This window comes from Scyliorhinus canicula, chromosome 23 (genome assembly GCF_902713615.1).
Source record: "Scyliorhinus canicula chromosome 23, sScyCan1.1, whole genome shotgun sequence".
Taxonomy (NCBI): Eukaryota; Metazoa; Chordata; class Chondrichthyes; order Carcharhiniformes; family Scyliorhinidae; genus Scyliorhinus; species Scyliorhinus canicula.
The window spans coordinates 21,296,071-21,440,249 of record NC_052168.1 but is presented as its reverse complement, the minus strand read 5'-3'; the positions used below and the strand labels follow the sequence as shown (position 1 = coordinate 21,440,249).

At 49.1% G+C, this 144,179-nt stretch overlaps 1 protein-coding gene across 2 annotated transcripts; it reads right to left on the bottom strand.

Moving 5' to 3' along the window:
- Window positions 1–49,018: 49,018 nt before the first annotated feature.
- sept3 (septin 3) lies at window positions 49,019–124,146 on the bottom strand. Of its 2 annotated transcripts, XM_038783857.1 has the most exons (10): window positions 123,924–124,144; window positions 113,113–113,307; window positions 100,736–100,864; window positions 89,717–89,798; window positions 78,402–78,539; window positions 77,374–77,491; window positions 63,082–63,177; window positions 58,371–58,467; window positions 49,978–50,029; window positions 49,019–49,335 (listed from the first exon to the last, which is right to left on the bottom strand). In XM_038783857.1, the coding sequence occupies exons 1-10, from the start codon at window positions 123,931–123,933 to the stop codon at window positions 49,209–49,211; spliced, it is 1,044 nt and encodes a 347-aa protein (XP_038639785.1). In that variant the 5' UTR covers window positions 123,934–124,144; the 3' UTR covers window positions 49,019–49,208. The 2 variants fall into 2 exon arrangements, with proteins under 2 accessions (XP_038639785.1, XP_038639786.1); XM_038783858.1 differs by lacking the exon at window positions 49,978–50,029 and having other exon boundaries at window positions 123,924–124,146.
- Window positions 124,147–144,179: the final 20,033 nt, after the last annotated feature.

Here is a 144,179-nt window from a genome sequence, read left to right as displayed (position 1 = left end):
AATTTGAGTCATTGTCACAGTTATTGGTGCGAGTGGCCTTTGTGGTATCTGTTACATTGAAAGTTTCATCTCGAGAATGGTGAGAATGATCTGATGTTGCATTGATGCTGGTGACATCAGTCATATGTGGTGGATTTGCTTCCTCTTCCTTGCTTCCTTGGTGCTCCTCTTCTGGAGTAATTTGTGGTGGATTTAATTCATCTCCTTTGCTTTCTTGGTGCTCATCTTCTGGAGTCAAATTCTTCACGATTTCTATTGACGTGGTCTCACTGGACTCTTGGTGCTCCTCTTCTGGGGTCAAAATCAACATGATATCTATTGGCGTGGTCTCTCTGGACTCTTGGGTGGCCCTACTCTGTGCTTCTGTACAGACGAGCTGAGAACTGTCAGTCTCGCTGTGATCCTGTACCTCCTGTATGTCGAGTGTGATCACCATGACACCGTTTTCGCATGCAGTGGGTAGATTTACATTGTCTTCTTCTTGATTATGTGAGCTTGATAGACTTTCATAGTCTGCTTGTGGTTGCTCAGAGACGGTGGGTTGATGTTCATGATCTTGTTCATGCATGGTGTTCGCCAGGGAGTGTTTGCTTGCTTCCATTTTGGAATCTTTCAACGAGATGTCTGCGGAGGCTCGCGTCACTCTCTTTGTGGAGTCTTTCATCACTCTCACTGTGGTGCCTCTCATCGCTCTCTCTGTGGAGCCTGTCATCGCTCTCTCTGTGGAGTATTTCTGTGCTCTCTGTGTGGTGTCGTCTTCGTCTTGGGTATTGCTGTCATCCAATGTATCGACGATCTGCCATGGCACCATGGTGTTGGATTCATCTACCACGAGTAGTAGTTCTCTTTTTGTTCTCTTCACTTTGGGTGGTGCAGACTGCTTGTTCCAGGGAGTTGTGAGAGTTATTTTCAACCGGTGATGTAAGTTCAGGCGTTTTTTTCTGTCTTTTGAGGTAAGAAAATTGGGTTTTACAGCTTTAAGTATCTTGTTTTAAATTTTCAGGCATTTCCCTTTTAAGTGGGCGTGGTCCGGATCCTCAGACGTCAACACGTCATGCGTAGGAACCAATTGCACATGCGCAAATCAGCCTTCCTTTACTGTGCGGTTTTGTGTCCACTGCGCATGCGCAAAACGATCCGCGACCAAAACTTTTTGAGACTGCGCATGCGCGGCTTGCGCATGCGCATAACGATCAGCAACAAGAACTTTTTTAAACTGCACATGCACAGATCTACAATCACCACAAGACGTAAGTTCTTTACCCAGAGAGTAGTGGGGGCATGGAATGCACTGCCTGTGGAAGTAGTTGAGTTGGAAACGTTAGGGACCATCAAGCGGCTATTGGATAGGTACATGGATTAGGGTGGAATAATGGAGTGTAGATTAATTTGTTCTTAAGGGCAGCACGGTAGCATTGTGGATAGCACAATTGCTTCACAGCTCCAGGGTCCCAGGTTCGATTCCGGCTTGGGTCACTGTCTATGTGGAGTCTGCACATCCTCCCCGTGTGTGCGTGGGTTTCCTCCGGGTGCTCCGGTTTCCTCCCACAGTCCAAAGATGTGCAGGTTAGGGTGAATTGGCCTTAATGCCCAGGGATGTGCAGATTGGTTGGTGTAACGGGATTAGGGCAGGGGGAGTGGGCCTAGGTAGTGTGCTCTTTTGGAGGGTCGATGCAAAGATGATGATGGGATGAATGATTCGCTGATTCAACGCCTATCATTATGAATAGAGTAAGAAGTCTTACAACACCAGGTTAAAGTCCAACAGGTTTGTTTCAAACACTAGCTTTCGGAGCACTGCTCCTTCCTCAGGTGAATTACTCCGTTCCTCAGGAGCAGCGCTCCGAAAGCTAGTGTTTGAAACAAACCTGTTAGACTGTAACCTGGTGTTGTCAGACTTCTTACTGTACTCACCCCAGTCCAACGCCGGCATCTCCACATCATGAAAAGAGTGAACACAGCCTGACCAAGGTAGCAGATACAGGAAACCACAGGAATCAGTTGTACATGAATCTAGGTCAACGAGCTGGAAACTTTTTTTTATTTATTCGTTTACGGGATGTGGGCTTCGCTAACTCGGCAAACATTTATTGCCTGTTCCTAATTTCCCTTCAGATGGTGGTGAGCTGCATTCTTGAACCGCTGCAGTCCCTGAGGTGTAGATACACCCACTGTGCTGTTAGGGAGGGAGTTCCAGGATGTTGCCCCAGTGACAGTGAAGGAACGGCCGATATATTTCCAAGTCGGGGTGGTGAGTGACTTGGAGGGGAACCTCCAGGTGGTGGGGTTCCTAGGTATCTGCTGCCCTTGTCCTTCTAGATGACAGTGGTCTTGGTTTGGGAAGCGCTGTCTAAGGAGCCTTGGCGGGTTCCTGCAGTGCATCTTGTAGATGGTACACACGGCTGCCGCTGTGCACAGGTGGTGTGGTGAAGGGAGTGAATGTTGATGGTAGTGGACAGGATGTCGATCGAGCGGGAAACGTTCTGTTGAAGGTTCCGCTGAATGTGCAAAACGGTCCCTCTGACAATGGAGAGTATATTTCTTCCGTTTTTCTATACTCTTTGCCTTTTCTCAGTGCGGTAACGTGGAAACTAACATCCTGCCGTTCACCCAAATCACCAATATTCACATGGTAATGAGTGTCAGCAAACAGTCGGCCAATCAGAATCAGCCGGTTCCCAGTATTGTCACGCTGTTTCTCACAGATTGGTGATGTCAGTAACTCCACACAGTTTCCACGTGAATCACCTCACACCGATCATCAACCACATTGAGCAGCTGGGGTGAAACCACAAGAAAATCTTTCCACAAGGTTCCTGGGAAGCTGCCAATCTCTCGTCCTCCAGCATTTCCATCTCTCTGATCTCCTTCCACCTGGAATCGGTCTGCTTGACTGGAGACAAGAAGCATTTCCTTAAAATGTGGTTAATGACATCTAGAACATAGAACATTACAGCGCAGTACAGGCCCTTCGGCCCTCGATGTTGCTCCGACCTGTGAAACCCCTCTAAAGCCCATCTACACTATTCCCTTATCGTCCATATGTCTATCCAATGGCCATTTGAATACGTTTAGTGTTGGCGAGTCCACTACTGTTGCAGGCAGGGCATTCCACGCCCTTACTACTCTGAGTAAAGACCCTACCTCTGACATCTGTCCGATATCTACCACCCCTCAATTTAAAGCTATGTCCCCTTGTGCTGGACATCACCATCCGAGGAAAAAGGCTCTCACTGTCCACCCTATCTAATCCTCTGATCATCTTGTATGCCTCAATTAAGTCACCTCTTAACCTTCTCCTCTCTAACGAAAACAGCCTCAAGTCCCTCAGCCTTTCCTCATATGATCTTCCCTCCATACCAGGCAACATCCTGGTAAATCTCCTCTGCACCCTTTCCAATGCTTCCACATCCTTTCCATAATGTGATGACCAGAACTGCACACAATACTCCAAATGCGGCCGCACCAGAGGTTTGTACAGCTGCAGCATGACCTCATGGCTCGAAACTCAATCCCTCTACTGTTACATCTGATTGCAGCTTCTCTCAAACTGCAGGGTAAATTGCAGGAGCTGCAACATGACTTGCCAATTCTTATACTCAATGCCCCGGCCAATGAAGGCAAGCATGCCGTATGCCTTCTTGACGACCTTCTCCACCTGTGTTGCCCCTTTCAGTAACCCGTGGACCTGTACACCCAGATCCCTCTGCCTGTCAATACCCTTAAGGGTTCTGCCATTCACTGTATATTCCCCACCTGCATTAGACCTTCCAAAATGCAGCACCTCACATTTGTCCAGATTAAACTCCATCTGCCATCTCTCTGCCCAAGTCTCTGACCGATCTAAATCCTGCTGTATACTCTGACAGTCCTCATCGCTATCCGCAATTCCACCTACCTTTGTGTTGTCCGCAAACTTACTAATCAGACCAGTTACATTTTCCTCCAAATCATTTATATATACTACAAACAGCAAAGGTCCCAGCACTGATCCCTGAGGAACACCACTAGTCACAGCCCTCCAATCAGAAACGCACCCTTCCATTGCTACTCTCTGTCTTCTACGACCGAGCCAGATCTGTATCCATCTTGCCAGCTCACCTCTGACCCCGTTCCTTCACCTTAAGATCCCGAATCAAGTCTGCCTCATTACGCATTAACCAAATAGGAATTGCCTGTTCCCGAGTAGGCTCTTTCACAAGCTGCTGCAAAAAAACATCTCGTAGACAGTCCACAAATTAATTTCTTGGAATCCACGACCAACCTGATTTTCCCAGTCCACCTGCACATTGAAGTCCCCATGATTATTGTAATATTGCCTTTTCTATCTCCTGATTTATTTTCTGTCCCACTTCTTGACTACTGCCAGGGGGCCTGTACGTAACTCCCATCAGGGTCTTTTTACCTTTGCGATTCCTCAACTCTACCCACAGAGATTCCATGCCTTCCTATCACTTCTTCCTATCAGTTTAATTTCTTACTAACAATGCAATCTAATTTCATCACCTCAGATCTGATTCGTTATTTATTTGCTGTGTCTCTCAGTTTACCTCCTCTCTCCTCGGCACTGATCTCCCACTCTCACCACATTACCCTCACATTCTGTACAGCAGGTTCAGACAAGCCGGTCTTCACCCAGCTCTGAGCTCACACGTCTTGATATTAAGAGCTATGGCGGTTAGTTTGAATGATCAAGATAACAATCGAGAAAGCACACCTTCCTGTCAGTTAAATCTGTTATCAAATTCAGCCTCATCGCATCACCACAATTTGTCTTCGGAGATTGACGCTAAACTTGCATTCTGTTGCTTCCAGAACCTTCCCAAGAATTTTGATCCCGCCCTCTGTATCTTTATTACATCCTTTTCTCCTCCTTCCATTTTCACTTCCAAATAGGTTTTCCTCTACCCTGATCTATTTGTCCATCTTCATCTAACTGGGTCCGTCTGCCCAGCTCAGAGTTCTTTTTAAAGCAACAATCTCTCTTTATCATTCAATCTTGATGTATTTTTCTGCCTTTGTTCAACTGGTGTTTGTTTATTGTTTTTGCGGTTGAACAGAATGTGAATATTGCTGAAGAGGGAGACACGTTGTCAAAGTTTTCCATCTCACAGTTATCAGAACAAATGATACCAAATTTCAAACGGTGACAACAATTTATACTGTAAGCGGAAAGGATGCTGATTGGTTGACACATCAACTCTGATTGGTTAAGATACTGCCACAGAGAAAACAAACACAAGGAATATGCACGATCCCTGTGCTGTTATTGAATTTCCTGGGAACTTGGCGACTACAGTTCCCGGTTGATCCCTCCATGGCAACAAGAACATAGAACACTACAGCACAGTACGGGCCCTTCGGCCCTCGATGTTGCGCCGACCTGTGAAACCATCTGAAGCCTATCTGACCTACACTATTCCATTTTCATCCATATGTCTATCCAGTCTATCTTAAATGCCCTTAAAATTGGCGAGTCTACTACTGTTGCAGGCAGGGCGTTCCACACCCCTACTACTCTCTGAGTAAAGAAACTGCCTCTGACATCTGTCCTATATCTACCACCCCTCAATTTAAAGCTATGTCCCCTCGTGTTGGTCATCACCATCCGAGGAAAGAGACTCTCACTGTCCACCCTATCTAACCCTCGGACTATCTTATATGTTACAACTTAGCCAATCAGAGCTGACTTGCCAACCAATTATATATTAACGATCTAGATGACGGGACTGGGGGCATTCTGGCCAAGTTTGCCGATGATACAAAGATAGGTGGAGGGGCAGGTAGTATTGAGGAGGTGGGGAGGCTGCAGAAAGATTTAGACAGTTTATGAGAATGGTCCAAGAAGTGGCTGATGAAATTCAACGTGGGCAAGTGCGAGGTCTTGCACTTTGGAAAAAAGAATAGAGGCATGGACTATTTTCTAAACGGTGACAAAATTCATAATGCTAAAGTGCAAAGGGACTTGGGAGTCCTAGTCCAGGATTCTCTAAAGGTAAACTTGCAGGTTGAGTCCGTAATTAAGAAAGCAAATGTAATGTCATTTATCTCAAGAGGCTTGGAATATAAAAGCAGGGATGTACTTCTGAGGCTTTATAAAGCACTAGTTAGGCCCCATTTAGAATACTGTGAGCAATTTCGGGCCCCACACCTCAGGAAGGACATACTGGCACTGGAGCGGGTCCAGCGGAGATTCACACGGATGATCCCAGGAATGGTAGGCCTAACATACGATGAACGTCTGAGGATCGTGGGATTATATTCATTGGAGTTTAGGAGGTTGAGGGGAGATCTAATAGAAACTTACAAGATAATGAATGGCTTGGATAGGATGGACGTAGGGAAGTTGTTTCCATTAGCAGGGGAGACTAGGACGCGGGGGCACAGCCTTAGAATAAAAGGGAGTCACTTTGGAACAGAGATGAGGAGAAATTTCTTCAGCCAGAGAGTGGTAGGTCTGTGGAATTCATTGCCACAGAGGGCGGTGGAGGCCGGGACGTTGAGTGTCTTTAAGACAGAAATTGATAAATTCTTGATTTCTCGAGGAATTAAGGGCTATGGGGAGAGAGAGCGGGTAAATGGAGTTGAAATCAACCATGATTGAATGGTGGAGTGGACTTGATGGGCCGAATGGCCTTACTTCCGCTCCTATGTCTTATGGTCTTATGGCCAATTAACACCCTTTTCTCCTGTTGAGTATATTGACGTTTTGAAATTTGAAATTCTTGTGTTAGTCCTGATTAGAGCATGACGCAAAACGCCAGCAACATGTCTCTCTTTCAGCAATTGTATTCTATCGGTTTGTCTATATGTCTATTCTATCCCTATTTATTAGCTAATCCATCAAGTTAATCATTCTAATTTATCTCAATTTGTCTATCGCCATGTTGTACCATTTGCATTGTTCTGCGGGTTTTACTAAATACAATAAGAGGCTGGTTCAGCACAGTGGGCTAAACAGCTGGCTCTTAAAGCAGACCAAGGCAGGCCAGCAGCGCAGGTTCAATTCATATGGAATCGCTACAGTGCAGAAGGAGGTCATTCGGCCCATCACATTTGTACCAACCCTTTTAAAAGGGGTTCCTACCCAGGCACACCCCCCCACACTAACCCCACCTAACTTGCACATCTTTGGACACTAAGGGACAATTTATAATGGCCAATCCACCCAACCTGCACATCTTTGGACTGTGAGAGGAAACAGAGCACCCGGAGGAAACCCAACCCTCTGGGACATATATAATAAAATGCCTTTTTTGACCCCCCTCTCCCCCATATCGCACAAGTGCATCTTCATAGTGTTTCAACACTTCTCATAGAAACATAGAAAATAGGAGCAGGAGGAGGCCATTCGGCCCTTCGAGCCTGCTCCGCCATTCATTATGATCATGGCTGTTCATCAAGTTCAATACCCTGATCCCGTCTTCCCCCCATATCCCCGATCCCTTTAGCCCCAAGAGCTGTATCTAATTCCTTCTTGAAATTACCCAACGATTTGGCCTCAACTACTTTCTGTGGGAGTGAATTCCACAGATTCCCCGCTCTCTGGGTGAAGAAATTTCTCCTCACCTCAGTCCTAAAAGGTTTACCCCTTATCCTCAAACTATGGCCCCTAGTTCTTGACCCCCCCACCATCGGGAAAATTCTTCCTGAATCTACCCTGTCTAGTCCTGTTCGAATTTTGTAAGTTTCTGGGTAGCACAGTGGTGCAGTGGTTAGCACTGATGCCTCATGACGCTGAGGATCACTCCCACCATGGTTGTGGAGTTTGCACATTCTCCCCGTGTCTGCATGGGTCGCACGCCCACAACCCAAAGATGTGCAGGTTAGGTGAATGGGCTACACAAAACTGCCCCTTAATTGGAAAAAAATGAATGGAGTACTCTAAATTTATTAAAAACATCATTTTGTAAGTTTCTGTGAGATTCCATCTCACTCTTCTCAACTCCAATGAATATAATCCGAACCGACTTAGTCTCTCCTCATGTGACAGTCCCGCCATCCCAGGAATCAGCCGGGTAAACCTTCGCTACACTCCCTCCAGAGCAAGAACATCCTTCCTCAGATAAGGAGACCAAAACTGCTCACAGCGCTCCAGGCTTGGCCTCTGCAGTGAAGTAAAAAAACTCACCATTATTCTTAGAATTCCCCCTATACCAAAAAGGGTTAATAAGACATTCTAAATGGTGAACAGGGATTCTCACTCCCTGACTCCTACGCAGACTGAGGTGGGTGCTATTCAGGTCAAACTATATTTTCAAGTTATCCCCGGTTTAACCCATATCTTCATAGAAGAATTTTATCTACTTACCACTTAGTAGCATCGATCCTGGGTCCTGCGTTGCTCGGTAAGTAAAGTAGACTTTGTAATAACCACAGTTTCAGGTTAAAACTTTAAGTTATTTTATTATTATATTTTTTCTATTAAAAGATGTGGGGCGGGATTCTCCGCTCCCCACGCCGCATGGGAGAATCGCGGGAGGGCCCCCCGATAAATTTCACACCCCCCCTTGTGCCCCCCGCAATTCTCCTCCCCCCCCCCGCTCGGAAGAATCGACGCTCGCTGTTTTTCACGGCGACCGGCGATTCACGACGGCGGCAACCACACCTGGTCGCTGCCGTCGTGAAATCGCCGTGAGATGCCCGTTTGGGGCTTGTAGGGGGCCTGGTGGGGAATGAGCACCATGACTGTGCTCGGGAGGGGACAGGCCCGTGATCGGTGCCCACCGATCGTCGTGCCGACGTCTCAATCAGACGCACTATTTCCCCTCCGCCGCCCCGCAAGATCAAGCCAGCACGTCTTGCGGGGTGGCTGAGGGGAAAGACGGCCACTGCGCATGCGCGGGTTCGAGCTGTCAGCGTTGTGACGTCAGCCACGCATGCGCGGGTTGGAGCCAGCCAATCTACGCATGCGCGGCTGACGTCATTAGGCGCGCCGGCCGCGTCATTCTCGGCGCAACGCCCCCACGGCCGAGAGTTACGGAGCGCCGGTTCTAGCCCAGCCGGGAGGGGAGAATAGGGTGCGAGGAGCGGCCTCCGAGGCTGTCGTGAAACTCGACCGAGTTCACGATGGCCCTCCCGATTTTTCCTGGGAGCGGAGAATTCCGCCCGCAATCACTGTCTTTACAGAAAAGTAAAAAGTTCTTGCTTCTGGATTCTCCTGGTTGGTTGAAGCGACCTTCAACTCCACCTTGACAATCTCTGTTCTTTAGCTTTTGGTCTTCCTCAGATGGATTCGCTGTTCCGCTCAGTTTCTGTGTTCTATCCTTCCCGTGACCGAGGGCAGCTATGAGAGCTGACTCTGCCGACTGTCACCATTTTAAGGGTTTATATTCTCCTTCTAGCAGTTATTGTTCATATGGCATTGTCGTAAAGTAACTTTATCTTACTCTTGATTGTACAAGGTACCTTTAATCTGAATTATTTCTAACACAACAATGTATTCATATTGAGCATGACTTCAGCTCATCGAACTCTGATTACATTGTTTCCCTTGAGATGTTCAAAAGTGCTTTGATCCCAGAGGAGTGTTACATCTGGTTCCTGTCACTTCTAAATTGTTTTATTACCAAATAGTGCCCCCAACTCAGAACTCTGACTCCGATTTGGGGCTAACGTGTGTTCCCATGGACACGTTGTCTCCAGCTTCCCATATTCACCTGGTGTCAGCAGAATTTCACACCTCAGCATTTGTCACCCAATTCAACTGAAGACCCTAGCCATTCTTTTTTAGTTGCTTACTAAAACAATTAACTTCAAAGAAGGTGCGAAATATTGCTTTTTTCCACATAACTAAAAGTTCAATCTGCTGTGACTTAAAAAACATACATCAGTTTTGCAGCTTGAACAGTCACAAGCTGTTTTCTTAAGGCCTGTTTGATAAAGGCTATCTGCATTTCAAAACCTTGTTTTGCAGCTGCTGTTGACCCTTTGTGGGATTTTCCCTACATTCTCTCACACAGCCTTCGGTCAGCTATTGCCAGACTTCCATGTTTCAAATTATATATTTTCCCGTTTTTACGTTTACAGCAGTTGCAGTAAAGCATCTCTATTCCTGCACTCAAATCCTCTCATTATGAAGGCCAACAGACCATTTGCCTTCTTTACTGCCTGCTGTACCTGCGTACATTTATCCACATTATACTGCATCTGCCATGCATGTGTCCACTCACTCGGCCTGTCCAAACTCTGCTGAAGCATCTCTGCATCCTCCTCACAGCTCACTCTCCCAAGCACGGTAGCATAGTGGTTAGCACAATCGCTTCACAGCTCCAGGGTCCCAGGTTCAATTCCGGCTTGGGTCACTGTCTGTGCAGAGTCTGCACATCCTTCCCGTGTGTGCGTGGGTTTCCTCCGGGTGCTCCGGTTTCCTCCCACAGTCCAAAGATGTGCGGGTTAGGTGGATTGGCCATGATAAATTGCCCTTAGTGTCCAAAATTGCCCTTAGTGTTGGCTGGGGTTACTGTGTTATGGGGATAGGGTGGAGGTGTTGACCTTGGGTTGGGTGCTCTTTCCAAGAGCCAGTGCAGACTCGATGGGCCGAATGGCCTCCTTCTGCACTGTAAAATCTATGAAATCTGCAAATTTGCAGATCATACATTGAATTCCCTCATCCAAAGCATTAATATGTAATGTGAACAGTTGGGGTCCGAGCACGGATCCCTGTGATACCCCACTAGTCACTGTCTGCCAATCAGAAAAAGGCCCATTTATTCCAACTTTTTGCTTCCTGACTGCTAACCAGCTTTCTATCCATCTCGAGACACTACCCACAATCCCATGCGCCTTAACTTTACATATTAATCTGCTCTGTGAGATCTTGTTGAAAACCCCCCGACCACAATGATGATCCCATGAAATCAGAAGATGTTTCAAGACCAGGGGGGCATGGATTTAAGGTGAGGGGAAGGAGGCTTCGAGGGGATGTGAGGAAAAACCTGCTCACCCAGAGGGTGGTGGGGGTCTGGAACTCGCTGCCTGAAAGGGGGGGGGGGGGGGGGTGGAGGTGGGAATCCTGATAATGTTTAAAAAGTATTTAGATGTGGGATCCCAGGGCAGTCAAGGCTATGGACCAGGTGCTGGAAAATGGGATTAGAATAATTAGGTGTTTGTTTCTGTCTGAGGCAGTGGCGATGGGCTGAATGGCCTTTCCTGTGCTGTAGATCTCTCTGACTCTATGCTTTCCTTAATGGTGTCCTACATTTGACTGTCTTGATATAATAGATGTGGAAATGTTTGCAATTAAAAACCCACTTATACCTGACCTTTGTAAGAACACGTTCTTTTTCATTTCATTGCCTGCATGCTACTATAAGAATACATTTCTGTTAAAGTACGTGCCTGCATAGGTGAACTGACCTTTCTTATTTTCCACTCACTTGACCCCATGTTTCCACTAAGAGGAAGACAGTAAATTCTATAGTGGCCAATTTGACTTAATCCCATGGTGTTGTGTATCCATTCTCACAGCGTAACAGATGTAACTATCGTCATAGTTGAATAATCTGGGGATAGTTCTCATTGGAAAGACGAAGGCTGAGGGGAGACCTGATTGAGGTCTAGAAAATGATGAGAGGTGTAGACGAGGGTGGATAATCAGAAGCTTTTTCCAGGGTGTGAGACTCAATTACAATTGCACAGGTTCAAGGTGAGAAGGGGAAAGTTTGGAGATGTGCGGGGTATGTTTTTCACACAGAGGGTGGTGGGTACCTGCAACGTGTTGCCAGTGGAGATGGTGGAGACAGTCTCCAAGAACAAAGAACAAAGAAAAGTACAGCACAGGAACAGGCCCTTCGGCCCTTCAAGCCTGTGCCGACTATGCTGCCCGTCTAAACTAAAATCATCTACACTTCTGGGGTCCGTATCCTTCTATCCCATCCTAATCATGTTTGAGCTGTGACTTCATAGACACATGAATGGGCGGGGAATGGAGGGATACAGATTGTTTGGGCAATAAGTAGTAGGTGGAGGTAAGGAATCTGAATCGTAGCAGGCTTGGAGGGCCGAAGGGCCTGTTCCTGTGCTGTAATGTTCTTTAGTCACAAGTGAAAAATGAAATGAAAACTGCTTTTGTCTTCAAAGAAGTTACTGTGAAAAGCCCCTAGTCGCCACATTCCGGCGCCTGTTCGGGGAGGCTGGTACGGGAATTGAACCGTGCTGCTGACCTGCCTTGGTCTGCTTTAAAAGCCAGTGATTTAGTCCAGTGTGCTGAACCAGGCAAGTTGCAAGGGGTTAATTTGTTACAGGGCCAGTATAGCTTTTCCAGCCCAGAAAACAATGCATTTTAGTAATCTTATCTAGCAGCTATCTGTTTATTATTTATTGATCAGATGCTTCGGATTGTGAAGAGGTGCACCGGGACTGGCCGAGATCCCGAGATCTCTACCGAGAGAGGAGTATTTGAATATTGAAGTTTCCAATATCTGTACAGATCAGCTTTTCAGAAACTCTGACCCAGGTTCAAAGTATCTGATTCTGATAATACCTGCAAATGAGGATAACACAGTCACATCTTATTAAAGAAAAATTAGGTTATCTGAGATGACTAATGAAAGGCCAGGCGGTTAAGATAAGACACTGAAGTTGTTAACGAAACCTAATATGCTGATCATAGAATTTACAGTGCAGAAGGAGGCCATTCAGCCCATCGAGTCTGCACCAGCTCTTGGAAAGAGCACCCTACCCAAATTCAACACCTCCACCCTATCCCAATAACCCACCCAACACTAAGGGCAATTTTGGACACTAAGGGCAATTTATCACGGCCAATCCACCTAACCTGCACATCTTTGGACTGTGGGAGGAAACTGGAGCACCCGGAGGAAACCCACGCAGACACGGGGAGGATGTGCAGACTCCACACAGACAGTGACCCAAGCCGGAATCGAACCTTGGACCCTGGAGCTGTGAAGCCATTGTGCTATCCACAATGCTACCGTGCTGCCCCTGAATGTCTGCTCTTGAAAGCATTGGGGTTCGATTCTTCGACCAGCGACGCCGAAAACGCATTCGACGATCGGCCGGAGAATCCATTTTTACGCCGTTTTTCCGAAACGTTACCCGAGGCTCTCCCCCGAGGCTCTCCCCTGATGCTTCAACAAACTTTGACACTTCTTTTGAGTTTTGACAGTTCCAATTAATTTTTGCACACTCTACATACAGCATTGCAAACGGCACCTTGCCCACCCCAACAGGAAGTGACCTCTTCCAGGAAGTGTTTGACCTCTCGCAGCGACACCCTGGGATCAAAGAGGTTCCTTCCCCCTCAAAGGGCCCCCTGGCTATCCAAATGAATCCACGAGGCTCAGATCCAGTTATACTGGTTCATGAATCACAAAATGTTGGCATTGAGGTACAGGAGGTGATTCGGAAGGCTGGTGGAATGTTAATGTTTACTGCAAAGAAAATGGAACAATAAAGGAAGGACGTTTTGCTGCAGTTGTACATGGTCTTTGCGAGCCGACATCGGGAACTTGCACTTTTGGTCTGCGTATTCGATAAAAGGATAGAATTAGATTCGAAGAAGACCTTTGTCTTCTTTTTATTTTTTTAGATTAGTGTGCGACCTCTTGAAGGCTGATGTCGCTGGGGGTGGGGGCTGGGGAGGGGGTGGGCGGAGGGGGCGTTCATTCAGAGCCCACCCTGCCAGCATGGCATTGTGGGAACTGCCTCCAGGATTTCCTACGACCAAGTGTCGAAGAACATTCCGGGAAAAGTGGGCAGTGGAGTGGAGCTACACACGTCTTTTCCCACCCGAGTCGACATTTAGTAAAGCAAAATGAGGGCAGCACGGTAGCATAGTGGTTAGCACAATTGCTTCACAGCGCCAGGGTCCCAGGTTCGATTCTGGCTTGGGTCACTGTCTGTGTGGAGTCTGCACGTTCTCCCCGTGTGTGCGTGGGTTTCCTCCGGGTGCTCCGGTTTCCTCCCACAGCCCAAAGATGTGCAGCTTAGGTGGATTGGCCATGATAGATTGTCCTTAGTGTCCAAAATTGCCCTTAGTGTTGGGTGGGGTTACTGGGTTATGGGGATAGGGTGAAGGTGTTGACCTTGGGTAGGGTGCTCTTTCTAATAGCCGGTGCAGACTCGATGGGCCGAATGGCCTCCTTCTGCACTGTAAAGTTTATGAAATTCTATGAAAATGGAAAATTCCGCCCAGTGACTAGAACTGGGGGGCGCGGGGTAAGATTAGGATGTTTCGCTTTTCAATAAAGAGAATGTTTTTCTCTCAGTGGGTCATTCCTATGGAATTCACTTCCCCAGAGCAAAGTGGAGAAAATATTGAATATATTGAAGTTGGAGTTCGACAGATTTCTGATGGACGAGGGAGTCAATGGTCATGAGGGCAAGAGGAAAACCCCCCCACCATCCCCCCTTGCTGAGACCTGGCCGTCCTGCCTGATATTGATGGAGAGATGGCCACAACATTTATCTTTATCTGCTATTCTTGTTAAATCGACGTCTGCCCCTCTGTCTCTGTCTGTTGTGGCTCAGTGAATTGGTCAAGTCTTATACCGAAAAAAAGGGATGTCAGAAAATTGTCACAGGTTTCCCTGAGGTGCAGGGACCATTCCAAACCTCCCCTTTTTCAAACTCAGTTAATTAGGAAAGAATACTCAGGCAGACCCTTTCAAAATGAACATGTATTCATTCTGATCATGTGACTCATTTTTCAGGGACGTCTGACTATCGCGATGGCCGGAGAGAAGGTGGATCCAGTTGTGTTGTTACTGAATTTGGGGGAGATAATGCGCAGTTTATCTGGGTTGCGTTGTTGGGCAACGGAAGAGTGATTGACGCCGGTCCGAAAGATCGAAATCAGAGTTTCAGCATCGACTGCAATATCACCATTGAGGATGATCTGGGAATGATGGGGGTCTGCCAGTGCAAAACTAGGGATTCGATAGCAGCAGAAAAACCACGAGACCGTAAGTTCTGTTTAATATGCAATTGCAAAGGTTGGTCTTTCAAAAATCATGTCGTACGATCAATTTGATTGGCAACCTTTGGAAGGTGTGTTCGTAGAATATTTCTGGGACAGTTTTTTAGAGATGCACAGTATTGACCCAACCAGAGAACGGGCTAATCTAGATCGGATACTGTGTAACGGGACAGATTAATTCATAATAATCATCTTGATTAGTGTCACAAGTAGGCTTACATTAACACTGCAATGAAGTTGCTGTGAAAAGCCCCTAGTCGCCACATTCCGGCGTCTATTCGGGTACACAGAGGGAGAATTCAGAATGTCCAATTCACCTAACAAGCACATCTTTCGGGACATATGGGAGGAAACCGGAGCACCCGGAGGAAACCCACGCAGACACGGGGAGAACGTGCAGACCCCGCACAGACAGTGACCCATGCTGGGAATCGAACCCGGGTCCCTGGCGCTGTGAAGCATCAGTGCAAGCCACTGTGCTACCGTTGCCTCCTCTGGGGACGGCATGCAGAACTATGAACCACTCCATCGTGCCACCCCAATTACCTTGTAGTAAAGGCACCCCTAGTGAGAACACTATTGAACAGCTGAGGGAGAGGAGAGGAGAGGAGAGGACTTGTGGTTTAAACTTAACTAAAGGTAATTAGGACAGAGCTGGCTGGTGAGCTGAGAAATTAGGTAAAGGGATAGTTTTGTTTGTAAGTTTATGTTTGTTTGATTGTTGGTCAGTAACAATGCAGTGGCAGACGATGAGGAGCAACTTTTTCTCTTGGAGTGTCGTTATTTCTTTGAATTCTCCTCCCCAGGGAGCAGTGGCTCAGTGAATATATTCAAGGCCGGGTTAGACAGGTTCCTGATTGACAAGGGAGTCAGAGGGTACAGGGGGCTGGAGGTAGAGGCCTCGGCAAATGAGGGAGGGTCTAATCGGATGGCGGAGAGACCCAAGAATGAATCACTCTTTCTTGCTGCTAATTCGGATGTGCAAATGTATCGATCCTCTCCCCCCCCCCCCGCAAACTCCCCACCCCCCCCAGAAAATTCTTGAGGAAATTCATTTAACTCTTTCCATGCTGATCCTAGAAACACAGAAACATTGTAACTGAACAACATTGAATTTAAATAATACAGAATGAAAATTGTATATTAGAGTGCTCTGGCTAACTCACTCTTTACTACGCAGGAGTCGAGACCTCGGTTATTTTCTGGGAAAATAATTGCTTTATTTCTTTCGTTGCAGGGTCTAGTGGCCTGGATTTGTGGAGTTGGAGTTTAGGAGCAGTTATTGGCTTATTAATGACAGCCTTGCTCTGTGTTTTGATCTATTTCAGCTGCTACGGAGGTAAAGATGCCTGTTGCTCAGTTAGTGTGGATTCCCAGAGAATATTTGCTGGGTTATTGTCATTCGCTGTACAGTCAATTGTAACTTACCTGGAATCAATTGTAAACCTCCCCAAATCAATCATAACTCCCACAAAATACATTGAAACGTACATAGGAGCAGGAGGGGGCCATTCAGCCCCTCGAACCTGCTCCACCATTCATCATGGTCATGGCTGATCATCAAATCCTGATCCCTCCTTCCCCCACGTCCCTTTAGCCACAAGAGCTATATTTAATTCAGAATCAAAGAATAAGAATCACAGAATAATACAGCACAGAAGAGGCCCTTCGGCCCATCGAGTCTGCACTGACCCATGACAAACACCTGCCCTGCCGACCTACTCCCATTTGCCAGCACTTGGCCCATAGCCTTGAATGTTGTGATGGGCCTGTCACAATATACACCAGTATATCATGGTGCAGACACACACACTGATGGACATACAATAGGACCAATCAGCATGCACAAACACCGCAGCCAATCACCAGTTAGAGCACACTCACTATAAAGACAGAGGCATCAGTTTTCCCGCTGATTCGGGATGCAGCCTCTCAGAAGTACAGAGCTTACAGTTCACAGCACAGATCCTCACCATGTGCTGAGTGATCAGACTGGTTAGGACAGGCACAGGTCTTTAGTTAATCTAACATCGTGTTAACCCACAGTAAGAGTATGTTCAGCAGTTTATTGTTTAATAAAATAGTGTTGTACTATTTTAAGTGTTGGTGGCCTGTATGTGTTTCACGGATCCAGAGCACCCAACACATCAGTGCCAAGTGCCCATCCAGGTACTTTGTAAAGGATGTGAGGCAACCCGCCCTCTACCCCCCTCCCAGGCAGCGCGTTCCAGACCCTCACCACCCTCCCAGGCAGTGCGTTCCAGACCGTCACCACCCTCCCAGGCAGCGCGTCCCAGACCGTCACCACCCTCCCAGGCAGTGCGTTCCAGACCCTCACCACCCTCCCAGGCAGTGCGTTCCAGACCCTCACCACCCTCTGGGTAAAAAGGTTTTTCCTCAAATTCTTTCTTGAGTCACTGTCCGTGTGGAGTTTGCATATTCTCCCCATGTTTGCGTGGGTTTTGAGCCACAACCCAAAGATGTTCAGTGTAGGTGGCTTGACCTACCTTTAATTGGAAAAAATGAATTGGGTACTCTGAATTGATTTTTAAAAAAAATCTTTCTTGAACTCACACAACGTTTTGGCCTCAACTATTTTCCATGGTAGTGAATTCCACACATTCACCACTCTCTGGGTCACCTTTTCCCTAAAAGATTTATCGCTTATCCTCAAAGTATGACCCTTAGTTCTGGACTCCCCCACCGTCGGGAACATTCTTTCTGAATCCTGTTAATAATCCCGTTAGAATTTTATAAATTTCTATGAGATCCCCTCTCACTCTTCTAAACTCCAATGAATAGAATCCTATCCGACTTAGTCTCTCCTCAGATGACAGTCCCACCATCCCAGGAATCAGCCGGGTAAATCTTCGCTACACTCCCTCCGTAGCAAGAACATCCTTCCTCAGATAAGGACACCAAAACTGCTCACAATACTCCAGGTGTGTCCTCACCAATTCCCAAAACAATTGCAGTGAAACATCGCTGTTCCTATACTCAAATCCTCTCACTATGAAGGCCAACGTACCATTTGCCTTCTTTACTGCCGGCTGTACCTGCGCGCTTACCTTCAGTGACTGATGCACGAGGACACCAAGGTCTCGCTGAGCATCCGCCTCTCTCAATTTAGATCCACTCAAATAATAATCTGCCTTCCTATTTTTGCTACCGAAGTGGATAACCTCACATTTATCCACATTATACTGCATCTGCCATGCATGTGTCCACTCACTCAGCCTGTCCAAATCCTGCTGAAGCATCTCTGCATCCTCCTCACAGCTCACCCTCCCACCCAACTTTGTATCATCTGCTAATTTGGAGATACTACATTGAGTTCCCTCGTCCAAATGATTAATATATAATGTGAACAGTTGGGGTCCGAGCACAGATCCCACTAGTCACTGCCTGCCAATCAGAAAAAGACCTGTTTATTGCAACTTTTTGCTTCCTGTCTGCTAACCAGCTTTCTGTCCATCTCAAGACACTCCCTGAAATCCGTGTTACTGTGGCCATGGAGTCTCAAATCGGCCTGACCAGGTAAGGATGACAAATTTCCTTCCCTAAAGGACGTTAGTGAACCTGATGTTTTTTTATGACCATCATTTCATGGTCATCATCAGACTTTTAATTCCAGATGTTTTATTGAATTCAAATTTCACCATCTGCAGTGGCGGGATTTGAACCTGGGCCCCTCGACCATTACTCCAGGTCTCTGATTTACTCGTCCAGTCACATTACCACTACACCACTGATTTCCTTCAGCTGCTCACCTAAACTTGAATTTCTCAGAACTTCTGCTACATTATTCATGTCTTAGAACATAGAACAGTACAGCACAGAACAGGCCCTTCGACCCTCAATGTTGTGCCGAGCCATGATCACCCTACTCAAACCCACGTATCCACCCTATACCCGTAACCCAACAACCCCCCCTTAACCTTACTTTTTCTAGTACACTACGGGCAATTTAGCATGGCCAATCCACCTAACCCGCACATCTTTGGACTGTGGGAGGAAACCGGAGCACCCGGAGGAAACCCACGCACACAGGGGGGGGACGTGCAGACTCCACACAGACAGTGACCCAGCCGGGAATCGAACCTGGGACCCTGGACCTGTGAAGCATTTATGCTAACCACCATGCTACCCTGCTGCCCCGAAATTTTCCTTCGAGAAATTTAGTTCCTCAGCCATATCTTTGTTCCCCATTATGAATTCCCCCCGTTTCTGACTGTAAGGAGCCCACATTAGTTTTTATCAATCTGTTTCTCTTTGCCTATCTATAGAACCTTTGACAGTCAGTTTTTATGTTCCCCACGAGCTTACTTTCAAATTGTATTCTCCAGTTATTAATTTTTTGATGAGGTTCACAATATCCCTCATTACCCAAGGCTCCCTAAACATCCCATACTTATCCTTTGTTCTCTCAGGAACGTGACTTTCCTGAATCCTGATCAATTGTCTCTTGAAAGATTCCCGGATGTCTGATGTTGATTTACCCTCCTAGAGCTGCACCCAATTCAAATTCTTCAATTACTGCCTCATAAGAACATAAGAACTAGGAGCAGGAGTCGGCCATCTGGCCCCTCGAGCCTGCTCCGCCATTCAATTAGATCATGGCTGATCTTTTGTGGACTCAGCTCCACTTTCCGGCCCGAACACCATAACCCTTAATCCCTTTATTCTACAAAAAACTATCTTTCTCATCTTATCATAATTTGCTTTTCCCTAGTTTACCACCTTAATCCTTACCCTCATCCCTGTCCAAAAGTACCCCAAAACTTACCCTACCTAAAATGTTCCCCTACTGAAACCTCAACCACGTGTCCAGGCTCATTCCCCAATACCAGATCCTGTACTGCCCCTTCTCTAGTTGGACTATCTACATATTGCATCAAGAAGGCTTCCTGGAAATACCTTAGAAACTCTGCCCCATCCAAGCCCCGAGCACTAAGTCATTCCCAGTCAATATAGGGGAAATTAAAATCCCCAACCACAGCAACCCTGTTACTTTTGCACCTGTCCAAAATCTCGACCTATCTGCTCCTCTGTTTCTCGCTGGCAGTTAGGGGGGGGGCCTGTAATAAACCCCCAACATTGTGATTGCCCCCTTCCTGTCCCTGAGCTCTACCCAGATTGCCTCACTGTATGAGCCCTCCAAGGTGTCCTTCCACAGTACGGCTATAATCTCCTTAATCAGCAATGCTACTCCCCCATCCCTTTTACATCCCCCTCTATCTCTTCTGAAGCATCTATATCCTCCAACATTCAGCTACCAATCCTGCCCTTCCTTTAACCACGTTTCTGTGATAGCCACAACATCATATTTCCAAGTACTAATCGGTGATCTAAGTTCATCTGCCTCACCCGCTTTACTTCTGGCGTTGAAACAAATATAGTTCAGACCTTTCTTTTCCACTGATGTGCTTGACTCCTCCTCCACGCTGGGAAAGAATTCCTGCCCATCCACTCTATCCATGCCCCTCATAATCCATCAGGTCACCCCTCAACCTCCGTCTTTCTAATAAACCCCAGTAAACAAGTCACTGCTGAGTAAATGATAACACGGTTGATCACTCCTTCCATCACTTCACTGTTGATTGAGGGAAGGCTGATGAGGTAGTAAATGCTTAGGCCTCATCGCAATTCCAATAACCCAATGCCTATCTGAAGATGGCTGCTTTGGCCTTTTCTACTGATGTGCGAGATTCCCGTGTCATTGAGATGGGAATCATGTTATTTTGTCACCATTCACGACTGGAAGTGGCAGGACTGCAGAACTTCGATCTGATCCGTAACTTGAATCTGGTGACACGAGTCAGTGATAACATTAATAGGGAATGGAAAAGACAGCGATCTCCCAAATGGGATGTCCCATGCAGCCCACCGATTGACTGTTCCCATATGGGAATCTCACTTGTTGTATTTTTATTCTTTTCACAGTGATGAAGTCTTCGCAAACAAATGTTTGGTCTCCAGTCCCACGATTGACTGAAGCTAACCCCAGGGTAAGTGTGTCCTGAATTCCCTCCTGAGATCTCTCCCCTCCCGACCTCTTTTTCTTCCTGAAGGATGCTCCTTAAATCCACCTTTTTCTGGAAGTCAACCTGACTGCTCATTGCAAATGTACACAATATGGAAGAGAAGAGCCTGACTATTACATAGAATATAGAACATCGAACAGTACAGCACAGTGCAGGCCCTTCGGCCCACAATTTTGTGCCAACCATTTACCCTAATCTAGGCTCAAACTAACCGACACCCCTTCAGTTTACTGCTGTCCATGTGCCTGTCTAAGAGTTGCTTAAATGTCCCTAATGACTCTGACTCCACCACCTCTGCTGACAGTGCATTCCACACCCACCACTCTGTGTAAAGAACCTCCCTCTGACATCTCCCCTATACCTTCCTCCAATCACCTTAAAATTATGTCCCCTTGTGACAGCTATTTCCACCCTGGGGAAAAGTCCCTGGCTATCCACTCTATCCAGCCTGTCATCACCTTGTACACCTCTATCAAGTTACCTCTCTTCCTTCTTCGCTCCAGTGAGAAAAGCCCTAGCTCCCTCAACCTTTCTTCATAAGACATGCCCTCCAGTCCAGGCAGCATCCTGGTAAATCTCCTCTGCACCCTCTCCAAAGCATCCACATCCTTCCTATAATGAGGTGACCAGAACTGGACACAATATTCCAAGTGTGGTCTAATTAGAGTTTTATAAAGCTGCAGCAAAACCTCGCGGCTCTTAAACTCAATCCACTTGTCAAGGAAAGCCAACACACCATACGCCTTCTTAACAACCCTATTAACCTGGGTGGCAACTTTGATGGATCTATGTACGTAGACCCCAAGATCCCTCTGTTTCTCCACACTTCCAAGAATCCTGCCTTTAACCCTGTATTCAGCATTCAAATTCGACCTTCCAAAATGAATCAAAGAACAAAGAACAAAGAAAAGAACAAAGAAACGTTACAGCACAGGAACAGGCCCTTTGGCCCTCCAAGCCTGCGCCGATCCAGATCCTCTATCTAAAACTGTTGCCTATTTTCAAAGGATCTGTATCCCTCTGTTCCCACCCATTCATGTATCTGTCTAAATACATCTTAAATGATGCTATTGTGCCCGTCTCTACCACCTTCTCCGGCAATGCGTTCCAGGCACCCACCACCCTCTGCGTAAAGAACTTTCCACGCATATCTCCCTTAAACATTTCCCCTCTCACCTTGAACCCGTGACCCCTAGTAATTGAGTCCCCCACTCTGGGAAAAAGCTTGTTGCTATCCACCCTGTCCATACCTCTCATAATTTTGTAGACCTCAATGAGGTCCCCCCTCAACCTCCGTCTTTCTAATGAAATTAATCCTAATCTACTCAACCTCTCTTCATAGCTAGCACACTCCATACCAGGCAACATCCTGGTCAACCTCCTCTGCACCCTCTCCAAAGCATCCACATCCTTCTGGTAATGTGGCGACCAGAACTGCACGCAGTATTCCAAATGTGGCCGAACCAAAGTCCTATACAACTGTAACATGACCTGCCAACTCTTGTACTCAATACCCCGTCCAATGAAGGCAAGCATGCTGTATGCCTTCTTGACCACTCTATCAACCTGCGTTGCCACCTTCAGGGGACAATGGACCTGAACACTCAGGTCTCTCTGTACATCAATTTTCCCCAGGACTCTTCCATTGACCGTATAGTCCGCTCTTGAATTGGATCTTCCAAAATGCATCACCTCGCATTTGCCTGGATTGAACTCCATCTGCCATTTCTCTGCCCAACTCTCCAATCTATCTATATTCTGCTGTATTCTCTGACAGTCCCCTTCACTATCTGCTACTCCACCAATCTTAGTGTCATCTGCAAACTTGCTAATCAGACCAACTATACCTTCCTCCAGATCATTTATGTATATCACAAACAACAGTGGTCCCAGCACGGATCCCTGTGGAATACCACTGGTCACAGTTCTCCATTTTGAGAAACTCTCTTCCACTACTACTCTCTGTCTCCTGTTGCCCAACTACTTAGCCTATCACTGATAAGCCCATTTTCTTCCAAATGGGAATAGATCCTATCCGTCAGTATCTTCTCCAGCAGCTTCCCTACCTCTGACGTCAAGCTCACAGGTCTATAATTCCCTGGATTATCCCTGCTGCCCTTCTTAAACAAAGGGACAACATTAGCAATTCTCCGGTACCTCACCCGTGTTCAAGGATGCTGCAAAGATATCTGTTAATCACTTCACATTTATCAAGGTTGAACTCCATCTGCCACTTCTCAGCCCAGCTCTGCATCCTGTCAATGTCCTGTTGTAACCTGCAACAACCCTCAACACTATCTACAACTCCACCAACCTTGGTGTCATCGGCAAACTTACTAACCCACCCTTCCACTTCCTCATCCAAATGATTTATAAAAACCACAAAGAGCAGAGGACTCAGAACAGATCCCTGCGGGACACCACTGGTCACCGACCTCCAGGCGAAATACTTTCCATCCACTACCACTCGCCGTCTTCTTTCAGCCAGCCAATTCTGTCTACAGACAGCCAAATTTCCCTGTACCCCATGCCCCCTAACTTTCTGAATGAGCCTACCATGGGGAACCTTATCAAATGCCTTACTGAAATCCATATACGCTACATCCACTGCGCGACCTTCATCAATGTGTCTCGTCACATCCACAAAGAATTCAATAAGGCTTGTGAGGCATGACCTGCCCCTCACAAAGCCATGCTGACTATCTTTAATCAAACTATGTTTTTCTAAATAATCATGCGTTCTATCTCTCAGAATTCTTTCCAATATTTTGCTCAGTACAGACGTAAGACTGATGGATCTGTAATTCCCAGGGATTTCCCTATTCCCTTTCTTGAATAGGGGAACAACATTCGCCTCCCTCCAATCATCCGGTACTACTCCAGTGGAGAGTGAGGATGCAAAGATCATCGCCAATTGCGCAGCAATCTCCTCCCTCGCTTGCCGTGATAACCTTGGGTATATCCCGTCAGGCCCAGGGGACTATCTATCCTGATGCTTTTCAAAATTTCCAGCACATCCTCCTTCTTAATATCAACCTGTTCGAGTCTGTTAACCTGGTTCACACTGTTCTCATGGACAACAAGGTCCCTCTCTCTAGTGAATACTGAAGCAAAGTATTCATTTAGGGCCTCCCCCATCTAGTGTCCTAAAAAGTAAGGTTAAAGGGGGGGTTGTTGGGTTACGGGTATAGGGTGGATACGTGGGGTTTGAGTAGGGTGATCATTGCTCGGCACAACATCGAGGGCCGAAGGGCCTGTTCTGTGCTGTACTGTTCTATGTTCTATGTTCTTCAGACTCTAGGCACAAGTTCCCTCCACTATCCCTGATCGGCCCTACTCTCACTCTGATCGTCCTCTTATTTCTCACATAAGTGTAGAACGCCTTGGGGTTTTCCCTAATCCTTCCCGCCAGGGCTTTTTCATGCCCCCTTCTAGCTCTCCTAAGTCCATTTTTGAGTTCCTTCCTGGCTACCTTGTAACCCTCTAGAGCCGAGTCAGATCCCTGCTTCCTCAACCTTACGTAAGCTTCCTTCTTCCTCTTGACTAGAAGCTCCACTTCTCTTGTCATCCAAGGCTCCTTCACCTTCCCATTCCTTCCTCGTCTCAGTGGGACAAAACTACCCAGCACTCGCAGCAAGTGCTCCTTAAACAATCCCCACATTACTGTTGTGCATTTCCCCAAGAACAATTGTTTCCACTTTATGCTCCTCAGCTCCTGTCTAATAGCAGTATAATTTCCCCTCCCCCAATTAAATACCTTCCCATACTGTGTGTTCCTATCCCTCTCCATAACTATGGTAAAGGTCAAGGAGTTGTGGTCACCGAAATTCTCTCCCACCGAGACATCTGGCATCTGGCCTGGTTTGTTACCGAGCACCAAGTCCAATATGGCCTCCCTCCTAGTCGGCCTATCTACATATTGAGTCAGGAATCCTTCCTGTACACACCTGACAAAATCTGCTCCATGCAAACCATTTGCACTAAGGAGGTTCCAGTCAATATTAGGGAAGTTGAAGTCACCCATTACAACAACTTTGTTACTTCTGCACTTTTCCAAGATCTGCCGCCCAAACTGTTCCTTTATCTCTCTCTGCTGCTATTGGGGGGTCTATAGAAAACTCCCAATAAAGTGACTGCTCCTTTCTTGTTTCTGACTTCCACCCATACTGAGTCAGTAGACAAACCCTCCTCAACTACCTCCTTTTCTGCAGCTGTGATGCACTCCCTAATTAACAGTGCCACTCCCCCTCCTCTTTTACCTCCCTCCCTATTCTTCTGAAAACATCTAAACTCCGGAACATCTAACAGCCATTCCTGCCCCTGTGAAATCCATGTCTCCGAAATGGCCACAGCATTGTAGTTCCAAGTACTGATCCATGCTCTAAGTTCATCTCCCTTATTCCTGACACTCCTTGCATTGAAACAGACACACTTTAACCCATTCCACTGAGTGCAGCTTTGCCCTATCAACTGTCTATCCTTCCTCACAGACTCGCTGCATACTATTTCTGCCTGTTCAACAGCTACCCTATCCTCTGATCCAAAGCTCTGGTTCCCATCCCCCTCCCAAACTAGTTTAAACCCTCCCGAAGAGCTCCAGCAAACCTCCCACCCAGGATATTGGTTCCCCTCCAGTTTAGGTGCAATCCGTCCTTCACATACTGGTCCCACCTTCCCCAGAAGATATCCCAATGATCCACATATCTGAAGCCTTCCCTCCTGCACCAGCCCTGTAGCCACGTGTTCAGCTGCACGCACTCTCTGTTCCTTCCCTCACTTCCACGTGGCACCGGTAGCAATCCTGAGACTCTGCTTGTCCTGCTCTTTAGCTTCCAACCTAACTCCCTAAAATCACTTTTTAGATCCTCATCCCTTTTCTTAGCTATGTCGTTGGTGCCCATGTGCGCAACAACTTCTGCTTGCTCCCCCTCCCCCTTAAGAATCCTGAAGACACGATCCGAGACATCCCTGGCCCTGGCACCCGGGAGGCAACATACCTTCCGGGAGTCTCGCTCACGACCACAGAATCTCCTATCTATTTCCCTAACCATTGAGTCTCCTATTACTATTGCTTTTCTATGCTCCCCCATTCCCTTCTGAGCCCCAGAGCCAAGCACAGTGCCAGAGACCTGGCCGCTAGGGCCTTCCCCCGGTAGGTCATCCCCCCAACAGTATCCAAAACGGTATACTTGTTTTGAAGGGGAACGGCCACGAGGGATCCCTGCACTGTCTGCTCGTTCCTTTTCATCCCCTGACTGTACCCAGCTACTCTTGTCCTGTACCTTGGGTGTGGCTACCTCCCTGTAACTCTTGTCTATTACCCCCTCTGCATCCCGGATGATCCAAAGTTCATCCAGCTCCAGCTCCAGTTCCCTAACAAGGTCTATGAGGAGCTGGAGTTGGGTGCATTCCCCGCAGGTATAGTCAGCGGGGACACTGGTGGTATCCCTTACCACCCACATCCTACAGGAGGAGCATGCAACTGCCCTAGCCTCCATCCCCTCTGGTCTGAATTCCCAGAGATCTAAAAGGAAAAAAAAGATCGGTTTGGCCCTTAAAAATAAAATATATATACTGCTGCTCCCACGTGAAGCTTCTAAAATTGGTGATTCTGCTAAATGATACAAAACAAAAACAAAAAAAACCCCCCAAAAACCAAACAACTGCTATCTTACAGATTGTGCCCTGTGGACCAACGGGAACTCCGCCCTTCGACTCTGCTCCCAGTCAGCTGTACTCTCTGTAAACTCCTGGCTCCCTTCACACTCTTTGCGGAAATGAAATGAAAGGAGCACCTTGCTCCCTACTCACCTAACTCCCTCAGTCACCAAACTCTCACCATAGCACTCAAATGCACCCAAATTCAGCACTCCCTCAGTCACCAAACTCTCACTATAGCACTCAAATGCACCCAAATTCAGCACTCCCTCGGTCACCAAACTCTCACTATAGCACTCAAATGCACCCAAATTCAGCACTCCCTCGGTCACCAAACTCTCACTATAGCACTCAGATGCACCCAAATTCAGCACTCCCTCAGTCACCAAACTCTCACTATAGCACTCAAATGCACCCAAATTCAGCACTCCCTCAGTCACCAAACTCTCACTATAGCACTCAAATGCACCCAAATTCAGCACGCTCTCAGTCACCAAACTCTCACTATAACTCAAATGCACCCAAATTCAGCACTCCCTCAGTCACCAAACTCTCACTATAGCACTCAAATGCACCCAAATTCAGCACTCTGTGCAAACAAAGTCTGCACTGTAACTAGCTCAGATTTATACTGTGACTCTACCCTCTGAAAACTGGCCTAATCTAATTAACTAATTAACAAGCTCCAGCTGCAAGTAGAGTGTGAGTAAACTCTGGTCATATTTGTTCCTGGATTGTGGCTGGTTGGCCAGCATTTGTTGTCCATTTCTCATTGCCCTTGAGAAGGTGGTGGTGAGTCTTCCCTTCTTGAACCGCTGCAGTCCTTCATGTAGGTGTACCCACAGTGCTGTTAGGGAGGGAGTTCCAGGGTTTTGACCCAGCGACAGTGAAGGAACGGCCGATATATTTCCAAGTCGGGGTGGTGAGTGACTTGGAGGAGAGCTACATCCCAGAGTAATGAAGGAAGTGGCACTAGAAATAATGAGTGCATTTCTATCATCTTCCAACATTCTTGAGGCCCTGTAAGGAACTGACTAAATCCTTGTCTGTTGTGTGTCTCTATTTAATACGTGTCCCTGCAGCATTCCAGATTTTGCTTTAAACTGCAGACTTTGGTGAAACTGAAACACCCCTGGTCTAATGTACTGACCGAGGCCTCTCCCTTGATGCTCTGCAGCATAGATTGTGGTGTAATTTTGATGGACTTCGCTATCAACCAATCAACTCCATTGCAATCGCCGGAGCTAAGCAGATCCTCAATGCGGATTGGTGTTTTTATTCCGGAATGTTCTGCTGGGTGACTCGCTGTGTGTTTGATTTCAGTTTCATTGGTTGGGGACAGAGCTGAAGAAGGCTTTAAGTTCTCTCCCCCTGAAGGGGGTGGAAACCCCGGTTGGAGGCTCTGTTTCTCCAAGTCAGGGTTTGGATTGGAACTGCAGAGCTGAGCAGGGTCCTTTTGAATCTCTCTCCCAGAAGGGGTGAAATCCTGGCTGGAAGTCCCAGGTACACAGAGCACTTAGTGAGAATTAGTGTGAAGATGGGGAACTTCCCAAATACGCTCCCATTAAAGGCACCAGGCCACCCGAAGGCCTCCCAAACATTGCTGCTCTGATAGTCCGTGTAACTGAGACAAGCTGCCGTTGAGTCTGCTGAAGCTGACCACATATCAGATACTGAGTAGACCTGAAGTGCATCTTCCATGGGTAAGGCTGAGCTCTGAACCCTGACCCTAGAGGGGATCGCACAGCCCGAGACTTTGGCCTGAGTGGCCCGGGTTGAAGGTCCAAACCAACCGGCAGTTCAGCATCTCGCATTCTGAAGAGATCACCCCCCTGCAAAGACCCCAACCTCAGCAGCGAAGATCCTCAAATATCTCACACCCAGTTTAATTCCCATTATTTTGATCCTTCCCCTGTATCTCTGTCTTGTGTGCATGTGGATGGAGGATGGGGTGGTGCTTTGGGCAATAGGTAGACGAGTAGACCATTGCTCCCTTAGTTCAATTGTATGAAGCGGAGAATCCAGCTGCCGGCAAGGGCGTGTCGCCCAGGAACGCACGGCTGGCAGACCAGAGAATACCGCCCTCTATCTCTCTCTAATGGAAATTATAGAATGATTGAGTTAACAGTGCAGAAGGAGGCCATTTGGCCCATCGAGTAATGGTTCTTCAGCCAGACCCTCTTTGGGTTTTCTTTCCATTTCCGACTCGACAAATCTGCCAAACAGACTTGGCCACACCTCATCCTCGCTGTAGTTTGTTAGATCGGGACCCATCACCTGAATAAAATTTAAGAACATGTTCCACGTGTCCCTAGAGATTCCCTTTATTCCCTTGGAAGGAGCCACACACCTCCACCCTATCCCCGTAACGCAGCAACCCAACCTAACTTTTTTTAGCAATTTATCACGGCCAATCCGCCCTAACCTGCACGTCTTTGGACTTTGGGAGGAAACCGGAGCACCCGGAGGAAACCCACGCAGACACGGGGAGAACGTGCAGACTCCGCACAGACAGTGATCCAAGCCGGAATCGAACCTGGGACCCTGGCGCTGTTCTTTCTCAGTCTGGCCTTTAACATTGTTCATTTCTAGCATTGCTGCCTCACGGCGCTGAGGTCCCAGGTTCGATCCCGGCTCTGGGTCACTGTCCGTGTGGAGTTTGCACATTCTCCCCGTGTCTGCGTGGGTTTCGCCCCCACAACCCAAAAGATGTACAGGGTAGGTGGATTGGCCAAGCTAAAGTGCCCCTTAATTAGAAAAAATAATTGGATACTCTAAATTTATTTTTTATAAAAACAAACATTGTTCATTTCTTCACCAGCAGGAGTTACCCCAGGATGAGTGGATGCCAGGGGACCAGAGGATGCCAGGGGACCAGAGGATGCCAGGGGGCCAGAAAATGCCAGGGGGCCAGAGAATGCCAGGGGGCCAGAGGATGCCAGGGGACCAGAGGATGCCAGGGGACCAGATGATGCCAGGGGGCCAGAGGATGCCAGGGGACCAGAGGATGTCAGGGGACCCGAGGATGCCAGGGGACCAGAGGATGCCAGGGGACCAGAGGATGCCAGGGGACCAGATGATGCCAGAGGACCAGAGGATGCCAGGGGACCAGAGGATGCCAGGGGACCAGATGATGCCAGGGGACCAGAGGATGCCAGGGGACCAGCGGTTGTCATGGGAACGGCTACCAAGTGATCTGGGTTTGTCACCACAGCAGCAGTTGCCACAACAACAGTGGTCGCCATGGACGCAGAGAATGCTGCCGGAAGTCCAGGTGCATTATTCAACCTTAGATCTGGGAGCAATGGAGAAAAGGAGAAAGAGGAGGTAACATCTGAAATGGGCCCTGATTTTAATGTTGTCAGGGATCCATTCTGCTCTGAAATTCGGAAGATTTCAGCTTCATAAAACTAATAGAACATGAAGATGGAAAAATACAGCACAGAACAGGCCCTGCGGCCCACGATATTGTGCCGAACCTTAGATTATCATAGAATTTACAGTGCAGAAGGAGGCCATTCGGCCCATCGAGATTGCACCGGCTCTTGGAAAGAGCACCCTACCCAAGGTCAACACCTCCACCCGATCCCCATAACCCAGTAACCCCACCCAACACTAAGGGCAATTTGGGACACTGGGGGCAATTTATCACGGCCAATCTAACCTGATCTGTACATCTTTGGACTGTGGGAGGAAACCGGAGCACCCGGAGGAAACCCACGCACACACACGGGGAGAACGTGCAGACTCCGCACAGACAGTGACCCAAGCCGGAATCGAACCTTGGACCCTGGAGCTGTGAAGCAATTGTGCTATCCACAATGCTACCGTGCTGCCCTTAAGAACAAACTAATATTGCCAATGTCCACCTCCACCTCCATGTCAATCTCCATCTCCTCTGTCCATTCAGAGTCTGTCCATGTTGTCCCTGTTTGATAATCACAACAAGAAACGGCGAAGGGCAGCACGGTGGCCTAGTGGTTAGCATAACCGTCTCACGGCGCTGAGGTCCCAGGTTCGATCCCGGCTCTGGGTCACTGTCCGTGTGGAGTTTGCACATTCTCCCCATGTCTGCGTGGGTTTCGCCCCCACACCCCAAAGATGTGCAGAGTAGGTGGATTGGCCACGGTAAATTGCCCCTTAATAGAAAAAATAATTGAGTAATCTAAATTTATAAAAAAAAACAAGGAACGGCGCTGGTGGGGCCGAATTCTCCCAAACAATTCGACATTTCGGACGGGAAAACCGGTCTGAATCCCACTGAGTGTTTCCCCCACACTGGATTCTCCGGTTTCCCGGCTGCGTGTTTGTTGGGGGCACGCTGTTCGCTAGTGATGGGATTCTAACACCCCCGCTTCCCCCGGCTCGTCAATGAGAATTCCCATTGTAATCACCCCACATTGCCGGGAAGCTGGCCGGCAGATTATTGCCACAATGGTTAGAGAACTGCGGCCATTTTGGAGCCTGTGGTGAAACGCGCCAAGAAAGTGATGTGAGGGAGCCAAAGATTCCGACAAGCCCGGGCGCCCCGATCTCAAAGTGAGAATCTAGTCGCCCCCCCCCCCCCCCCCCGCCCTTGCAAGGATCGCTGGCACTGGGGCCCTCCCAGAGGGTCTCCCTTTACGCTGTATAAGTGATATCAGATACCCCCCACAATCATTGGCACCAATGGCGTCGCCCCGAGGTATGAGAGACCCTGCTACGGGGGTCACCAATCTCCCCCCCCCACCCCACCCCCACTGCTGCCCCTTTTCATGACCATGACCCCTTTCAGCCCCCAGTCCTTGCCAGGCCCCATGGCAGTGTCAACAAGGCACACTGGCAGTGCTGTGGGCAGTGCCAGGGCACTGCCCTGTCCCCGTCCGCCTGGGGACTACAATGGCCTCCGACCACCCGCAGTGTGGTCTGGTCTCCATTGACGGTGACAGCAGTGACTATCTCCAGCCTCACGCTGTGCCAGCGGGGGGGGGGGGGTGGGGGGGTGGCGTGCAGGGGTGGGGGAGGGCGCGGGGGGTCGGGGGCGAATCCTGGGAGCCGGGAGGTCCAGCTGGAGCCGTGTTGAACATGCTGTTACTGGAATGTGCTCTGGTTTACGCTCAGCGTCCACACCACGGGCCGGGAGCATCGACCTCAGTTCAGCATCCGGCACAAACCCCGTTTAGATGTTCTCCAGGAATAGAGGGATGTGCGCCGGGCGCATAGCGTCGTTGATGCAGAAAAACATCGAAGATTCCTTCGCTGAAGTGCAGGAGGGATTATCAGATCAGCTGACATCAGCGATGGATGAGCATAATTTTCTCCTATTAAATATTGGAAAGATGGAAGTCATTGTTTACAGTCCTCGCTCCTGTTGCCCAGATACTGACTCCCTGTTGCCCAGATACTGACTCCCTGTTGCCCAGATACTGACTCCCTGTTGCCCAGATACTGACTCCCTGCTGCCCAGATACTGACTCCCTGTTGCCCAGATACTGACTCCCTGCTGCCCAGATACTGACTCCCTGTTGCCCAGATACTGACTCCCTGTTGCCCAGATACTGACTCCCTGTTGCCCAGATACTGACTCCCTGCTGCCCAGATACTGACTCCCTGTTGCCCAGATACTGACTCCCTGCTGCCCAGATACTGACTCCCTGTTGCCCAGATACTGACTCCCTGTTGCCCAGATACTGACTCCCTGTTGCCCAGATACTGACTCCCTGCTGCCCAGATACTGACTCCCTGTTGCCCAGATACTGACTCCCTGTTGCCCAGATACTGACTCCCTGTTGCCCAGATACTGACTCCATCTCTCTCTCCCTGGCAACATGCTGGCACTAAACCAGTCTGTTCACAAACTTGGAATTTTGCGAATAATGTTTGGCCGCACGTCCAGACGTCTTTGTGCCCTCCTGTGATATTTTGGTCAGCTTGACCCACCCACAGACAATCAAAACTCAATTTGGTTCATTTAGCACCAATTGACTGGCATTCTATGCGTCCCATTGGCCTGTTCTGGCGGCTGTGCTGATTGGCAGGTGGCTTTTATACTGCAGCAGGGCGGAGTGAACCGTCAGGGCTGAAATAACATAAACCAATGTGTGTGGGGACTGAGCTCTGGGTTTGACTCTGCTGCCCAGACATCCAGTCGGCCAGCTTCCTGCCCTCCCCAGCCTGGATCCTCACTGTCCTCGGTGCCCACCTCTTCCTGCCCTCCCCAGCTTGGACCCTCCCTGTCCTGGGTGCCCACCTCTTCCTGCCCTCCCCAGCCTGGACCTTCCCTGTCCTGGGTGCCCACCTCTTCCTGCCCTCCCCAGCCTGGACCCTCCCTGTCCTGGGTGCCCACCTCTTCCTGCCCTTCCCAGCCTGGACCCTCCCTGTCCCGGGTGCCCAGCCTCTTCCTGCCCTTCCCAGCCTGGACCCTCCCTGTCCTGGGTGCCCAGCCTCTTCCTGCCCTCCCCAGCCTGGACCCTCCCTGTCCCGGGTGCCCACCTCTTCCTGCCCTCCCCAGCCTGGACCCTCCCTGTCCTGGGTGCCCACCTCTTCCTGCCCTCCCCAGCCTGGACCCTCCCTGTCCTGGGTGCCCAGCCTCTTCCTGCCCTCCCCAGCCTGGACCCTCCCTGTCCTGGGTGCCCAGCCTCTGCCTGCCCTCCCCAGCCTGGACCCTCCCTGTCCTGGGTGCCCACCTCTTCCTGCCCTCCCCAGCCTGGACCCTCCCTGTCCTGGGTGCCCACCTCTTCCTGCCCTCCCCAGCCTAGACCCTCCCTGTCCTGGGTGCCCACCTCTTCCTGCCCTCCCCAGCCTGGACCCTCCCTGTCCTGGGTGCCCACCTCTTCCTGCCCTCCCCAGCCTAGACCCTCCCTGTCCTGGGTGCCCACCTCTTCATGCCCTCCCCAGCCTGGACCTTCCCTGTCCTGGGTGCCCAGCCTCTTCCTGCCCTCCCCAGCCTGGACCTTCCCTGTCCTGGGTGCCCACCTCTTCCTGCCCTCCCCAGCCTGGACCCTCCCTGTCCTGGGTGCCCACCTCTTCCTGCCCTCCCCAGCCTGGACCCTCCCTGTCCTGGGTGCCCACCTCTTCCTGCCTCCCTGACAGCTCCCGGCCTGCGTGGTTCACACCCTTCATTGGACAGTCAGCATGAAATTGTGATCCAGAGACAACCGTGGCTGCCTCGCGCTGGCTCCCAATCCCATGGCCTTGGTATCCCATTTGGTCCTGAGATGGGCGTCCACCCCCACATGTGGGCCCTACACTGTTTCCACCCTCCATAACTTCACCCAACGTCATTGCTGGAACCTTCATTCCTGCCGTCATAGATCGGGACTCAACTATTGCAATGCTCCTCGCCTGGTCCTCCTCATTCTACCTTCCGTCAACTTCAGGCCATCCAAAACTCTGCTGCCCGTAACTCACACCGCTCCCAGCAGGGGGTAGTAGAGAGGGTTTTAAACTTATTTCATGTGATGTGAGCGTCGCTGGGCAGGGTCAGCATTTGTTGCCCATCCCTAATTGCCCCTTGAACTGAGTGACATTTCAGTCTCAACTACACTGCTGTGGGTCTGGAGTCACGTGTAGGCCAGACCGGGTAAGGACGGCAGATTTCCCTCCCTAAAGGACATTAGTGAACCAGATGGGTTTTTACAACATAGGACATAGAAGATTACAGCGCAGTACAGGCCCTTCGGCCCTCGATGTTGCGCCGAACTGTGAAACCCCTCTAAAGCCCATCTACACTATAGAACACCGATTTTGGGGTCAGCATTAGACTTTTAATTCCAGATTTTTAATTAATTCAAACTTCACCGTCTGCCGCAGTGGGATTTGAACCTGGGTCCGCAGAGCATTACACCGGGCCCTGGATTAACAGTCCAGCGACAATACCACTACGCCACCACCCCCCCACTCGGATACTTGCATGTCCGTCAGCAACCCCGTGGACTCCTCAGTGAAGAGAGTGGAAATGAAAACCACCAAAATGCAGAAGGGGTTAATGATCTGATATAGAGGGCGGCACGGTGGAACAGTGGTTAACACTGCTGCCTCACAGCTCCAGGGTCCCGGGTTCAATTCCAGTCTTGGGTCACTGCCTGTGCGGAGTCTGCGCTTTCTCCCCGCGTGCGCGTGGGTTTCCTCCGGGTGCTCCGGTTTCCTCTCACAGTCTAAAGACGTGCGGGTTAGGTGGACTGGCCGTGATAAATTGCCCTTAGTGTCCAAAAGGTTAGGTGGGATTACAGGGATAGGGTGGAGGTGTGGGCTTGGGTAGGGTCCTCTTTCCAAGGGCCGGTGCAGACTCAATGGGCTGAATGGCCTCCTTCTGCACTGTAAATTCTATGCTGTTGCCCACTTTACAATCATTGATAAATATTAAATTGTCTCCCGTTGCACAAACCACATTCGATATGTTCAATGACTCTGTGTCCATTTATTTCTGTTATTTAATTGTAGAAAGTCACTGGACGTCTGCTGAATCCACTGACAACACAAATGTTTTGTGTCTCCACATTAAAATCACATCCACTAGAAATGCAACCAGTTTGTTTGACAAATGAGATTAAACTGGAACAAACAACAAGTAAGTGTACAACATTTCTCGTTGTTCCCAATCTTCAGAACACGAGTCTTCCGATTTGTCACCTCGAGTTTACACAAACGATAGCTAACATTACTAAATTAAGTGAATCATGTGGAAGGAAGTGAGTTTTCTGCTGTGGGCAATATTAAGACATGCACCATTGAGTTAAGTGCAGACAAAACCTCCCCTGATGCAAACTCACTGTCAATTGAGCTTTTAGGCTGATCTTAGCTCAACACAACCCTTCCTTACCCTTGTACAGGACGGTCTGGTCTGACTCCCAACAATTCTGTGCGGAAAATTGTTCCACATTCAATCCCATTCTACAGAATTTCACTCATTCTTTCAGAGCACTTAAACTCTGAAACAAGGATAGAATATTCTGCAGTTAATTATGTCTCTGTTGCTTGGGGAACTGATTATTATGGGTTCAGTGCGATTGAGCCATCTGTACAGCGACAGTGACTGGCAAACGATTCTATCTGATGGGCTGGGTTTTTTTTGCCTGCAGTAAATAGACGAGAGATTGTCACCCAGCATCACCGAGTCGTGCTTTGAGGTTCTCTTGATGCACCACTTTGGGGTGGCAGGGGCAAGAGGGCATCAAAGCCAAAGGTTAGGTGGCAGAATCTTGCGATTGCCCCTTTGCCAATGAGGGTGAGGTCGAGCTCACAGTCAATGTTCTTTCTTTTGAGATGGACTCATGGATGTTCCCCGCGGGCAAAGTCCAATCGTTGCTCAGAGGGCACGATGCCAAGGTGTCCTCTCACCCGCGGCTGCCGCGTGGTGGGACTTACCGAGAGTCGCACGTGGTCAAGATCTTCAGCCAACAGCAGAAGGCGATTGCCATATTTTACTCTGCTGGATACAACCAGGAAAGAGAATATAGCTTCAACCCATCTACATTGAGGAAAATCCAGGCCAAAACGTTTTCGAATTTCAGACTTAATTTGACTGAATTTGTTGTTTATTGATTGTACAATTAGACAATAGGATGATGTAGCAACTGGAGTGAGGGTAGCAAGAGATCACATATTGAGCCATGGAGCCTGGAGGAACAGTCTTTGTGGGCTTTCAAGCATTTGACGAGCCTTTTAAACTTGATTTATAGCTCAGATTCTGTGCCACTGGTATTCAGGGGTTACGCCCGAGGTGTTGATGCCAAGGAATTAATATTCCAAAGATGAAGATTCATAGATTCAGTCGGCAGTTAAGAAGGCAAATGCAATGTTGCATTCATGTCAAGAGGGCAAGAATACAAGACCAGGGATGTACTCCTGAGGCTGTATCAGGCTCTGGTCAGACCCCTTTTGGAGTATTGTGAGCAGTTTTAGGACCCGTATCTAAGGAAGGATGAGTTGGGGCCTTGGAAAGGGTCCAGAGGAGATTCACAAGAATGATCCCTGGAATGAAGAACTTGTCGTATGAGGAACGGTTGAGGACTCTGGATCTGTACTCGTTGGGAGTTTAGAAGGATGAGGGGGGAATCTTATTGAAACTTACAGGATACTGCGAGGCCTGGATAGAGTGGACGTGATATTTCCATTTGTAGGAAAAACTAGAACCAGAGGACACCATCTCAGACTAAAGGGACGATCCTTTGAAACAGAGATGAGGAGGAATTTCTTCAGCCAGAGGGTGGTGAATCTGTGGAACTCTTTGCCACAGAAGGCTGTGGAGGCCAAATCACTGAGTGTCTTTAAGACAGAGATAGATATGTTCTGGATTAATAAGGGGGTCAGGGGTTATGGGGAGAAGGCAGGAGAATGGGGATGAGAAACATATCAGCCATGATTGAATGGCGGAGCAGACTCGATGGGCCGAGTGGCTAATTCTGCTCCTATGTCTTATGGTCTGATGCTAAGTCCATGGCGTCAAGGTTTAGGCCTGAATTGTCCAGATGTTGGGATTCTCTGTTGCTGCCCGGCTGCACATCCCTGCCTGTGAGATTCCCGGTGTCGTCAATGGAAAATCCCCCTGCCAAGCGACGGGAAGATGGAATCCCGCTGCCAGCGAATGGCGCGGCGAGAAAAAATACGCGGCTGGGGGACCGGAGAATCCTGCCTTTAGTGTGAAAATGTTGGGAAGAGGCACATGGATATGGGGCTGCTCGAACCTAAATTAAAACAGGGTCAGTATAAAAGCTAATCTTCAAACCAAAACTGTTCAGGGGAGAAACATAAGTCCAAAGATGTGCAGGTTAGGTGGATCGGCCATGATAAAATTGCCCTTCATGTCTAAAAAGGTTAGCTGTAGGAGAAAACCAGAGCACCCGGAGGAAACCCACGCAGACACGGGGAAAACGTGCAGACTCCGCACAGTGACCCAAGCCGGGAATCGAAACCTGGGACCCTGGAGCTGTGAGGCAACAGTGCTAACCACTGTGCTGCCGTGCCCCGCCCCACAGTGAGGTGGTCCCTTCTCAATAATCACTTTGCACCGCCTCCATATCACCTCCACGATCACTTTGCTGAATCTGGAACACTCCATTCCACTCACCCTCTCCACATCCCTCACACTCGTTCGGACCTTTCTTAAAAGCTTCCTCTTTGGTCAGATTTTGGGCCACCCTTCAAAAAGCTCAATTTTTGGCTTGTTGCTTGCCTTGACCAATGAAACCTTTGCCAAAGCACCTTGTGACATTTTTTCACGTTAGAGGTGCTACCTCAATAGCTTATCGTTCCAGCTCCGTATCCTTACCCCAAACATACAGCCGAACTCCAGCCCCATTATCTCTCAGTTCGAACCCCCCCCAAATCACTTAGCCCTACCTCCACAATTCACCTAATTCCAGCTGCATAATAGTTACTTCCACCTCCAAATCACTTCTTTCCTCTTCAATATTCATTTTGTTTAATCGCCAGGTCACATTTCCACAATTTGGTAATAATTTCTCCGAAGCTCAGAGTCTTTGTCCTGTCTCTGTGCTGCAAGACCCTGAATGTGAGAAATAACTTTCATCATTGTTCTGATTTAAGCTCTGGAATACTGTCTGTACCTTTCTGCCGCTCCACTTTACTCCTTTAAGTGGCTTCTCAAAACCTATTTTTGACCAGATTACCTGCTCTAAAACCTCCTGATGTGGCTCAGTATCACATTTTGCAATATAACACTCCTGACTTGGGACATTAAATGTGCTAATAAATACCAGTTGTTAATATTTCAAAGCCAGATCAAATTTCACACCACTTTGAAAAAAAACTTCAAAGATCATTACTGTAAGGAACAACATTATATCTCACCTCCTGACTCCCCAAAGCCTGTCCACCATCTACAAGGCACAAGTCAGGAGTGTGATGGAATACTCTCCACTTGCCTGGATGAGTGCAGCTCCAACAATACTCAAGAAGCTCGACACCATCCTGGGCTGGTTTAGCTCACTGAGCTAAATCGTTGGCTTTTAAAGCAGACCAAGCAGGCCAGCAGCACGGTTCGATTCCCGTACCAGCCTCCCTGGACAGGCGCCGGAATGTGGCGACTAGGGGCTTTTCACAGTAACTTCATTGAAGCCTACTCGTGACAATAAGCGATTTTCATTTTCATTTCATTTCACCATCCAGGACAAAGCGGCTCCGCTTGATTGGCACCCCATCCACCACCTTCAACATTCACTCCCTCCACCGTCCATAGTAGCCGAGTGTGCCATCTACAAGATGCATTGCAGGAACTCATTAAGACTCCTTCAACAGCACCTTCCAGACCCACAACCTCTCGAAGGACAAGAGCAGCAAATACCTGGGAACCCCACCACCTTGATGTTCCCCTCCAAGTCACTCACCGCCCCGACTTGGAAATATATCGGCCGTTCCTTCACTGTCACTGGGTCAAAATCCTGGAACACCCTCCCTAACATAAGAACATAAGAGCTAGGAGCAGGAGTAGGCCATCTGGCCCCTCGAGCCTGCTCCACTATTCAATGAGATCATGGATGATCTTTTGTGGACTCAGCTCCACTTTCCGGCCCGAACACCATAACCCTTAATCCCTTTATTCTTCAAAAAACTATCTATCTTTACCTTAAAAACATTTAATGAAGGAGCCTCAACTGCTTCACTGGGCAAGGAATTCCATAGATTCACAACCCTTTGGGTGAATGAAGTTCCTCCTAAACGCAGTGTAAATCTACTTCCCCTTAGTTCTGCTTTCACCCGCCAGTGGAAACAACCTGCCCACATCTATCCTATCTAGTCCCTTCATAATTTTATATGTTTCTATAAGATCCCCCCTCAACCTTCTAAATTCCAATGAGTACAGTGCCAGTCTACTCAACCTCTCCTCGTAATCCAACCCCTTCAGCTCTGGAATTAACCTAGTGAATCTCCTCTGCACACCCTCCAGCACCAGTACGTCCTTTCTCAGGTAAGGAGACCAAAACTGAACACAATACTCCAGGTGTGGCCTCACTAACACCTTGTACAATTGCAGCATAACCTCCCTCGTCTTAAAGAACAAAACTCCATTTGCCTTCCTAATCACCTATTGCACCTGTAAACCAACTTTTTGCGACTCATGCACTAGCACACCCAGGTGTCTCTGCACAGCAGCATGTTTTAATATTTTATCATTTAAATAATAATCCCTTTTGCTGTTTTTCCTACCAAAATGGATAACCTCACATTTGTCAACATTACCAGACACTAGCCCATTCACTTAACCTATCCAAATCCCTCTGCAGACTTCCGGTATCTGCACTTTTTGCTTTACCACTCATCTTAGTGTCGTCTGCAAACTTGGACACATTGCACTTGGTCCCCAACTCCAAATCATCTATGTAAATTATGAACAATTGTGGGCCCAACACTGATCCCTGAGAGACACCACCAGCTACTGATTGCCAACCAGAGAAACACCCATTAATCCCCACTCTTTGCTATCTATTAATTAACCAATCCTCTATCCATGCTACTACTTTACCCTTAATGCCATGCATCTGTATCTTATGCAGCAACCTTTTGTGTGGCACCTTGTCAAAGGCTTTCTGGAAATCCAGATATACCACATCCATCGGCTCCCCGTTATCTACTGCACTGGTAATGTCCTCAAAAAATTCCACTGAATTAGTTAGGCATGACCTGCCCTTTATGAACCCATGCTGCGTCTGTCCAATGGGACACACTGTGGGGGTACCTACACCTCAGATACTGAGTCAAAGATGTGGGGTTATCTGAATGGTCTTGAAGGAGAGCTGGAGAAGGAGATTGGTTCAGAGAGCGGATTTGAATGTATGGGGCACATGGATGGCGAGCCAGGGTCTGAGGAATGGAGAGAGTTTGCAGAAAGCTAGGCAGACTTTATTTCCCCTACCCCAAGGCGTGTGGCATGAAGAAACCCAAGAAAGAAGGACAGGGAGAAGATCATCTCAGAGGAAAATTGTCACTCTAAAGAAAGTGATCACAGCGCTGTGGTTGGAATCTATTCAACAGGAAACGCTTTTGTTCCTCTGCTAACTTCCCATGTGTTTGTTTCTGCCTTGTCCCCACACACTTCCCATTTATAGAAACATAGAAAATAGAAACAGGAGGAGGCCATTCGGCCCTTCAAGTCTGTTCCGCAAATCATTATGATCATGGCTGATCATCAAGTTCAATACCCTGATCCCGCCTTCCCCCATATCCATTGATCCCTTTAGCCCCAAGAGCTGGATCTAATTCTAAGCCCGTACCAGTCCTGATCCCCCCCTTTGACTAAACCCTCAGCCCTTCCTTGTGTGTGCCCCTCTCGACCCATCCTATCCATGTGTTTGTCACGATGCCTTTTGAACAGGTTCGACATTGTCACCCAGTGAAAGGAGCACTTGGCAATAGTGGAGTTTGGTGTTAACATTTGTGATTCCTCAGCCTAAACATTTCTATAAATCTTGAATGACTTTGATGTGAACATTGACCTTTGGCAGCACGGTGGTATTGTGGATAGCACTAACGCTTCACAGCTCCAGGGTCCCAGGTTCGATTCCGGCTTGGGTCACTGTCTGTGCGGAGTCTGCACATCCTCCCCGTGTGTGCGTGGGTTTCCTCCGGGTGCTCCGGTTTCCTCCCACAGTCCAAAGATGTGCAGGTTAGGGTGGATTGGCCATGATAAATTGCCCATAGTGTCCAAAATTGCCCTTAGTGTTGGGTGGGGTTACTGGGTTATGGGGATAGGGTGGAGGTGTTAACCTTGGGTAGGGTGCTCTTTCCAGGAGCCGGTGCAGACTTGATGGGCCGAATGGCCTCCTTCTGCACTGTAAATTCTATGAAATAACAGCACTTTCACCTCCGACCCTGATTACCTCTACGTGTGACCCCCTACTCGCTGTTCTATGTTCTGCAGCCAGCTCGTTCTCACTTTTCAGATACAAATTGACCAACTAATCAACCTCAGAATGGATAAATCCCGAAGTCCAAATGAATTGAATATATTAATATGGAAAGAAATTAGGATAAAGATCGGAGAGACATTGTATTACCTCATCAGGTAGCGGAATAGTGTTAGCTGAATCTGATACCAAAATTTAAAAAGGGAGGTGAATGAGTCTAAGAGCTACAGACAAATTATCTTAATGTCATAGGTCAGGATGATAATGGCCACATTAATGCCCCAGCCCCCTATAATTCCCCCCCCCCCCCCCCCCCCCTGGCCATTTGCCGCACGATGCACAGGTGGTCTTTGTAATAGAGAACGAGGGGCAAAACTGCAAAATGTTTATTCGAGGGTGATACAGAAGTGGGATATTATTCGGAAGGATTAAACTGGCTGAGACTCGATCCTCAGGAGGAGAAGCTAATAGACGTCTTCAGGATAATGAAAACATTTGATACATCGACGCAAAGGTGTGGAACAGACCAGAACGAGGAGCCGTAGAGAGTCACTGAAAAAGCCAGTAGGGAGTTGAGGGAAACACTGATGTGGAAGTCGCTATCACATGCAGTGATTCAGGCAAATAGCATTGTTGAGGAAATTAGATAAACTGAAGATGGAGAACGGGATAGAAAAGGGCTGTGAAGGGGCTCTTGTGAAGCATAAACACTGACAGACTGGATGGGCTGAATGGCCTACTTCTGCCACTATGCCTTCTGGTCTTATGGACCTGCTGGGCCGATGGCCTGTTTTGAACTCACGTCCTACTTGGTTTTAAATTACACAACATTTACAATCCACAGACACAACATGTAAACAAAAGTGTTTGCAACCTAATTCCTCTTACTCATCGAATGATTTGCAGATAAAGTGCGGAGTATAATCTTAAACAAATCAAACTAGTATTACCTCACAAACAACACATGGAAAAGCATGGATTGTCCATTTGGAATATTCCAGAACAAAGAATAACACATCCAATAATATATATTGTAATAAACCTTCACAAACATAATCTTCAGCCAAGCACCTAGTCGTTTTTTTTGGCAGAGGGAGTTCTGGGCTGTTGAAGGAATATTTATTTCACATCATCAAAAACTTTGACTGGTCAGAATGTTTCCGTCAGGTTCTCAGGCAGTGTGGGGTTTTTGTGCCTGATTTCTCACCCCGGCCAAGGGGGCAAAACGCAGAACGTGGAGGGGCTTTGGGGAATGAGGAAAATACCCAAGGCATTGTTTCTCCCACGGATCCTCCCCACACCCCGCCCATTGTTGATCCATCGCCCAAAATCTCATGGAGGCTTTTGCTCCTGGTGGGTCCATTAATCAGGAATTCAAAACTGGAAAACACTCCTCGTGCGAGTGGCAACAAAGCGGGAGAGTCTCAAGTACATTATCGCCATGGCTACTGTTGGGTTATTGGCCCTGTCCTGTAAGGCCTTCATGGTCAAAGAGCCCGGCAATGCTGACTCAGAGATGGAGAAAGTGCACATGGGTATCAGGTCTGTGGCAACATGAACTAAATCAGGGAAAAGGAAGACAGGCAACTGCACAAGCCACAGTCTAACGGGGGTGACTCATGTTGGCCCACAGTAGCAGGGGGCAGCACGGTAGCAGGGGGCAGCACGGTAGCATGGTGGTTAGCATAAATGCTTCACAGCTCCAGGGTCCCAGGTTCGATTCCCGGCTGGGTCACTGTCTGTGCGGAGTCTGCACGTCCTCCCCCTGTGTGCGTGGGTTTCCTCCGGGTGCTCCGGTTTCCTCCCACAGTCCAAAGATGTGCGGGTTAGGTGGATTGGCCATGCTAAATTGCCCTTAGTGTCTTAAAAATAGAGGGGGGGGGGGGTTACTGGTATAGGGTGGATACGTTGGCTTGAGTAGGGTGATCATTGCTCGGCACAACATTGAGGGCCGAAGGGCCTGTTCTGTGCTGTACTGTTCTATGTTCTATTGCACTCAGAACAAAGGTGGACCATGGTGCTACCAAGCTGCCCAATAGTGTCCCATGGATGCTCTGATTGGCTCTATTCACTCCACCATCATTGCCAAGAACATTCTGGAACATGCCACACAGTGGCTATTTGCGAAATAATGCTCATCATCCAATAACGTGAACCATGGGAGGGTAGATATGATTGGGGGGGGGGAAAGAGTTTGAAACTGAAAACAATGGCCTGGATTCCTGCCCAAGGCCATTGGGCGGTTGGCTGGGTTTTATATCCCGTCTGTGAATTCCAGCCAACAAATCAGTGCCTGGATCTCCTGCAGGTGGGGAGTTGGTCAGACAACATCCGATGGAGCAGGGGCAGTGTGTGACCTTTCCCCTTTCACAGGGTGTTACACAACTCTGGCATAACATGTTCCTCAATTTCTAACTGCCCCTCCCAGTCAACTGGTAACTGCTTCCCGTGGACCAATCATATCTGCAGTCCCTTCTTTGTGTTGGTCGGTACTGACTGTGCGCTGGTGAAGGGTCCCACCAGAAACACGCAGCAGTGTTTTGTTTGCTTTGAGTTGCTGATGGACCATTTTCAGAGTTTCCCAGCCTTACCCCAGAGGTCGGATTGACAATGACAATTGGCTGCTCTCAGCTCGCCAATGTCCAATTAGGAATGGATCCAAATATTTATAGAGGGTCTGCGCACCACATTCCAATTTGGGCCCCGGTTAGGGTGGGGGACCTGCATGTGTGTGTGTGTGTAACCACCCTCCCTGCACCTTAGGGTGGGTGTACGTGTGTGTGTGTGTGTGTGTGTGTGTAACCACCCTCCCTGCACCTTAGGGTGGGTGTACGTGTGTGTGTGTGTGTGTAACCACCCTCGCTGCACCTTAGGGTGGGTGTACGTGTGTTTGTGTGTGTGTGTGTGTGTGTAACCACCCTCCCTGCACCTTAGGGTGGGTGTACGTGTGTGTGTGTGTGTAACCACCCTCGCTGCACCTTAGGGTGGGTGTATGTGTGTGTGTGTGTGTGTAACCACCCTCCCTGCACCTTAGGGTGGGTGTACGTGTGTGTGTAACCACCCTCGCTGCACCTTAGGGTGGGTGTACGTGTGTGTGTGTGTGTAACCACCCTCCCTGCACCTTAGGGTGGGTGTACGTGTGTGTGTGTGTGTAACCACCCTCCCTGCACCTTAGGGTGGGTGTACGTGTGTGTGTGTGTGTAACCACCCTCCCTGCACCTTAGGGTGGGTGTACGTGTGTGTGTGTGTAACCACCCTTGCTGCACCTTAGGGTGGGTGTACGTGTGTGTTTGTGTGTGTGTGTATGTAACCACCCTCGCTGCACCTTTCCCCAATGTTCCGGGTTTTATTTACTGTCACAGAGACTCCGATCAGGAGACCAGAAACCAACAGAAGTGAATCTGGACATTTCAGGCTCGGGTTCACCGACAGGGTTCAGCAGGAACACTGTTCAGGAAATAGCCTCTGCTCTCGGCTCAGCCGTATTCTCCAGCCAAGCAGGGGCAGTGCAGCATTTGTCCTCCCTCCCTGCGTACCCTGGCATTGGGAGCTCGGATTTGTCAGACCTTAACATAAGGAAGTGAGGGGGGGGGGGGGGGGGGACTCGAGATCTGTTTGCACCTCTGCTTATTGAACAGTTAACTTTTCTTCCAATCCCCGTGGTTTGAAGAGTGAGTCACACTCACACTCATATACATACACACTCACACTCATATACACACATACACACACACTCACACTCATACACACACACACACACACACTCACACTCATATACACACACACTCACACTCATATACACACACACTCACATACACACACTCATATACACACACACACTCATACACACACTCATTCATATGCACACACTCACACTCATATACACACACACTCACAATCATATACACACACTCACACTCATATACACACATACACACACACTCACACTCATATACACACACACACTCATATACACACACTCACACTCATATACACACACACTCACACTCATATACACACATACACACTCAGATACACACACACTCACACTCATATACACACACACTCATACACACACACACTCATTCATATGCACACACACTCACACTCATACACACACACACACTCACACTCATATACACACATACACACACGCTAACACTCATATACACACACTCACAATCATATACACACATACACACACACTCACACTCATATACACACACACTCACACTCATATACACACACACTCACAATCATATACACACACACTCACAATCATATACACACACACTCACTCATATACACACTCAAACTCATATACACACACTCACTCATATACACACACACTCACTCATATGCACACACTCACACTCATATACACACACTCACACTCATATACAAACACACTCACATTCATATACACACACTCTCACACTCATATACACACACTCTCACACTCATATACACACGCACTCACATTCATATGCACACACTCTCGCACTCATATACACACACTCACACTCATATACACACTCACACTCATATACACACACACGCTCATATGCACACACTCTCACTCTCATATACACACTCATATACACACACTCTCACTCATATACACTCTCACACTCATATACACATGCACTCACACACTCACGCTCATATACACACACTTACACTTATATATACACACACTCACACTCATATACACACACACTCACTCATATACACACACTCATATACACACTCACACACACTCATATACACACTCACATTCATACGCTCACACTCATATACACACACACATATACACACACACTCACACTCATATACACACACTCTCACACTCATATACACACTCTCACACTCATATGCACATGCACTCACACACTCATATACACACACTCACACTCATATATACACACACTCACACTCATATATACACACACACTCATATACACACACTCTCACACTCATATACACACACTCTCACACTCATATACACACACTCACACTCATATACACACTCACACACACTCATATACACACACACTCACATTCATATGCACACACTCTCGCACTCATATACACACACACACTCATATACACACACTCACACTCATATACGCACACACTCACACTCATATACGCACACATTCACACTCATATACACACTCTCACACTCATACACACTCTCACACTCATATACACATGCACTCACACTCATATACACACACTCACACTCATATATACACACTCTCACACTCATATACACACTCTCACACTCATATACACACATACTCACCCTCATATACACACACACTCACACTCATACACACACACTCACACTCATACATACACTCACACACACACACTCACACTAATATACACACTCTCACACTCATATACACACACTCACGCTCATATACACACACTCATATACACACACTCTCACACTCATATACACACACTTTCACATTCATATACACACACTTTCACACTCATATACACACACACTCACACTCATATACACACACTCATATACACACATACTTACACTCATACACACACACACATTTATATATACAAACACACACTCACATACACACACACTCATTAACACTCACACACTCATATACACACACCCACACACTCATATACACTCATTCACATTCACACTCACACTCACAAACACTCATATACACACTCACATACACTCACATACAGACACACTCACACCCACACACACACCCATATACACTCACTCACATTCACACTCACAAACTCTCATATACACACACATACACTCACTCACATACTCACACTCATACACTTAGTCATACACACATACTCATATACTCAGTCACATTCACACCCATATGCACACATACACTTACATACACACACTCATATATATACACAGACTCATAGACACACACACTCATATACACATAGACACACGCATGCACTCATATATATATATATATATATATATATATACACACACATACACATATTCATTCTCACACGCATATTCACAAACTCACAAATATACACACACACTCTCACACACACTCACACACACTCTGAAGGAGAGGCTGTGGAATAATGTTCCTGTCAGACGATTAGTAACCCACAGACCCAATATAAGGCTCTGGGATGTGGAGTTTGATTCCACCATGACCGATGGTGAATTTTGAACCCAATACAAATCCGGAATGAAAGGTCTAATGATGACCATGAAATTGTTGTTGATTGTTGTAAGATTCACCAATGTCCTTCAGGGAAGGAAGTCTGCCATCCTTACCCGGTCTGTCAATTAAAGTCAGTCCTGATGAAACTCTTGAATGAACAGCAGGAGGGGAGAAAACTGAGGAAAGAAACGAAACCCAATGTACGTGCGTCCGTCTCTGTGAGTGTCACTGACATGCCCGGATTGAGTTGCCCATCCCTAATTGCCCGTGATCTGAGTGGCTGGCTAGGCTGCTTCAGAGGGCAGTTAGGAGTCAGCCACATTGAATCACAGAACTGTTACAGTGCAGAAGGAGGCCATTCAGCCCATCATGTCTGCACCGTCTCTCCAAACGAGCAGCGTTACTCAGTTTCACCCCCTGCCTGTTCCCCAAACCCCTGCACATTGTTTCTATTCATGCGCTCTCGAATCTCTCGATTGAATCTCCAGGCCGTGCTTTCCAGATCTGAAACACTTGTCTGGAAAGGTTTTTCTCACGTCGCATTTTGCTTCTTTTGCAAATCACTTTAAACCTGTGTCCCTCTCGTTCTTGATCCTTTACAAGGGGAGCAGTTTCTGTCCGGCACCCCCATTACTTTAAACATCTCTATCAAATCTCCTAAAAACATAGAAAATAGGAGCATGAGGAGGCCATTTGGCCCTTCGAGCCTGCTCTGCCATTCATTAAGATTATGGCTGTTCATCCAACTCAATAGCCTAATCCCACCTCCCCCCCCAAAAAAAATCCTTTGATCCCTTTAGCCCCAAGGGCTATAAATAATTGATGCTGGTTTAGCACAGTGGGCTAAACAGCTGGCTTGTGATGCAGAACAAAGCCAGCAGCGCGGGTTCAATTCCCGTACCAGCCTCCCGGGACAGGCGCCGGAATGTGGGGACTAGGGGCTTTTCACAGTAACTTCATTGAAGCCGACTCGTGACAATAAGCGACTATTATTATTCCTTCTTGAATTACTCTCAGCCTTCTTTTCTCCCAGGGGAACTCTCCAATCTATCCTCATGGCTGAAGTTTCTTATCCCTGGAACCAACCTTATAAACCTATGGGCCTGGAGTCCCAGGTAGGCCAGGTCGGGGAAAGTTGGCAGATTTCCTTCCCTGACGGCCTTTAGTGGGCAGATGGGTTTTTACAACAATCGAAGGTAGTTTCATGGTCACCATAACTCAGACTATTTTCACATTCCAGATTTATTAACTGAATTTACATTCCATTCCGCCGAAATGTAGTAAAAGGGGCAAAGGATTGATTAGGATTGGGAGGTTCAGGTGTTGAGAGATGTGTGAAGTAACCTGTTCAACATTTATTCTGTCGACTGAGAGAAAGACGCCCTGACATGAGCGAGTGATTAAACTTTAAAAGGCTCCACTCTTTTTAAAGTGATAGATTTGTGTTTGCTTGGCTTCATTCTTACAAAATTGAGATTTGACACAAGGTTCCAGGGACAGAAGACTTTGTCTTCCCTCGGTGGGTTCAGAGGTTACTCTCGTGCACGTCTCCGGTGTCGTTCGCCAAGTTCCCGTTTTCATTCAGCCGCTTTGCCCGATATGTCTCGTAGAAAATGTTGTGCGTCACCTCCTTCAGGTCTTGGAGGTGAGTCCTGCAGAGAGAGCAGAGCAGAGGACACAGCGGTGGCAGGAGAAGGATACGGAACGGCAGAGAGAAGAGAAATGTCAGGGGGAATGGAGCAGGTTAGAAAAAGAAGGGGGGCATGGAGAGGAGGAACGTGAGAGGGAGCAGGGAAGAGGCAAAAAGGGAAAAGCAGTTAGAAGAGAGGTAAAAAGAGAGGCAAAGTGAGAGACAGAGAATAAAACAACAGGACAACCGGATCAAAGTTTGAAGATAAATTGAACGAGGTGACAGAAAGAGAGAAGGAGACAGTGAAGGTGGTAAAGGGAAGGGAAATGGTGAACAATGAGAGGAAGGAGAATTTAGGAAGGAGAGAGGTTGGGGTGGGAGGTGAGGTTGGGGACCGGACACATCAGACAATTGGACAGGTTGAGGGGAAAGAATGAAGTTTAAATTTGTGGAAGACACAAGGTCAAATTCGAAAAATGTAGAAAAGGAAAAGGTGAGAAGAGCGGGGATGGGATGAATGAAGAAATATAGAAATGGAGAAAAGAACAGGTGGCAAAAGGCAAAGCGCAGAAATAGAAAGATGTGGAGGGAGATAAAGAAAGAGATTCATGAACCATAATGAAAGGCAACGTGTAAATCGTACATGTATAAGAATTATCGTTACCTAACGATGAGGTCCCGGAGAAGTGGAAACTCACAGTGAGTGACATTCTCAACTAGAAAGAGACGGAAAGAAGCATCAGGTCAGAGATTGCTGCAACATTTGGGAAGAAAACTTAATTTACAGGATGTGGGCTGGTTAGGTCAGCATTCATTGCCCATCCCTAATTGCCCTTCAGAAGGTGGGGGTGAGTTACCTTCTTGAACCGCTGCAGTCCCTGAGGTGCAGGTACACCCACTGTGCTGTTAGGGAGGGAGTTCCAGGATTTTGACCCAGCGACAGTGAAGGAACGGCCGGTATATTTCCAAGTCAGGGTGGTGAGTGACTCGGAGGGGAACCTCCAGGTGGTGAGGTTCCCAGGTATAGAACATAGAACAGTACAGCACGGAACAGGTCCTTCGGCCCTCGATGTTGTGCCGAGCAATGATCACCCTACTCAAACCCACGTATCCACCCTATACCCGTAACCCAACAACCCCCCCTTAACCTTAATGTGCTCCTCTTGTCCTTCTAGATGGTAGTGGTTGTGGGTTTGGAAGGTGCTGCCTAAGGAGCCTTGGTGAGTTACTGCAGTGCATCTTGTAGATGGTACACACGGCTGCCACTGTTCATCGGTGGTGGAGGGAGTGAACGTTTGAGGTGGTGGATGGGGTGCTTTGTCCTGGATGGTGTTGAGCGTCGAGTGTGCTGGAGTTGCACTCATCCAGGCAGGATATTGAGAGCATTCCTGCAGAAAAATCTCCAGGAATCCCATTGAGCAAACAAAACCACTTTCATTGTTGGTCAGAGTAAGTCTAATTGACAACCACAAAAAGGTGAGAATTCACCCGGTTGCTAACAATGGGTCAGAGGTCAAAACTAAGAACATGAACGTTCTGCCCCCTGTCCTATACCCTGACAACCAGCACCTTCCAGGGATCAGATGTATCAAAAGAACAAAGGACAAAGGACAAAGAAAAATACAGCACAGGAACAGGCCCTTCAGCCCTCCAAGCCTGCGCTGACCATGCTGCCCGTCTAAACTAAAACCTCTATACTTCCGGGGTCAGTATCCCTCTATTCCCATTTTATTCACGTATTTACTAAGATGCCCCTTAAATGTCACTATTGTACCTGCTTCCACCACCTCCTCCGGCAGCGAGTTCCAGGCACCCACTACCCTCTGTGTAAAAAATTTCCCTCGTACATCTCTAAACCTTGCCCCTCGCACCTTAAACCTCCCCAGTAATTGATCCCTCTACCCTGGGGAAAAGCCTCTGACTATCCACTCTGTCTATGCCCCTCATAATTTTCTAAACCTCCATCAGGTCGCCCCTCAACCTCCATCATTCCAGTGAGAACAAACTGGGTTTATCCAAGCTCTCTTCATAGCTAATGCCCTCCATACCAGGCAACATCCTGGTATACCTGTTCTCTACCCTCACTAAAGCCTCCACATCCTTCTGGTAGTGTGGCAACAGAAGTGAACACTGTGGCTCCTCAGATAATCAAGCAGTCGTTATCCAAATGCAGGACGACCTGGACAATGTCCAGGATTTGGGCTGACAACTGAGAAGTTACATTCATGCCACACAAGTGCCAGCCAATGATCAGCTCCTGCAAGAGAGGCTCTAACCATCGCCCCTTGCCATTCAATGGCATTACATAAGAACATAAGAACATAAGAACTAGGAGCAGGAGTAGGCCATCTGGCCCCTCGAGCCTGCTCTGCCATTCAATTAGATCATGGCTTATCTTTTGTGGACTCAGCTCCTCTTTCCGGCCTGAACACCATAACCCTTAATCCCTTTATTCTTCAAAAAACTATCTATCTCTATCTTAGAAACATTTAATGAAGGAGCCTCAACTGCTTCACTGGGCAAGGAATCCATAGATTCACAACCCTTTGGGTGAAGAAGTTCCTCCTAAACTCAGTCCTAAATCTACTTCCCCTTATTTTGAGGCTATGCCCCCTAGTTCTGCTTTCACCCGCCAGTGGAAACAACCTGCCCGCATCTATCCTATCTATTCCCTTCATAATTTTAAATGTTTCTATAAGATCCCCCCTCATCCTTCTAAATTCCAACAAGTACAGTCCCAGTCTACTCAACCTCTCCTCGTAATCCAACCCCTTCAGCTCTGGGATTAACCGAGTGAATCTCTTCTGCACACCCTCCAGCCCCAGTACGTCCTTTCTCAAGTAAGGAGACCAAAACTGAACACAATACTCCAGGTGTGGCCTTACTAACACCTTATATAATTGCAACATAACCTCCCTTGTCTTAAACTCCATCCCTCTAGTAATGAAGGACAAAATTCCATTTGCCTTCTTAATCACCTGTTGCACCTGTAAACCAACTTTGTGTGACTCATGCACTAGCACACCCAGGACTCTCTGCACAGCAGCATGTTTTAATATTTTATCATTTAAATGATAATCCCGTTTGCTGTTATTCCTACCAAAATGGATAACCTCACATTTGTCAACATTGTATTCCATCTGCCAGACCCTAGCCCATTCACTTAACCTATCCAAATCCCTCTGCTGACTTCCAGTATCCTCTGCACTTTTCGCTTTACCACTCATCTTAGTGTCGTCTGCAAACTTGGACACATTGCCCTTGGTCCCCAACTCCAAATCATCTATGTAAATTGTGAACAATTGTGGGCCCAACACTGATCCCTGAGGGACACCACTAGCTACTGATTGCCAACCAGAGAAACACCCATTAATCCCCACTCTTTGCTTTCTTTTAATTAACCAATCCTCTACCCATGCTTGACCACTACTTTACCTTTAATGCCATGCATCTTTATCTTATGCAGCAACCTTTTGTGTGGCACCTTGTCAAAGGCTTTCTGGAAATCCATATATACCACATCCATTGGCTCCCCGTTATCTACTGCCCTGGTAATGTCCTCAAAAAATTCCACTAAATTAGTTAGGCATGACCTGCCCTTTATGAACCCATGCTGCGTCTGCCCAATGAGACAATTTATATCCAGATACCTCGCTATTTCTTCCTTGATGATAGATTCCAGCATCTTCCCTACTACCGAAGTTAAGCTCACTGGCCTATAATTTCCCGCTCTCTGCCTACCTCCTTTTTTAAAAAGTGGTGCTAATTTCCAATCCACCAGGACCACCCCAGAGTCTAGTGAATTTTGGTAAATCATCACTAGTGCATCTGCAATTTCCCTAGCCATCTCTTTTAGCACTCTGGGATGCATTCCATCAGGTCCAGGAGACTTGTCTACCTTTAGCCCCATTAGCTTGCCCATCACTACCTCCTTAGTGATAACAAGCCTCTCAAGGTCCTCACCTGTCATAGCCTCATTTCCATCAGTCACTGGCATGTTATTTGTGTCTTCCACTGTGAAGACCGACCCAAAAACCTGTTCAGTTCCTCAGCCATTTCCTCATAAGAACATAAGAACATAAGAACTAGGAGCAGGAGTAGGCCATCTGGCCCCTCGAGCCTGCTCCGCCATTCAATTAGATCATGGCTGATCTTTTGTGGACTCAGCTCCACTTTCCGGCCCGAACACCATAACCCCTAATCCTTTTATTCTTCAAAAAACTATCTATCTTTACCTTAAAAACATGTAATGAAGGAGCCTCAACTGCTTCACTGGGCAAGGAATTCCATAGATTCACAACCCTTTGGGTGAAGAAGTTCCTCCTAAACTCAGTCCTAAATCGACTTCCCCTTATTTTGAGGCTATGCCCCCTAGTTCTGCTGTCACCCACCAGCGGAAACAACCTGCCCGCATCTATCCTATCTATTCCCTTCATAATTTTAAATGTTTCTATAAGATCCCCCCTCATCCTTCTAAATTCCAACGAGTACAGTCCCAGTCTACTCAACCTCTCCTCATAATCCAACCCCTTCAGCTCTGGGATTAACCTAGTGAATCTCCTCTGCACACCCTCCAGCGCCAGTACGTCCTTTCTCAAGAAAGGAGACCAAAACTGAACACAATACTCCAGGTGTGGCCGTACTAACACCTTATACAATTGCAACATAACCTCCCTAGTCCTAAACTCCATCCCTCTAGCAATGAAGGACAAAATTCCATTTGCCTTCTTAATCACCTGTTGCACTTGTAAACCAACCTTCTGTGACTCATGCACTAGCACACCCAAGTCTCTCTGAACAGCGGCATGCTTTAATATTTTATCGTTTAAATAATAATCCCGTTTGCTGTTATTCCTACCAAATCATCTCCCATTATTAAAACTCCCTTCTCATCCTCTAAAGGACCAATATTTAACTTAGCCACTCTTTTTTTGTTTTATATATTTGTAAAAACATTTACTGTCTGTTTTTATATTCTGAGCAAGTTTACTCTCATACTCTATCTTACTCTTCTTTATAGCTTTTTTAGTAGCTTTCTGTTGCCCCCTAAAGATTTCCCAGTCTTCTAGTCTCCCACCAATCTTTGCCACTTTGTATGCTTTTTCCTTCAATTTGATACTCTCCCTTATTTCCTTAGATATCCACGGTCGATTTTCCCTCTTTCTACCGTCCTTCCTTTTTGTTGGTATAAACCTTTGCTGAGCACTGTAAAAAATCGCTTGGAATGTTCTCCACTGTTCCTCAACTGTTCCACCATAAAGTCTTTGCTCCCAGTCTACCTTAGCTAGTTCTTCTCTCATCCCATTGTAGTCTCCTTTGTTTAAACACAAAACACTAGTATTTGATTTTACCTTCTCACCCATCATCTGTATTTTAAATTCCACCATACTGTGATCACTCCTTCCGAGAGGATCCCTAACTATGAGATAATGAATCAATCCTGTCTCATTACACAGGACCGGATCTAGGACCGCTTGTTCCCTCGTAGGTTCCATTACATACTGTTCTAGGAAACTATCGCGGATACATTCTATAGACTCATCCTCAAGGTTGCCTTGATCGATCTGGTTAAACCAATCGACATGTAGATTAAAATCCCTCATGATAACTGCTGTACCATTCCTACATACATTACCATTGCTGAATCCCCTACAATCAATATCCTGGGGTTACCATTGATCAGAAACTGAACTGGACCCAGCCACATTAATACTGTGGCTACAGGTCAGAGGCTGGGAATCCTGCGGAGAGCAACTCACCTCAGACACCCCAAAGCCTGTCCACCATCTACAAGGCGCAAGTCAGGAGTGTGATGGGATACTCTCCACTTGCCTGGATGAGTGCAGCTCCAACAACACTCAAGAAGCTCAACACCATCCAGGACAAAGCAGCTGCGCTTGATTGCTCCCCTTCCACAAACATTCACTCCCTCCACCACCGACGCACAGTAGCAGCCGTGTGTCCCATCTACAAGGTGCACTGCAGGAACTCACCAAGGCTCCTTAGGCAGCACCTTCCAAACCCATGGCCACTACCATCTGGAAGGACAAGAGCAGCAGATACCTGGGAACCCCACCACCTGGAGGTTCCCCTCCAAGTCACTCACCACCCTGACTTGGAAATATATCGGCCGTTCCTTCACTGTCGCTGTGTCAAAACCCTGGAACTCACTCCCTAACAGCACAGTGGGTGTACCTACACCTCAGGGACTGCAGCGGTTCAAGAAGGCAGCTCACCACCACCTTCTGAAGGGACACCAGGGATGGATAATAAATGCTGGCCTAGCCAGCAACGCCCCCGTCCTGGAAATGAATTTTAAAAAAGTCTCTCATCATCATAACGGGCAGCACGGTAGCATGGTGGTTAGCGTAAATGCTTCACAGCTCCAGGGTCCCAGGTTCGATTCCCGGCTGGGTCACTGTCTGTGCGGAGTCTGCACGTCCTCCCCGTGTGTGCGTGGGTTTCCTCCGGGTGCTCCGGTTTCCTCCCACAGTCCAAAGATGTGCGGGTTAGGTGGATTGGCCATGCTAAATTGCCCGTAGTGTCCTAAAAAGTAAGGTTAAGGTGGGGGGGGGGGGGTTGTTGGGTTACGGGTATAGGGTGGATACGTGGGTTTGAGTAGGGTGATCATTGCTCGGCACAACATCGAGGGCCGAAGGGCCTGTTCTGTGCTGTACTGTTCTATGTTCTATGTTCTATCCTGCACCATTGGTTAGAGTGACACGATGGAACAATGGTTAGCACTGCTGCCTCACAGCTCCAGGAATCTGGTTTCAATTCCGGCCTCGGGTCACTGTCTGTGTGGAGTCTGCACGTTCTCCCCCTGTGTGCGTGGGTTTCCTCCGGGTGCTCCAGTTTCCTCCCACAGACCAAAGATGTGCTGGTTGGGTGGATGGGCCATGCTAAATTGCCCTTAGTGACCAGGGATGTGCAGGTTGGGTTACGTGGATCGGGTGGGAGTGTGGATATGGGTCGGGTGCTCTTTCAGAGGGTCAGTGCCGACTCAGTGGGCTGATTGGCCTCCTTCTGCACTATAGGGAAATCTCCTCAAACGGGTTTCAAACCCTTTGTGAGCAGGCTCCAGGAATATGAGGCATTATTCCAGGGCCTTGACTGTTGATGTAACAGATCGCACTCCATTCTTTCAAAGTGAAGCCAATTCTAACGGGTTAACTGATCACACTGTGGCTGATTAGTTGCTGTGTTTCCGTCAGTGTAACAGGGATGAGGCATGGAAAGGTGCTACATAAATGCAAGTCTTTCAGTTGGAGGAAGGTGTCACCCAGGCATCATCCTGACCAATGAAATGAAATGAAAATCGCTTATTGTCACGAGTAGGCTTCAATGAAGTTACTGTGAAAAGCCCCTAGTCGCCACATTCCGGCACCTGTTCGGGGAGGCTGGTATGGGAATCGAACCATGCTGCTGGCCTGCCTCGGTCTGCTTTAAAAGCCAGCGATTTAGCCCAGTGAGCTAAACCAGCCCCTACTGACCTCAACCAGAGCAACCAATCATGGCAGCAGCTCCTGACCACCACCAAGTGGTTCCTGCTGGGAAGTGCATGTGTGCGGATAGATATTGACAGGGAAGGTAGTTCTGGGATGTGCACTCGCTGTTTAGACTTGGAAAGGGCGGATTGTACAAAAACTGTTTTCTAAATATTCGATCATTCATCACCGAGTGATCTGGCAGACAGTCTGAGGAGGGAAGGTTTGAGGGAGCTGAGGTGATCGAGAGGTCCTGAGGTGGAACTCGTTAAAGTCGGAGCCTGTGATTCAAAACCGAGGACAGTGAGGGGAGCAATGTGGAGGATCTTGAGTTTAAAGAGACAGACAAGGCGGAAATCATCGGTTCATCCCGGGGAACACTGACGGGGGATTTAGGGGGTGGCAAAGGGTGGGCATCAGTAAACTGAGGGACCTGTTTATTGGCAGGAGGTTTGCGGGCCTGGGGTAACTGGAAGATAAATTTGGGCTCCCCCAAGGGAACATGTTCAGATACCTGCAGTTAAAGGCGTTTGCTAGGCGACAGGTGGAGGAATTTCCTTTGCTGCCCTCGCGGGGGGGGGGGGGGGGGGGGGTGATGGACAGAGTGCTTTTGGGGGTGTGGGTCGGAGAGGGGAAGGTGTCTGACATCTATAAGGTAATGCAGGAGGTGGAGGAGTCGTCAGTGGAGGAGCTGAAGGCTAAATGGGAGGGGGAACTAGGGGAGCAGATAGAGGACGGGACTTGGGCGGATGCCTTGGAGAGAGTCAACTCTTCCTCTTCATGTGCGAGGCTTAGTGTCATCCAATTTAAGGTGGAATTTAAGATTGCACTGGGCCCACATGTCCGGGACTAGGATGAGTAGGTTCTTTGGGGGTGAGGACAGGTGCACCAGGTGTTCAGGGAGTCCAGCGAATCATACCGATATGTTCTGGGCATGCCCGGCACTGGAGGAGTTCTGGAAGGGGTGGCGGGGACGGTGTCGAGGGTCGTCGGATCCAGGGTCAAACCAAGTTGGGGACTCGCGATGTTTGGAGTTGCGGTAGAGCCGGGAGTGCAGGAGGCGAAAGAGGCCGGTGTCCTGGCCTTTGCGTCCCTGGTAGCCCGGCGGAGGATCTTGCTGCAGTGGAAGGATGCGAGGCCCCCAAGTGTGGAGACCTGGATCAGTGACGGCGCGATTTATAACATTGGAAAGGGTCAAGGGTTCTATAAATGGTGGCAGCCTTTTCTGGACTTCCTGGCTCAGAGATAGGTAACTGGGTCAATAGCAGCAACAACCTGGGGGGGGGGGGGGTTCTTTATTATTGTTTCTATTTTTTCAATGGTTATGTAACTTTGGGTGAATGTTTATGACGGCTATTATTATTGTTATTGTTGGTATTTTATTGCGGTTCGTTGTTGTTATATAAATACAAAATTTTTCAATAAATATTATTTTTTAAAAAAAGAGACAGACAAGGTTAACAGCAAGTGAGGTTGACAGGTAATGCTGAGGAGGGGGACATGGTCAGGGGGAATGTATCCGAGCCGGGAGCTGTATCTGCACCACAACCTTTACAATTCACAGACTCACCCTCAATAATTCCCCAGGCAGTTTTCCTTCCCAATACTCTTTTTCCATTTATTTGATATTCGGTGTCACTGCCAATGATAGCGAGTGGCATGGTTTCCTGTGAGGTGAGGAAAAGACAACACAAATAAACAATAAAAAATAACAGCACAACAAAATCCAGAATAATATCCAAAATCCAGAATAATATCCAAAATCCAGAAGACCATAAGACATAGGAACAGAATTAGGCCACTCGGCCCATCGAGACTGCTCTGCAATTCAATCATGGCTGATATTTTTCTCATCCCCATTCTCCTGCCTTCTCCCATAATCCCTGATCCCCTTATTAATCAAGAACCTCTCTATCTCTGTCTTAAAGGGACTCGGTGATTTGGCCACAGCCTTCTGCGGCAAAGAGTTCCACAGATTCACCACCCACTGGCTGAAGAAATTCCTCCTCACCCCTGTTTTAAAGGATCGTCCCTTTAGTCTGAGATGGTGTCCTCTGCTCGTTTTTCCTACAAGTGGAAACATCCTCTCCACGTCCACTCTATCCAGGCCTCGCAGTATCCTGTAAGTTTCAATAAGATCCCCCGTCATCCTTCTAAACTCCAACGAGTACAGACCCAGAGTCCTCAACCGTTCCTCATACGACAAGCTCTTCATTCCAGGGATCATTCTTGTGAACCTCCTCTGGACCCTTTCCAAGGCCAGCTCATCCTTCCTTAGATATGGGGGCGCAAAACTTCTCACAATATTCCAAATGGGGTCTGACCAGAGCCTTATACAGCCTCAGAAGTACATCCCTGGTCTTGTATTCTAGGACATCAGAAATGTGTAATAGAAAGATCTCTGGATAAAGATTCTTCACTAGAACTGGGTTATACCAGAGAGAGCTGAAGGGCAGTGACACCAGGTCAATTGTTTTTCATTTTTATTATCCAGCTATTCAGGGATATGGGGAAAAGGAAATGTGGAGCTGGATCACATATCAGTCTTATTTAACAATGGAATAGACTCAAGGGATTAAATGGCCTCCCTATGTTTCCATGGGCAGGATATTATGTATGGGGTTTCCGACCCATCTTACAGGCTGTCCAGCAGCCATTTAATGTTTGGTGGGGGCGTTAATGGGCTGAGGGTGAGAATTCCACCCTTGTCTAGAGAGGACGTCCCACCTTAAAGAGCTGCTGGCCAATCAGATGGCCGGAAGCTCTGTAGTCCCACCAGAGCCAGGTTCTCGCGGTGGCCACTGCTGGGACTGGAGCCAGAACCTGCAGGAGACGAGCAAATGGGGGGGGGGGGGGGGGGGTTTGCGGGTGGGGGGCGGTCTGAACGTAAATCCGGGTGATCAGAAAGGTCTGGCTGGCAGGCCCCAACGAGGGGAGTGAGGGTGGGTTTGGGAGATTGGGGTGAGGTGCTGCGTTTGACGAGGTTTTGACCTTGGGGTGGGGGGGGGGGGGGATCTCCAATGGCACAGGGGCCCTCAAAGGAATGATCCCACTTCCTTGCCCGACATCAGCTCACATAGCCAGGCTAGTTGCTTGGTATCGGCCTCCCTCTATCACAGGTAAATAGCAGAGGGAAGGCTCAGGCACTTTAGTGGCCATTAATTGACCATTTAAGGGCCTTCATAGGCCCTCGGGCAACACCGTCAGTAATATGGGAGACAGATGGGGTTGGGCCACTCTGAGGACATCAGGCCAGATCCCAACCTTCGTTAGGATACCACATTAGAACCCCAAAAATGTTTTTCTCTTTGTAAAACTGTGAGGAAAGGATACTTCACCCCAGCTGTGATGACTCTGACCAATAGATATCTTTTATGTTAAAACAAACTGTAATTTAAACACAGAATTAACCACATTAACATCATAGAAATAGCTTTAGAATTATCACTGAAAAATCTCTTAAGTAAAAGGAAAAAACTTTAATTTATGCTCTACACCAGAGGTGGGCAAACTACGGCCCGCGGACCGCATGCGGCCCGCCAAAGGTATTTCTGCGGCCCGCCAAGTCATTAAAAAAAAAAAAAAAAAATTTTTTTTAAAAAATTTTTTTTTTTTTTTTTAATTTTTTTTAAGGTTAATGGAGGCGGACTGTTGGGTTACTTACTGGTATAGGGTGGATACATTGACTTGAGTAGGGTGATCATTGCTCGGCACAACGTCGAGGGCCGAAGGGCCTGTTCTGTGCTGTACTGTTCTATGTTCTATATGAGGCGCCCAGAATCATAACCGGGTGAAGTAATTATTTTACTTAATATACTATGCGGCCCTTTGTGAATTGTGAATTTTTGAATGTGGCCCTTGCACGGAAAAGTTTGCCCACCCCTGCTCTACACCTTCACTGTAAATATCCCAAACGTAACAACCCAATACAGTTCAAATTCCACTTATAAACAAAGTTAGTAAAACAGGTTTCTTGTTTGTCCAAAATCTGAAGTCGGTAAAAGCGAGCTGTCTGGGGTTGGGAGGCTATGTGGTTTGGAAGCCGTACGGAGATGGCATCTGGAGGAAATGAGGTCGCTAACGGTGTTGGAGATATTGGTTTGATGTTCAGTGGTCTGGTCATGGTCCGGGGGGAGGTAGGAGGGAGTATCGGAGAGTTGGCGCTCAGACTCTGCGAGGTAGAGGTCAGTGCGCCAGACAACAACAGGTTGATGACAAAGTCGGGGTTGAACCTGACGGACTGAAGAGCAGAAAGTTCAGGAGAGGTTGGAATGGGTGAGGGGGGCACAAAAATTAAGACAGCCAATGTCCCGTCGACAGTTCTCAATAAAAAGATTGAGGGCAGGTAACTGTCCCGGCCCGGGGGGGGGGGGGGGGGGGGGGGGTGGGGGGTCCAATCGGAGGCAGAATGTTGGAGGCACATGAAAGGATCAGTGAAAGGAGGGGAGGACTCTTGCCCAAAGACGTGGGCACGGAGACTTGCTTATCTGCGCAGATCTTTGGAGTGAGAGAGACTCTTTTCAGGAACAACCTGGAAATCATTCTGTCTTGTCAGATCCTTCTGCTTAACCTAACAGCATTTGGCAAAATGGCAAACTACAGACAGACTTGGCTTCTCCCATTAATTTTATCAGCTGTGTACCACTAAGATGTCCCAGCACCTGCTTAGCTAGGACCACATACAAGCCCTCATAAATTATCTACTCTCCAGGGAATCTCCAGCAATCAAAGCAATATCCCATGAGCCATCTCTCTGTAAACAAGTAAATGGTTAAAATTGATCATTATTTCACCTTTTATGACTGCTCAATTACAGCTGTAGAAGGCACAATCTGTACATATTTTAAACCAGGGGTTTTAATAACATTACTGCCACAAATACGAAACACAATACATAACAATTGCCACATTCATCACACCACCTACTACATTTTATGACCCCACCTCACCCTCATCTTCAAACTATGGAGGGGGGCTGGTTTAGCTCACTCGGCTAAATCGCTGGCTTTTAAAGCAGACCAAGGCAGGCCAGCAGCACGGTTCGATTCCCGTACCAGCCTCCCCAGACAGGCGCCGGAATGTGGCGACTAGGGGCTTTTCACAGTAACTTCGTTGAAGCCTACTCGTGATTTCATAAAACTCTGCCCTATTGTTTCTGAACATGGTTGCTGTGTAGGAGGAGACTGTATTTGTGAAGAAAAGTCCTAACCATCATGAAATAGAGAGAACCTTAAGTCTGGATCACTGTGTGGACTCTGGGTTTGAGCGATATTCAAGGAATTTCATTCGCATATCTCCTGTAAGGCAGAGCAGTTGAATGGTGGGTTGTGGGATTTTGCTATTGCCACCCTAACCTGCTAAGTGTTGACTGATTTATTGACACACAATTCAGCACAGTGTCATAGAATCCCTACAGTGCAGAATGAGGCCATTCGGCCCATCGAGTCTGCGCATACCCTCCGAAAGAGCACCCTACCCATGTCCACCCCATTCAACTCGCCCTATCTGCGCAACCCCATAACCTAATCTGTACATTCCTGGACACTAAGGGCCAATTTAACATGGTTAATCCACCTAACCTGCACATCTTGTGGGAGGAAACCGGAGCACCCGAAGGAAATCCACGCAGGGACGGGGAGAACGTGAAAACTCCAAATAGACAGTCACCCAAGGCCGGAATTGAATTCAGGTCCCTGGCGCTGTGAATCAGCAGTGTTAATGACTGTGCCGCCCAGTAAACCAGGCTATGGAGAGTTGTATGGTTTTCAGGCTAGACTGTGTCATAATACATCAATTGTACAATTATAAGTTTTAGAAAGTTGTGCTACAGGCCCAGTAAATTGTGCACAAGACCCAGGTGTCCTGAATTTGCAATGAATCAGGATCTTAAATACTGCAACTGTTTTAATCGCACACCTATAGAGGCACACCCACATACACTGTGTACATACCTTTACAAGCAAGAATATACCTGCAGACACCTGCATATACCATACTGTAAAGTGTCTGGCACATATAAAGTTAATGTTAGACTGACAGAACCACCCACACAAGAGTACAGATGACCCAGGCAAAAGGTCAGAGTAATGTTGAGCAGGAACATGTTGCCCGTTACCTTGTCTGTACCAATTAACGTGTATCTGTAAATTGTTACAAAGAGTTAATAAAGACTTTCGGCTGACAAACAGGTCTCCAAAGAATTCTTTAGGAGACGTTGTGCAATCAGCGCCCTCTCGACACAAACCTGTTTATGTCTCAGCTGGAGATGAGGTCCTACTCACCCTGATCTTATCGTTTTCCATTTTGTCTTCCAAATCTTCGTCAAATTCTCTCTGTGGATAGAACTCAATAGCATTTGCCTCCAGCTCCTTCCGAACCTGGCAGACCAAAATAGCAAAAAATCACATCACAGACAGCGCACCAAATCTCCCTGAATGGGAGACAGAATCTCAGCAGCAATAAAGCTGTTTCCATAAGATCTAAAGAAACAATTTGTCACGTTAAACAATACCCTCTACAAAGCTCAACAACACAATACCCTCTATAATACTCTACAAAACAATACCCTCTACAATACTCTACAACACAATACCCTCTACAATACTCTACAAAACAATACCCTCTACAATACTCTACAACACAATACCCTCTACAATACTCTACAAAACAATACCCTCTACAATACTCTACAACACAATACCCTCTACAATACTCTACAAAACAATACCCTCTACAATACTCTACAACACTATACCCTCTACAATACTCTACAACACAATACCCTCTACAATACTCTACAACACAATACCCTCTACAATACTCTACAACACAATAACCTCTACAATACTCTACAAAACAATACCCTCTACAATACTCTACAACACAATACCCTCTACAATACTCTACAACACAATACCCTCTACAATACTCTACAACACAATACCCTCTACAATACTCTACAACACAATACCCTCTACAATACTCTACAAAACAATACCCTCTACAATACTCTACAACACAATACCCTCTACAATACTCTACACAACAATACCCTCTACAATACTCTACAACACAATACCCTCTACAATACTCTACAACACAATACCCTCTACAATACTCTACAACACAATACCCTCTACAATACTCTACAACACAATACCCTCTACAATACTCTACAACACAATACCCTCTACAATACTCTACAACACAATACCCTCTACAATACTCTACAACACAATACCCTCTACAATACTCTACAACACAATACCCTCTACAATACTCTACACAACAATACCCTCTACAATACTCTACAACACAATACCCTCTACAATACTCTACAACACTATAGCCTCTACAATACTCTACAGAACAATACCCTCTACAATACCCTACAACACAATGCCCTCTACAATTCTCTGCAACACAATACCTTCTATAATATTCTACAACACTATACCCTCGACAATACTGACACAGTATGTAGACAAGCCAACAAGGGGTGAGGCCACATTGGATTTGGTACTGGTTAATGAACCCGGCCAGGTGTTAGATTTAGATGTAGGTGAGCACTTTGGTGATAGTGATCACAATTCGGTTATGTTTACTTTAGCAATGGGAAGGGATAGGTATATACCGCAAGGGAAGAATTATAGCTGGGGGAAAGGCAATTATGATGCTATTCGGCAAGATTTAGGATGTATAGGATGGGGAAGGAAACTGCAGGGGATGGGTACAATCGAAATGTGGAGCTTTTTCATGGAACAGCCACTGCGTGTCCTTGATAAGTATGTACCTGTCAGGCAGGGAGGAAGTTGTCGAGCAAGGGAACCGTGGTTTACTAAGGAAGTTGAAGCACTTGTCAAGAAGAAGAAGAAGGCTTATGTTAGGATGAGACATGAAAGCTCAGTTAGGGCACTTGAGAGTTACAAGTTAGCCAGGAAGGACCGAAAGGGAGAGTTAAGAAGAGCGAGGAGAGGACACGAAAAGTCGTTGGCGGATAGGATCAAGGAAAACTCTAAGGCTTTCTAAAGGTACATCAGGAACAAAAGAATGACTAGAGTAAGATTAGGGCCAATCAAGGATAGTAGTGGAAAGTTGTGTGTGAAATCAGAGGAGATAGGGGAAGCGTTAAATGGATATTTTTCGTCAGTGTTTACACTGGAGAAAGACAATGTTGTCGAGGAGAATACTCAGGTTCAGTCGACCAGGCTAGATGGAATTGAGGTTCACAAGGAGGAGGTGTTAGCAATTGTGGAAAATGTAAAAATAGATAAGTCCCCTGGGCCAGATGGGATTTATCCTAGGATTCTCTGGGAAGCCAGGGAGGAGATTGCAGAGCCTTTGTCCTTGATCTTTATGTCGTCTTTGTCGACAGGAATAGTGCCGGAATACTGGAGGATAGCAAATGTTGTCCCCTTGTTCAAGAAGGGGAGTAGAGACAACCCTGGTAATTATAGACCTGTGAGCCTTACTTCGGTTGTGGGTAAAATGTTGGAAAGGTTATAAGAGATAGGGTTTATAATCATCTTGAAAAGAACAAGTTGATTAGCGATAGTCAACACGGTTTTGTGAAGGGTAGGTCATGCCTCACAAACCTTATTGAGTGTTTTAAGAAAGTGACCAAAGAGGTGGATGAGGGTAAAGCGGTTGATGTGGTGTATATGGATTTCAGTAAGGCATTTGATAAGGTTCCCCACGGTAGACTATTGCAGAAAATAAGGAAGTATGGGATTGAAGGTGATTTAGCGGTTTGGATCAGTAATTGGCTAGCTGAAAGAAGACAGAGGGTGGTGGTTGATGGCAAATGTTCATCCTGGAGTTCGGTTACTAGTGGTGTACCGCAAGGATCTGTTTTGGGGCCACTGCTGTTTGTCATTTTTATAAATGACCTGGAAGAGGGTGTAGAAGGATGGGTTAGTAAATTTGCAGATGACACGAAGGTCGGTGGAGTTGTGGATAGTGCTGAAGGATGTTATAGGATACAGCGGGATATAGATAAGCTGCAGAGCTGGGCTGAGAGGTGGCAGATGGAGTTTAATGCGGAAATGTGTGAGGTGGTTCACTTTGGAAGGAGTAACAGGAATGCAGAGTACTGGGCTAATGGCAAGATTCTTTGTAGTGTAGATGAACAGAGATCTCGGCATCCAGGTACATAAATCCATGAAAGTTGCCACCCAGGTTAACAGGGCTGTTAAGAAGGCATATGGTGTGCTAGCCTTTATCAGTAGGGAGATTGAGTTTCGGAGCCACAAGGTCATGCTGCAGCTGTACATAACTCTGGTGCGGCCGCTCCTGGATTACTGCGTGCAGTTCTGGTCACCACATTACAGGAAGGATGTGGAAGCTTTGGAAAGGGTTCAGAGGCGATTTACTAGGATGTTGCCTGGTATGGAGGGAAGGTCTTATGAGGAAAGGCTCAGGGACTTGAGGTTGTTTTCGTTAGAGAGGAGAAGGCTGAGAGGTTACTTAATAGAGACACATGAGATAGTCAGAGGGTTAGATAGGGTGGACAGTGAGAGTCTTTTTCCTCGGATGGTGATGACCAACACGAGGGGACATAGCTTTAAATTGAGGGGTGGTAGATATAGGACAGATGTCAGAGGCAGTTTCTTTACTCAGAGAGTAGTAGGGGTGTGGAATGCCCTGCCTGCAACAGTAGTAGACTCGCCAACTTTAAGGGCATTTAAGTGGTCACTGGATAGACATATGGATGAAAATGGAATAGTGTAGGTCAGATAGGCTTCAGATGGTTTCACAGGTCGGCGCAACATCGAGGGCCGAAGGGCCCGTACTGCGCTGTAATGTTCTATGTTCCTTGTTCTATGTTCTAACACAATACCCTCTACAATACTCTACACAACACCCTCTATAATACTCTACAATACAATACCCTCTACAATACTCTACACAGCAATACCCACTACAATACTCGACAAAACAATACCCTCTACAAAACTCTACAACACAATTCCCTCTACAATACTCTACAAAACAATACCCTCTACAATACAGTACAACACAATAACCTCCACAATACTCGACAAAACAGCACTCTCTCCAATACTCTACAACATAGAGTTGCAACATAGGGGCAGCAGGGTAGCATGGTGGTTAGCATAAATGCTTCACAGCTCCAGGGTCCCAGGTTCGATTCCTGGCTGGGTCACTGTCTGTGTGGAGTCTGCACGTCCTCCCCCTGTGTGCGTGGGTTTCCTCCGGGTGCTCCGGTTTCCTCCCACAGTCCAAAGATGTGCGGGTTAGGTGGATTGGCCATGCTAAATTGCCCGTAGTGTCCTAATAAAAGTAAGGTTAAGGGGGGGGGTTGTTGGGTTATGGGTATAGGGTGGATACGTGGGTTTGAGTAGGGTGATCATGGCTCGGCACAACATTGAGGGCCGAAGGGCCTGTTCTGTGCTGTACTGTTCTATGTTCTATAATACCCTCTACAATACTCTACAACACAATACCCTCTACAATACTCCACAACACAATACCCTCTACAATACTCTACAACACAATACCCTCTACAATACTCTACACAACAATACCCTCTACAATACTCTACACAACAATACCCTCTACAATACTCTACAACACAATACCCTCTACAATACTCTACACAACAATACCCTCTACAATACTCTACACAACAATACCCTCTACAATACTCTACAACACAATACCCTCTACAATACTCTACAATGGAATACCCTCCATAATACTCTACAACACAATACTCGACACAATAGACCATTACACAAGGCCCCCTCCAATACTTTTCAATACAATTCACCACAATATAATACTCTCCACAAAGCTCCACAATACAATATTCACCAAATAGTCGACAATACAATACTCACAACAATATTCTACAACATCATACTCTCCACAAACCTCTACTCTGCAATACTCTCCACAATATTCTACAATAGAATACTCTGCACAATACTCGACAATACAATACTCACCACAATACTCTACAACACAATAACCTACAGAATACTTCACAACACAATACTCTACACTATACTCCATAACACAAGGCCCCCTCCAATAATCTGCAATGCAATACTCTCCACAATATTCACCACAATATACTACTCTCCCCATATTCTACAATAGAATACTCTGCACAATACTCTGCACAACACTATACAATACAATACCCTCCACAATACTCTAAAATACAATAGTCTTCTCAATACTCTTTCAATGCAATACTTTGCACAATACTCTGCACTACAATACTCACCACAATACTCTCCAATGGAATACTCTGCACGGTACTAGACAATACAATACTCACCACAATAGTCTACAATACAATAGTCACCACAATATTCTACAATAGAATATTCTGCACAATACTCTGCAATAGAATACTCACCACAATACTCTACAATACAATACTCACCACAATACTCTACAATACAATACTCTCCACAATTCCCGTACCAGCCTCCCCGGGCAGGCGCCGGAATGTGGTGACTAGGAGCTTTTCACAGTAACTTCATTGAAGCCTACTCGTGACAATAAGCGATTTTCATTTTTAATTTCAACACTGAACAACATAATACTCTCCACAAAACCCGACAATACAATACTCTACACAATAGTCACCACAATACAATACTCTCCACAATACAATACTCTCCACAATACTATACTCTCCACAATACAATACTCTCTACAATACAATACTCTCCACAATACAATACTCTCCACGATACAATACTCTCCTCAATACAATACTCTCTACAATACAATACTCTCCACAATACAATACTCTCTACAATACAATACTCTCCACAATACAATACTCTTCACAATACAATACTCTCCACAATACAATACTCACCACAATACTCTACAATACAATACTCTCCACAATACAATACTCTCCACAATTCCTGTACCAGCCTCCCCGGACAGGCGCCGGAATGTGGCGACTAGGAGCTTTTCACAGTAACTTCATTGAAGCCGACTCGTGACAATAAGCGATTTTCATTTTTCATTTCAACACTCAGCAACATAATACTCTCCACAAAATCCAACAATACAATACTCTACACAGTAGTCTACAATAAAATACTCACCACAATACTCTACAATACAATACTCTCCACAATACAATACTCTCCACAATACAATACTCTCCACAATAAAAATACTCTCCACAATACTCTCCACAATACAATACTCTCCAAAATACAATACTCTCCACAATACAATACTCTCCACAATACAATACTCTCCACAATACTCTCCACAATACAATACTCTCTACAATACAATACTAACCTCAATACAATACTCTCCATGATACAATACTCTCCACAATACAATACTCTCCACAATACAATACTCTCCACAATACAACACAGCAGGGTAGCATGGTGGTTAGCATAAATGCTTCACAGCTCCAGGGTCCCAGGTTCGGTTCCCGGCTGGGTCACTGTCTGTGTGGAGTCTGCACGTCCTCCCCCTGTGTGCGTGGGTTTCCTCCGGGTGCTCCGGTTTCCTCCCACAGTCCAAAGATGTGCGGGTTAGGTAGATTGGCCATGCTAAATTGCCCGTAGTGTCCTAATAAAAGTAAGGTTAAGGGGGGGGTTGTTGGGTTACGGGTATAGGGTGGATACATGGGTTTGAGTAGGGTGATCATGGCTCGGCACAACATTGAGGGCCGAAGGGCCTGTTCTGTGCTGTACTGTTCTATAATACAATACTCTCCACAATACAATACTCTCCCCAATACAATACTATCCACAATACTCAACAACATAATACTCTCCACAAACCTCTACTCTGCAACACTCTCCACAATATTCTACAATAGAATACTCAGCACAATACTCGACAATACAATACTCACCACAATACTCTACAACACAATACCCTCCAGAATACTTCACAACACAATACTCTACACAATACTCCATAATACAAGGCCCCCTCCAATAATCTGCAATGCAATGCTCTCCACAATATTCACCACGATATAATACTCTCCACAATACTCTACAATAGAATACTACCCACAAAATTCTACAATATACAACTCTCCACATATTCTACAATATAATACTCGGCCCAATACTCTGCACAATATTCTACAATACAATACCGTCCACAATACTCTACAATACAATACCCTCCACAATATTCTACAATACAATACTCTTCACAATACTCTACAATACAATACTCACCACAATATTCTACAATAGAATACTCTGCACAATACTCTGCAATAGAATACTCACCACAATACTCTACAATACAATACTCACCACAAATCTCTACAATACAATACTCTCCACAATACAATACTCTCCACAATTCCTGTACCAGCCTCCCCGGACAGGCGCCGGAATGTGGCGACTAGGAGCTTTTCACAGTAACTTCATTGAAGCCTACTCGTGACAATAAGCGATTTTCATTTTTCATTTCAACACTCAGCAACATAATACTCTCCACAAAATCCGACAATACAATACTCTACACAGTAGTCTACAATACAATAGTCACCACAATATTCTACAATACAATACTCTGCACAATACTCTACAATAGAATACTCACCACAATACTCTACAATACAATACTCCCCACAATACAATACTCCCCACAATACAATACTCTCTACAATACAATACTCTCCACAATACAATACTCTCCACAATACAATACTCTCCACAATACAACACTCTCCACAATACAATGCTCCCCACAATACAATACTCCCCACAATACAATACTCCCCACAATACAATACTCTCCACAACACAATACTCTCCACAACACAATACTCTCCACAACACAATACCCTCCACAATGCAATACCCTCCACAATACAATACTCTCCACAATACAATACCCTCCACAATACAATACTCTCCACAATACAATACTCTCCACAATACAATACTCTCCACAATACAATGCCATCCACAATACAATACCCTCCACAACACAATACTCTCCACAACACAATACCCTTCACAATGCAATACCCTCCACAATACAATACTCTCCACAATACAATACCCTCCACAATACAATACTCTCCACAATACAATACTCTCCACAATACAATACTCTCCACAATACAATGCCATCCACAATACAATACCCTCCACAACACAATACTCTCCACAACACAATACCCTTCACAATGCAATACTAAACTCAATACAATACTCTCCACGGTACAATACTCTCCACAATACAATACTCTCTACTATACAATACTAACCTCAATACAATACTCTCTACGATACAATACTCTCCACAATATAATACCATCCACAATACAATACTCTCCACAATGCAATACCCTCCACAATACAATACTCTCCACAATACAATACTCTCCACAATACAATACTCTCCACAACACAATACTCTCCACAATACAATACTCTCTACAATACAATACTCCCCACAATACAATACTCTCCTCAATACAATACTCTCCACAATACAATACTCTCTACAATACAATACTCTCCACAATACAATACTCTCTACAATACAATACTCTCCACAATACAATACTCCCCACAATACAATTCTCCCCACAATACAATACTCCCCACAATACAATACTCTCCACAATACAATACTCTCCACAACACAATACTCTCCACAACACAATACTCTCCACAACACAATACCCTCCAAAATGCAATACCCTCCACAATACAATACACTCCTCAATACAATACCCTCCACAATACAATACTCTCCACAATACAATACTCTCCACAATACAATACTCTCCGCAATACAATACTCTCCGCAATACAATACCCTCCACAATACAATACTAACCTCAATACAATACTCTCGACGATACAATACTCTCCACAATACAATACTCTCCACAATACAATACTATCCACAATACTCAACAACATAATACTCTCCACAAACCTCTACAATACAATACTCACAACAATACTCTACAATAGAATACTCACCACAATACTCTACAATACAATACTCACCACTGTACAATACCCTCCAGAATACTCTACAGTGCAACGCCCTCCAGAATACTTTACAACACAATACTCGCCACAATACTCCATAAACACAAGGCCCCCTCCAAGACTCTTGAATGCAATACTCTCCACGATACTCTCCACAATATAATACTCTCCACAATACTCTACAATGCAACACCCTCCAGAATACTCTACAATGCAACACCCTCCAGAGTACTCTACAACACAATACTCACCACAATACTCCATTATACAAGGACCCCTCCAAAACTCTTCAATGCAATACTCTCCACAATATTCACCACAATATAATACTCTCCACAATACTCTACAATAGAATACTCCCCACAAAATTCTACAATATACTACTCTCCACATATTCTACAATAGAATACTCTGCACAATACTCTGCACAATATTCTACAATACAATACCGTCCACAATACTCTACAATACAATACCCTCCACAATATTCTACAATACAATACTCTTCACAATACTCTACAATACAATACTCTTCACAATACTCTACAATGCAATACTTTGCACAATACTCTGCACTACAATACTCACCACAATATTCTACAATAGAATACTCTGCACAATACTCTGCAATAGAATACTCACCACAATACTCTACAATACAATACTCACCACAATACTCTACAATACAATACTCACCACAATACTCTACAATACAATACTCTCCACAATACAATACTCTCCACAATTCCTGTACCAGCCTCCCCGGACAGGCGCCGGAATGTGGCGACTAGGAGCTTTTCACAGTAACTTCATTGAAGCCTACTCGTGACAATAAGCGATTTTCATTTTTCATTTCAACACTCAGCAACATAATACTCTCCACAAAATTCGACAATACAATACTCTACACAGTAGTCTACAATACAATAGTCACCACAATATCCTACAATACAATACGCTGCACAATACTCTACAATAGAATACTCACCACAATACTCTACAATACAATACTCCCCACAATACAATACTCCCCACAATACAATACTCTCTACAATACAATACTCTCCACATTACAATACTAACCTCAATACAACACTCTCCACAATACAATACTCTCCACAATACAATACTCTCCACAATACAATACTCCCCACAATACAATACTCCACAACACAATACTCTCCACAACACAATACCCTCCACAATGCAATACCCTCCACAATACAATACTCTCCACAATACAATACTCTCCACAATACAATACTCTCCACAATATAATACTCTCCACAATACAATACCATCCACAATACAATACTCTCCACAATACAATACCCTCCACAACACAATACTCTCCACAATACAATACTCTCCACAATACAATACCCTTTGCAATACAATACTCTCCACAATACAATACTCTCCACAATACAATACTCTCCAAAACACAATACTCTCCACAATACAATACTCTCTACAATACAATACTAACCTTAATACAATACTCTCCACGGTACAACACTCTCCACAATACAATACTCTCCAAAACAGAATACTCTCCACAATACAATACTCTCTACAATACAATACAAACCTCAATACAATACTCTCCACGATACAATACTCTCCACAATACAATACTCTCCACAATACAATACTCTCCACAATACAATACTCTCCACAATACAATACTCTCTACAATACAATACTCTCCACAATACAATACTCTCCACAATACAATACTCTCCAAAATACAATACTATCCACAATACTCAACAACATAATACTCTCGAGGGCCGAAGGGCCCGTACTGCGCTGTAGTGTTCTATGTTCGAGAAGGGCATTTAAGTGGTCACTGGATAGACATATGGATGAAAATGGAATAGTGTAGGTCAGATAGGCTTCAGATGGTTTCACAGGTCGGCGCAACATCGAGGGCCGAAGGGCCCGTACTGCGCTGTAGTGTTCTATGTTCTATGTTCTCCACAAACCTCTACAATACAATACTCACAACAATACTCTACAATAGAATACTCACCACAATACTCTACAATAGAATACTCACCACAATACTCTACAATAGAATACTCACCACAATACTCTACAATACAATATTCACCACTATACAATACCCTCCAGAATACTCTACAGTTCAACACCCTCCAGAATACTCTACAACACAATACTCGCCACAATACTCCATAACACAAGGCCCCCTCCAAGACTCTTGAATGCAATACTCTCCACAATACTCTCCACAATATATTACTCTCCACAATACTCTACAATGCAACACCCTCCAAAATACTCTACAACACAATACTCCCCACAATACTCCATTACACAAGGCCCCCTCCAATACTCTTCAATACAATACTCTCCACAATATTCACCACAATATATTACTCTCCACAATACTCTACAATACAATACCCTCCACAATACTCTACAATGCAACACCCTCCAAAATACTCTACAATACAATATTCACCACTATACAATACCCTCCAGAATTCTCTACAGTTCAACACCCTCCAGAATACTCTACAACACAATACTCCCCACAATACTCCATTACACAAGGCCCCCTCCAATACTCTTCAATACAATACTCTCCACAATATTCACCACAATATAATACTCTCCACAAAGCTCCACAATACAATATTCACCCAATAGTCGACAATACAATACTCTCCACAATGCAATACTCTCCACAATACAATACTCTCCACAATACAATACTCTCCACAATACAATACTCTCCACAATACAATACTCTCCACAATACAATACTCTCTACAATACAATACTCTCTACAATACAATACTCTCCACAATACAATACCCTCCACAATACAATACTCTCCACAATACAATACTCTCCACGGTACAATACTCTCCACAATACAATACCCTCCACAATACAATACTCTCCACAATACAATACTCTCCACGGTACAATACTCTCTACAATACAATACTCTCCACAATACAATACTCTCCACAACACAATGCTCTCAAAATACAATACTATCCACAATACAATACTCCCCACAATACAATGCTCTCTAAAGTACAATACTCTCCACGATACAATACTCTCCACAATACAATACTCTCCACAATACAATGCTTTCTAAAATACAATACTATCCACAATACTCAAGAACATAATACTCTCCACAAACCTCTACTCTGCAATACTCTCCACAATATTCTACAATAGAATACTCTGCACAATACTCGACAATACAATACTCACCACAATACTCTACAACACAATAGCCTCCAGAATACTTCACAACACAATACTCTACAACACAATACCCTCCAGAATACTTCACAACACAATACTCTACACAATAACACAAGGCCCCCTCCAATAATCTGCAATGCAATACTCTCCACAATATTCACCACATTACAATACTCTCCACAATACTCTCCAATACAATACCCTCCACAATACTCTACAATATAATATTCACCATGATATTCTACAATACAACACTCCACAGTATTCTAAAATGCCCTCTACGTCCCGAGAGAAGAGGATCCCTAAATTAATATTTTCTCCTGCAATGGGACCAGTTTCCACTCCGGATTTGCTCAATGATCTGACATATTTTGTAAATGGGTGTATTTTTCTCCAGCTGTTAACTTCATCACCTGTCTGCAATGTTTTAACACAACCCTTCGCAGCTTTATTTGAAATGTGATTAAAATAGCACTAAACACAGAAGTGTCAAGCATGGTGCTAAAAGTTAGAGGCTGACGTGTGGTCCTGGGAGGGGTGCTGGTGGAGTGCATCATGATATAAAGACAGGAAATACAGGGAATACTCTGCAGGTCAGGCAGCCTCTGCGCTGAGGGAGGCAGAGTTAACAGCAGGAATTCTCTGGCCGTTCGCAGGTGGTGGGAATCTCTGGTCCCATTGGCTGCGCGCCCTGCCGGCGGGGGAGGGGGTGGTGCGGGGTGTCGGGGGGGGGGGCGGCATCATTGACAGCGGTGCGAACAGAGAAACCCATCAGCAGTTAATAACGTGCCACCTCCTGCTGCCGAGAGATACTCTGCTAGCAAACTGGAAAATCCTACCCAGCGTTTCAGGTCAATTACTCGTTAGAAAACGTTAGAAATATGATTGATTTAAGCAAGAACAGTGACGGGGAATGGGTGGGGGTGGGGGGTGGAGGAGAGGACAACAGTACAAAAGGGAAGTTCTGGGATAGGTTGGCGGCAGGAGAGATGAAATGACAAAGGGACGGTAATCAAAGTGGGACTGGTAACAGGACAAGTATAGAAACTGGAGATGTAAATGCCAAAAGCAGAATTATTCCCAGTGTCTGCTGCTTGAAAACATAGAACATAGAACATAGAACAGTACAGCACAGAACAGGCCCTTCGGCCCTCGATGTTGTGCCGCGCAATGATCACCCTACTTAAATCCACGTAACCCGTATACCCGTAACCCAACAATCCCCCCATTAACCTTACACTACGGGCAATTTAGCACGGCCAATCCACCTAACCCGCACATCTTTGGACTGTGGGAGGAAACCAGAGCACCCGGAGAAAACCCACGCACACACGGGGAGGACGTACAGACTCCACACAGACAGTGACCCAGCCGGGAACCGAACCTGGGACCCTGGAGCTGTGAAGCATTGATGCTAACCACCGTGCTACCGTGAGGCCCCATGAGGGCAGAGCCTGGAGCCCGAAGTGCCTGGACGTGAGGGCAGAGCCTGGAGCCCGAAGGTACTGAACGCAACGTTGGCTCTGAATTTCTAGAAAATATCAGGTTGATAGAGTGGTCAAGAAGGCATAGGGCATGCTTGCCTTCATCGGATGGGGTATTGAGTACAAGAGTCGGCAGGTCATGTTACAGTTGTATAGGACTTTGATTAGGCCACATTTGGAATACTGCGTGCAGTTCTGGTCGCCACATTACCAGAAGGATGTAGATGCTTTAGAGAGGGTGCAGAGGAGGTTCACCAGGATGTTGCCTGGTATGGAGGGTGCTAGCTATGAAGAAAGGTTGAGTAGATTAGGATTGCTTTTGTTGGAAAGACGAAGGTTGAGGGGGGGACCTGACTGAGGTATACAAAATTATGAGAGGTATGGACAGGGTGGATAGCAACAAGCTTTTTCCAAGAGTGGGGGTGTCAGTTACAAGGGGTCACGATTTCAAGGTGAGAGGGGAAAAGTTTAAGGGAGATGTGCGTGGAAATTTTTTTTACGCAGAGGGTGGTGGGTGCCTGGAACGCTTTGCCAGCGGAGGTGGTAGAGGCGGGCACGATAGCATCATTTAAGAGGCATCTAGACAGATATATGAACGGGCGGGGAACAGAGGGAAGTAGATCCTTGGAAAATAGGTTTAGACAGGTTTGGATCGGCGCAGGCTGGGAGGGCCGAAGGGCCTGTTCCTGTGCTGTAATTTTCTTTGTTCTTAACTCTGTTCCTTGAAATTGCATTGCGATTTATGAATTTTCCCACATCCTGTTGTCTAAATCAGCTTGAAAACGCCCAAGGGTTCTGCATCATCACTGGGTTGACAAAGTGACGAGGAGTGACTCACCCTCAATTTAAATTCGTGCCTTTCCTCCAGCGTCATTGTGTCGGCCTTTGCAATGACAGGAATAATGTTCATTATTTTCCCCAGCCGCTTCATAAACTCGACATCTAAGGGCCGCAGCCTGGAAGGAGAGATACATGAGTCAGGTACTCGTGGGGTTAGAGGATGAGGAAGCGTTTGTTGAGGAGGCTTTGGCTTTGTTCCGGGGGAGTGACCCCTCATTGAGCTTCATCGTAACGATTGGCTGTGCCTGGGAGCCCAGACACCAGTCCATGGAAACTAGAATCATCAAATCATAGAATTCCTACAGTGCAGAAGGAGGCCATTCAGCCCATCGAGTCTGCACCGACCCTTCGAAAGAGCACCCTACCTAGGCCCAACACTCCGCCCCATCCCAGTAACTGCACCTAACTTTTGGACACTAGGGGGCAATTTATCATGGCCAGTCCACCTAACCTGCACATCTTTGGACTGTGGGAGGAAACCGGAGCACCCGGAGGAAACCCACGCACACACGGGGAGAACGTGCAGACTCCGCACAGACAGTGATCCAGCGGGGAATCGAACCTGGGACCCTGGCGCTGTGAGGCAGTAGTGCTAACCACCGTGCCGCCCATCGCTGGAGGTGCAGTGGGCTGAAAGACATTAAACTGAGACCCATCAAGCCATTGCCAAATTCATCCTGCTCTGAAGGACCCCTGACCACCAGGAAAGCCGCTGGTCATGGCTCGGGTGGCTTGCAGTCCAGGCTCGATCATTCCTGAATTAATGCTTCACTCCCCTGATCTCCACATTCTGTTGGGGCAGAATCTCGTGGATCAGTCCTGCAGCCTCTCGAAAGTCTCAGTCCCTCTAATGCGGACTCCAAAATTACACGCAACATTCTAACCGGGGTCTTTCTGCGGGATTATCACAACCTCTTGGCCTATCCTGTGATAAAACCTAGCAGCCCATCAGCTCTGTTCAGGCCCTTATTGGGTGGAGGAGAGAGAGTGCTGATAGGTTCAGCACAAAGAGTGTTTAATACGTACGAGTGGCCAGTGGGTGAGATGAAATACAAACAACAATGCACCCGGGTGTCAGGAATCCGCTTCTTCCTCGAGATATTCGCCTCCTCTTTCAGGAATTTTTCATACTGTTCGCTGATGTACTTCTCGATTGGCTCCCAGCTGCAACAGACGGAGGATATGTGAGATTCCATTGGCCAGACAGAGAAACAGTGCCCCCCCCACCCCCCCACCCCCACACTGTGAAGGGGCAACACTGACCCTGACTTTACAGTGTGGGGTCTGCTATACGTTTGTTCACATCAAATCCTTCACTTTTTTAAACAGAAGGGTTCATCCAGGGCAACACAAAAATAGTGGAGAGAGGGATTTCAGATTGCTTTGTCCAGGAACCCCACTGTGTATTGAAATATGGAATACGGGAGCAGGAGGAGGCCATTCGGCCCCTCAAGCCTGCTCCGCCATTCGTTATGATCACGGCTGATCCACAATCTCAACGTTATAGAATCAGAATCACATACAGACGAGGCCCTTCAGCCCATCAAGTCTGCACCCACCCATGAAAAACTCCTGACCTGCCAATCTCATCCTATTTACCAGCACTTGGCCCAGAGCCTGGAATGTTATGATATCATATCATAGAAGTTACAGTGCAGAAGGAGGCCATTCGGCCCATCAAGTCTGCACCAGCTCTTGGAAAGAGCACCCTACCCAAGGTCAACAACTCCACCCTATCCCCATAACCCAGTAACCCCACCCAACACTAAGGGCAATTTTGGACACTAAGGGGAATTTATCACGGCCAATCCACCTAACCTGCACATCTTTGGACTGTGGGAGGAAACCGGAGCACCCGGAGGAAACCCACGCACACACGGGGAGGATGTGCAGACTCCGCACAGGCAGTGACCCAAGCCGGGAATCGAACCTGGGACCCTGGAGCTGTGAAGCGATTGTGCTATCCACTATGCTACCGTGCTGCCCTTAACATCCTCCTCACCACTAACATTCCACCAAGATTTGTGTCACCAGCAAACTTGGAAATATTATTTCTGGTTCCCTCATCTAAATCATTGATGTATGTTGTGAATAGCTGGAGTCCAAACACTGATCCCTGTGGGACCCCACTGTCATCGCCCACCACTTTCCCATTTATTCTTACTCACTGTTTCCTCACCACGGACCAATTCTAAATCCATGTCAATGCATTACCTCCAATCCCGTGCACTTCAATTTTGCGCACTAATCTTTTATGAGGGACTTTATGTCAAAAGCTTTCCGAAAATCCAAATACACCACATCCACTGGTTCACCCTTATCTATTCTACAAGTTATGTACGTCCTCAGAAAACTCTTAGCAGGTGTGTGAAACATGATTTTCCTTTCATAGATCCATGCTGACTTTGGAGAACTCCATTGATGGGCGCGATTCAGCGACTGTGTTTCTCCAGGCGTGGATGCGGGCGCAGCGGGCGAACCGAGCGTGATCTGAACATAGGGCTCCGCGCCGGGAGCCTGGCTGATCGGACTCGCTCTGCCCGGTGCGATCTGCATCTTGCCATCACTGGGCGAAATCCTGATCTGAATATTTAAATGAGCCTAATGAACCATGCCTGTCAAAGGTCAATTTAGTACCACACAAACGTGGATCAGGCGTACCGGCACCGGGGTGGTGGGGGGGGGGGGTCTCCCAGGCAATTGGAGATGTCCGGGTGGTCGGGGGCATGGCAGTGTGGTACCCTGACACCCCTGCTGGCAACATGGACACTGCCACTCTGGCCCTCTGGCACTGCCAGGGTGCCCAGGTCGCACTGCCAGGGATTGCTTCCGGGGGATCTTTCCAAATAGAGGGGAGGGGTAAGGGGGGTTTCCCAGGGGCCTCCCCAAGGTTGGGTGTGGTGAAGGGGGGGGGGCACGGTCAATAAAGTGGGAGGGGCCTGAACAACTACACAACCATTTTAATCCCAATTCCCAGCGTTTGGCCCATAGCCGTGTCTGTCCTGGGATCACAAGGGCACATCTAAATACTTCGGAAATGTTGTGAGGGTCTCTGCCTCCACCACCCTTTCAGGCAGCGAGTTCCAGACTCCCACCACCCTCTGGGTGAAAAGGTTTTTCCTCACATCCCCTCGAAACCTCCCGTCCCCTTACCTTAAATCAGGTCCCCCTGGCCAGTGATCCGTCCACCAAGGAGAAAAGTTTCTTCCTGTCCACGTACGCCCCTCATAATTTTATACAACTCAATCATGTCCCCTCAGTCTCCTCTGCTTGAGGGAAAACAATCCCAGTCTATCCAATCAATCATCGTCGCTAAAACTCTCCAGCCCAGGCAACATCCTGGTGAATCCCCTCTGCCCCCTTCCCAGTGCTATCACATCCCTCCTATAATGTGGATTCCAGAACTGCGCACAATACTCTAGCTGTGGCCTAACCAACGTCTTACACAGTTCCAGCATAACCTCCCTGCTCTTAAACTGGCTGCCGTGGCAAATAAAGGCAAGTTTACCATCTGCCTTCTTAACCACTGTATCCACCTGCTCTGCAACCTTAAGGGACAGGTGTATATACACACCAAGGTCCCTCTGATCCTTGGTGCTTCCCAGGGTCCTGCCGTTTATCATGTATACCCTTTGCCTTGTCTGTCCTGCCCAAGTGCATCACCTCACACTTATCCGAACTGAACTGCATTTGCCACTGATCAGCCCACCTGTCCAGCCCATCCCCAACACTGATCCCTGTCCCCAACACTGATCCCTGCGGGACCCCAACACTGATCCCTGCCCCCAACACTGATCCCTGCAGGACCTCAACACTGATCCCTGTCCCCAACACTGATCCCTGTCCCCAACACTGATCCCTGCGGGACCCCAACACTGATCCCTGCCCCCAACACTGATCCCTGCGGGACCTCAACACTGATCCCTGTCCCCAACACTGATCCCTGTCCCCAACACTGATCCCTGCGGGACCCCAACACTGATCCCTGCGGGACCTCAACATTGATCCCTGCGGGACCCCAACGCTGATCCCTGCGGGACCTCAACACTGATCCCTGTGGGACCCCAACACTGATCCCTGTCCCCAACACTGATCCCTGTCCCCAACACTGATCCCTGTGGGACCCCAACACTGATCCCTGTCCCTAACACTGATCCCTGTCCCCAACACTGATCCCTGTCCCCAACACTGATCCCTGTCCCCAACACTGATCTCTGTGGGACCCCAACACTGATCCCTGTGGGACCCCAACACTGATCCCTGCGGGACCCCAACACTGATCCCTGTGGGACCCCAACACTGATCCCTGCGGGACCCCAACACTGATCCCTGCGGGACCCCAACACTGATCCCTGTGAGACCCCAACACTGATCCCTGCGGGACCCCAACTCTGATCCCTGCGGGACCCCAACACTGATCCCTGTGAGACCCCAACACTGATCCCTGTCCCCAACACTGATCCCTGTCCCCAACACTGATCCCTGCGGGACCCCAACACTGATCCCTGCGGGACCCCAACACTGATCCCTGCGGGACCCCAACACTGGTCCCTGTGGGACCTCAACACTGTTCCCTGCGGGACCCCAACACTGATCCCTGCGGGACCCCATCACTGATCCCTGTCCCCAACACTGATCCCTGTCCCCAACACTGATCCCTGTGGGACCCCAACACTGATCCCTGTCCCCAACACTGATCCCTGCGGGACCCCAACACTGGTCCCTGTGGGACCCCAACACTGATCCCTGCGGGACCCCAACACTGATCCCTGTCCCCAACACTGATCCCTGCGGGACCCCAACACTGATCCCTGTCCCCAACACTGATCCCTGCGGGACCCCAACACTGATCCCTGTCCCCAACACTGATCCCTGTCCCCAACACTGATCCCTGTCCCCAACACTGATCCCTGTCCCCAACACTGATCCCTGCGGGACCCCAACACTGATCCCTGTGGGACCCCAACACTGATCCCTGTCCCCAACACTGATCCCTGTCCCCAACACTGATCCCTGTGGGACCCCAACACTGATCCCTGCGGGACCCCAACACTGATCCCTGCGGGACCCCAACACTGATCCCTGCGGGACCCCATCACTGATCCCTGTCCCCAACACTGATCCCTGTGGGACCCCAACACTGATCCCTGTGAGACCCCAACACTGATCCCTGTCCCCAACACTGATCCCTGTCCCCAACACTGATCCTTGCGGGACCCCAACACTGATCCCTGTGGGACCCCAACACTGATCCCTGTGGGGCCCCAACACTGATCCCTGCGGGACCCCAACACTGATCCCTGTCCCCAACACTGATCCCTGCGGGACCCCAACACTGATCCCTGTGGGACCCCAACACTGATCCCCGTGGGACCCCAACACTGATCCCTGTCCCCAACACTGATCCCTGTCCCCAACACTGATCCCTGCCCCCAACACTGATCCCTGCCCCCAACACTGATCCCTGTCCCCAACACTGATCCCTGTGGGACCCCAACACTGATCCCTGTGGGACCCCAACACTGATCCCTGTGGGACCCCAACACTGACCCCTGTGGGACCCCAACACTGACCCCTGTGGGACCCCAACACTGATCCCTGCGGGACCCCAACACTGATCCCTGTGGGACCCCAACACTGATCCCTGTGGGACCCCAACACTGATCCCTGCGGGACCCCAACACTGATCCCTGTCACCAACACTAATCCCTGTCCCCAACACTGATCCCTGTCCCCAACACTGATCCCTGCGGGACCCCAACACTGATCCCTGCGGGACCCCAACACTGATCCCTGCGAGACCCCAACACTGATCCCTGTCCCCAACACTGATCCCTGTCCCCAACACTGATCCCTGCGGGACCCCAACACTGATCCCTGCGGGACCCCAACACTGGTCCCTGTGGGACCCCAACACTGTTCCCTGCGGGACCCCAACACTGATCCCTGCGGGACCCCATCACTGATCCCTGTCCCCAACACTGATCCCTGTCCCCAACACTGATCCCTGTGGGACCCCAACACTGATCCCTGCGGGACCCCAACACTGATCCCTGTCCCCAACACTGATCCCTGCGGGACCCCAACACTGGTCCCTGTGGGACCCCAACACTGATCCCTGCGGGACCCCAACACTGATCCCTGTCCCCAACACTGATCCCTGCGGGACCCCAACACTGATCCCTGTCCCCAACACTGATCCCTGCGGGACCCCAACACTGATCCCTGTCCCCAACACTGATCCCTGCGGGACCCCAACACTGATCCCTGCGGGACCCCAACACTGATCCCTGCGGGACCCCAACACTGGTCCCTGTGGGACCTCAACACTGTTCCCTGCGGGACCCCAACACTGATCCCTGCGGGACCCCATCACTGATCCCTGTCCCCAACACTGATCCCTGTCCCCAACACTGATCCCTGTGGGACCCCAACACTGATCCCTGTCCCCAACACTGATCCCTGCGGGACCCCAACACTGGTCCCTGTGGGACCCCAACACTGATCCCTGCGGGACCCCAACACTGATCCCCGCGGGACCCCAACACTGATCCCTGCGGGACCCCAACACTGATCCCTGTCCCCAACACTGATCCCTGCGGGACCCCAACACTGATCCCTGTCCCCAACACTGATCCCTGCGGGACCCCAACACTGATCCCTGTCACCAACACTAATCCCTGTCCCCAACACTGATCCCTGTCCCCAACACTGATCCCTGCGGGACCCCAACACTGATCCCTGCGGGACCCCAACACTGATCCCTGTGAGACCCCAACACTGATCCCTGTCCCCAACACTGATCCCTGTCCCCAACACTGATCCCTGCGGGACCCCAACACTGATCCCTGCGGGACCCCAACACTGGTCCCTGTGGGACCCCAACACTGTTCCCTGCGGGACCCCAACACTGATCCCTGCGGGACCCCATCACTGATCCCTGTCCCCAACACTGATCCCTGTCCCCAACACTGATCCCTGTGGGACCCCAACACTGATCCCTGCGGGACCCCAACACTGATCCCTGTCCCCAACACTGATCCCTGCGGGACCCCAACACTGATCCCTGTGGGACCCCAACACTGATCCCTGCGGGACCCCAACACTGATCCCTGTCCCCAACACTGATCCCTGCGGGACCCCAACACTGATCCCTGTCCCCAACACTGATCCCTGCGGGACCCCAACACTGATCCCTGTCCCCAACACTGATCCCTGCGGGACCCCAACACTGATCCCTGCGGGACCCCAACACTGATCCCTGCGGGACCCCAACACTGGTCCCTGTGGGACCTCAACACTGTTCCCTGCGGGACCCCAACACTGATCCCTGCGGGACCCCATCACTGATCCCTGTCCCCAACACTGATCCCTGTCCCCAACACTGATCCCTGTGGGACCCCAACACTGATCCCTGTCCCCAACACTGATCCCTGCGGGACCCCAACACTGGTCCCTGTGGGACCCCAACACTGATCCCTGCGGGACCCCAACACTGATCCCTGTCCCCAACACTGATCCCTGCGGGACCCCAACACTGATCCCTGTCCCCAACACTGATCCCTGCGGGACCCCAACACTGATCCCTGTCCCCAACACTGATCCCTGTCCCCAACACTGATCCCTGTCCCCAACACTGATCCCTGTCCCCAACACTGATCCCTGCGGGACCCCAACACTGATCCCTGTGGGACCCCAACACTGATCCCTGTCCCCAACACTGATCCCTGTCCCCAACACTGATCCCTGTGGGACCCCAACACTGATCCCTGCGGGACCCCAACACTGATCCCTGCGGGACCCCAACACTGATCCCTGCGGGACCCCAACACTGATCCCTGTCCCCAACACTGATCCCTGTGGGACCCCAACACTGATCCCTGTGAGACCCCAACACTGATCCCTGTCCCCAACACTGATCCCTGTCCCCAACACTGATCCTTGCGGGACCCCAACACTGATCCCTGTGGGACCCCAACACTGATCCCTGTGGGGCCCCAACACTGATCCCTGCGGGACCCCAACACTGATCCCTGTCCCCAACACTGATCCCTGCGGGACCCCAACACTGATCCCTGTGGGACCCCAACACTGATCCCCGTGGGACCCCAACACTGATCCCTGTCCCCAACACTGATCCCTGTCCCCAACACTGATCCCTGCCCCCAACACTGATCCCTGCCCCCAACACTGATCCCTGTCCCCAACACTGATCCCTGTGGGACCCCAACACTGATCCCTGTGGGACCCCAACACTGATCCCTGTGGGACCCCAACACTGACCCCTGTGGGACCCCAACACTGACCCCTGTGGGACCCCAACACTGATCCCTGCGGGACCCCAACACTGATCCCTGTGGGACCCCAACACTGATCCCTGTGGGACCCCAACACTGATCCCTGCGGGACCCCAACACTGATCCCTGTCACCAACACTAATCCCTGTCCCCAACACTGATCCCTGTCCCCAACACTGATCCCTGCGGGACCCCAACACTGATCCCTGCGGGACCCCAACACTGATCCCTGTGAGACCCCAACACTGATCCCTGTCCCCAACACTGATCCCTGTCCCCAACACTGATCCCTGCGGGACCCCAACACTGATCCCTGCGGGACCCCAACACTGGTCCCTGTGGGACCCCAACACTGTTCCCTGCGGGACCCCAACACTGATCCCTGCGGGACCCCATCACTGATCCCTGTCCCCAACACTGATCCCTGTCCCCAACACTGATCCCTGTGGGACCCCAACACTGATCCCTGCGGGACCCCAACACTGATCCCTGTCCCCAACACTGATCCCTGCGGGACCCCAACACTGGTCCCTGTGGGACCCCAACACTGATCCCTGCGGGACCCCAACACTGATCCCTGTCCCCAACACTGATCCCTGCGGGACCCCAACACTGATCCCTGTCCCCAACACTGATCCCTGCGGGACCCCAACACTGATCCCTGTCCCCAACAATGATCCCTGCGGGACCCCAACACTGATCCCTGCGAGACCCCAACACTGATCCCTGCGGGACCCCGACACCGATCCCTGCGGGACCCCAGTGGACACAGGTTTCCAGTCAGAAAAACACCCCTCGCCCATCCCCCTTCTGCTTCCTGCCACTCAGCCAATTCTGCATCCAATTTGCCAAATTTCCTTGGATCCCGTGGCTCTGACCTTCCCCATCTGAGACCTTATTGAACCTTGTTGAAGTCCGAGTAGACTATGTCAAATACATTGCCTCAATCTACGCACCTGGTCACCTCTTTGAAAAATTCAATCATGTTGGTCAGACATGACCTTCCCTTAACAGACCCACGCTGCCTATTCCTGATTAATCCCGGCCTCTCCAAATGTAGATTAATTCTGTCTCTCAGAATTGCTTCCAATAGTTTCCCTATCAATGAGGTTAGACTGTAGTTTCCAGGCCTATCCCCTCCTCCCTTCTTGAATAATGGAACCACATTGACTATCCTCCAGTCCTCCGGCATCTCTCCTGTGGCCAGAGAGGAATTGAAAATTATTGCCAGCCCCCCTGCTATTTCCTCCCTTGTCTCACTCAGCAGCCTGGGATGCATCCCATCTGGCCCTGGAGATTTATCGACTGTTAAGCCTGCCAGACCCCTCAGAACCTCCTCTCTGTCTGTGTTCATCTCTTTCATTTTATTACAGTCCTTCTCCCTGATTTCTACACCCACACCGACCCTCTCACAAGTGAACACTGACACAAAGTATTCATTTATAATCCGACCTACATCCTCCAGCTCCGCACTAATTAGTGTGGTCCATAATCGGCACGACTCTTTCCCGAGTTATCCTTTTACCCTTAATGCACTTCCAAAACAATTTAGGATTTTCCTTTATTTTACCGGCCAGAATCCTCTCATGTACCCTTTTTGTTCTCCTAATTTTCTTTTTTAATTCCCTCTTGCACATTCCGCTGCCTCTCAGGTTTCTGCTGTTTTGAGCCCTCGGTATCTGCCATAAGCCTCCCTTTCTCTCCCGATCCAACGCTGTACATCCCTCGGTATCCAGGGCTCACTGGATTTGTTGGTCCCACCCTGTTTCCTGATTGGAACATGTTGGCTCTGCACCCTCCCTATTTCCTTCTTGACTGCGTCCCACTGTTCTCTCACAGATTTACCGAAAAGTGTCTGCTCCCAGCACTGGACAAATCATATCTGATCTTATTAACATCAGCCTGCCCCAGTTTAGAACTTTGATCTCAGGCCCATCCTTGTCCGTTTCCATAACAATCTTCAATCTAACAGAATTATGATCACTGTCTGCAAAATGCTCCCCTTCTGATTCTTCAACCACCTGCCCAGCTTCGTTACCAAAGATTAAAATATGTATTCACGATTTGGATGTGAACATGGGGGTAACGATTGGGAAATTTGCAGACGACACAAAGATTGGCCGGGTGGGCAGTGTTGAGGATAGCTATAATCTCCAGAATGATACTGAATCCCTGAATGGGTTGTTCAGTGGGCGATAAAGAGGCAAATGGATTTTAACACGGAGATGTGTGAGGTCAGCATTTAGGGAGGTCAAACAGTTATAGGGAGTGCACAATAAATGGGAAAATACCAAGAGGGGTAGATGAAGTGAGAGATCTTGGTGTACAGGTACAAAGGTCCCTAAAGGCAGCAGTTCAAGTAGACAAGGTTGTAATTAAAGCGTATGGAAAGCTCTCCTTCATTGGCAGAAGTATAGAATATAAAAGTACGGATATAACGTTGGAATTGTATAAAACACTGGTGAGGTCACAACTGGAGTATTGTGCACAGTTCTGGTCACCACATTACAGGAAGGAGGTTATTGCTCGGGAGAGAGAGCAGAGGAGGTTCACAAGAATGTTGCCAGGGCTGGAATAGTGTAGCCAGGAGGAGCGATTGGAGAGGTTGGGGTTGTATTCTTTGGACCAGCGAAGGCTGAGGGGGGGGGCGGCTGAAGTGTACAAAATTGTGAGGGGGGTAGAGATAGACAGGAGGAACCTGCTTCCCTTGGCAGAGAGTTCAAAAGCCAGGGGTCATCGATTCAGGCTAAGTGGAAGAAGGTGTAGAGGGGACATGAGGAAGAACCTTTTTACTCAGAGGGTAGTGGGAGTCTGGAATTCGCTGCCCGAATTGGTGGGGGAGGCAGAGACCCTAAACTCTTTTAAAAAGTACCTGGATCTGCACCTTAAGTGCTGTCAGCTACAGGGCTGTGGACCGGGTGCAGGAAGGTGGGAATAGAAAGGGCACCTGGGTGTCCACGGGCTGGCACGGACAAGATGGGCCGAATGGCCTCCTTCTGCACTGTAAGGATTCTATGAACTCCATGCATCATGGGCAAAACTTTCCGACCCAACTCCCTTTCCATTAACAGAAGATTTGAGAGCACAAAGATTTTGTTCAAATTTAAAATTCATTTGTAAATAATTGACATTAGTTTCATGTATGGATGGTCGCTATTTGCTGAGAGTCGCTGAGTCAGATGTGAAGTATACTGGCACGCCTCCTGACATTGATCATTAGAGGTGGGGTTAGGGGCAGTGACCTCACTGTGGAAGGAACAATGTTGTGTTTTTTTCTGTTCACCTTTCATTGTCTGTTCATACTAATGTTCAGAGTTGTGTTCTGCAGTGTGTGGGACAGGTCTGAACTTTGCCGCATCGTTCAGCATTCCTTCCCCAGGGGCGACAACAGGGATCTCTCACCACCTATCTCGCAGAATCACAGAATGGTTACGCCACAGGAGGAGGCCACTCGACCCATCATGTCTGCACCGGCTCACGAAACGAGCATCGTGACACAGTGCTGTTCCCCTGCCTTTACCCCCCCCCCCCCGCACCCCTGCGCATTGTTTCTGTTCAAATAATCATCTAAAACCCTCTGGAAAGTCTCGATTGAACCTGCCTCCACCACACGCGCAGGCCGCGCATTCCAGGCCTCGACAGCTCGCTGTGGGATCGCGTTCTCCACCCATCGCATTGGCTTCTTTTGCGAATTACTCTGAACCTGTGCCCTCTCGCCCTCGATCCTTTTACGAGGGGGGAAAGTTTCTTCCCGTCTCCTCTGTCCAGCACACTCAGGATTTGGACAGACCAGATCCTGCTCCGAGTGTAAGAATTCAATCGGAATGCGCTCACTTCAATCTTTTCCCTGCAGGGATCCCTGTTTCTCAGACTGACACTCCAGTCTGTATTCCTGTATTTTTTAAAATCTGGGATGATTATCAGCTCTGTAACCTCAACCCTCCTGTTCTTAGCCTTTCAAATCAGTGACATTAAAGAAAACCCTTAACTGGGTTGCCCGGAGAGAGCGCTTGTTGCTCGAGAGAAGCGTCCCCAGCAACGTACCAGTTATCGTTGTTGATTTGATCTCCGAATCCTGGAGTGTCAATCACTGTCAGCTTCATTTTCACCCCTTTCTCCTCAATAACTGTAACACAGAAACAGTGAAAAAGATCAGCGTACAATTGGGAAAACTGCTCAGCGATCAGCACACGCAACAACAGAAAATGCTGGACACTTTCAGCAGGTCTGGCAGCGTCTGTCGAGAGAGAAGGGTCTTTGTCGAAGGTCCTATCGCTTTAAAAATTAGATACGGAATTTGTAAATAAAGAGCTAATAATCAGATTGTTTACCATTAGGGTGATGTGGGCCCACATCAGAGAGGTTATGGTGGGTCCAGCATTTCACCACCATAGTGAGACTCGGAATATTCCCACTGAGGCAGACGGAGCAATAAGGAGATTGGTGGAGAGTTTTCAACTGAAGAAAGATTATTTTGCCCAGTTGGATATTCAGAGGTCAGAGATTTTCTTCTATTTAAACATGAACAGATCCGACCTCCTAATTGAGCACAATCTAGCTTCAGGTTACTTGACATCAGCTGCCATGACAACAAAGTAATTAGTGCTCCATCTTCCGTCTAATGTCAATGACAACTTAGTGGGAAGTTGTGCGTGGAGTCCGAGGAGATAGGAGAGGTGCTAAATGAATATTTTTCGTCAGTATTCACGCAGGAAAAAGACAAAGTTGTCGAGGAGAATACTGAGATACAGGCGACTAGACTAGAAGGGCTTGAGGTTCATAAGGAGGAGGTGTTAGCGATTCTGGAAAGTGTGTAAATAGATAAGTCCCCTGGGCCAGATGGGATTTATCCTAAGATTCTCTGGGAAGCTAGGGAGAAGGTTGCTGAGCCTTTGGCTTTGATCTTTATGTCATCATTGTCTACAGGAATAGTGCCAGAAGACTGGAGGATAGCAAATGTTGTCCCCTTGTACAAGAAGGAGAGTAGAGATAACCCCAGTAACTATAGACCAGTGAGCCTTACTTCTGTTGTGGGAAAAGTCTTGGAAAAGTTTATAAGAGATAGGATGTATAATCATCTGGAAAGGAATAATTTGATTAGAGATAGTCAACATGGTTTTGTGAAGGGTAGGTCGTGCCTCACTAACCTCATTGAGTTCTTCGAGAAGGTGACCAAACAGGTGGATGAGGGTAAAGCAGTTGATGTGGTGTATATGGATTTCAGTAAAGCGTTTGATAAGGTTCCCCACGGTAGGCTATTGCAGACAATACAGAGGCATGGGATTCAGGGTGATTTAGCAGTTTGGATCAGAAATTGGCTAGCTGATAGAAGACAAAGGGTGGTGGTTGATGGGAAATGCTCTGACTGGTGTCCAGTTACTAGTGGTGTACCACAAGGATCTGTTTTGGGGCCGCTGCTGTTTGTCATTTTATAAATGACCTGGAGGAGGGCGTAGAAGCATGGGTGAGTAAATTTGCAGATGACACTAAAGTCGGTGGAGTTGTGGACAGTGCAGAAGGATGTTACAAGTTACAGAGGGACATAGATAAGCTGCAGAGCTGGGCTGGCAGGTGGCAAATGGAGTTTAATGCAGAAAAGTGTGAGGTGATTCATTTTGGAAGGAATAACAGGAAGACAGAGTACTGGGCTAATGGTAAGATTCTTGGTAGTGTGGACGAGCAGAGAGATCTAGGTGTCCATGTCCATAGCTCCCTGAAAGTTGCCACCCAGGTTGATAGGGTTGTTAAGAAGGCGTACGGTGTGTTAGCTTTTATTGGTAGAGGAGTTGAGTTTCGGAGCCATGAGGTTATGTTGCAGGTGTACAAAACTCTGGTGCGGCCGCATTTGGAGTATTGTGTGCAGTTCTGGTCGCCGCATTATAGGAAGGATGTGGAAGCATTGGAAAGGGTACAGAGGAGATTTACCAGAATGTTGCCTGGTATGGAGGGAAGATCATATGAGGAAAGGCTGAAGGACTTGAGGCTGTTTTCGTTAGAGAGAAGAAGGTTAAGAGGGGACTTAATTGAGGCAAGATGATCAGAGGATTAAATAGGGTGGACATCGAGAGCCTTTTTCCTTGGATGGTGATGTCTAGCATGAGGGGACATAGCTTTAAATTGAGGGGAGATAGATATAGGACAGATGTCAGAGGTAGGTTCTTTACTCAGAGAGTAGTAAGGGCGTGGAATGCCCTGCCTGCAACAGTAGTGGACTCGCCAACACTAAACGCATTCAAATGGTCATTGGATAGACATATGGACGATAAGGGAATAGTGTAGAGGAACTTTAGAACATAGAACGATACAGCGCAGTACAGGCCCTTCGGCCCTCGATGTTGCACCGACATGGAAAAAATCTAAAGGCCATCTAACCTACACTATGCCCTTATCATCCATATGCTTATCCAATAAATTTTTAAATGCCCTCAATGTTGGCGTGTTCACTACTGTTGCAGGTAGGGCATTCCACGGCCTCACCACTCTTTGCGTAAAAAACCCACCTCTGACGTCTGTCCTGTATCTATTACCCCTCAATTTAAGGCTATGTCCCCTCGTGCTAGCCACCTCCATCCGCGGGAGAAGACTCTCGCTGTCCACCCTATCTAACCCTCTGATCATTTTGTATGCCTCTATTAAGTCACCTCTTAACCTTCTTCCCTCTAACGAAAACAACCTCAAGTCCATCAGCCTTTCCTCATAAGATTTTCCCTCCATACCAGGCAACATCCTGGTAAATCTCCTCTGCACCCGTTCCAAGGCTTCCACGTTCTTCCTATAATGAGGCGACCAGAACTGTACGCAATACTCCAAATGCGGCCGTACTAAAGTTTTGTACAACTGCAACATGACCTCATGGCTCCGGAACTCAATCCCTCTACCAATAAAGGCCAACACACCATAGGCCTTCTTCACAACCCTATCAACCTGGGTGGCAACTTTCAGGGATCTATGTACATGGACACCGAGATCCCTCTGCTCATCCACACTACCAAGAATTTTACCATTAGCCAAATATTCCGCATTTCTGTTATTCTTTCCAAAGTGAATCACCTCACACTTCTCCACATTAAACTCCATTTGCCACCTCTCAGCCCAGCTCTGCAGCTTATCTATGTCCCTCTGTAACCTGCAACATCCTTCCGCACTGTCTACAACTCCACCGACTTTAGTGTCGTCTGCAAATTTACTCACCCATCCTTCTGCGCCCTCCTCTAGGTCATTTATAAAAATGACAAACAGCAACGGCCCCAGAACAGATCCTTGTGGTACGCCACTCGTAACTGAACTCCATTCTGAACATTTCCCATCAACTACCACTCTCTGTCTTCTTTCAACTAGCCAATTTCTGATCCACATCTCTAAATCACCCTCAATCCCCAGCCTCCGTATTTTCTGCAATAGCCGACCGTGGGTAACCTTATCAAACGCTTTACTGAAATCCATATACACCACATCAACTGCTCTACCCTCGTCTACCTGTTCAGTCACCTTCTCAAAGAACTCGATAAGGTTTGTGAGGCATGACCTACCCTTCACAAAACCATGCTGACTGTCCCTAATCATATTATTCCTATCTAGATGATTATAAATCGTATCTTTTATAATCCTCTCCAAGACTTTACCCACCACAGACGTTAGGCTCACCGGCCTATAGTTACCGGGGTTATCTCTACTCCCCTTCTTGAACAAAGGGACCACATTTGCTATCCTCCAGTCCTCTGGCACTATTCCTGTAGCCAATGATGACCTAAAAATCAAAGCCAAAGGCTCAGCAATCTCTTCCCTGGCTTCCCAGAGAATCCTAGGATAAATCCCATCCGGCCCCGGGGACTTATCTATTTTCACCTTGTCCAGAATTGCCAACACTTCTTCCCTACGCACCTCAATGCCATCTATTCTAATAGCCTGGGTCTCAGCATTCTCCTCCACAATATTATCTTTTTCTTGAGTGAATACTGATGCAAAGTATTCATTTAGTATCTCGCTTATCTCCTCAGCCTCCACACACAACTTCCCACCACTGTCCTTGACTGGCCCTACTCTTACCCTAGTCATTCTTTTATTCCTGACATACCTATAGAAAGCTTTTGGGTTTTCCTTGATCCTACCTGCCAAAGACTTCTCATGTCCCCTCCTTGCTCGTCTCAGCTCTCTCTTTAGATCCTTCCTCGCTTCCTTGTAACTATCAAGTGCCCCAACTGAAACTTCACGCCTCATCTTCACATAGGCCTCCTTCTTCCTCTTAACAAGAGATTCCACTTCTTTGGTAAACCACGGTTCCCTCGCTCTACCCCTTCCTCCCTGCCTGACTGGTACGTACTTATCAAGAACACGCAATAGCTGTTCCTTGAACAAGCTCCACATATCCAGTGTGCCCAACCCTTGCAGCCTACTTCTCCAACCAACACATCCTAAGTCATGTCTAATGGCTTTAGAGGGGTTTCACAGGACGGCGCAACATCGAGGGCCGAAGGGCCTGTACTGCGCTGTAATGTTCTATGTTCTATGACTCTGTATTCACTGAACCAGGTTAAAACTGTGGCATCTTACATACAATAACACAGGCTGGAGTGTGTTACACACACAATAACACAGGCTGGAGTGTGTTACACACACAATAACACAGGCTGGAGTGTGTTACACACACAATAACACAGGCTGGAGTGTGTTACACAATAACACAGGCTGGAGTGTGTTACACACACAATAACACAGGCTGGAGTGTGTTATACACACAATAACACAGGCTGGAGTGTGTTACACACACAATAACACAGGCTGGAGTGTGTTACACACACAATAACACAGGCTGGAGTGTGTTACACACACAATAACACAGGCTGGAGTGTGTTACACAATAACACAGGCTGGAGTGTGTTACACACACAATAACACAGGCTGGAGTGTGTTATACACACAATAACACAGGCTGGAGTGTGTTACACACACAATAACACAGGCTGGAGTGTGTTATACACACAATAACACAGGCTGGAGTGTGTTACACACACAATAACACAGGCTGCAGTGTGTTACACAATAACACAGGCTGGAGTGTGTTACACAATAACACAGGCTGGAGTGTGTTACACAATAACACAGGCTGGAGTATGTTACACAATAACACAGGCTGGAGTGTGTTACACAATAACACAGGCTGGAGTGTGTTACACAATAACACAGGCTGGAGTGTGTTACAGACACAATAACACAGGCTGGAGTGTGTTACACAATAACACAGGCTGGAGTGTGTTACACAATAACACAGGCTGGAGTGTGTTACACACAGTTCTTGACCAGGGGCTGGCTGACCGGGGGCTGGTTTAGCACACTGGGCTAAATAGCTGGCTTTGAAAGCAGACCAAGGCAGGCCAGCAGCACGGTTCAATTCCTGCACCAGCCTCCTCGAACAGGCGCCAGAATGTGGTGACTAGGGGCTTTTCACAGTAACTTTATTGAAGCCTACTCGTGACAATAAGCGGTTTTCATTTCATTTTTATTTCATTACCCACACAGTAAACCAGACTGGAGTGTGTTGCACACACAGTAACACAGGCTGCAGTGTTGACACAGTGCCTGTCATTGAGGTGGTGCCTCCTGCTGACCACTCGATCACCCAAAAGAGCGGTGAACCTCTGGCAGGGGTACGAAGATCTGGGAGGACCTAAATTTTTTGATGGAATCTCTTTGCCCCCATTGCCTCTGTTTACATTTTGTAAGAGTTTATTAAATTTTCTTAAATAATTTAATTGGTGACAGAAATGCCGGTCAGGGGGGTAAAGTGCTGCCCCTGTGAGATGTGGGAAATCCATGACGCTTCCAGCGTTCCGGTCGAATACCTCTGCAGCAAGTGTAACCAATGGCAGCTCCACACGACTGCATGGTTCGGTTGGAGCAGCAGTTGGATGCTCATAGGTGCATGCAGGTGGCGGTATACCGTTTTGGATACTGTTGGGGGGGATAGCCTATCAGGGGAAAACAACAGCAGCATGAACAGTGGCACCATGGTTGGCTCTGTTGCTCAGCAGGGGAGGGCAAAGTGCAGGAGAGCAATAGTTAACGGGGACTCTATAGTAAGGGGCACAGATAGTTGCTTCTGTGGAAGTGAAAGAGACTCCAGGATGGTGTGTTGCCTTCCTGGTGCCAGGGTCAAGGATATCTCTGAACAGAGAAAGCATTCTGAAGGGGGAGAGTGAACAGCCAGACGGCGTGATACATATAGGTACAAACGACATTGGCAGGAGGAGTGATGATGTCCTGCAGGAGAAATTTAGGGCTTTAGGTAGAAAATTAAAAATCAGGACCTCTAGGGTTGTAACCTGAGGATTACTCCCTGTGCCATGTGCCAATAAGGCTAGAAATAGGAAGATAGAGCGGCTAAACACATGGTTAACAGCTAGTGTAGGAGGGAGGGTTTCAGATTTCTGGACCATTGGGAGCTCTTTCTGGGCAGGTGAGGCCCGGGTTGCATCTAAACTGGAGGGACATAAATATTCTGGCCGGGACGTTTGCCCGTGTCACACGGTGGATTTAAACTAGTTTGGCAGGGGGATGGGAACAAGAGCAAAGGTGGGTTAACTGATGGCGAACGAGAGAGTAGTTCAGAGTCCGAGGAAGAGTAGGCAGGGTGTGGTTGCTGGTCAACAAGCGTCTCGTGGACTGAAGTGCATTTGTTTCATTGCAAGAAGTGTAACAGGGAAGGCAAGTGAACTTCGAGCTTGGATCAGTAACCCCACCTGACCTTTTTTGGGCACTAAGGGCAATTTAGCACGGCCAGTGCACCTAACCCGCATATCCTAGCACCGTGGGAACGCGGGGGAAACCCACACAGGCACAGGGAGAAAGTACAAACTCCACACAGTCACCCAAATTAGAATTGAACATGGGTCCTCCCTGGCGCTGTGAGGCAGCAGAGCCAATCACTGATCTGATTTGATTTGATTTTGATTTGATTTATTGTCACATACACCGGAGTACAGTGAAAAGTATTTTTCTGCTGCCAAGGGAACGTACTCAGTACGTACATAGTAGACAAAGAGAATAATCAACAGAGAACATTGACAGCACGGTAGCATTGTGGACAGCACAATCGCTTCACAGCTCCAGGGTCCCAGGTTCGATTCCCGGCTGGGTCACTGTCTGTGAGGAGTCTGCACGTCCTCCCCGTGTGTGCGTGGGTTTCCTCCGGGTGCTCCGGTTTCCTCCCACAGTCCAAAGATGTGCAAGTTAGGTGGATTGGACATGATAAATTGCCCTTAGTGTCCAAAATTGCTCTTAGTGTTGTGTGGGGTTACTGGGTTATGGGGATAGGGTGGCGGTGTTGACCTTGGGTAGGGTGCTCTTTCCAGGAGCCGGTGCAGACTCGATGGGCCGAGTGGCCTCCTTCTGCACTGTAAATTCTATGATCAACAAACAGTGACTGGTTACAGTGCAGAACAAGGGGCCAAACAAAGCAAATACATGAGTAAGAGCAGCATAGGGCATTGTGAATAGTGTTCTTACAGGGAACAGGAGGAGGAGTCGTTGAGGAGTCTTGTAGCTGTGAGGAGCCATTTGTCACGGAGCCTGTGCATAGGTCAGAACAAATATCACAGCTGTACTGTGGGAGGACACCTTGGAGGGCTTATAGAGCAAGGCAATATGGGTAGAGCTCAGGAATAGGAAGGGTGAGGGCAACGCGTTGGTGCAATGGTTAGCACTGCTGCCTCACGGCGCTGAGGTCCCAGGTTCTATTCCGGCCCTGGGTCACTGTCCGTGTGGAGTTTGCACATTCTCGGTGGGTTTCGCCCCCACAACTCAAAGATGTGCAGGGTAGGTGGATTGGCCACGCTAAATTGCCTCTTAATTGGAAAAAATGAATTGGGTACTCTAAATTTAAAAAAACAAAAGGAATAGGAAGGGTGCAGTCACAATGTTGGGGGTTTACTACAGGCCTCCCAACAGCCAGCGGGAGATAGAGGAGCAGATAGGTAGACAGATTTTGGAAAGGAGTAAAAGCAACAGGGTTGTGATGGGAGACTTCAACTTCCCCAATATTGACTGGGACTCACTTAGTGCTAGGGGCCTGGACGGGGCAGAGTTTGTAAGGAGCATCCAGGATGGCTTCTTGAAATAGTATGTAGATAGTCCAACAAGGGAACCTTGGACCTGGGGCAGCATGGTAACACAGTGGTTAGCACTGTTGCTTCACATCGCCAGGAACCCGGGTTCGATTCCTGGCTTGGGTCACTGTGTGGAGTCTCCATGTTCTCCCCATGTCTGCGTTGGGTTTCCTCCGGGTGCTCTGGTTTCCTATCACAGTCCAGGTTAGGTGGATTGGCTGTGCTAAATTTCCCCGCAGTGTCCAAAAGTTAGGTGCAGTTGCTGGGTTATGGGGATAGGGTAGAGGTGTGGGCTCAGGTAGGCTGCTCTTTCAGGGGCTGGTGCAGAACCGATGGGCCAAATGGCATCCTTCAGAACTGTAAATTCTATGACCTGGTATTGGGGAATGAGCCTGGCCAGGTGGGTGATGTTTCAGAAGGGGGGCAGTTCGGGAAGAGTGATTCAGTCAGTTTAAAGGTACTGATGGATAAAGATAAAGAGTAGTCCTCAGGTGAATGGGCTAAATTGGGGGAAGGCTAATTATAACAATATTAGGCAGGAACTGAAGAACCTCGATTGGGGGCAGATGTTTGAGGGCAAATCAACATCTGGTATGTGGGAGGAATTCAAGTGTGAGTTTTTAAAAATAAATTTCGAGCGCCCAATTATTTTTTCCCAATTAAGGAGAAATTTAATTTGGCCAATTCACCTTCCCTGCACACCTTTGGGTTGTGGGGATGAGACCCTTGCAGACATGGGGAGAATGTACAAACTCCAAACGGACAGTGACCCGGGGCCGGGATCGAACCCGGGTAGCAGTGCTAACCATTGCACCAGCGTGCTGCCTCTTTCAAGTGTAAGTTGGTAGGAATTCAGGACCTGCACGTTCCTGGAAGGATGAAGGATAAGTATGGCAAGTTTTGGGAACAAAGGACAAAAAGAACAAAGAAAAGTACAGCACAGGAACAGGGCCTTCGGCCCTCCAAGCCTGTGCCGACCATGCTGCCCGTCTAAACTAAAATCTTCTACACTTCCGGGGTCCATATCCCTCTATTCCAATCCTATTCATGTATTTGTCAAGATGCCCCTGTGACTAGTCAAATTCCACAGGGACAATGAGTCTGGGGAAGAACAGCGGGGCCCTGGGAGTAGGACCCCGGGAAGTGTGGACCCCGGAGCTGAATATTGTGTTTGGTGCCTGTAATCTCACTGTTTATGTGAAGTCACACGGGATCAGGGTGAGCTGGCAAGATGGATACAGAACTGGCTAGGTCATAGAAGACAGAGAGTAGAAATGGAAGGGAGTTTTTCTGATTGGAGGGCTGTGACGAGTAAAATTCCACAGGGATCAGTGCCGGGACCTTTGCTGTTTGTAGTATATGTAAATGATTTCGAGGAATATGTGGCTGGTCTGATTAGTAAGTTTGCAGATGACACAAAGGTTGGTGGAATTGCGGATAGCGATGAGGACTGTCAGAGGACACAGCAGGATATAGATCAGTTGGAGACTTGGGCGGAGAAATGTGACATTTTGGAAGGTCTAATACAGATGGGAAATATATAGTAAATGGCAGAACCCTTAGGAGTATTGATAGGCAGAGGGATCTGGGTGTACAAGTACACAGGTCACTGACAAAGGCAGCGCAGGTAGAGGAGGTAGTCAAGAAGGCATACGGCATGCTTGCCTTCACTGGCCGGGGCATTGAGTATAAGAATTGGCAAGTCATGTTGCAGCTGTATAGAACCTTAGTTAGGCCACACTTGGAGTATAGTGTTCAATTCTGGTCGCCACACGACCAGAAGGATGTGGAGGCTTTAGAGAGGGTGCAGAAGAGATTTACCAGGATGTTGCCTGGTATGGAGGGCATTAGCTATGAGGAGAGGTTGGATAAACTCGGTTTGTTCTGACTGGAATGACGGAGGTTGAGGGGCGACCTGATAGAGGGCTACAAAATTATGAGGGGCATAGACAGAGTGGATAGTCAGAAGCTTTTTCCCAGACTGGAAGAGTCAATTACTAGGGGGCATAGGTTTAAGATGTGAGGGGCAAGGTTTAGAGGAGATGTACGAGGTAAGTTTTTTACACAGAGGGTAGTGGGTGCCTGGAACTCGCTGCCGGAGGAAGGGGTGGAAGCAGGGACGATAGTGACATTTAAGGGGCATCTTGACAAATACATGAATAGGATGGGAATAGAGGGATACGGACCCCGGAAGGCTTTAGTTCAGACGGACAGAACGGTTGGCGCAGGCTTGGGGGGGGGGGGGGGGGGGGGGGGGGGGAGGCAAATAGTCTGTTCCTGTGCTGTAATTTTCTTTGTACTTTGTTCTGTGTATAGTTTTTGGGGTTTTTTGTAATAATGGACTTGAGGGAGGGATGAGGTAGTGCGACCCTCTGAGGGGGGGGGGGGGGGGGGGGGGGGGGCTCCACAGATCATGTTACCAGCTCAGGGCCAATCACGCGGGAGTGCACGAACCCTGGCCAATGGGGAGTGTGCGCGGGGCCCTGGGAGTAGCACCCCGGGAAGTGTAGACCCTGGAGCTGAATATTGTGTTTGGTGCCTTGGTAATCTCACCGTCTTTGCCGTTCATCAATAAACCCCTGTGGAAGCCTCTAGTGTCTGGAGCGGGTAACCGTAGAAACTGCCCAAATTAATTATTACAGTTGCAGATTGTTGAGGAGAAAGCACCAGGGATTTGCTGCATTTTCAATACAAAGTCAGCTGTCTTCTCAGGCTGAGAGCTCAAAATACCAACACGCTCATTTGCGAGCTTTAAAGATTATGATTTTATCGTGATTTCTGAACCAGACCTGGTTAATCATTTGAAGGAAGGTTTTACCCCTGGCTTCCCAGAAAGAGGAATTTTTCACCTTACCTCTGAGATGCTGCATCATTAAGGGTTAATGATAATTTCAATTTTAGTTGATACTTTCTGCCTGAAACATTGAGAGAAGGAAACTGGACGGTATACAAGTGACCTCACCGTGACCCACTGTCCGAATCTCCACAGTTTTGGGGACTTTCTCGCCTCGGTTTCTTCCGCAAGACTTGCGACTGACTTGGGATTTGAACAAGGTGTTCACCAGTGTTGACTTGCCCAAGCCGCTCTGACCTGGAAAATAGAGGCGAGGAGATGAGTATTTTTTAATTGAAATAAAACAGCGAATTGGAAATAAATTTCCATTCCGAGAGGTGGATGGTGGTGCATTTCTGTCACAGGCTTGTCTTTCTATAAAGCCATGATGTGGAGATGGACTAGGGTGAGCACAGTAAGAAGTCTTACACACCAGGTTAAAGTCCAACAGGTTTAGAACATAGAACATAGAACAGTACAGCACAGAACAGGCCCTTCAGCCCTCAATGTTATGCCGAGCCATGATCACCCTACTCAAACCCACGTATCCACCCTATACCCGTAACCCAACAACCCCCCCTTAACCTTACTTTTATTTGGACACTACGGGCAATTTAGCATGGCCAATCCACCTAACCCGCACATCTTTGGACTGTGGGAGGAAACCGGAGCACCCGGAGGAAACCCACGCACACAGGGGGAGGACGTGCAGACTCCACACAGACAGTGACCCAGCCGGGAATCGAACCTGGGACCCTGGAGCTGTGAAGCATTTATGCACCATGCTACCCTGCTGCCCCAAGGTTTGTTTCAAATCACTAGCTTACGGTGCACAGCTCCTTCCTCAGGTGAATGGAGAGGTGGGTTCCAGAAACATATCACAGACAAAGTCAAAGATGCAAGACGATACTTTGAATGCGAGTCTTTGCAGATAATTAAGTCTTTACAGTCCAGGTGGAGTACCGGGAGAGAGGGATAATCACAGGTTAAAGAGTTGTGAATTGTCTCCAGCCAGGACAGTCGGTAGGATTTCACAAGTCCAGGCCAGGTGGTGGGGGGTAAATGTAATGCTACATGAATCCAAGGTCCCGGTACATCTTGCAAAGGTCATCCCCACATCCCCTCGCTTTCAAACAACCGTGCAACCTCAAACAAACCATTGTTTGCAGCAAACTACCCAGCCTTCAGAACAGCGACCTCGACACCACACAACCCTACCAGGGCAATCTCTGCAGGATGTGCCAGATCATCGCCATGAATACCACCATTACACGTGAGAACACCACCCACCAGGTACGTGGTACATACTCGTGCGACTCGGCCAACGTTGTCTACCTCATACGCTGCAGGAAAGGATGTCCCGAAGCGTGGTACATTGGCGAGACCATGCAGACATTGCGACAACGAATGAACGGACATCGCGCAACAATCACCAGGCAGGAATGTTCCCTTCCAGTCGGGGAACACTTCAGCAGTCAAGGGCATTCAGCCTCTGATCTCCGGGTAAGCGTTCTCCAAGGCGGCCTTCAGGACGCGCGACAACGCAGAATCGCCGAGCAAAAATTTATAGCCAAGTTCCGCACACATGAGTGTGGCCTCAACCGGGACCTGGGATTCATGTCTCATTACATTCATCCCCCACCATCTGGCCTGGACTTGCAAAATCCTACCAACTGTCCTGGCTGGAGACAATTCACACCTCTTTAACCTGGGGTTACCTCTCTCCAGTTGCTCCATCTGGATCTGTAGACTTAATTACCTGCAAAGACTCGCATTCAAAGCATTGTCTGGCATCTTTGACTTTGTCTATAGATATGTTTGTGGAGCCTACCTCTCCATTCACCTGAGGAAGGAGCTGGGCTCTGAAAGCTAGTGATTCAAAACAAACCTGTTGGACTTTAACCTGGTGTTGTAAGACTTCTTACTGTTTCTATATCGGAGCCTAAAGGGAGAAAGGCACCATGGCTGGTCGGACACTTCAAAGACTTTTTACACCCACACTACCCCATAACACTTTACATTGTTGTTAATCAGAAATCTTTCCACCTCTGCTTTAAACATATCCACTGACTGAGCTTCCACAGCCCTCTGGGATACAGAATTCCAAAGATTCACACTCTCTGGGTAAAGACATTTCTTATCTTGGTCCTAAGTCGGTGCAGATGACACTAAAGTCGGTGGAGTTGTGGACAGTGCAGAAGGATTGTAATTGAAAATACAGAAAAATGTGTCATTTGAAACATAGAAGTCTGGCAATATCTGGTCTGAGAGGATACAGGGAAAGATCCCACAAAAGGTTAATAGCAGCTGCAAAGAGCAGGATTATAAAATGCAGATTCTTTCTCACAAGCAGGCTTATCAAACACACAGGTTTCATGTGGTAAGCTAAAACAATGGCTCACACCTTCACTGAAAGTAACTATCTCAGGAAGCATCTGGAAAGGCATGGATGAGAGTTTCAATTGAATTAAGTGACGAATGTTTAAAGCAGGCAGGTCTTTCAAGTCATAACCAAGTTAAATTTTAGCATACAGCTAAAAGCAAAGTCTCACACCTTAATTGAAATAAAGGGGTGACTTAATTGAGGCATACAAGATAGAACATAGAACAGTACAGCACAGAACAGGCCCTTCGGCCCTCGATGTTGTGCCGAGCAATGATCACCCTACTCAAACCCACGTATCCACCCTATACCCGTAACCCAACAACCCCCCCCCCTTAACCTTACTTTTTTTTAGGACACTACGGGCAATTTAGCATGGCCAATCCACCTAACCCGCACATCTTTGGACTGTGGGAGGAAACCGGAGCACCCGGAGGAAACCCACGCACACAGGGGGAGGACGTGCAGACTCCACACAGACAGTGACCCAGCCGGGAATCGAACCTGGGACCCTGGAGCTGTGAAGCATTTATGCTAACCACCATGCTACCCTGCTGCCCCTGGAGAAGAGAGTTCTCCAATCTCTCTTCAGAAGCCAGTCCCGCCATTCTGGGAACAAACTGGTGAACCTTTGTCGCACTCCCTCGATGGCGATAAGACCCTTCCTAAGGTCAGGGAACCAAAGCTGCTGACAGTGCTTTCGGGGTGGTCTGATCAAGCATCTATAGAATCGAGGCAAAATTTCACCATTCCTGTAACCAACTCCTCTAGTCATAAAGACTAACATTCCAACAGCGTTCCTAATAGTTTATATAATAACTTCTTTATGTGTATATTATAACTCATTAAGAAGCTGTTGTTAAGAAAGATGGATTTATTTACAGATTTAACAAGTCTGCTTAATGCAGAATCTCACTCCCAGAGCACTCCTAGCCGGGAGGGTTTGTTCTATCAGCTCCTGAGTTTGGCCTGGTTTCCAATCTTGCTCCTAAGCAGCCCCAGGTGGTTAACCTCTGCCCCCCCGATCGAGGGAACCTGTGTTCTATGGGCCCCACAAGGAGATCAATGATAGTTTCCAAAGTGTCCTCAAAGAAGAAAGAACAAAGAAAAGTACAGCCCAGGAACAGGCCCTTCGGCCCTCCAAACCTGTGCCGACCTTGCTGCCCGTCTAAACTAAAACCTTCTTCACTTCCGGGGTCCGTATCCCTATATTCCCATCCTATTCCTGTATTTGTCAAGATGCCCCTTAAATGTCACTATCGTTTAACGTCACTTAAACGTCCCCCTCATGGGGGACTTTATCCCAATCCTTCAGAAGGTCCATCAGCTCTCCTCTATCGCAATGGAAGCCCCTAAGCGAGAATCACAGCCCTAGACCAACGAGCCAAGCACCAACTCTCCTTTATCAACTTCAGTGCCAGATTAACACTGTCAGGGTGCCAAGGTGTAAGTGACAGTCCATGAGCAGGTTATTGCTGAGTAACTACCGCTTCATAGCACTGTTGCTGACTCATTCCATCACTTTGTGGTGACATTGCTCCTCACCTCCTTCCCGTAACAGCCTCCCTGAACAGAATTAGAATTAGAACAGTACAGCACAGAACAGGCCCTTCGGCCCTCAATGTTGTGCCGAGCAATGATCACCCGACTCAAGCCCACGTATCCACCCTATACCCGTAACCCAACAACCCCCCCCCTTAACCTTACTTTTTAGGACACTAAGGGCAATTTAGCCTGGCCAATCCACCTAACCCGCACATCTTTGGACTGTGGGAGGAAACCGGAGCACCCGGAGGAAACCCACGCACACACGGGGAGGACGTGCAGACTCCGCACAGACAGTGACCCAGCCGGGAATCGAACCTGGGACCCTGGAGCTGTGAAGCATTGATGCTAACCACCATGCTACCGTGCTGCCGTGCGCCAGAATGTGGCGACTAGGGGCTTTTCACAGTAACTTCATTGAAGCCTACTCGTGACAATAAGCGATTTTCATTCATTTTTCATTTTTCATTCACCTCAGCCCTAAAAGGTTTACCCCTTATGCACAAACTATGACCCCTGGTTCTGGACTCCCCCACCATCGGGAACATTCTTTCTGAATCTACCCGATCTAATCCTGTTAGAATTTTATAAGTTTCTATGAGATCCCCTCTCACGCTCCTAAACTCCAATGAATATAATCCCAACCGATTTAGTCTTTCCCCATGTGACAGTCCCACCATCCCAGGATTCAGCTGGGTAAACCTTCGCTGCACTCCCTCCATAGCAACAACATCCTTCCTCAGATAAGGACACCAAAACTGCCCACAGCACTCCAGGTGTGGCAATGTTGGACGATTGGGAAACCTTTAAAAATCAACAAAGGGTTAAAAGAAAATTTAGAAAAAGAGCAACGGTAAATTATGAAAGAAGACGTGTGCAAAATATCAAAGCAAAAGTTTCTATTAGTATATAAAAGGGAAGAGAGTAGCTGAAGTGAAGTCCATTGGAGGACTATGTTAACAGTGGGGAACATTATTAGTAGCGACGCTAAATCAATATTTTATCTTCGTTTTCATGGTGGAGGACACGAGTACTACCCCAATAGGAATAGGAAATGCAGACGTAATCGAAAGGGAGGAATGAAAACAATCATAATTAATAGAGGAAAAGTGCCAAACAAACTATCAGGATTGAAGGCAGGCAGGACCTGGTGGCCTATCCCATGGCCTTAAAGGAATGGCCACAGAGATTGTGGATCCATTGGTTATCATGGGCAGCACGGCAGCACAGTGGTTCGCACTGTTGCTTCACAGCACCCGGGTCCCGGGTTCGAATCCCGGCTTGGGTCACTGTCTGTGCGGAGTCTGCACGTTCTCCCCGTGTCTGCGTGGGTTTCCTCCGGGTGCTCCGGTTTCCTCCCACAAGTCCCGAAAGACGTGCTGTTCGGTGAATTGGACATTCTGAATTCTCCCTCTGTGTACCCGAACAGGCGCCGGAATGTGGCGACTTCATTGCAGCGTTAATGTAAGCCTACTTGTGACAATAAAAATTATTGTTATTATTACTATTATGTAGGAAATTACAGTCCAGTTAGTTTAACATCTGTTGTTGGGAAATTGTTAGAATCCATTATTAAGGAAGTAATATTAGGACATTTGGAAAGTCAAAACACAATCCAATCTGCATAGTTTTATGAAGGGTAAATCATGTTTGACTAATTTCTGAAGGTGTAACAAGCAAGGTGGATAATGGGGATCCTGTAGATGTAGTATATCTGGACTTCCAGAGGCATTTGATAAGGTGCTGCACAGAAGGTTAATGCACAAGGTAAGGTCACACAGAGTTAGGGGTGATTTATTAGCCTGGATAGAAGGCTGGCTGACGGACAGAAGGTAGAAACGGGATAAATGGGTCTTTTTCTGGTTGGCAAGATTTGACCAGTGGACACAAGGTTCTGGCCTCGAACCCCAACTATTTACAATCTAATAAAGGGGATAGAAGGAACTATAGCCAAATTAGCAGATTACACTAACATACGTGGGTCAGTAAGTTGCAATGAGGAAATAAGAAATTTACAAATGTAGAGAGAGATAGGTTCGGTGAGGGGTCAAAAATCAGGGCTGGTTTAGCACAGGGCTAAATAGCTGGCTGTGAAAGCAGACCAAGGCAGGACAGCCACACGGTTCAATTCCCGTACCAGCCTCCCCGAACAGGCGCCGGAATGTGGCGACTAGGGGCTTTTCACAGTGACTTCATTTGAAGCCTACTCGTGACAATAAGCGATTTTCATTTCATTTCATTTGGCAGAAGGAGTTTAACGTGAATAAGGTCGGTGACTAGTCATGTCCTGCAGCAATCTGTTCTGGGACCTCTGGTCTTTTATAAATGACTTGGATACTGCGAGGCCCGGATAGAGTGGACGTGGAGAGGATGTTTCCATTTGTAGGAAAAACTAGAACCAGAGGACACCATCTCTGACTAAAGGGACGATCCTTTAAAGCTGAGATGAGGAGGAATTTCTTCAGCCAGAGGGTGGGTGAATCTGTGGAACTCTTTACCGCAGAAGGCTGTGGAGGCCAAATCACTGAGTGTCTTTAAGACAGAGATGGATAGGCTCTTGATCAATAAGGGGATCAGGGGTTATGGGGAGAAGGCAGGAGAATGGGGATGAGAAAAATATCAGCCATGATTGAATGGCGGAGCAGACTTGATGGGCCGAGTGGCCTAATTCTGCTCCTATGTCTTATGGTCTTATGATTGAGCTTGGCCAATCCACCTATCCTGCACATCTGGGCTGCCCTGTTCTGCCACTCCCCCCTTCCCCCCATCCTCGGAGGCACCCGGGAACACCTCCTCACCCCCCCCCCCCCCTCCACCTGGTAAAGTCCCCCAGGCTTGATCCCTGGCAGTGCCAACATGGAACCCTGGCACTGCCATTCTGGTAATCTAGCAGCACCTCACCCAGTCTGGCAGTGCCACCTGGCAATAGCAGGCTGGCAGTGTCAAGGTGCCTGGGTGCCAGAGGGAGTGCCAGAGTGGCACCCTGCCTTATCCTCGGCCAGCCAGGGTCTCCAATGGCCTGGGAGCCCCCCCCCCCACCCACCTTCCCCAGGTGCCAAGACGACTGCTCCATGTTTGTGGAAAGCGGTACTAAACGGCATCCTAGCGAGGTCCCCGGGCATGAACGTCACGTCCATGGTAGCATGGCAGGGTAGCATGGTGGTTAGCATCAATGCTTCACAGCTCCAGGGTCCCAGGTTCGGTTCCCGGCTGGGTCACTGTCTGTGCGGAGTCTGCACGTCCTCCCCGTGTGTGCGTGGGTTTCCTCCGGGTGCTCCGGTTTCCTCCCACAGACCAAAGATGTGCGGGTTAGGTGGATTGGCCATGCTAAATTGCCCGTAGTGTCCTAATAAAAAGTAAGGTTAAGGGGGGGTTGTTGGGTTACGGGTATAGGGTGGATACGTGGGTTTGAGTAGGGTGATCATTGCTCGGCACAACATCGAGGGCCGAAGGGCCTGTTCTGTGCTGTACTGTTCTATGTTCTATGTCCCAGGTGCCAGGAGTATCCCGCGAACGTATATTTAAATGGCTTTATAGCTTATTAAATATGCTGATCTTGATCAAGCTCAGTGACGGCGAGATCCTGATCGCGACATCGCGCGAGACTCTGTTAAATCTCGCCAGGCTATTCGAGCATCTTAAATCTCACCAGAGATCTCCCGCGAGATTCAACAGCTGCATCGAGACAACAAGGGGGTGGCGGGGCCGTTAAATCGGGACTTCTTCGAGGACACCCAAGAGTCGGTAGGTCATGTTACAGTTGTATCGGACTTTGGTTAGGCCACATTTGGAATACTGCGTACAGTTCTGGTCGCCACATTACCAGAAGGATGTGGATGCTTTAGAGAGGGTGCAGAGGAGGTTCACCAGGATGTTGCCTGGTGTGGAGGGTGCTAGCTATGAAGAAAGGTTGAGTAGATTAGGGTTGTTTTTGTTGGAAAGACGGAGGTTGAGGGGGGACCTGATTGAGGTCTACAAAATTATGAGAGGTATGGACAGGGTGGATAGCAAGAAGCTTTTCCCAAGAGTGGGGGTGTCAGTTACAAGGGGTCATGAGTTCAAGGTGAGAGGGGGAAAGTTTAAGGGAGATGTGCGTGGAAAGTTTTTTACGCAGAGGGTGGTGGGTGCCTGGAATGCTTTACCAGCGGAGGTGGTAGAGGCGGGCACGATAGCGTCATTTAAGATGCATCTGGACAGGTATATGAACGGGCGGGAAACAGAGGGAAGTAGACCTTGGAAAATAGGAGACAGGTTTAGATAAAGGATCTGGATCGGCGCAGGCTGGAAGGGCCGAAGGGCCTGTTCCTGTGCTGTAATTTTCTTTGTTTTTTGTTCTTTGTTGAAACCCAACGGCAAGAGGTCTGGAAAAGGAGCCAGAGATCAGAATACAGTTGATCCCGAGTCCAAGGTCCATCCCCACCTCCGGGAAACACCTGGCTCATCAGACACGCACTGACCCGCACAATCCCTGGCTAGTGACAGGTGGTCAATCACACTCGCTAGCGAGTGATCACCGAAGGATATTGTCAGAAATATTATATGAGGGAGGTCCTCTTACGGAGGGTCAGTGCAGACTCGATGGGCCAAATGGCCTACTCCTCTTTCGGGCAGCACGGTTTCACAAGTGGATAGCACTGTGGCTTCACAGCGCCAGGGTCCCGGGTTCGATTCCCCGCTGGGTCACTGTCTGTGCGGAGTCTGCACGTTCTCCCTGTGTCTGCGTGGGTTTCCTCCGGGTGCTCCGGTTTCCTCCCACAGTCCAAAGACGTGCGGGTTAGGTGGATTGGCCATGATAAATTGTCCAAAAAGGTTAGGAGGGGTTATTGGGTTACGGGGAAGTGTGGGCTTAAGTGTGGTCGGTGCAGACTCGATGGGCCGAATGGCCCCCATCTGTGAATTCTTATGTACTGAAGCGGCATTTATTTGGGAGATGAGACAAAACTAATTCTTAAATCCTTACCTCACAACAAAATGCCTCTTAAAGGGGATATTATTCACACAATCTCAGAATGAGACAGCACAGAAGAGGCCCTTCGGCCCATCGAGTCTGCACGAACGCGTGAAAAATACCTGACCTGCCTACCTAGGCCCATTCGCCAGCACTTGGCCCATAGCCTTCAATGTTGGGACGGGCCAAGTGCCCATCCAGGTAAAGGGTGTGAGGCAACCTGCCTCTGCCCCCTCCCAGGCAGCGCGTTCCAGACCCTCACCACCCTCTGGGTAAAAAGGTTTTTCCTCAAATCCCCCCTAAACCCCCTGCCCCTCACCTTGAACATGTGTCCCCCTCATAACTGACTCTTCAACGAAGAGGAACAGCTGCTCCCTATCCACCCTGTCCATGTCCACTCATCATCGTGTATATTCCATCATAATTACACGTGTCAATCCTCGCCCTTAACTCATCCATTTTACCGTTAATACTCCTGGCATTAAAATAGAGGCCATCCAGTCTTGTCTTACTCCCTTGAAACTTACTACCTCTGTATTCCCTCTGACTGGATTGCTTTTCTGTGTTATAGAACATTACAGCGCAGTACGGGCCCTTCGGCCCTCGATGTTGCGCCGACCTGTGAAACCATCTGAAGCCTATCTGACCTACACTATTCCATTTTCATCCATATGTCTATCCAGTGACCACTTAAATGCCCTTAAAGTTGGCGAGTCTACTACTGTTGCAGGCAGGGCGTTCCACACCCCTACTACTCTCTGAGTAAAGAAACTGCCTCTGACATCTGTCCTATATCTACCACCCCTCAATTTAAAGCTGTGTCCCCTCGTGTTGGTCATCATCATCCGAGGAAAAAGACTCTCACTGTCCACCCTATCTAACCCTCTGACTATCTTATATGTCTCTATTAAGTCACCTCTCAGCCTTCTCTCTAACGAAAACAACCTCAAGTCCCTGAGCCTTTCCTCGTAAGACCTTCCCTCCATACCAGGCAACATCCTAGTAAATCTCCTCTGAACCCTTTCCAAAGCTTCCACATCCTTCCTATAATGTGGTGACCAGAACTGCACGCAGTACTCCAGGTGCGGCCGCACCAGAGTTTTGTACAGCTGCAGCATGACCTTGTGGCTCCGAAACTCAATCTCCCTACTGATAAAGGCTAGCACACCATATGCCTTCTTAACAGCCCTATTAACCTGGGTGGCAACTTTCAGGGATTATGTACCTGGATGCCGAGATCTCTCTGTTCATCTACACTACCAAGAATCTTGCCATTAGCCCAGTACTCTGCATTCCTGTTACTCCTTCCAAAGTGAACCACCTCACACTTTTCCGCATTAAACTCCATCTGCCACCTCTCAGCCAGCTCTGCAGCTATGTCCCTCTGTAACCTATAACATCCTTCAGCACTATCCACAACTCCACCGACCTTCGTGTCATCTGCAAATTTACTAACCCATCCTGCTACACCCTCTTCCAAGTCATTTATAAAAATGACAAACAGCAGTGGCCCCAAAACAGATCCTTGCGGTACACCACTAGTAACTGAACTCCAGAATGAACATTTGCCATCAACCACCACCCTCTGTCTTCTTTCAGCTAGCCAATTACTGATCCAAACCGCTAAATCACCTTCAATCCCATACTTCCTTATTTTCTGCAATAGCCTACCGTGGGGAGCCTTATCAAACGCCTTATTGAAATCTATATACACCACATCAACCGCTTTACCCTCATCCACCTGTTTGGTCACCTTCTCAAAAAACTGAATAAGGTTTGTGAGGCATGACCTACCCTTCACAAAACCGTTATACCGTGTCTTTACTCTGCTATCAGTCTGTATCCCCTCCTCCTACTGCCAAACCCGCCGACAAGGATGTTAGTCGCGCTCTGGTTGAGATGTAGACCGTCCCGCTTGTACAGGTCCCACCTTCCCCAGAAACGGTCCCAATGGTGCAGGAATCTAAAACCCTCCCTCTTGCGCCAACTCTTAAACCACACATTCTTCTGCGCTATTCTCCTATTTCTATACTCGCTTGCACGTGGAACTGGGAATATCATAGAATTTACAGTGCCGAAGGCCATTCAGCCCAGCGGGTCTGCACCGGCCCTTGGAAATAGCACCCTACCCAAGGCCACACCTCCACCCGATCTCCGCAAACCACCCATCCGGAGGAAACCCACGCAGACCCGGGGACAACCTGCAGGCTCCACACAGACAGTGACCCAGTGTGGAGTGGAACCTGGGACCCTGGAGCTGTGAGAGAGCAGTGCTAACCACTGTGCTACCGTGCTGCCCAATGAGTAATCCAGAGATTACAACCCGAGACATCCTGCTCTTTAATCTATTGCCTTACTCCCTGAATTCTTCTCCCTCTTTCTACTGATGTCATTGGTACCAACATGTACAATACCTTACCACCCTCCCACTTCAGGATGTTCATTCAGACATCCTGGACCCTGGCACCAGGGAGGCAACATACCATCCTGGCGTCTCTTTCATGTCCACAGAAGCGCCTATCTGTGCCCTTTACTATAGAGTCCCCTATGACTATTGCTCTTCTGCGCTTTGACCCTTCCTGCTGAACATCAGAGCCAGCCGTGCTGCCACTGCTCTGGCTGCTGCTGTTTTCCCTGATAGGCTATCCCCCCCCCGACAGTATCCAAAGGGGTATACCTGTTCGAGAGGGGGACAACCACAGGGGATTCCTGCACTGACTGCCTGCCCCTTCTGGTGGTCACCCATTTCTCTGCCTGCACCTTGGGTGTGACCACATCTCTCTAACTCATATCTATGATGCTTTCTGCCACTTGCATGCTCCTAAGTGCATCCAATTGCTGCTCCAACCGAACCACGCGGCCTGTGAGGAGCTGCCATTGGTTACACTTGCTGCAGACGTAGCCATCCGGAATGCTGGAACCATCACAGATCTGCCACATCTCACATTCGTACTCTACTTTTTGGAATCGTGTTCCCTGACCTAAAACCCTGGAAGGTGACAACTTTTCACTTATAGAGTTAGCTGACGGAACCAGAGAATGATACTGCACAGAAAGAGGCCATTCAGCCCATCCTGATACTGCACAGGAAGAGGCCATCCAGCCCATCCTGATAGTGCACAGGAAGAGGCCATTCAGCCCATCCTGATGCTGCACAGGAAGAGGCCATTCAGCCCATCCTGATACTGCACAGGAAGAGGCCATTCAGCCTATCCTGATGCTGCACAGGAAGAGGCCATTCAGCCCATCCTGATGCTGCACAGGAAGAGGCCATTCAGCCCATCCTGATACTGCACAGGAAGAGGCCATTCTGCCTATCCTGATGCTGCACAGGAAGAGGCCATTCAGCCTATCGTTCTGTGCTGACTCTTTCAAAGAGCCATCCGGCTTGTCTCCTCTCTGTCCGCACCCCTCCACATTTCCTGGAGCTCTGCAAATGTGTCTTTTTCAAACATCTGTCCAATTCTGTTCTGAAAGTTATTATTGAATCTGTTTCCACCGCCCTTTCAGGCAAAGCCTTCCAGATCACAATAACTCGCTGGGTTAGAGAAATCCCGTCCACCTGTGTTCTCTGGTTACCCGGTATAGTGGGGGAATTTCGGGATTTAAATATAACATTTAAACTCTCACCGACGACCATGATGTTAAAATCAAATCCAGTCTTCATTGTTTTTCTCCGCATTTGCTCGATGATGGTGTCGATTCCCACGTAGCCCAATAACTGGGAGCCCACAGCCGATGGCTTCATGGGAACAGCCGGCTTGGGCTTCGGATCTTGAACCACGTCCGACATCCCAGATCCCACTTTTTTATCCTCTTCCGAACCTGAGAGAAAATTGTGAACAACAACATGAATTCCACCCTGCGGCAAGGTTTCATTGACGAACCTCCCTCCCCGTGTTAACGCTACTCCAGGAATGGGAGAAAGTTCACCCGCATTCGATCCAACTCCAGCAAGGCCTCAATTTCAAAACGCTCCCTGTTTTAAAATCCCTCCATGGTCTCATCCTTCCCTATCTCTGTAACCTCCTCTAACACACCGAGATCTAATCGACACAGAGGGTTCTGAGGGATTTGATGAAAAATGAAATGAAATGAAAAATGAAAATCGCTTATTGTCACGAGTCGGCTTCAATGAAGTTACTGTGAAAAGCCCCTAGTCGCCACATTCCGGCGCCTGTCCGGGGAGGCTGGTACGGGAATCGAACCGTGCTGCTGGCCTGCTTTCAAAGCCAGTGATTTAGCCCAGTGAGCTAAACCAGCCCCTTGAGGAGGATGCTGGATTCTGAGGGATTTGATGAGGAGGGTGCTGGATTCTGAGGGGTTTGATGAAATGAAATGAAAATGAAAATCTCTTATTGTCACGAGTAGGCTTCAATGAAGTTACTGTGAAAAGCCCCTAATCGCCACATTCCGGCGCCTGTCCGGGGAGGCTGATACGGGAATTGAACCGTGCTGCTGGCCTGCTTGGTCTGCTTTAAAAGCCAGCGATTTAGCCCAGTGAGCTAAATCAGCCCCTTGCTGGATAGATGCTGGATTCTGAGGGGTTTGTTGCTATCCACCCTGTACCATACCTCTCATAATTTTGTAGACCTCAATCAGGTCTCCCCTCAACCTCCGTCTTTCCAACGAAAACAATCCTAATCTACTCAACCTTTCTTCATAGCTAGCGCCCTCCATACCAGGCAACATCCTGGTGAACCTCCTCTGCACCCTCTCTAAAGCATCCACATCCTTCTGGTAATGTGGCGACCAGAACTGCATGCAGTATTCCAAATGTGGCCTAATCAAAGTCTGATACAACTGTAACATGACTTGCTGACTCTTGTACTCAATAACCCCGTCCGATGAAGGCAAGCATGCCGTATGCCTTCTTGACCACTGTTGATAAACCTGCATTGACACCTTCAGAGTACAATGGACCTGAACTCCCAGATCTCTCTGGACATCAATTTTCCCCAAGACCCTTCCATTGACCATATAGTCTGCTCTTGAGTTAGATCTTCCAAAATGCATCACCTCGCATTTGCCTGGATTGAACTCCATCTGCCATTTCTCTACCCAACTCTCCAATCTATCTATATTTTGCTGTATTCTCTGACAGTCCTCCTCGCTATCTGCAACTCCACCAATCTTAGTATCATCTGCAAACTTGCTCATCAGACCACTTATACCTTTGTCCAGATATCACAAACAACAGTGGTCCGAGCACGGATCCCTGTGGAACACCACTAGTCACCTTTCTCCATTTTAGAACATAGAACATAGAACAGTACAGCACAGAACAGGCCCTTCGGCCCTCAATGTTGTGCCGAGCCATGATCACCCTACTCAAACCAACGTATCCACCCTATACCCGTAACCCAACAACCCCCCCCCCCCCCTTAACCTTACTTTTATTAGGACACTACGGGCAATTTAGCATGGCCAATCCACCTAACCCGCACATCTTTGGACTGTGGGAGGAAACCGGAGCACCCGGGGAGGACGTGCAGACTCCACACAGATAGTGACCCAGCCGGGAATCAAACCTGGGACCCTGGAGCTGTGAAGCATTTATGCTAACCACCATGCTACCCTGCTGCCCTCATTTGATTTTGAGACACTCCCTTCCACAACTACTCTCTATTTCCTGTTGCCCAGCCAGTTCTTTATCCATCTAGCTAGTACACCCTGAACCCCATCCAACATCATTTTTTCCATCAACCTGCCATGGGAAACTTTATCAAATGCTTTACTGAAGTCCATCTACAGCCCTTCCCTCATCAATTAACTTTGTCACTTCCTCAAAGAATTCTATTAGGTTTGTAAGACATGACCTTCCCTGCAGAAAACCATGCTGCCTGGCACTGATAAGTCTATTTTCTTCCAAATGTGAACAGATCCTATCCCTCAGTATCTTCTCCAACAGTTTGCCTACCACTGACGTCAAGCTCACAGGTCTATAATTCCCTGGATTATCCCTGCTACCCTTCTTAAACAAAGGGACAACATTAGCAATTCTCCAGTCCTCCGGGACCTCACCCGTGCTCAAGGATGCTGCAAAGATATCTGTTAAGGCCCCAGCTATTTCATCCCTCACTTCCCTCAGTAACCTGGGATAGATCCCATCCGGTCCTGGGGACTTGTCCACCTTAATGCCTTTTAGAATACCCAAAACCTCCCCCTTCCTTATGCCAACTTGACCTAGAGTATTTAAACATCCATCTCCAGCCTCAACATCCATCTTGTCCCTCTCCTTGGTGAATACCGATGCAAAGTACTCATTAAGAATCTCACCCATTTCCTCTGAGTCCACGCATAAATTCCCTCTTTTGTCTTTGAGTGGGCCAATCCTTTCTCTAGTTACCCTCTTGCTCCTTATATACAAATAAAAGGCTTTGGGATTTTCCTTAACCCTGTTAGTCAAAGATATTTTATGACCCCTTTTAGCCCTCTTTATTGCGCGTTTGTGATTTGTCCTACTTTCCCGATATTCCTCCAAAGCTTCATCAGTTTTGAGTCGCCTCGATCTTACATATGCTTCCTTTTTCATCTTAGCTAGTCTCACAATTCCACCCGTCATCCATGGTTCCCTAATCTTGCCATTTCTATCTTTCATTTTCACAGGAACATGTCTGTCCTGCACTCTAATCAACCTTTCCTTAAAAGACTCCCACATTTCAAATGTGGATTTACCTTTAAACAGCTGCTCCCAGTCCACATTCCCGAGCTCCTGCCGAATTTTGTTATAGTTGGCCTTTCCCCAATTTAGCACTCTTCCTTTAGGACCACTCTTGTCCTTGTCCATGAGTATTCTAAAACTTACAGAATTGTGATCGCTATTCCCAAAGTAATCGCCGACTGAAACATCAACCACCTGGCCGGGATCATTCCCCAATACCAGGTCCAGTATGGCCCCTTCCCGAGTTGGACTATTTACATACTGCTCTAAAAAACTCTCCTGGATGCTCCTTACAAATTCTGCTCCATCTACGCCTCCAACACTACATGAGTCCCATTCAATGTTGGGGAAGTTAAAATCTCCCATCACAACCACCCTATTGCTCCTACATTGTTCTATAATCTGTCTACATATTTGTACCTCTACTTCATGCTCACTTTTGGGAGGCCTGTAGTAAAGTCCCAACAAAGTTACTGCTCCCTTCCTATTTCTTAGCTCTGTCCATATTGCCTCAGTGTTCAAATCCTCCATCGTGCCCTCCTTAATCACAGCTATGATATCATCTCTGATCAGTAATGCAACTCCTCCACCCCTTTTACCTCTCTATCCCTCCTGAAGCATCTATACCCTGGGATATTCAGTTGCCAGTCTTGCCCATCCTTCACCCAAGTCTCAGTAATACCAATAACATCATATTCCCAGGTACTGATCCAAGCCCTAAATTCATCTGCCTTACCTGCTACATTTCTCGCATTAAAACAAATGCACCTCAGACCACCTGTCCCTTAGCGTTCATCATCTCTTCCCTGTCTACACTTTGCCTTAGGAGGATGCTGGATTCTGAGGGATTTGATGAGGAGGATAGATGGTGGATTCTGAGGGATTTGATGATGAGATAGATGATGGATTCTGAGAAATTTGATGATGGGAGGACGTTTCTTCTTGTGACAACCTCTAGAACTACGGGACGTGAAGTCTGATTTAACGGGGAAAAAGTATTGTTTTGGCCGCGTATAGCAGCATGTTTCTTGGCACCTTAAGTGGCGGGAACGACTCTGCTATTTAATGGGACTGTGCCTTCTGTTTGGCCTGAGCGGGGCTCGCCCCACTGAGGCTGCACTTGCCTCCACTCAGCCTGTCAGTGCAGGAAAATGTGGTGGCGCTGCCCGAAGAGATGGTAAACGCTGCCCCATCGTTCCCCCTGTGGCCTCTCCACTGCAGCCTCCGGACACCCCCTGCCCACCTCCACTGCCTGACCTGTTCTCTTGCCCCCCCCCTTCACCCCACCTCAAGAGAAGGACACTCCTCTTCCGGATCCATGGCATGGGCAATTGGGCACCCAGGTTCCTTGGTCCTTGCCAGCCTGGCAGTACCACCGTGGTAGTGCCATGGTATCACCTGCTGGAGTGCCTGGGTACCACCCTGCCCACAGTCCGACCAGCTGGGGAGAGGCAGAGCCACCCTGCGGTACCACCCTGGCACCACTGCAGGGGGCAGTGCCAGGAGGCAGCACGGCTGAGGCATCCCCCCCCCCCCCCCCCAGGAGACAGCACTGCCGGGTCAACCCGCCCTCCCCCCGGGTCTATATGTACCAGTGCGCCTGTGGCGAGTATCCCTTGACTGCTTCCAACTTTTAGAAGGATGGTGATGAATTAGCTGACGAATTCTGCTGAATCCCTCACGGAAACAGTCACCTCATCGTACTGTGAATGTTGAGAAATTGCTGCATTTGAGCTGTGAATTGCCTCAGTGGCGAGATTTAGGGCTGGTGCTTCATGATGTCTGGACCCGTTCAATGATAAGATTTATCTTTCTGCAGCACCATTTCCTCTGCCCAGAAAGGGAACAATCAAAACTGTGCAGTCTCATTCCAGCAGGTAGTACATTGTTCTGAGAGGGTTCCAGATTTGCTATTGTTTCTCTGGCCCGTCAATCTCTGTTATTTAATCTAACCATTTGCATTATTTATCCATATCTCATTATTTATCTTCTCGAATCCACGAAATTCACCCTATTTTCTTTTTATTTGTCCTTCCTTTGTTCCTGGAGCTCATTGGTGGAGGAGATTGGCCTGTCATTTACCAGGATTTCGTTATCAGTTTCAACTTCCACAAATTTACGGTGCCAATTGTTTTTGTGTTGACCCAGGGCTGGAAATCTCTCCAGTAAACGGGGCAGCCTGTGGGATAGCCTTCCTGCAGGAATGCTGGGCCGCTGTGCTCCCAGATTGCTCCTCGGTGCCAGGAAAATAGAATCATCAACACGTGGCCAGTGGGCTGGTTTAGCTCACTGGGCTAAATCGCTGGCTTTGAAAGCAGACCAAGCGGGCCAGCAGCACGGTTCGATTCCCGTACCAGCCTCCCCGGACAGGCGCCGGAATGTGGCGACTAGGGGCTTTTCACAGTAACTTCATTTAGAACATAGAACAGTACAGCACAGAACAGACCCTTCGGCCCTCGATGTTGTGCCGAGCAATGATCACCCTACTCAAACCCACGTATCCACCCTATACCCGTAACCCAACTACCCCCCCCTTAACCTTATTTTTTAGGACACTAAGGACAATTTAGCATGGCCAATCCACCTAACCCGCACATCTTTGGACTGTGGGAGGAAACCGGAGCACCCGGAGGAAACCCACGCACACACGGGGAGGACGTGCAGACTCCGCACAGACAGTGACCCAGCCGGGAATCGAACCTGGGACCCTGGAGCTGTGAAGTATTTATGCTAACCACCATGCTACCGTGCTGCCCCAATTTGAAGCCTACTTGTGACAATAAGCGATTTTCATTTTCATTTCAGGTCATCCCAGCGTTCTTTGGAGCCGAGCTGTGTGACGATAATTGGAACCGATGGGAAGGAAATCATGTTTCCTCCACGAGTATTCGCTCTCCCCACCGCCTCCCCCTTCCCGGGAAACAAAAGGCTCATTGATCATCAAACGGGGAAAGGGATCCCACGCACCAATCAGAGCCCGCTCCCTGGGATTGCCACACTGAGGAGTGCTATTGGCTGAAAAGTAGGACAGGGGGAGCAACTCGCTGATTTTATTGGCTGCGCTTGTTATTCCCAACTGAACAGAGCTGGGCAGTAATTTGCTCTGGGAGGGGGGGTGGGCTGGCTGGCTGACGGGGGTGGGGCGGTGGAGGATGGGATGTTGGGTGAGGGGGGGGCTGGTTGGTGGGCTGGCTAGCGGGCGGGGTAGGTGGGGAGGTGGGGGAATGGGGGGTGGTGGAGCTGGGGGATGGGGTGGGTAAGGGGGGCTGGCTGGCTGACAGGGGCTGGCTGGCGGGCGTGTGGGGGTGGGGGGGCTGGCTAGCCGGGGGGGGGTGCTGGCTGGCTGGGGGGTGGAGCCTGATTGATTCGGCAACATCGGCTCTGCAGGATTGGGACATCCTGATCATGAAAACAAATCCCCCCCCAAAGAGACAGAGACCCTCCCCATGCACCTGCTATACCCCCCTCAGGGTAACCCCCCCCCCCACTCAGGGTAACCCCACCCCCTCAGGGTAACCCCACCCCCTCAATGTAACCCCACCCCCCCTCAGGGTAACCCCCCCTCCCCCTCAAGGTAATCCCCCCTCTTCAGAGTAACCACCCCCCCGAGGGTAACCCCCCTCAGGGTAACCCCCCCTCAGGGTAACCCCCCCCCCATATGAAGACCCCCACGGGGCAGTACTAAGGGGTACTGCCTACTGCCATGTCCTGCCCGATGCTGCCCCTCTCCCCCTGGGGCCATGGTGCCCCTCTCCCCCCGCCCCCCCTTGGGGTGGCGGGGCGGGGGTTGGCGGGGGGGAGGGGCGGGGGGTGGCGGGGGGGGGGGTGGTGGCGGGGGGTGGCAGGGCGGGGCGGGGGGGTGGTGGCAGGGTGGGGGGGTGTCTGATAATTCAAACTCGTTTCCCAGCTCTCGCTGGGTTTTGCAGCCACATCGCCATTTGCACTGACAGCCATCCTGGGGTAGGTGTCCCCTCCCACCAACAGTAATCCAGCTCCCACAGGCCCAAAATTACAGCAGAAAATCAAAGAACCTTCAGCACAAGTAACATTGGGCGCGGCACAGTAGCACACTGGTTAGCACTGCTGCCTCACACCGCCAGGGACCCAGGTTCGATTCCCTGCTGGGTCACTGTCTGTGCGGAGTCTGCACGTCCTCCCCGTGTCTGCGTGGGTTTCCTCCGGGTGCTCCGGTTTCCTCCCACAGTCCAAAGACATGCAGGTTAGGTGGATTGGCCATGATAAATTGCCCTTAGTGACCAAAAAGGTTGTGTGGGGCTATGGGGACAGGGTGGGGGAGCGGGCCTGTGTTGGGGTGCTCTTTCAGAGGGTCGGTGCAGAATTGATGGGCTGAATCGCCTCCTTCCGCACTGTAGGGATCCTATGGTTCTTTGATTGCATTTTAAAAGGGCCATTCCGTCAGCGCATAAGAAAGAGAACTTGCCTCTGTATTACAGCTTGAACAAGCTCCGCCAATCAGCAAGGTCATTGAAGCTAACCTCACAAACTACCTCATAAATAGGCTCCCTGTTAAAGCGGGGAACTGATCAGCAGAGCGCTCCTTAAAGAGTTGCGGATTTGTGAGTCAGTACCAGGAGGAGGCCATTCAGCCCTCGAGTCTGCTCCTCCACTCAGTAACATCATGACTGATATGTTTGTGGCCTCAACTTCACCTTCGGCCTATCCCCAAGAAGCTTTGAGCAAACACACAAGAATCCTCAAGAACTCTTTTGAGAGTGATTTCCATCATTTGGGATCTTCTTGCAGAGAGAAACAGTTACAGCATCAGATTCGTTTTTATTATAGAACCTCTAATCATGAAATAGTCTTCCTGAATTGTCCAGGACATTGGTGAGATTAGCAACATCCTGGGGCTAACCATTGACCAGATACTGAACCGGCACAGCCATATAAATACTGTGGATACAGGAGCAGGTAATGAGTAACTCACCTCCTCACCCCTCCAAAGCCTGTCCACCATCTACAAGGCACAAGTCAGGAGTGTGATGGAATACTCTCCACTTGCCTGGATGAGCGCAGCTCCAACAACATTCAAGAAGCTCAACACCATCCAGGACAAAGCAGCCCCGCTTGATTGCTCCCCTTTCCACAAACATTCACTCCCTCCACCACCGACGTAGCAGCCGTGTGCCCCATCTACAAGATGCACGGCTGGAACTCACCAAGGCTCCTTAGGCAGCACCTTCCAAACCCACAACCACTACCATCTAGAAGGACAAGGGCAGCAGATACCTGGGAACCCCACCACCTGGAGGTTCCCCTCCAAGTCACTCACCACCCCGACTTGGAAATATATCGGCCGTTCCTTCACTGTCACTGCGGCAACATCCTGGACACCTCACTCTAATAGCACAGTGGGTGTACCTACACCATGCGGACTGCCGCGGGTTCAAGAAGGTAACTCACCCCCCACCTTCTGAAGGTCCAATTAGGGATGGGCAATAAATGCTGGCCTAACCGGCGAATCCACATCCTGCAAATGAATTAAAAAGCACCAAGAATATGGGCTGGGATTCTCCGACCCAGCGCCGGGTTAGAGAATCCCCGGGATGCGTGAAACCCACCCTGATGCCCTCTTCTCCGGCGCCGAATTCAGGGGCGAGCTGGATTCCCGCCATGCTGGTCGGGGCCGTTGGCAGCACGGCATTCCGTCACGGCCCAGCTCCGGAGCAAGGCATTCCGACTGGGCCCAGCGCCGGAGCACGGCATTCCGTCACGGCCCAGCGCCGGAGCACGGCATTCCGTCACGGCCCAGCTCCGGAGCACGGCATTCCATCTGGGCCCAGCTCCGGAGCACGGCATTCCGTCTGGGCCCAGCTCCGGAGCACGGCATTCCGTCACGGCCCAGCTCCGGAGCACGGCATTCCGTCACGGCCCAGCGCCGGAGCACGGCATTCCGTCTGGGCCCAGCTCCGGAGCACGGCATTCCGTCTGGGCCCAGCTCCGGAGCACGGCATTCCGTCACGTCCCAGCTTTGACGGCCGTTAACTCTAACCCTGGCAATTCTCCGGGCCCCGATGGGCCGAGTGGCAGTAAAGTTTTGGCCAGTCCCGCTGGCGTGAATTACTCACCTCACACCCGGTGGGACCGGGCAGGTAAGTGAACGGGGCCGGTCCCGGGAGGGTGTGGGGGGGGGGAAAGACAGAGGAATCCGACCTCGGGGAATCCCCCATGGTGGCCTGGCCTGCGATCTGGGCCTCCCTACCAAGCATGACATTCCGTCTGGGCCCAGCTCCGGAGAGGGCCCAGCTCCGGAGCACGGCATTCCGTCTGGGCCCAGCTCCGGAGCACGGCATTCCGTCTGGGCCCAGCTCCGGAGCACGGCATTCCGTCTGGGCCCAGCTCCGGAGCACGGCATTCCGTCTGGGCCCAGCTCCGGAGCACGGCATTCCGTCTGGGCCCAGCTCCGGAGAGGGCCCAGCTCCAGAGCACGGCATTCCGTCTGGGCCCAGCTCCGGAGAGGGCTCAGCTCCGGAGCACGGCATTCCGTCTGGGCCCAGCTCCGGATCCGGCACGGCATTCCGGCAGAGCGCAGCGCCGGCCACGATTTTCAGCAGACGCCGCCCAGATTCTCCGCCAATCCTGTTTCCCGATTGCGGCATCGGCCGACGGGGAATTTTCCGGCTGTTGAGATTCACCTCTTGCGCCGGCAGTGAACCCCCACCCACAGAATTCCTGGCGATGCCCGGGTGGCTATAACAGGGAATCACATTGACAAGCGTCGGGATGAGCGAATCTCGCCGACAGTGAACGGCGCGCGGCTGAGAATCACGCTGCTGGGGGGGGGGGGGGGGGGGGGGTGAGGGGACTATCCGGCCCGCGCCCCGATTGGGAACCATTTCCAATATCAACATTGTGATGAGGGAGATTTACCAATCGGTACATTATTAAAGAATGTGAATCTCTCCTGAGATGTTTTATATCGATATTCAATGTGAGGCTGACACACTAAAAGAGACAAAGGATCAGCGATTTAAAATGATACCGTTGTGTTTACCTGTCTCAATGGGCATAGCCTGAATAGGATTGGCTTGGGGGAAATGTGCAGCTCCCCTGCTGCCCAGCTTTGCCTTTGTGTCGGGTGAGTGTGACGATCCAGCCCCAGGCTGCTGCCGGCTGTCACACCGACAGCGAGAACAGAGCTCTCGGTAACATTGGTCCTGATTCACCATTTAAACAGCACCCTTCTCCTACTCAAATCTGCCCATGAACAGGGAGCGCCTGTTTATGCGCAGCTTGGCAGCGATCCCTCTGCCCTCTCTGCTCGCTCAGCAGAGATTTTCCCTCTGATTATCAGTCGCTTGACAGAAGCAGCAGACACAGACAGAGACAACCCATAATTAGAGCCCAGAAATGAGCCATACATTATCGACAAAGCTTTCAAATGCGGACCAGCCTGTGTGAGCAGTCACTAGAGTCAGTAGGATATATAAACACCAACAATAAATCTGTCTCATCTTTAAAATAATTGAAATCTTGTTGGATATGATGGGGACCCCAAATAGTTAATGATTCGATTTCTTTATTTCTTTTTTTCCAAAGCAAAAAAAAACATTCTTATTCCCCCCCCCCCACCTCGCAGTTTGTCGAGCAAATTAAATAGCAGAGGTGGGGAATGATGGATATTCCAGGGAATATCCACTGTTAATGGGGGAAATGCGATTCAGTAACTGGGAGATGGATGAAGCAGGTTGTATGGACCCAGCATCATCACAGAGGCAGGCAGAAAACAACAAAGAAATGGAGGAAAATAGGTTACCTTTCCACATCTGGGAGGCTGCTCACTCCCACACCGACCCTGGTCTATCTTTCCAATTTGCCTTCTGTCCGTCAGGACCTTTCCAATGTTGTATCGATATAACCTGATATTATTTTGTTGTGTTTCCAGCGATGCTGGCTCTCAGAGATGTTGTCTGACACTGGCGTCACCTGACCAGAATATTAATTGATTCTGGCTCCACCACCACAGCTCCCGAACCTCCCTCTAACTCCCCCCCCCGAGACTCTGTCTCCGCCCATTAACAGCTGAGACCCCAGCCCCAGGAAGCCTCCACACAGGCGAGGATACGGAGCCACTTCACTGATGCTAATTGTTTGTGTGACGAGAGTGGAGCCCAGGGTTAACTCTTCATATCCAATGTCCCCACATTTCTGCAGAACTTCACACATTTAGTACCCATTTTCTTCTGGGGTGAGAAATTGCCCCAATCTGTGTTTTAACGGGTGCCAGCTCCCCGCCCCGCATTGAGCAGAGGCCTCTCTCACAGGATGGACGGAGGCAGTAAGATTATCAGCGGGATATTTGACTGTAATGGCCTCACCCTGCCCTCACCTATTTGCCAATGGGAGATGGGGTGGGAGATTCCCTGGGGAAATGACAATGGGGGCTGATGGAACCATCAATTCACCAGACACGTGTTTCCGATATGAATCTAGGCTTTAATCGACTTACTTCAGAGCCAGCCTGTTACCCGTTGATGAACTCTCAGTGAGCTCAGGCTGACTCTGGACACGGGTATTTATACAGCAGCACTAGGGGGAGGAGTCATGGGCGGAGCAAAGGGTGGAGCCCTGTACAAGTTCCAGAGTACTCCCAGAGCTACTCCCCCTAGTGGTAGGATAGCGCTACTGCGCTTACAAAGACAGTGTGAATTATCATATATACATCTATATATTACATTTACCACATTCACACCCTGCAAAAAAATCAAGTCGGGCGGGGGTGGTGGTCTATAAAGTCAGTCTGTCCGGTGGTCGGACTGCCCGCTGTGATCTGCGGAGCACCGGGGTTGCAGCTTCTTGCGGTGGCTGGACGGGTGTTGTGTGCTGGGGTACGATGGCGGACTCCAGGGAGGGTTGTATCCGAGCTTCATACTCTCCTGGTTCGACCGGGGACTGGGGGCGCTGGGGGCTGGCCGGCGTGGGTGCGCGGAACTGGTGGAGCAAGCTCGCGGGCTCGGGAGCGTGAGGGGGCGGCAGCATGGGGTGTAGGGTGAGAGGTCCTTCTGTGGGGGTAGAGGAGGCGCTGGATCCGGCGGGTGCCAGATCCCGGAGGGATACCGTGTCCTGACGGCCGTTAGGGAATTCGACGAATGCGTACTGGGGGTTGGAGTGGAGCAGGCGCCCCTTCTCAACAAGGGGGTCGGTTTTGTGCGCCCTGACGTGTTTCCTCAGAAGTACGGGGCCCGGTGTCCTCAGCCATGCCGGAAGTGAGACCCCCGTGGTAGTGCCCCTGGAAAAAATGAAGAGCCTCTCGTGAGGGGTCTGGTTGGTCGCTGTGCACAAAAGGGACCTAATAGCGTGGAGCGCGTCTGGGAGGACTTCCTGCCACTGGGAGACTTGGAGCTTTCTAGACCGGAGGGTCAGTAGGACCGTCTTCCAGACCATCGCGTTCTCCCTCTCCACCTGCCCGTTCCCCCTGGGGTTGTAGCTGGTAGTCCTGCTCGAGGCAATGCCCTTGTCGAGCAGGTACTGACGCAGCTCGTCGCTCATGAAGGACGAACCCCGGTCGCTGTGTTTGTAGCTGGGGAAACCAAACAGGGTGAAGATGCTGTGCAGGGCCCTAATGACTGTGTGGGAGGTCATGTCGGGGCACGGGATAGCGAATGGGAAACGGGAGAACTCGTCTACAACGTTTAAGAAGTAAACGTTCTTGTTAGTTGAGGGGAGTGGCCCTTTGAAATCAATCGCAAGGCGTTCAAAGGGCCTAGAAGCCTTGACCAGGTGGGCCCTGTCTGGTCTATAGAAGTGCGGTTTGCACTCCGCACAGATCGGACAGTCCCTGGTGACCGCTTTTACCTCCTCGTTGGAGAATGGCAGGTTTCGGGCCCTGATGTAGTGGGCGAGCCGGGAGACCCCTGGGTGGCAGAGGTCATTGTGGATGACTTTCAATCGGTCAATCAGCGCGCTGGCGCATGTCCCGCAGGATAGGGCATCCGGAGGCTCGTTGAGCTTCCCGGGTCGATATTTAATATCGTAATTGTAGGTGGAGAGTTTGATCCTCCACCTCAGAATTTTGTCGTTTTTAATTTTGCCCCTTTGCGAGTTGTCGATTATGAAGGCAACCGGTCTTTGGTCGGTGATGAGGGTGAACCTCCTACCTGCGAGGTAGTGTCTCCAGTAACGAATAGCCTCCACAATGGCTTGTGCTTCTTTCTTGACTGAGGAGTGTCGGAGTTCCGAAACGGAGAGGGTACGGGAGAAAAATGCGACTGGTCTCCCTGCCTGATTTATTGTGGCTGCTAGAGCTACCTCTGAGGCGTCGCTCTCTACCTGAAATGGGGTGGATTCATCCACCGCCCACATGACCGCTTTGGCGATGTCCTCCTTGATGCCGTCAAAGGCCTGGCGAGCCTCGGCTGACAGGGGAAATCGTGTGGCCCTAAAGAGTGGGCGGGCTTTGTCCGCATGTTGAGGGACCCACTGGGCGTAGTGGGAAAAAAATCCCAAGCACCATTTGAGGGCCTTGGGACAATGAGGGGGAGAGAGTTCTACGGTCCGGGTCTGGGCCCAGGACTCCGTTTTCCACGACGTAGCCGAGGATGGCTAGTCTGGTTGTGCGGAAAATGCATTTCTCCTTGTTGTACGTGAGATTCAGTTTCTGTGCTGTCTGGAGAATAGGTGGAGGTTGGCGTCGTGGTCCTGCTGGTCATAGCCGCAGATGGTGACATTGTCCAAGTACGGAAACGTGGCCCGCAGCCCGTACTGGTCCACCATTCGGTCATTGCTCGTTGGAACACCGAGACCCCATTAGTGACGCCGAAAGGGACCCGGAGGAAATGGAAGAGGCGGCCATCGGCCTCGAATGCCGTGTAGTGGCGGTCCTCCGGGCGGATTGGGAGCTGGTGGTATGCAGACTTCAGATCCACCGTGGAAAAGAGCCGGTACTGGGCGATCTGGTTTACCATGTCTGCAATCCTGGGGAGGGGATACGCGTCGAGGAGCGTAAATCTATTTATGGTCTGACTGTAGTCGACCACCATACGGAATTTTTCCCCGATCTTAATGGCCACCACCTGAGCTCTCCAGGGACTATTGCTGGCCTCTTTAACCCCCTCACTGAGTAGCCTTCGGACCTCTGCTCTGATAAATACCCTATCCTGCAGGCTATACCGCCTGCTACGAGTGGCTACGGGTTTACAGTCCTTTGTGAGATTGGCAAAGAGAGGAGGGGGGGGGGATTCGCAGCGTAGCGAGGCTGCAGATAGTGAGTGGGGGCAGGGGCCCTCCGAAGCTGAGGGTGAGGCTCTTGAGGTTACATTGGAAGTCTAGGCCTAATAAGAGTGGCGCGCAGAGGTCGGGCAAAACGTAGAGTTTGAATTTTGAGTAGCTAGCGCCTCGGATTGTGTGTCGCGGCGGTGCGCCCCTGGATCTGGACCGAATGGGAGCCTGAAGCGAGCGAGATAGTTTGCTGCACGGGGAAAACGGGACGCGAACAGCGTCTTACCAGGTCTGGATGTCTGAAGCTCTCCGTGCTCCCGGAGTCGAAGAGACATGGCGTTTTGTACCCGTTGATATGGACCTCTGCCATCGAGTTTCGTAGATGCTTCGGGCGTGATTGGTCCAGGGTGACCGCGCTGAGTTGCAAGTAGTCGGCGGCTCGATCAGCTGTGCTGGAGTGGCCCCGTGATGACTGCCCTCTGAGTTCATAGTCGAATTCGAATTCTTCTGCAGAGTTGTCCGAGCGTGGAGATGCAGATCGGGTCCGTGGATCGCACGTGGCGGGCGGCGAGGAAGAAGCCGTCCAAGATGGTGGCCCCATGGATCGCACGTGGCTGGAGGGGGCGGAGTCGGGGCATAGGCCGCAGCGTTTCGGGCCCCGCGGGGCTGCGAGTGAGGGAAGCGATTACTTCGAGTCGCTGGGGAGTTGGAAGCTGGGGCCCTTTTAGCGAGGCACACTCTAGCGTAATGGCCTTTCCGCCCGCAGCTGCTGCAGGTCGTGTTGCGGGCCGGGCAGTGCTGCCGCGAGTGCTGGTTCTGGCCGCAGAAATGGCAGGCTGGAGCATCATAGTGGCTGGCTGGAGCAGCATAGTGGCTGGCTGGAGCAGCATAGTGGCTGGCTGGGGCAGCATAGTGGCTGGGGCAGCATGGTGGCTGGCTGGGGCAGCATAGTGGCTGGCTGGGGCAGCATAGTGGCTGGCTGGAGCAGCATAGTGGCTGGCTGGAGCAGCATAGTGGCCGGCTGGAGCAGTATAGTGGCTGGCTGGAGCAGCATAGTGGCTGGCTGGAGAAGCGTAGTGGCTGGCTGGAGCAGTATAGTGGCTGGCTGGGGCAGCATAGTGGCTGGCTGGAGCAGTATAGTGGCTGGCTGGGGCAGCATAGTGGCTGGCTGGGGCAGCATAATGGCTGGAGCAGCATAGTGGCTGGAGCATCATAGTGGCTGGAGCAGCATAGTGGCTGGCTGGGGCAGCATAGTGGCTGGCTGGAGCAGCATAGTGGCTGGAGCATCATTGTGGCTGGCTGGAGCAGCATAGTGGCTGGCTGGAGCAGCATAGTGGCTGGCTGGGGCAGCATAGTGACTGGGGCATCATAGTGGCTGGCTGGAGCAGCATAGTGGCTGGCTGGAGCAGCATAGTGGCTGGAGCATCATAGTGGCTGGCTGGAGCAGCGTAGTGGCTGGCTGGAGCAGCATGGTGGCTGGCTGGGGCAGCATAGTGGCTGGCTGGAGCAGCATAGTGGCTGGCTGGAGCAGTATAGTGGCTGGCTGGAGCAGTATAGTGGCTGGCTGGAGCAGCATGGTGGCTGGCTGGAGCAGCATAGTGGCTGGCTGGGGCAGCATAGTGACTGGCTGGGGCAGCATAGTGGCTGGCTGGGGCAGCATGGTGGCTGGCTGGGGCAGCATGGTGGCTGGAGCAGCGTAGTGGCTGGCTGGAGCAGCATGGTGGCTGGCTGGGGCAGCATAGTGGCTGGCTGGAGCAGCATAGTGGCTGGCTGGGGCAGCATGGTGGCTGGGTGGCCGCGTAGCACAGGCCTGAGGGAGTCGCTGGTTGGGGGCCCATGATTGGGTCGCAGGGTCCGCAGGGAACAAGTTAAGGCTGCGGAAGGAGACCTCCATCATGGTAGCAGCTTCCACAGTTGTTTCTAAGTCCTAGGCCCCCTTTTCCAGTAGTCGTTGGCGCACATAGTTAGACCTGAGGCCCGCTACAAAAACATCGCGTACCGCCAATTCCCTGTGTTCAGCCGCGGTAACCGCTTGGTAATTACAGTCATTGGACAAATTATTGAGTTCCCTTAGGAATTCAGCGAGGGATTCTGTAGGCCGCTGGCGGCAAGTCGTGAACACATGGCGAGCGTAAACTTCATTAATGGGCCTTATATAAATTTTATCGAGAACTGCTAGCGCCGCAGTATATGAACTGGCCGAGTTTAGTTGCGTAGAGATTCTGTGGCTCACCCTCGCGTGCAGTAGACTCAGCTTCTGTTCCTCTGTAGTTTCGGCTGTGCTTGCTTCTGCCAGGTAGGCCTTGAAGCACCGCAGCCAGTGGGAGAAGATTTCTTTAGCCTCTGCATCCTGCGGTTCGAGTTCCAGGCGTCCAGGCTTGAGGGCCGATTCCATAATCGATCTTTACTGTTCTTAAGTCGATTAAATTGATGGAACCATCAATTCACCAGACACGTGTTTCTGATATGAATCTAGGCTTTAATCGACTTACTTCAGAGCCAGCCTGTTACCCGTTGATGAACTCTTAGTGACCCAGGCTGACTCTGGGCAAGGGTATTTATACAGCTGCACTAGGGGGAGGAGTCATGGGCGGAGCCAAGGGTGGAGCCCAGTACAAGTTCCTGAGTGCTCCCAGAGCTACTCCCCCTAGTGGTAGGATAGCGCTACTGCGCTTACAAAGACAGTGTGAATTATCATATATACATCTATTACATTCACCAGCCCAGATGTTCCACATCTGTTACGCTTTTCCCTTTTTGTGACAGCTCCCAGGCCAAGGTTACATCCACATGTTTGCCAGTGTTACTCCCCGCCTGACCTGGGGTAGGTGCAGACATTGCACAGGCTGCTCCAGTGACCGATACTCACAAAGGATAAAGAAAATAACAGCACAGGGGCTGGTTTAGCTCACTGGGCTAAATCGCTGGCTTTGAAAGCAGACCAAGGCAGGCCAGCAGCACGGTTCGATCCCCGGACAGGCGCCGGAATGTGGCGACTAGGGGCTTTTCACAGTAACTGCATTGAAGCCTACTCGTGACAATAAGCGATTTTCATTTTTTCATTTCAGGAACGGGCCCTTCGGCCCTCCAAGCCTCTGCTGACCATGCTGCCCGTTAAAACTAAAGCCCTTACCTTTCTGCGGACCATATCCCTCATTTCTGCTGTTCGCTGGCTGAGGGATTCGCTGTTCCCTCCGGCCGTGCACTCCTCCCGCTGGTTTCCCTGTTGGTGTGGGGTGGTTTCAATGGGAAATCTCTTTGACAAGAGGCGGGAGTAGACAATCCCACCGCCAGCCAATGGCACGGCCATATTCTCCGTCCTCACTGGCAGCGGTAGTGGGCAGAGTCGCCACGGAGAATCCCGGCCTTAATGTGTTTCCCTCAGGAACTGAGGGCCAAGCTTGTTCTGTGCTGGCGTGAATCGTTATTCCATCGGAACAGATCCTACTCAATCTCCACATGATGGGTTGACACCATTTCCTGGATGGAAATGCGTCCGTGCTGTTCGCCCGCCTTACAGCTGCTAGTGACGAAGAACATGGGCCAGGTGAGGGGGAGACAGGAGCAGAGCCGATGGGCGCAGATTTGGCAAGGTAGAAGCACCAAGAGCTGCAAACGGAGCCACCCACATCAAACCCCTCGGTGATTTCCGCGCACCCTCAGGTTTCGGGCAGCGTGGGATGAAGAAATCCCATTGGACGTCGGGTGGAGCAGATCATCACGCCATCAGCGACGGCACGCCGCTGAGGAATACGCGGCTGGGGAGACGGTGAATTCACCGCGGTGTCCCATCTGAAACATGGCATCTCCGACAATGTCAATCACCCACACTGAACCTTCAGCTGGGGTTACAGGGTGGGATTCAAACCCACAACCTTCCGACCAAGAGGCAAAAATGCTGCCTATTAACCCAAATCTGGCACGTAACGGTGCTTGTGCTGAAGCCAGCGGTGCATATCACGGTTATTTGAGCCACTCAGTCAAATACACCACTCGGCCAGCCAACCATGACAGCATTAACTCCATAAAGCTCTGATACACAAACCAGCAGAAGCCAGATACAAACATGGCATCTGTGCCTGGTCAGTGTTACAGACGCCATTCAGTCCTGGAAGATGCTAAGGTGCTGACCACGGTGTCCATGTATCCCTAGGAGGAGTTCTTGAACAATCCCAAAGTGCGGATCTTGACAATCTTAATCCTTGTAAATACTCCAGAGAATGGAGGGAAAGAATTGAAGATAATGAGTGAAGATACAGTCAGCAGCCAGGTCTCCATTTCTGCGACATCCATCAACAAAGCCATAAGACCATCAGACACAGGAGCAGAATTAGGCCACTCGGCCCATCGAGTCTGCTCCGCCATTCAATCATGGCTGATATGTTTCTCATCCCCATTCTCCTGCTTTCTCCCCATAACCCCGACCCCCTTATTCATCAAGAACCTATCTATCTCTGTCTTAAAGACACTCAGTGATTTGGCCTCCACAGCCTTCTGCGGCAAAGAGTTCCACAGATTCACCACCCTCTGGCTGAAGAAATTCCTCCTCATCTCTGTTTTAAAGACAAAGCAAACCTCAGTTTGAAAGGGATGTCGTGGAAAGGGTTTTTCGTTGTTAAATGAAATCTGTAGAAGGAAATATCAGTCCTGTGAGATCTTCCTCTGTAAACAATTGACATTAAAAACCCTTCAAATCTCATTGGTGGGACAGTGTTTGTCTTTGTATAGCCCAGTTTGTGTGATACATCCCATAATCACCAGATGATGGGGGAGGGGGTGGAATTGAAAGGTAATCTGTGTAACAGTCATGGATTGTTGTAAAAACCCATCTGGTTCATTCATGTCCTTTAGGGAAGGAAATCTGCTGTCCTTACTCGGTCTGGCCTCCACGTGACTCCAGACCCACACAGCGATGTGGTTGACCCTTCAATGGCTGAGTAAACCACTCAGTTCAAGGCAGTAACTGCTGGTCCCGCCAATCGCAGCCGCAACCCATGAATTAATAAAATAAAATACAAGATCCCCAATTGGTTGAATGAAGGAAAACGTGGTCATCATTAGACTTGTAATTCCAAATGTTTTTATTGAATTGGAATTCTGTTCTGTATGTGCTGTGGTGTGATTCGAACCCAGCTCCCCGGTGGGTCTGGATACTGAGCCCAGCGGCAATCGGCAATACCACTACCTCTCCGTACGCTGCATAATGAAATCTAAAAACAGCATAAGGCAAGTCCTTATACTGAGACAAAACTGACACCCCTCCCACAAATATTCACTCCCTCCCTCACCGATGGGCAGAGGCAGCCGTGTGTACCGTCTACAACAGCGTTTTTCAAACTTTCTTTCCGGGGACCCATTTTTACCAACCGGCCGACATTCGCGACCCACGCCGGCCGATCATCGGGACCCACGCCGACCGACCTTCGCCACCCACGCCGGCCGATCATCGGGACCCACACCGACCGACCTTCGCCACCCACGCCGGCCGATCATCGCGACCCACACCGGCCGACCTTCGCCACCCACGCCGGCCAATTATCACGACCCTCGTCGGCCGATCATCGGGACCCTCATCGGCCGATCATCGGGATCCATGCCGGCCGATCATCGCGACCCACGCCGGCCGATCATCGCGACCCACGCCGGCCGAACATCGGGGCCCACGTCGACCGACCTTCGCCACCCACGCCGGCCGATCATCGCGACCCACACCGGCCGACCTCCGCGACCCACGTCAGCCGACCTCCGCGACCCACGTCAGCCGACCTTTGCGACCCACGTCAGCCGACCTTCGTGACCCACGCCAGCCGACCTTTGCGACCCACGCTGGCCGACCTGCGCGACCCACGCCGGCCGACCTTCGCGGCCCACACCGGCTGACCTTCGCGGCCCATGTCAGCCAACCTTCGTGACCAACACTGGCTGACCTTCGCAACCCACGCCAGCCGACCTTCGCGACCCACGCCGACCGACCTGCGCGACCCACCATTTTCTCTTACCTTGTTTGTTGCTGACACAATGGAGGAATTGCAATCGAGCCCAAAGTAGGTGATGGCGATGTTCGAGGGGGGTGACCTGCTCTCTGCTTCCCTTCAGGCAGGAAGATTACAGAGAATTTGTTTAAAAATCTTCTGCGTGTCCAATTGCGCAAATTCGCGGGAACAGCCGCAGCAGCTGGCTTTGTCTTTACAAGTTCAGTGAGGGGGGCGGGGGGGATTTATTTGATAAGTTTAACAGGAAAAAAATGCCGAAATTCAAAATGTTTCCATCCTCTAGAAATTAGGGCAGCATGGTATCACAGTGGTTATCACTGTGGCTTCATTGCGCCAGGGTCCCAGGTTCGATTCCCGGCTTGGGTCACTGTCTGTGCGGAGTCTGCACATCCTCCCCGTGTCTGCGTGGGTTTCCTCCGGGTGCTCCGGTTTCCTCCCACAGTCCAAAGATGTGCTGGTTAGGTGGATTGGCCGTGATAAATTGCTCTTAGTGCCCAAAAAGGTTAGGAGGGGTTATTGGGTTACAGGGATAGGGTGGAAGTGAGGGCTTAATTGGGTCGGTGCAGACTCGATGGGCTGAATGGCCTCCTTCTGCACTGTGTTCTCTGTTCTAAATTGGAGGTTCACCACATTTCACCTAATCATTACAATTAAAAATATTTTAAAAAAATTTAAAAATCAATTAATTGATAAAGTTTCCAAATACGACCTGCAGTCACTTTGTTTTGGAATGTTTAAAAATCCAGATTAAAAACGTTGACATCTCTTGGTTGAAGTTGCAGCTGGGGTGAAACCATCGTTGGATCACTCACCAGTCTTGGAGTAAGAGACTTCCACTCCATCAGCATCAAAGTTCAGAAAGCAGCCAATCACATTTCTACCCGAGCTTTTTGCAGCCGGTTTTTAACAATGCCGGCTTCGACCAGATTTTTAAAAAATGCGGCCGCACTGCGCATGCGTGCAGCCGGCATTATTAAAAACTGGCTGCTGCGGCTGTTGCGCCCGGGTTTGGGCGATCGGGATGGCCGCGACGGACAGTTCCGCGACCCTCTCAATACCACCTGCGACCCACCCGCGGGTCACGCCCCTGATCGACAAGATTTACTGCAGTAACTCACCAAGGCTCCTTAGGCAGCACCTTCCAAACCCACAACCTCTACCATCTAGAAGGACAAGGGCAGCAGATACCTGGGAACCCCACCATCTGGAGGCTCCCCTCCAAGTCACTCACCACCCTGACTGGGAAATATACCGGCCGTTCCTTCACTATCACTGGGTCAAAATCCTGGGACTCCCTCCCTAACAGCACAGTGGGTGTACCGACACCTCAAGGACTGCAGTGATTCAAGAAGGTAACCTTCCCAAGGGCAATTAGGGGTGGGCAATAAATACTGTCCGGCGATGTTTCCATCCCGTAAAAAATTAATTTAGGAAACAAATCATTCACATTGTGGAGCAATCTCAAGCTCAGCAGTAATATTCCCGTCTCTGCAGGGTGCAGGGTTCAAACCGCACTCCATCACTACCAGTAAATGGGGAACGAAACTCTGGGTTGATATCTGCTCCCGGTTTGGGTTAGAACATAGAACATAGAACAGTACAGCACAGAACAGGCCCTTCGGCCCTCGATGTTGTGCCGAGCAATGATCACCCTACTTAAACCCACGTAACCTGTATACCCGTAACCCAACAATCCCCCCATTAACCTTACACTACGGGCAATTTAGCATGGCCAATCCACCTAACCCACACATCTTTGGACTGTGGGAGGAAACCGGAGCACCTGGAGGAAACCCACGCACACACGGGGAGGACGTGGAGACTCCACACAGACAGTGACCCAGCCGGGAATCGAACCTGGGACCCTGGAGCTGTGAAGCATTGATGCTAACCACCATGCTACCGTGAGGCCCCTTAGAGAGACAGAAAGCCACAGTTTGCGATTGAATCTCTCCCAATGGTTGCACAGCTCGAACATCATAAAATATCTCATTCATACAGCAGCCCTGAAACAGATCCTTTCCTCTAATCGATTGCAATAGAACATAGAACATAGAACAGTACAGCACAGAACAGGCCCTTCGGCCCTCGATGTTGTGCCGAGCAATGATCACCCTACTTAAACCCACGTAACCCGTATACCCGTAACCCAACAATCCCCCCATTAACCTTACACTACGGGCAATTTAGCATGGCCAATCCACCTAACCCGCACATCTTTGCAATGTCAATCACTGCGAGGCTCCGTATTCATCGCTGACAGTCAGTCAAGGTGCTTCGAAAATGCTTCGTCTAACTCTGCTAGCAGTCTAATCCGACCATGCCTAGGATCAGTGACTCAGCCGCAGAATGGTCGTCACTGCTTCAACGCGCAGCCGAGTTTCCATCTGAGCATCTAATCCCTCAGCAAACCTGCTTGGTCCTGATTCCAGAACATTCCCCGCTCGCCCATCACGGCTGGTAATCCCCCATCTCAGTCTTTCCTTCGTGCATCCCCAGTGTCTCAGACACTTTGCTGACTGGACACTGTCTGATTCTGATTACAAACATTGATCCTGTCCGCAAACACTTCACCCCATCCTCCTCATTCCCCCCCCATTCCCAGAATTCCATTCCTCTTTCCCTGTCCCACACAATTCCCGTTCCATTAGCCCCCTGCGCAAGCCACGTTCCAACTCAACTTGGTCGGTTGGATTAACGAGGATCCATTCCATTGGTGGGTGCCTGGAACGCTTTGCCAGCGGAGGTGGTAGAGGCGGGCACGATAGCATCATTTAAGATGCATCTGGACACATATATGAACGGGCGGGAACAGAGGGAAGTAGACCTTGGAAAATAGGAGACAGGTTTAGATAAAGGATCGGCGCAGGCTGGGAGGGCCGAAGGGCCTGTTCCTGTGCTGTAATTTTCTTTGTTCTTTGTTATTCGTCTGCCGTTAACTGTCTCTGCAACACAGCCTCAGCCCAGCTCACTGACCATCCACAATAATAATAATCGCTGATTGTCACGAGTAGGCTTCAATAAAGTTACTGTGAAAAGCCCCTAGTCACCACATTCCTGCGCCTGTTTGGGGAGGCTGGTACGGGAATTGAACCTGCGCTGCTGGCCTTGTTCTGCATTGCAAGCCAGCTGTTTAGCCCACTGTGCTAAATCAGCCCCGATGATGCTGCGCTCCCTCCCCTTCCCTCCCGTCCCTGGTGCCACATTACTCCTTGTACCCCGCTCATTCCAACCCTCTTTTAGTCACTCCCGTCCCCCGCAGCTCCCTCCTCCACCTTGCTGCCACTCTCCCTCAGCACTCCCGTCCCCCGCAGCTCCCTCCTCCACCTTGCTGCCACTCTCCCTCAGTCACTCCCTTCTCCCCCTCAGCTCCCTCCTCCACCTTGCTGCCACTCTCCCTCAGTCACTCCCCTCCCCCGCAGCTCCCTCCGCCACCTTGCTGCCACTCTCCCTCAGTCACTCCCGTCCCCCGCAGCTCCCTCCTCCACCTTGCTGCCACTCTCCCTCAGTCACTCCCGTCCCCCGCAGCTCCCTCCTCCACCTTGCTGCCACTCTCCCTCAGTCACTCCCGTCCCCCGCAGCTCCCTCCTCCACCTTGCTGCCACTCTCCCTCAGTCACTCCCGTCCCCCACAGCTCCCTCCTCCACCTTGCTGCCACTCTCCCTCAGTCACTCCCCTCCCCCGCAGCTCCCTCCGCCACCTTGCTGCCACTCTCCCTCAGTCACTCCCGTCCCCCGCAGCTCCCTCCTCCACCTTGCTGCCACTCTCCCTCAGTCACTCCCGTCCCCCGCAGCTCCCTCCTCCACCTTGCTGCCACTCTCCCTCAGTCACTCCCGTCCCCCGCAGCTCCCTCCTCCACCTTGCTGCCACTCTCCCTCAGTCACTCCCGTCCCCCACAGCTCCCTCCTCCACCTTGCTGCCACTCTCCCTCAGTCACTCCCGTCCCCCGCAGCTCCCTCCTCCACCTTGCTGCCACTCTCCCTCTTTCCAAAGCTATTTAAAATCCCTGCCATTGGACTGTGTCCCCCTGACTCATCCCCCGTTTCTCCCCCCCCCCCCCCACCCACCCCCCCCCTCCCCCCCCCTCCCACCTTCTGTGCTCAGGATTCACACCTTACCGTTCCCACAATGCAGGCTGCAACTTGACAGAAACCACCTTTAAAACGGAGCAATTTAAAAAGTTAAAGGATTCCATACTCACAGCCAGGATATTTGGGCCTTGTTTTGAACACCGGCTGATCGGAAATCAGTGACGCGCTGATTGGCTCTGCTTGGCTGATTTCCATTGGCTACTGGCCTCTATCTCACTGAAACATGGCACGTGGAGAGGGCTGATAAGGAATTGCTAACAGCTGTGCAGCAGAAACCCCGCACCCTGCACGTCGCCAGCCCGATTTGGGCCTACAACAGGCTCCGTTCTCAGTGCTGTCCATCCCACAAACCCACGATGCCCTGTGGCCGTGTTTACTGCTCGTGGGGGCGAGCTTCCCCAGACGTTGCAATCGCTTCACAGCCGAGCGCTCCATCGAAGCTGGAGGAAGGTGACAGATTTCAGACAGTTTACTCATCCGGCTCTGCACAGGCCGCATGCAGGCCCCCATTAGGCTGTTCACTGGATTTTTGGGGATGGGGTTTCAGAATGTCCAATTCAACGAACAACACGTCTTTCGGGACTTGAGGGAGGAAACCGGAGCGCCCGGAGGAAACCCACGCAGACACGGGGAGAACGTGCAGACTCCGCACAGACAGTGACCCAGCGGGGAATCGAACCTGGGACCCTGGCGCTGTGAAGCAGCAGTGCTAACCACTGTGCTACCGTGCTGCCCATGTAACTGGACAACAATATAACATGTCACAGTAATGGGAGCAGCAATCGTTCCCCATCCACCCACTATTTAATTCATTGCCCGCGTTCCACCCCTCCCTCTTGTGTAGGATCTGCTATTCCCCTCACGGGGGAATCTAAAACAGGGGACACAGACACAAAGGGCGGGATGCTCCGTCCAGCGATGCCATAATCGGGAACCACGATTGGGCGGAGAATCGCGCCTGAAGCAAAATTCCTGGCCGGTGCGAGGCGCCCGAATGGATGCCGACAGCGGCGTCAATGCGTTCAACTCCCTGCGTGCAGTAAACACCATTGGCAGGGCTGGCTGCGGGTGGGGCACCTACCTGGGGGGGGGGGGGGGGGGGTGACCAGGGGATGGGCCATGGGGTCAGGGTGATCCCTGGGACCGGGCTGCCCAGGCACAGCCCGCTGCGCACCTCACTGACCGCCCACAATGTTCCGTGGATACGCAGAGTGATACCAGCCGTGTATGGCTGCTCCCATTAGCATCCCTACATTCCACCTCCCTCCCCACACCCCCACCACCCCCACACTCCATCCCTCACCCTGAAACTCTCCCCCTCAACCGAGCACCTCCCACCGGCAGGGCATCACGCGGCCCACCCAAGGGCAACGGCCACAGTAGCCCCCAGAGGAGGGCAGCGGGCAGGGGCCGCAGTGCGTACTGCTGGCATGGGTCTGGTCAGCCACTGGTACCCCTGTCAGCAGGGACGGCCGCCGGAACCAGAGGCCCCTGCGGTGCCTGCCATCGTCAGGGCCAGGGGTACGGTGAGGAGGGCAGAGTGCCAGGGCATTGGCCAGTGGTTGGTGCTGGGATTGGGGAGGGGAGAGAGGGAGGCACAGGACCAGTGTGTAGCCTGTTGGACCTGGGTGGGCACAATGCTAACAGGCATTTCAATGGCTTTCGGACTTTAACCTGCTGTTGGTAGACTTCTTACTGAATTCCAACAGGTTTGTTTTGAATTACTAGCGTTCGGATGCGCAGCTCCTTCATCAGGTGAATGAAGAGGTGGGTTCCACTCCCACATATATAGACAAATTCGATGATGCAAGACGATACTTTGAATGCGAGTCTTTGCAGGTAATTAAGTCTTTATAGGTCCAGATGGAGTACCGGGAGAGAGGGATAATCCCAGGTTGTGAATTGTCTCCCGCCAGGACAGTTGGTGGGATTAGAATTCAACCAGGAATGGTGGCCTTCCTCCTAGTCACCGTAACCCTGGGGGATGGACTGAGGCTGTGCGAGCTGGAGCTGCTGGAGGAGGACCCTGCAGCAGGGGAGCCTGCCCCAGAGCAACAGGAGGCAGCCGGTGAGGATGGAGAGCTGGCCAACAGGCCGAGGAGGCGGTGGGAAGGAGGCGCTTGCATGAGGCCTTGGGTGTACCGGCAGCGCCTGTCGTTCGAGGACCTGTCGGAGTGGGCATGCCGTCGGAGACTCCGGCTGAGCAGTACAGCAGATCTGCCGGATCATGGCACGCGTGGCACCGCGGGGGCATGGGGAAGGATATCCAGTCCCGGTGTCGGGGCTACTGCCGCCGTTGCCCTTGGGTGGGTGGTGGGCTGCCCCACCGGCAAGCGGCGGCTGGTTAGGGGGCGTGAGTTGGTGAGGAGGGTGGAGTGCAGGGGTGGTGGGGTGCAGGGTGAGGGATGAGGTGCAGGGAGTGGAGGGGGTTGGGAGTGGTGGAGGGGGGGAGGGAGTGACACATGTGCCAGTGGGGTCTGACTTGCTCTCCCATTGCTGACCCCCACCTCGGTGACTGCCCTCCCGGCCCACCGACCAGTGCCCGGTGTTCCGCTGCGGTGAGGGGCCATTGACCCTCTCCCGCCGGTTGTGCCCCGTGTTCCGCTGCGGTCAGTGGCCATTGTCCCTCTCCCACCGGTTTTTGGTCGCCTTCTCCTGGGGGCCAGGGGGTGGAGAGAAAGAAAATAAGTAAACTGAGCAAAATTGATGCCCGTGCCAGCGTGGGCGGGAGCTCCCTGTTATTAATCGAGTCATTGAACATTTCCACTGGGCAAACGTTTGATGAAATCCCTCTGGGAATCTCCCTAGATCCGGAGCCCTCCCAGGGTGCTCCGGCTCAATGTACCTCAGCCAGGGGCTGGTTTAGCACACTGGGCTAAATCGCTGGCTTTTAAAGCAGACCAAGGCAGGCCAGCAGCACGGTTGCAATTCCCGTACCAGCCTCCCCGAACAGGCGCCGGAATGTGGCGACTAGGGGCTTTTCACAGTAACCTCATTAAAGCCTACTCGTGACAATAAGCGATTTTCATTTTTCATTTTCATTTCATTTCACCTCCTCCAGCCCAACTGGAGCGCCCAACCCCTCCACCACCCCTCCTCCACCACCAGAACATCTACACCATCCCAGAACTACCTCATGCCCCACCCGCCCCCCTCGCCCCAACCCTCTGCCCCCTGCCACGAAGCCAGGCTTGGATCCAATTTGCCAGAATTGCCCTGGATGCCATGGGCTCTGACCTTCTTGATCGGTCTCCCATGTGGGGCCTTGTCAAAGGGCCTCACTGAAGACCATGTGGACTACATCAACTGCACTACCCTCATCTACACCTCGACACCCCCTCAAAAAATTCAATCAAATGTTGTAAGACGTGATCTCCCTTTGACAAAACCATGCTGACTGTCCTTGATTAATCGTTGCCTCTCCAACTGGAGAATAATTCTTTCCCTCAGAAATATTCCAGTAGATTCGCGACCACTGAGGTTCGACTCACTGGCCTGTCATTTCCTGCTTCGTCCCCACTTCCCTTCTTGAATAATGGCACCCCCCCTTAGCTTGCTCCAGTCCTCAGGCACCTCTCCTGTGGTCAGAGAAGATTTGAAAATTTTAGTCGGAGCCGTAGGAATCTCTTCCCGAGCCTCCCACAGCAACCTTGGATACATCTCATCTGGGCCTGGGGATTTATCCACTTTTAGGCCCATTCAAACTCTTAATACCTCCTCCCTCTCAATGTTAAGTCATTCAGGTAAATCACAATGTGTCTCCCTGATTTCTATACCTACATCATCCTTCTCCATAGTGAACACAATGTTCTCATTTAAAACCTCACCTATAGCTTCCTGTTCCACACACAAATTGCCACGTTGGCCTCTAATTGGCCCTAATTTTACCCTGGTCAACCTCATGCTGGTAAGCAGTTTTTCTTTTCATTGTCTGATTTATTTATTTTTATTTTGAAATTCTAGTTGTATAAGTTACCTAGGGTTTAAGACATGGCAGGAGATCCCAGACCCGTGTCATGCTCCTCGTGTGCGATGTGGGAGCTCAGGGACACGTCCACTGTCCCTGGCTCCTTCACGTGCAAGAAGTGTGTTCAGTTGCAGCTCTTGTTAGACCGCTTGACGGCTCTGGAGCTGCGGATGGACTCACTTTGGAGCATCCGCGATGCTGAGGAGGTTGTGGATAGCACGTTTAGCGAGTTGGTCACACCGCAGGTGAAAGTTACTGAGGGAGATAGAAAATGGGTGACCAAAACACAGAGCAAGAGTAGGAAGGCAGTGCAGGTGTCCCCTGCGGTCATCTCCCTGCAAAACAGATATACCGCTTTGGATACTGTTGGGGGAGATGGCTCACCAGGGGAAGGCAGCAGCAAGGTTCATGGCACCGTGGCTGGCTCTGCTGCACAGCAGGGCAGGAAGAAAAATGGCAGGGCTACAGTGATAGGGGACTCTATCGTAAGGGGAATAGACAGGTGGTTCTGCGGACACAATCGAGACTCCGGGATGGTATGTTGCCTCCCTGGTGCAAGGGTCAAGGATGTCTCGGAGCGGCTGCAGGACATTCTGGGGGGGGGGGGGGGGGGGGGGGGGTGAACAGCCAGCTGTCGTGGTGCACATAGGCACCAACGATATAGGTAAAAAACGGGATGAGGTCCTACAAGCTGAATTCAGGGAGTTAGGAGTTAAACTAAAAAGTAGGACCTCAAAGGTAGTAATCTCAGGATTGCTACCAGTGCCACGAGCTAGTCAGAGTAGGAATGTCAGGATAGATAGGATGAATGCGTGGCTCGAGAGATGGTGCAAGAGGGAGGGATTCAAATTCCTGGGGCATTGGGACCAGTTCTAGGGGAGGTGGGACCAGTACAAACCGGACGGTCTGCACCTGGGCAGGACTGGAACCGATGTCCTGGGGGGATGTTTGCTAGAGCTGTTGGGGAGGGTTTAAACTAATGTGGTAGGGGGATGGGAACCGATGCAGGAAGTTGGAAGGTAGTAAAACAGGGACAGAAACAAAAGGCAGTAAGGGGGAAAGTGTAAGGCAGAGATGACATAGTCAAAAATCAAAAAGGGCGACAGTACAAGGTACAGTGACTGAGGGGAGCTCAGTGAATAGGCCCAGTAATACTAAAAGGAATAAAACTGGAGATGTTAAGATTCAAAACAGAGGTAAAAAAACCCAACATAAGTGTACTTTACCTGAATGCTCGTAGTATTCGGAATAAAGTAAATGAGTTGATGGCACAAATCATCGTAAATGACTATGATTTAGTGGGCATTACTGAAACATGGTTAAAGGATGGTCACAACTGGGAGTTAAATATCCGAGGGTATCAAACTATTCGGAAGGACAGAGTGGATGGTAAGGGAGGTGGTGTTGCTCTGTTATTAAGGATGACATCCGGGCTATGGAGGATAAAGTTGAATCCATTTGGGTGGAAATCAGAAACAGTAAGGCGAAAAAGTCACTGATAGGAGTAGTCTATCGGCCACCAAATAGTAACGATATGGTGGGGCAGGCAATAAACAAAGAAATAACTGATGCATGTAGAAATGGTACAGCAGTTATCATGGGGGATTTTAATCTACATGTCGATTGGTTTAACCAGGTCGTCAAGGCAACCTTGAGGAGGAGTTTATAGAATGTATCTGCAATAGTTTCCTAGAACAGTATGTAATGGAACCTACGAGGGAACAAGCGGTCCTAGATATTGTCCTGTGTAATGAGACAGGATTGATTCATGATCTCATAGTTAGGGATCCTCTCGGAAGGAGCGATCACAATATGGTGGAATTTAAAATACAGATGGAGGGTGAGAAGGCAAAATCAAATGCTAGTGTTTTGTGTTTAAACAAAGGAGATTACAATGGGATGAGAGAAGAACTAGCTAAGGTAGACTGGGAGCAAAGACTTTATGGTGGAACAGTTGAGGAACAGTGGAGAACTATCCAAGTGATTTTTCACAGTGCTCAGCAAAGGTTTATACCAACAAAAAGGAAGGACGGTAGAAAGAGGGAAAATCGACCGTGGATATCTAAGGAAATAAGGGAGAGTATCAAATTGAAGGAAAAAGCATACAAAGTGGCAAAGATTGGTGGGAGACTAGAGGACTGGGAAATCTTTAGGGGGCAACAGAAAGCTACTAAAAAAGCTATAAAGAAGAGTAAGATAGAGTATGAGAGTAAACTTGCTCAGAATATAAAAACAGATAGTAAAAGTTTTTACAAATATATCAAACAAAAAAGAGTGGCTAAAGTAAATATTGGTCCTTTGCAGACAACACTAAGATGAGTGGTAAAGTGAAAAGTTCAGAGGATACTGGAAGTCTGCAGAGGTTAAGTGAATGGGCTAGGGTCTGGCAGATGGAATACAATGTTGACAAATTGAGGTTATCCATTTTGGTAGGAATAACAGCAAATGGGATTATTATTTAAACGATAAAATATTAAAGCATGCCGCTGTGCAGAGAGACCTGGGTGTGCTAGTGCATGAGTCACAGAAAGTTGGTTTACAGGTGCAACAGGTGATTAAGAAGGAAAATGGAATTTTGTCCTTCATTGCTAGAGGGATGGAGTTTAAGACTAGGGAGGTTATGTTGCAATTGTATAAGGTGTTAGTGCGGCCACACCTGGAGTATTGTGTTCAGTTTTGGTCTCCTTACTTGAGAAAGGACGTACTGGCGCTGGAGGGTGTGCAGAGGAGATTCACTAGGTTAATCCCAGAGCTGAAGGGGTTGGATTATGAGGAGAGGTTGAGTAGACTGGGACTGTACTCGT

Coding starts and splice junctions, on each gene's coding strand:
- sept3 (XM_038783857.1), bottom strand. Junction 89,799..100,735: donor GATTCGGACAGTGGGTCACG/GTGAGGTCACTT, acceptor TCTGTGTTACAG/TTATTGAGGAGAAAGGGGTG. Junction 50,030..58,370: donor TGCCTGGGGAATTATTGAGG/GTGAGTCTGTGA, acceptor GTCTCTTTCTAG/TTGAGAATGTCACTCACTGT.